Genomic DNA, 104632 nt, shown 5'->3' with positions numbered 1-104632 from the left:
CATGGAAAATCTGCAGATTTCAGTCTTAGAGCTGTAACTTCATAATGCACCAAAGCATAAAAATTCACCCCTTGATATGTGACTCATAACTTTTATTTTTTGTGGGTTATAAATTCCTGGTTGGGTTTTATATAAGCATTTCATTTTCGAAGTTAATTTAAAATTTAAAGATCATTAGCTAATGGGCCTGTATATAAAGATCAATTTGAAATCCAAAAACATGATGAATTAGACATTGTTATCGTAGCTTAAACGTTTTTAGAATTAGCAATGTATAATTTAGCCATGGACCTTAATTTATGTAAAATCAGCAAATACCATATTGCAATATACTTTAAGATTGCCTAATTTTACAAATTAAAATGATAAAGTTTCATACAATGATGTTCACAATCAAATGGAATAGATTTGATTAAACATCAGCTGCAGCTTACAAGCAACACATAAAACCAAAAAAACAACAATGCCACATAATGTATAATGTCACTAGCCATCATGTCATGAACGTAAAATCCAATCTACCCCGTCCTTGGCCGATATGCCTTAGCAAGACATTAACAAAAATCGATATCTTTCGCCTGAAGTATTGATCGATCAACTTGAATACGTCCCCCAAAGACTCCGAGGTTGAATTGATACACAATGAACCTGTCATGCTCTAGTCCGAAGCTTCAGACGCAATATAATAGCTCGAATCACAACCACGTTTGGCGACCGCTGCAATTCTGGCACCCTCTTAACATCATTCTTCCGAAACAGTGACTGTAAATTCACTGCGAAGAATCAAGTCAAATGGGTGTCCATGAAACCAACTCTTCACTTTGAAGTTCCAACTAAACCAAAATCATTTGGATTTTTTTTCCAAGTGTTTATGTTGGGTTTCCCTATGGGGTAAACATAAAAGCTCATCAATCTAACTTGAGAATGAAAACTGTGATAGGGTTGGCATTGAAAATAACATCCAGGCTCCATGTCTTCATTCAACGAGTTTTGAGATAAGAGCAACTCTGCCAAATTCTGCATGCATTTATATAATCCATTTTAAATCAGGGGAAAAGAATGCCATGAGGATACTAAAAATCAGAATGAGTCAAAAGTAATTTACCCACGAGCATATGCTTCCTCTCAAGGGCCACAATCCAGAAAGCAAACCTGGATTGGATAAACTCTGTTGACAAGTTGCAGTACTGCTTCAATATCTCAGTTCAACCACAATATAAAGAAATCATTCAGTACAAGAAATTGAACATCTTAAAAGCTTACTTGTTTCAAACATCTGTCATTTATTCCTCATCTGCTCTCCTAACATCAATCATTGCCATCTTTATTCCCTTCAAATTACCAAATTCAAAATGTAAAATCTTAATCTCTGGCTAAAAGGGCACCTCTATAAATGTGAGTGAGATAAAATGGATTTTGCATTGATTCACAACCTTCACCTTAACACCAGTAATTTCATGGGAACTTCATTTGTTGGTGAGAAAGACGATATCCAAACCACCCATAATCTGCAACTTCAATTCCAGTAGAGTATTGAATCTGTGTCCCGCTTGACTTTCATGCATGTTTTATGGAATCTACAGATCACAGTCATAAAATTCAAAATAATAAAACATAACAAATAGAAAACACCTACTCCTAGATCATTATAAAGGCATAGGTTATATGATTAACTCATTAGTCATATACAGGGAATAGTTTGTAGGATTACCTTAGCTAACATGAATATAAATCAGAAATCATGAACTGAAAACATATATATATATTTATATATATTTACTAACTTTTAAAGGAAATATGAAACATAAATCAATGGGTGAACAAATCATTCAAGTAAAACGCACATAGTATTGAGATACAATATGATTAAATCTCTACTTACTGCCTATGGCAAGAACTGTTGCGCGGAAGCGTGTGAAAGAGTAAAATTATTGTACTGGAAAATCACACTAAGTTCAATTCCCAGGAAAGAGAGGTGGATCACGAGGATCGCTTACATACCAGATCTTTCCTAGCCAGAATATCCCTCTATCGTAATTTAATAGCACAATAAATCACTACAATGACACTTGCAAAATATGCAGAACAAAAAATAAAGAACACTGGAATTTTAACGAGGTTCAGCAAATTTTGCCTACGTCCTCGGGCACTACCAAATATATTTCACTCCAAAAATACAAGTGAAAGTTTACAAATAGGGAGAGAGAACAATTGCCTTAAGTAGAGAATGGCAAGTGTGGGATGAAGAAAGTAAGAGATGGTTAGGCCTATTTATAGTTGAGGTTTAAGGATCAACTTGCAATGTCCCTATACAATTAGGGACCAAAATTGCAATTATCCCATGCCAACTTTTAACCCAACTTGTCAATCAATCTTACTTTCTACTTTCGGTGCCTTTCGGTGCCAACTTTCTGCCACTATTCATCTTTGAAAAGTCAAAGATTGTAGGTATCCAATAAGAACACCATGGTGGAACCTAAACAATTAAGCTGAATGATGTCCACCACTGATCATATGAATCAAAACCAACCAATAACAAGTCAACTGCCAAAAAGAATTCAAGTATGAATCTTAATCTCTCCTCACTGCAATGCTCAAAAAACATGAGAGGCAGTAACAAACAAAGAAATTTGAGCCCAAACTGATATGATAATCAAAATCGAAGATAAGAAAATATCAACTCCAATGGCTCTACCATGAAACTAACCCAATCTAGCTTGAGAATGAGAACTGCCAAATGTTGCCTCGAACTCCATGTGTTCATCCCACAAGTTTGAGATATCTTGCAAATTCTGGATTTATATAATCCCATAGATAAATATGGGAAAAAAAGGTGAGGATGCTGAAAATCATTATATGAACCTAAAATCATAACAATAAGTCAAAGTCAAAAGGTAACTTACTTCTGTACCAAGATTGAATGGCTAGAACCCAGAAAGGGCCTCGAAAGATTACTTTGAATATGTGTTGACAAATCTGTTGACAACTTGCATTGTCCCCAAATATCAGTTCAAAACCTTGAATAAAGCAAACATTCAGTAACACAAACTGAAGGTCTTACAGCTCAGGCGTTCCTCCTTGTATGGCTAAAGCTCCAATTCAGCAGTGGCATTCTTAAAGATCTGTCATTCCCTAGTCTTACATCAACACAAAAGCAAAGGATATAAGAAAAACCAATCTCACAAATAACCAATCTTTCTAATGAATCAAGATATCATCCAAGGAAAATGCATCAAGTAATTTATAAAGCAAAGCAAGTAAGATTCATCCTGGTTGGTTTTAATTAATTAAAGCACTTCATTTTCTGTCATTAATTTATAAGTTGAAAATTCACTATTAACAATTGTGGGAAACAAAAGTATGGCAATATGAAAAGTGAAATGAAAAAACTGAAAAATGTATGGTAATCTGAAAAAATGAGATGAAAATGAAACCCCTACCTATGCATTTGGATGACATTATTGAGAAGTTGAAAGTCCTCAAAAGCAGAGCCAAAGATGGAAAGAAATACAAACTATTTCAATCTTTTAAGTCCTCCATGCCCTTCTTCACCATCATGGCTAAAGCTTCTTTTGTTCCCAGCAAGTCTCTTTTCAGTAGCATCTGTATCACTCTTTGCATCCACGTAAATTACATGAACACCGCATTTCTTCACCTTGAAATCACGGAGACATATTTTTTCACCCTCTTCATTGTAGCTATGACGTCTGATGTAGAATTCAAATGTTGCCTCTTCATAATTCTTGTCTTCTTTAACCATATCCTTTTGAAATAGAATCAATACGTGATCACCCATGCACTTCCACTCTGATAAACTCCCACCGTCATACACACTTTTGAACTTTTCATAACCACCACCACCATCACTACAACTAGAGACTGTCAGTTGGTATTCACAGGTAAGTTCAAGTTCTTTGAAGCCACTACAGTGGGTGAGATCGGCCACAAGGCAGATAGCAAAAGCCAAGAATCTTCTCTTACCACACACATTTGGTGCTATCTTCAATGTTAAGGAAGAATACACGTTCTGGGACTCGAACTTACTTGCTGAAATTTCGGTTCCCGGGTAACAGCAAACCGATCTTCTTGGACCAAAAATATTTTGCGGTCTCCATTTCTCTGCTATGGATCCAATTTTGAACATGGCATTTGCCTCAATGCTATCAATTGAATCTTGATTCAAATTAATGCAATTGGAGAACATCATGCATAACTCATAAGCCCCACCAAGAAAACCGTGTTGTTGTATGAACGATACTTTTTTTAATGATGTGCAGTCATGTGCATCCAAGAGCCATATATGTGGTGGAAGATCTAAGAGTAATTTAAGGCTCTTGCAATGATTCATCCTCAAATTTCGAAGGCTTTTAAACCATAAGATTGATGAGGGCACATAAATGGTAGGAATCTTTCCTAAACCAGAGAGGGAAATATTGCACTGTAGCTTTTGAATACTTGAGCCGCTCATATCTAAGCCTTGAAGATTACTTACGTAGTCGGAAGACAAGGACACTTGTTCAATTTGAGTCCTTGATAAGTTCAATCTACATAAGCTTTTTGGAATTTCTGGAAATTTGGAGATTGGGCAATGACTAAGATCCAAATCAGTAAGGGATTCCAACATCGAAATATTGTTGGACACATTTTTAACCCTTGAGTTACTCAACTGCAACCGTGTAAGCCCGATGAGATGTTCAATTGAATCAGGCACTTCCTCCATTCTTGTTCCTTCTAAATCCAAGTAACGAAAATGACTTGGGATCTCAGGAATCTTCTGGAGATTATGACATCCATCAAGACAAAAAAATTCAAGAGAAGCCAAATGAGTTAGGCAAGGAAGTTCAACCAAACTTTCGCACCCACTACAGCAAAGGCTTTTAAGGTTGATTGCTCCGAGTAGATTAGGAATCTTTCTTAAATTCTTGCAATCAAAAAGGTCAATTTCCTTTAAACTAACAAGATCCTGGCAAAGAAAGTATAAAGCAGCTATGTTACTTCTAACCATCGACTACATGCTTTGGGCATATTGAAATTTAAAAGAAAAAAATAATTATTACACTGAAAATAAATACTATAAATAATAATTATTAAATAATAATAATAAATAAATAAGAAATCATTGTATGGTTATGTAATACATTAACTATAAAATCCTTTTTTTTTAAAAATAAATTCTTGAATAAAAAAGTATGAAAGAATATACCTGATGATTATTTCCATTCCAAAATGGTTCCATATCACCATGCGGTAATTTCAATACAACAAGATTTTTTGGATTAAAACTTGAGGATAAAGATTTGAACGGGTAATACTCCCAACAAAGATACCTTAGCTCATCAGGAAGAGATACAATATCAACTTGGTCTGCAAGTAACTTTTTATTCCAACATTCCTCAAAAACTTGAGGAAAATAAAAGTGGATAAATCTAAGATTTAGCATGTTCTCAAAAATAGTAGGAGATAATTTTAGATTATTTATTTGAGACATGTCTAACTTTATTCCTTTAATTGATTCATTTCCCTGATAACAAAAAAAAAAAATCAAATATCAGCATCAAGAAATATATAGAAATTCCATTAAACAGAAGTAAATAGATTAGGAAAGGCTTAGTTCCTGATAACAATATATATATATATCAAATATAAGCATAAAGAAATATATAGGAATTCATAGAAGTAAATAGATTAGGGAAGGCTTAGACTAGTTGACCATACCTTTCTATTACAAAAATTTTGACATATATTAAAAGTGTTTAATTTTGTTTTTTTAAAAGCAATGTATTATTATATCTAATAATCAATATTGATTATTATGTGTATGGTAGGTAAATAAATATCTTTATTTTTGAAGTAGTAATTAAAAGAGTTAATATTTGACATAATGTTGGTGTATAGATTTATAAATATACCATTAAACTTACTTTATTGTATCTCAGCATTTGATACACATCATTAGGACTCCATAGTCTACTGCAATTTCCAATGCCTATAGCTTCTTGGCGAATAATATCCTTCCCCATCTCTTCAAGAATATCATGCATAGAAATAATTAGAGGTTTTGCTGCAGATGCTGACCGAGAACAGAATGTAGTTTTTACTACAAATGCTGGGTGAAACTGTCTGAGATCTTCCTCAAGCATATCTTCAAAATGGATGATGTCAAGTAGGCATTTATCCACCAAATTGCTTATTCCACACACTGCACCATTATACAAGGAACATAGAATATCTTCTACTTTTTTCTTATATTTCCCTTTGAAGAAACATGCTATGTCAAGAAATAAATTCTTGTCTAGTTCATCTAGCTCATCAAAGCTACTCTTTAAAATTTGTGAAATTTTTGGTTGGCCATATTCCTTTAGTCTATCCACCTCGCTCTCCCACTCTTTTCTAGATTTCGTATATAGTTTAGAACCCAAAACCTTAAGAGCAAGTGGATTGCCTTGGGCATATCTTACAAAATGGTTCGATAGATCTCGAAAATTAGCAGTAGGATTCAACTGCTTAAATGCAAATGTAGAAAAAAGTTGAAGAGAGCTTTTCTCATTTAACTTATTTACCTTGTGTATTTTGTCAGCTCCACCATTCTTAAGAACTTGTCTATCTCTAGATATTAGAATGATTTTACTTCCATCACCAAAATGTTTAACACCCAAGTAATCTATTAGGTCTGGGTCATCAACCTCATCAATAACAACAATTACTTTTTTATTGTTGAGCCTCTCTCGGATAATAGTGGGCCCTATCGAGGGGGTAAGTATATCAATTTCTTGGTTTAATATTTTAGAAAGAAAGTTATTTCGTAAAGATTCCATCCCTTGTTTTTGTATTTTCTCTCTAACATTTTGAAGAAACCAACAACTTTTGAACTGTGAAGAGATTTCATTATATACAACATTAGCAAGAGTAGTTTTGCCTATACCAGCCATTCCCCAAAGCCCTATTACACGACAATCTTTTTGATTAATTAGCTTCAAGATTGTCTTTTTCTGATAATCTATTCCAACCAATTCTTCAAAAGCAGCACTGGATTTGTTATTCATCAGCTTTTTTGTAACATATTCAACGATATCCTTGATGTACTTGGTTTCAGGTCTAGAAAATAAAACAAAATGAAAGTTAAAAACTAAAATAAGTCAAATATAAGAAGATTAGAGAAGGAGAGTTACCTGTCGAACTGGCCACCTTCAATATGCCACCCTTTTAATTTACCGACTTCAGCAAAGGCTTTTTTCCATCGTTGTACTTGATCTAGACTTTTTGATTCGTGGTCATTAAAGGATGCTTTGAAACTGCCACCAAGGTTCCGCACGTCAGAAGGATCAACATGGTAAAAGATGGGAAGAACAATTTGTCGTTGAGTGAGCTTGCGGTTCATGATGCAAGAAACTTCAGCCAAGCATGATTTCGAAGAAGCATAGTCTTTAGATAAAATGATGATCGACAGATTTGAGGCCATAATTGCATTTGAAAGTGCTGGTGAAATTTGCTCCCCTCTTTCCAATGTTTCTTCATCGAAGAAGACATTCAGTCCCGTGTCTTTCAAAGCTTTGAGTAGATGACTAGTGAAGTTAAGGCGCGTGTCTTCACCTCTGAAGCTAAAGAAAACTTGGTGCTTCATTTGACGAGAAGAAGATGAAGAAGACTCCATGAAAGATTATGTATAATGTGATTGAGGCAAAGAGAGAAAATTATAGCAAGGGATCTTTGGTTGAATATGGATCCATCATCAGTGGGAACCTTTTATTAAATGGATAGGAGATTTCTAACGAATCAAAGGAGATTCGTACTTTCTTTACATCGAAAAAGTAAAATATTTAAAAACATTATTGTTAGACTGAATCAAATTAATTAAAAAAATGGATTTTTGGTTGAATTTTCAAACATCTTCTGTCAAAACTTAGGTTTGAATGGCGTTTAATTTACCAATTAAAAATAAAATATTTAAAATTAATTTATGGGAATAAATTATATTAACAACATCTAAAAAGTATAGTTTTTAGGTACCAATAATATAGTGCCACGTCATTAAATTTTAAATATAACAAAGTATTAACTTACACTCATTTATATCTAATATCTTCTCTAACTTAATTTAACTTTAATTAAATTACTTAAAATAATTAATTTTTTAAAATTATAAACAAATCTTTTCTTCTTTTACAAAATTTAACCATTTTATTTTTTTTCCATAAGTTAATAATTTTTTTTTTGTGCAACCAATTTTTTATTAAAAGATAATTTTTGTGCATTTTTTCAATGTCATTTTGGTAATTATTTCACCTTGAATCTAGAACCCTAAACCCTGAATCTCGAATCTTGAGATTCAGTGTTTGGATTTGAGATTTAAGGTTTAGGGTTCGAGGTTCAAGGTTTAGGTTTAAGGTTCGAGATTTAAGATCTAGGGTTCGAGGTTTATTTGGAGTTTAGGATTCAAGTTTAGAGTTCAAGAGTTCAGGGTTGCAAGTTACAAGTTTGGGGTTTAGGGTTACAGGTTTGGGGTTTGAGATTATCAAAATTATGTGTCAATAACATGAAAAAAAATTGTCTAAATGTAATTAAATAGTTGGAAAAGGACCATGAATAACGTGGTGGGAAGGGTTCATAAAATAATTTCTTTGTAGATGGGTGTATAGTAAAAATTTCATGTCTTTAAAATTTGATGATGTGACAAAATTTTATTGGTGCCTAAAAACCTTAATTTTTAGGATCATCCTTATGTAAGTTATTCCCTTAATTTATATATTCTTATAATTAAAATTTATTTATTTATTATACAAAGTCTACACATAATCCCTCCCTATCAAAAGAAAAGATGTGTTTAAGCACATTCAAACTTACATTCTCCTGATTGTTACAATAACAATAGTATCAATTAAACTAAGGTAGATTCAACTCTTGAACATTTGTGTGATGCTATCCTTTTTCTTGTTTGCTGTTAAAGATTGTTATTAATAAGCTATTTAACTTCCATCACTAGGAATATTTTGTTACTTTTAGTGCATCGCTTAAATAATAGCTTTAATTAGACCTAAATTATGACATATTCATTATACAGGTGAAAAAACAAAATTATATAATAAACATATTTATAAAAATTAATTAGATTTTATTAAAATAGTGCAAATGTTAAAAACTGTTAAATGTTTTTTTTCTCCACCAAAATAAAAATATTAGTAAAGAGAAGCAATGGTCAAAACAAACCAAATGGTTAGAAACTAAAAACAAAACAGCTCAACATTCACCTTAAAATACATACAAACACAAGAGTTTGGAAACACTAAACCGTAAAGACACCAACTTCATTCTTGAAACTCAATCCCTTGCAACATTCAAAAATCAAGATAGCAGAGATCCCAAATTGTATTCCAAAACCTCTCAAGACACACCTATGCATCATGCCAAGAATATCCATAGTTAAAAAACTATTCAGGTTTAGGTTTAAATTTGTAACGTTACGAACCTAAGAAGAAGAGTAGGTGAAGAAGAAGAAGAAATTAAGATCAGAGAGGAAGGAGAGAGAAGCAAACATAATTATCCAATTTCATAACCATATTCCAACCTCACCTTCATCCATGCTAAAAAAAAAGAAAATAATGGCCAATGACAACCTGTTAGGTTGTTATCCAATTGTCCCAAAATGGACCGTTTCACTTAAGGACTAAGACTGATACACACCATTTCATTAAACGGTCCCAACCCTAAACACAATGTTTTGACTAATACAATTAAAACAAGATTAAAATAGAAACAGAATTAGTGACAATTTAAAGTATTAACAGTTAAGGAAAATATTCCATAACAAGTACCTTCCCCCCGAACTAGATCCTTATCCTCAAGGATCGAAAAGTGGATATCGTTGGTGAAGATAACTTTAAGTATCCCATGTTGAGTCTTCTGGAAACGTATCAGCCCGTTCCACCAATACCTATGTAATAGTTGAGTTCCCTTTTTTAAACATCCTCCTATCCAAAATTCAAATTGGTTTCTTAACCAGAGATCCATCTGCATTAGTAATTGAAAGAATAAATGAGGTAATATCTAGACCAACGTGTTTCTTAAGTTGCGACACATGGAATGTAAGGTGTATTTTAGCAGTAGCAGGTAGGGTTAGTTTGTAGGCAAACCTTACCAACCCGAGCTTCTATTGGGAAGGGGCCAAAATACTTTAGAGCAAGCTTCTAGTTTCTGAACTGCCTCGATGAATGTTACCTATATGGTTGCAATTTCATATACACTCAATCTCCCACCTCAAATTCCCTATCTAATCTCTTCTTATCAATTAATAGATTCATCCGTTCCTAGGATCTTTTAAGATGAAACCTTAACAAACTTCTCACAGCCTCCTTATGGTGAAAACTTCTATCCACCTCAGCTACTTGAGAAACCCGTACTAAGTATGGTAAATGGATTGGTGGTTCTTACCCGTATAAATCCTTGTATGGGGTTATGGGAATAGCTGAGTGATAAGTGGTATTGTACCACCATTTAGTTAAACGCAACCAAGTAGCCCATTCAGAAGGCTTTTACCCTGACATACATCTTAAGCAGCTTTCAAGACATTTGTTTACAGCTTCAGTTTGCCCATCTGTTTGAGGGTGATAGACAGTGGATAGATGGAGCCGTGTGCTAAGGTGTTTAAACAACTCCTACCAAAAATGACTCAAGAACACCTTATTTCTGTTAGATATGATCTATTCTAAAACACTATGGAGATTATAGACTTGCTGGAGATATTCACCAGCCATTTGATGCTGTAGTGAAAGGATGGCTCAAGACAATGAAATGACCATTTTTGGTCAGTCTATCCACCACTACTAAGATGGTGCTCTTCCCTCTCGAAGCTGGTAAGCTCTCCTCAAAATCCATGCTAATGTTTGACTAAACCTTTGCAGTAATGGGTAAGGCTTGTAATAGTATTGGGTAAGTTGAGTTATCATATTTATACCTTTGATGAATTACACATTCCCTAGTCCACCTTCTTACATCTTTAAAGAGCCCTTTCTAGTAGACAATACTAGCTAATCGGTGCCTAGTTGCCTGAGTTCCCAAGTGACTACCAATGGCTTCCCTATGAAACAAATCAAAAAGTGTTTTCCTAAGTGTGAGAGCACTTCCCACTACTACTTTTCCTTTCCTTTTGAGAAGGACCCAATCCCAAGAAAAATTAGGGTGTGTATGTGACTGTGACTGAAGTTCCTGGCACAACTTCTGCAGATAAGGGTCTTGGGAGTAAGATTCTACAATCTGAGCCCAAATGTTGGACCGAGTAAGATTGGCATAGCCTGTATATTGAAACAATTTCCTTTCCAACACATGAGGTCTTCAAGAGAAAGCATCAACCACTGTGTTCTGGGTACCCTTCCTATATGCAATGGAAAAATCATAACCAAGCATTTTTGCCACCCATTTTTGCTGGTAAGAAGTGATGGCCTACTGATCAAATAAAAACCAAAGGCTTTATTAATTGGGTTTGATTTGGAAATGTCACCCAACCATATATGGATGCAACTTTTTTTCTACTAAAATAACTACCATAATTTCTTTGTTATAAATAGACAACGCTTGATGCGGAACACATAAAGTCTTGCTGAAGTAAGTTATAGGTCTCCCCTTCTACTGAAAAACTGCCCTAACCCTTTGCCCACAAGCATCAGTTTCCATACATAATTCCTCTTGGAAATTAGGTAAAGCCAACACAGGTGCCTTGCAAATAGCTTCATTGAGTTGTTGAAAGGAAGATTGAGTAGCTTCATCCCAATTCCAAGGAGCTTATTTCTTAAGAAGTAATGGTGAAAGCTTTAACTCCATATCCTTTAATAAATCTCCTATAGTAGCTAGAGAGTTCGAATAACCCCCTTAAGTCCTTCACTGATTGAGGTGTTGGCTAAGAAATGACTCTTTCCACATTGGACATGTCCGTGCTAACAGTTCTAGCAACAATGATGTGGCCTAGATATTCCACTTGTATGGTGCCAAAACTACACTTAGATCTTTTGGCATAAAGTTGATTGTCTCTCAACAAATTGAGAAACTCCTTCAAGTGGCTCAAGTGGTCTGGCCAGTCTTTTGAGTACACGAGGATGTCAGCAAAAAAAAAACTAGTACTGATCTCTTGAGAAATGGCTTAAACACTTGGTTCATCAAAGATTGAAAACTGGAAGGAGCATTGGTCAAACTTGTAATACCCTGAATATTTTTACAGTAATATATTATCCTTGATATAGTAAAATAAGAAAATAAAGTGACAAAAAGAGAAATTTTGAGTTATGTCAATATTGAGAAGTATATTATGATATATTAATTCAAGAAAGGACTAAATTGTAAAAGTGAGAAAAGTTTTGTTGCACAAGAATAAATACTCAAAATTTGAGGGGTTAAAGTGTAAATATGAAAATTTTGAAGGACCAATAGTGTAAATATTTTAAGAGTGGAATGATCTAGAAACTAAGGAAAATGGATGAATTAGGATCGAATTGAATAGATGAAGAACTATGAGGGACTAAATTGCAATTTTAAGAATTAAATGATGACTCAAGGATGGAATTTTAAAAGATAATGAAGGGTAAAATGGTCAATTGGAAGAGAGAGAAATCTAGAAAGTAATATGATGCCAGAGATATTTTGATATTTTATAATTATTTAATTAGATAAATATTATTTTATTAATATTTTAATAAGATATTTTAATATTATTTTATTAGTTTATAAAGAAAGAAAGATGAGAAATTCTCATCTATATTTCCCATGCACTAACGTGAGAGAAAGAGGGGAAGAAAGAAAGTTTTGCTTTCTTTACAATTTGGTCCTTTTACCAAAAATTCACCATTTTCACCCAAAAATCAAATGAATTTCCATAGCTATCAAGAGAGAAAAATGTTAAGGAGACCATGGGGAGTTAGAATATCAAGTTGGATTCAAGAAATAGAAGCTGGAGGAGAGAGAAAATCAAGTTAAAGATTAGTATCAATAGAACAAGGTAAGTATATCAAGATTTCAATATGTTTTTAAGTTTGTTATTATTGACAAAGCATGGAAATAATCTTATAGAAGAGTTTTCTTACATAAGGTCCTATGTTCTTGATATGTTAGTGAAGAGAAAATAAGAGAAATTGATGAGAAATGTGTAGAAAAAGAAAATAAGGGTGTTATAACATGGTAATTAATATCTTGTACTAAAACAGTTTTAGACAGCAGCAGTAGTCTAATTTTGAAAAATCATAAAAAATGTAGAAATATAATTATTGGATGAATAAAATATTAAATTAAATATTATTAAGTCTAGTTTCTTATAGAAGAAATTATGTAAGCAATGGAATTGTAAATCATGAGATATGATGAATTTTGTGAGACAAGGTCAGAATGATTTCGGGTTCCCCTGTTCTGACTTTGTAAAATCATAAAAAAATGAATAAAAATAATTTGGGGTTTAAATTTATATTTTTAGAATCCTGAATGAGTCTATTTTCAATAGAAATAAACGAGAACATCATTTGAATTCTGTACGAGGAGATAATTAATTTTTAGTGAAGAAGAGCCAGAACTATCAGATAGCAGAATAGGGGTAACTTTAAAGAATAAACTGTACTTATTGGATAAACCAAAAATTCTGAAAATTTTATGGTAAGAATATATATGAGTCTAGTTTTTGGAAAAATTATCAGATCTTAATTTGGAGTTCTATAGCTCCAGATATAAATAATTTAGTGACTATGACGCAGATAGACAGCTTGAATATTCATAAAAGTAAATAATAAAAATTATGGATAATGTTACTTACAAGTGTGTTATCTACATTAAGGATGTGGAATGGAGAGGAGGAGAAGGAAAAATATGTATGAATATTCATCTAGCATGGTTAATTTGCATATTTTAGGCTCAGGGACGAAATTGAATAAAAGTAAAACTTTATGGGAAATTTTTTAAAAATGTCAGAAATGACCAAATTGCATGAAATGGATTGTTTTATTATTTAAACTACAGAATTGAATGAAATTATTAATTTAGTTCAAGATCGGAGGAAAACATGTTTTAGGGATTAAATTGAAAAGTGTTGAAATTATGGAAAATTCTGATATTTTATAGAATTCATGGACTGTTATCAATATATATGAGAATAATATCTGGAAATAAGGATTAAATTGCAAGAATTTTATTTTCCTGACCCTATGGATGAAATCGTCATTAATTAAAAGTTTAGGGGCAAAATGGTAATTTTTCCTAGAGCATGAATTAAATGCATTAGAATATGAAATGAATGAAAATGATGATCAAATTTATTTATAATGATCCAGACAACTCAAATATGAGACTTGATCGTGGAAAAGAAAAGATATCAGATTAATGAAATTATAAACACAAACAATCAATGAGGTAAGTTTGTGTAACTTGAATTATATTTTAAATACTTGAAATATGTGGTTATGTGATGAAAATATGATTTGAATGTTCAATTCATGATATTTGATTAAATATTGATAATACTCGAAATAAATTGAAAATAAATCACGGTTGAATAAAAGAAAAATTCGATGGATCTCTGAAAAGGAATTGACGGTAAAAAGGATCTAGCCCAAACGGGTGATCCTATCCTGATATAGCCCTCCCGAAGAATACGTGTAAAATGGATTTAGCCCAGACTGGTAATCCGAATTAGGGTCTGAATTTAGCCTGGGCTAGTAATTCAGATCCAAGCTCATTAGAGTAATTGTCGTTATAGGGGATTTAGCCTGGACTGGTAATCCCATTGTAAGGATGAGGTTCGCGGGAGTGTGCTCTCTGATATGAAATGTGTAAGACCATGGTTGAAAGATACTATGGCAACCTGATATGAAATGTGTAAGACCATGGTTGAAATATGAAATGTGTAAGACCATGGTTGAAAGATACCATGGCAACCTGATATGAAATGTGTAAGACCATGGTTGAAAGATACCATGGCAACGTGATATGAAATGAACAAGACCATGGTTGAAAGATACCATGGCAACATGACAGAAAATGAGTAAGACCATAGTTGAAAGACACTATGGCATCATGTCAAAGATAAATAAGACCGTAGATGGGAGACGCTATGACATCTGTTGAACAATTGATATTCAGGTAATATGTATCAGATGACGAATGGTTATATGAAATGGTTGTGTGAAATGTTTACAAGAACTGATCATATGGAAATATATGTACAAAATAGTTGTATGAAATAATTATGAAGATAGATAAACGAAATAAGTATAAGTACATGGAATATAATTTATGTTAAGTTTGATATAAGCTATTATCGGAATAAATAAAAATAAAATATATGGAAATGATGGAGCATGAAATATTGATATAATATAATGAATGATATATGCTTATGAAGAAACGGTAAGAGCATGATATGTTTCATGACATGTACATATATGATTATCTTTGATATGTTGATACAAGGAAATTATGTAAGTTGAGACTTTTATTAAACTCAAGTGCGATATGTCGAGAAAATAGATATATCAATGTTGGATTTATATGAGATATGTGCAAGTATACTAACAATGTTGCAGTTTGATGCTTATACAAGTGTCAAACTGTTGATTGAATGGTAATATATTTATTTATATGATGCATTGAATTGGTAAGTATTTAAAATTTTTTTAAGTGATCTGCAAATGGTAGTAATGCTTCGAAACCCTGTTCTGGCAGCGGATACGGGTTAGGGGTGTTACAAAACCAAAGGACATGGCCATGAACTCATAATGTCCCTCATGTGTTCTAAATGCAATTTTATGGATGTCTGGTTCCCACATCCAAATTTAATGTTATCCTGACCTGAGGTCTGACTTAGAAAAGAAGGCAGCTTTCTCCAGCTCACCCAAAAGCTCTTCAATCACAAGAACAAGGAACTTATCCTTGATGGTGAACTGGTTGAGCTGTCTATAATTAGCACACATTCTCCAACTCTTATCTTTCTTCTTAGCCATAACAATTGATGGTTTAAAGGGGTTGTTGCTATCTCTAATCATCCATTCCTAAAACATCTCGTAGACTAATTTTTCAATTTTAATCTTTTGTATAGTAGGGTACTTGTAAGGCAGTAAGGGTTTGGAAGACATCAGCAAATTCTTTCAAAAGATCTTGCAATTCTAGAGGCAAGGTAGCCTATGGCCATTTGATACAGGAAGAAAACAACATTGGAAAGGGGCCACTTAAGTTCAGGAAGTAAACAACATTGGACAGGGGCCATTTAAATTCAAGAAGAAAACAACATTGCATAGGGGCCATTTAGTACCAATCTTAAACATTTAGAAAGCTGGTTGCCAAATACAAGCTAAAGGGATCCAGGTGGTATGCCCTTGAGAATGCATTGTTGACGTTGGTACTGGAACTGCATAGTCAAAGAACTAAAGTTCCACACTATAGACCTCAAAGAAAGTAGCCATTGAATGCCAATAACTAGGTCACATCCTTTGATTGGAAGTGCCAAAAAGTTTGTAAGAAACTGATACCCTTGAGCTTCCCAAGTAATAACCCTACAAAGGACTTGAATGAACAGATTACCTCCATTAGCAGTCATTACTTTCATCTTATCAATTGATTCCACTGGTAGATACAGTATTTTGGCCAATTTGAAATCAATGAAATTATGTGTGCTCCCTAAATCCACCAGCAATAGCATTTCCAATTGATCAATTTAAGTTGCCAACCTCATAGTCTGATGGCCCTGAGTCCCATTCAGTGCATGCAGTGATAACATTAAAGAAGGAGTTTCATTATTTTATTCCTCTAATTCAAGCTGTTCAAGACACTCTTGGAAATCCTCAGTAGTTGGACTTGTTACAATTAAGTGACAACAGCAAAAGGCTTAATCACAAGCTGATACAACTGTGCCTTGGTACACTTGTACCCGGGAGTGTATTTTGAGGCACACAAAAAACAAAGTCCCTTTTACCTCATCTCCTCTATTTCTACTTAGGAGGGGGATTTAGTAGGCAACATAGTACTAACATTAGCATTGGGAGATCCTCCTGCTATATTGGATCCAGATAGGGAACCAAGTGATTTGATCCATTGGCAAGGTTGCTTAGGTAATCCCACGTTACCTCTCTATGGACTTAGGAACAAGTTTTTCTAAATTCCTTCCCTCCACTAGGAACTATATGTTTCTTGTGATTGGCCCCTAGTATATTCTCAACCCATTTAGCTATTAAGTAGCCATTCTGTGGTTTAAACAACCTAAAATCTTGACCAATCTCAGATCTTAGGTTACTAACAAATATACTCAAGGCATAAGGTTCTGGAAGATAGAGTTGATTTAATGAACTCATAAATTGATCATGGAACAGCTCCACAGTTCCTCGTTGCTTGAGAGACAGCAATTCCTTTATGGGGTCCTAGTAGATCTCAAAACCAAATCTCTCATTCAATCCTCTTGCATAAACTTCCTAAATCAACTGTTGCAACCCTCCTTGCCTTTGGGCAAACAAATGATGTCAGTCTAAGGCTTTTCCCTCCTAATGTAACATGACCATTCGAACCTTAACGTGATCCCTCACTCCCTCGGCTTCAAAATACTACTCCAACTTTAACCACTAGCCCTGGAAATACAAGCCATTGAAATGAGGATAGTCAAACTTGACTTGCTTAACATTTGTCTCCAAACTACTGACATGAGAATAGGGGCCCAGATGTAACTATGGTGATAGTATAATAGGCTCCTTAGGGGGTAACTAGGGGGAGGTTCCCTTAAAATGCCGTTACCCTTGTTCTGACCTAAGCTAATAACCCTTACGGTTAGTGGTTGAACCAAAAACTACTTCAACAAGGAATACAACTCGGAATGCATATCATTTTTAATCCCTTCCTAAAAGTCCTTAAACCTTGCATCCATCTTCGCATCAATGTCCATTTGGAGCTGTGACATCTCCTATTGCAACTGAGCCATGTCTTTCTGTAATCTTATAGTGACTCTTTTACTAGCCATGAGGAATGTAGAGGCTCTGATACTCTTGTAATGTTATGAACCTAAGAAGAAGAGTAGGGGAAGAAGAATAAGTAGAAATTAATATCAAAGAGAAGGGAGAGAGAAGCAAACAAAATTCCCCAATCTCATAACCATTTTCCAACCTTACCCCATTTATGCTGAAAAGAAAAAATAATGGCCAATGACAACCTGTGAGGCTATTATCCAACTGTCCCAAAACGAACTGTTTCACTTAAGAACTAAGATTGATACGCATCGTTTCATTAAACGACCCCAACCCTAAACACATTGTTTTGACTAATAAAATTAATAAATGATTAAAACAGAAACAAAATTAACGACAATTACAGTATTAACAGTTAAGGAAAATATTCCCAAAAAAAAATCTTATTCTATGAATATGTATTTTTATAAAAAAATATAAAATAATAGAATTACCCTCAAAATAATAAAATGTACTTTGTAAAGTACGGGTATTTTCGTTATTACCAACTAAGTTGATGCCCGATTGACTTGTGACACTATCTTAATTAAGTGAGTAATATATAGTATAGATAAATGGAAACAATATTGGTTATTTCTTTATTATCTTATTTGTTTTTTTAAGTAATTTTTTTATTAATTTAGTATTTTATTATCTTTAATAATGACAGGTAATTTTTTTATTAATTTACTATCTAAGTATATCAAGTTGAACTTTACTCAATCATGATTTCTTATTATTGTATATGTAATTCCCCCCAAAAAATTTATCTTTGTTTTCTTTTACCATTTAATTAATATAGTTGACTTAAATTCTAGAAGTTTGGTTGGCTTTCTTTGATTTTTCTTTATTGCTTTTACAATAATTAATTTTACATTAATTTAGTTGACTTTAGCAAAGGCTTTTTTCCATCATTGTATTTGATTTAGACTTTTTGATTTATGGTAATTAAAGTATATTTCGAAACTGCCACCAAGGTTCCTCACATCAGAAGGATAAACCAAATTCTGTGGTTTAAACAACCTAAGATATTGACCAATCTCAGATCTCAGGTTACTAACAAAATTTACGCAAGGCATAAGGTTCTGGAAAATGAACTTGATTTAATAAACTCACAAATTGATCATGGAACAGCTCCACAGTTCCTTGTTGCTTGATAGACACCCATTCCTCTATGGGGTCCTGGTAGATCTCATAACAAAATCTCTCTTTCAATCCCCTTGCATAAACTTCCCAAGTCAACTATTGTAACCCTCCTTGCCTTTGGGCAAAGAAATGATGTTAGTCTAAGGCGTTTCCCTCCAAATGTAGCATGACCATTCAAACCTTAATGTGATCCTTCACCCCCTCGGCTTCAAAATACTAATCCAACTTTGACCACTAGCCCCTGAAATCTAAGCTATCAAAATGAGGATAGTCAAACTTGACCTGCTTAGCATTTGTCTACAAACTACTGACACAAGAATACATGCCCAGATCTGACTGCGATGATAGTGTGATAGGCTCCTCAAGGGAAAATCTAGTGGGAGGTTCCCCTAAAATGCCCTTACCCCTATTTTGACCCGAGCTAGTAACTCATGTGGTTTGTGGCTGACCAAAAGCTACTCCAACAAGGAATACAACTCGAATGCATATCATTCTTAAACCCTTCTTGAAAGTCCTTAAACCTTGCACCCATATTCGCATCAATATCTACTCAGAACTATGACATCTCTTGCTGCAACTGAGTCATGTCATTCTGCAATCTGGTAGTGACTCCTTCACTAGCCATAAGGAACGTAAAGGCTCTGATACCCTTGTAATGTTATAAACCTAAGAAAAATAGTAGGTGAAGAAGAAGGAAAAAAGAAGAAGAAGGAATTAAGATCAGAGAGGAAGGAGAGAGAAGTATACATAATTCTCGAATTTCATAACCATTTTCTAGCCTCACCCCCATCCATGCTAAAAAGAAAAATAACAGCCAATGACAACCTGTTAGGTTGTTATCCAACCATCCCAAAATGGACCGTTTCACTTAAGGACTAAGAGTAATACGTACCGTTTCATTAAACAATCCAACCCTAAACACATCGTTTTGACTAATACAATTAAAATCGGATTAAAATAGAAACATAATTAACGACAATTTAAAGTATTAACGGTTAAGGAAAATGTTCCATAAAAAAATCTTATTGTATGAGTATATACTTCTATAAAAAAGATATAAAATAATAGAATTACCCTCAAAATAATAAAATGTACTTTGTAAAGTAAGGGTATGTTTGTTATTACCAACTAAGTTGGTGCCCAATTAGTTTGTGACACTAACTTAATTAAGTGAGTAATATATAGTATAGATAAATGAAAACAATATTGGTTGTTTCTTTATTATTATCTTATTTGTTTTTTTAAGTAATTTTTTATTAATTTAGTATTTTATTATCTTTAATAATGACTTAAGTAATTTTTATTAATTTATTTTTTGGTAAAATATTAATTTATTATTTAAGTATATCAAGTTGAACTTTACTCGGTCATGATTTCTTTTTATTGTACGTGTAATTCCAAAAAAAAAATTCTGTTTTTTTTCTACAATTTAATTAATTTAGTTGACTTATGATTCTAGAAGTTTTAGTGGCTTTCTTTGATTTTTATTTATTGCTTTTACATTAATTTTTTCCCTAAAACAAAATATATATCAACAAAGTCAACGCATAACTTCATTTTGGCTTTTTTATTTTCATACTTTGAAGAAGATACGTTTAAAATATCAATTATTTATTATCTTTTTTTCATTTTAATGGGGAAGAGATTGAATCAAAGGCTATGACTTGAGCTTGGCTGGCTTCTCTGCTTTTTCTAAATTGTTTTTTTATTTTTTATTTTATACATTGGATTGTTTAATTTGGATATGTGTAAATATAAAATAAAGATAAATTATACGGCAAATCATACTAAAATAGTATCGTTTCTATTTTGATTAATCTAATTTTTTTGTCAATTTATTCATTCTAATTAAGATATTTGTTCAAATTGGATATTGTCGTTAAAAATTTCTTTAATCTACTAACGGATTGTTGACGTGACATTTTTTTACTTTTGACTAAAATTAAAGACCTCTCTATAATTACTCCAATACACTTTTTTTAAGTTCATTTACAACATGAATATTTCAATAGCGACACCATCAACTTTTGATTCATTTTTAAGAAACGGAAATCCATTAATAGCAACGACGACGACGAACCATGATCATGACCACCAGCCTTTTCGATGAGCCCACCTGCCAACATAATACTACTGGCCACCCTACTATCACCAACTACCACGACCTAATCAGCCCTCTTGCAAGCATTGAACCTACAAATTGATTGAAATCACCTGAAACATGGCAAAAAAAAAAACCTAAAAATCGCTCAATAAACGTTCATACTTTATAATTATCTAATTATTATCACTTTTTTTTTCCTTAAATTCTTTCATAAAAGTACCAGGAAAAACATCAATAAAGAAGGAAGGTTATTTGAATAAGGATTTTATTACAATTGAGATTGAGCCTCTGAAATCAAATATCGAAAGTCTGCTCCTTTACTCTTAGATACAATAACATCGGGAATTTGCCTTGGATCATCGGAACCTGAATTAAATTCATCCTTGTAATGATTCCAATTCGATGGTAATGCAGATACAAGCTAAGCTTGGTGAGCTTTCACTTTGATTTGCTTGATTGTTTGCTTTTTTTAATTTGAAGGTTCATTAGCACCAGCTGGTGATGGAGGTTTGATTTTTGAATCGAATGTGGCTTTTTACAAGTGAATGGTCTCTTTTTTATTTCTCTAATGCTTTAGCGTCCATCATAGCTGCAAACACTTCTTAAAACAAAATTTACCGAAACAAAAATGAAAATTTGAACCATAACCTAAATTTTTATGCAAATATTTGATACAGAAAGTGGCTTTTACATTCCCAAGCTGTTAAACATGCCCGCTTAGGCTTATGCTCTAGTGTAGCAGGTTCCGGTCGTGGTAGTCGGTGCTGGTAGGGTGGTCAGTGGTGTTATGTTAGAAGGTGGACTTATTAGAAATAGTGGGGCTATGGTCATGGTGTTGTAACATTGGTACATCATGTGGTACAGCAGAAAATTAATTTAGGCGATCACAATTCAAAGATTCATGTACAAGGAATAAATCTAATGTGAAAAATAAAATAAAATAAAATAAATAAAATAAAGAACACAAATTTTACGTGGAAACCCTTTTGGGGAAAAAACCACGGGCAGAGGAGAAGAAAATTCACTATGTCGAAAAATTTGAATCAAATACAAGAGGAATAGACTATGTCTATTTATAGGCTTGCAAAGCCATATTCTAGTAGGATTGAAACACCTTATCCTAATTAATATAAAATAGATGGAGTTTAATAAGGTTTAAAAACCTTATTCTAAAATAAAATAAAAGAAGTCTAGTTCTATATGGATTTTACTTTTATTTTATTTTCCATCGTATTTTATTTAAATAAGAATTTGGGTCACTTAATTCTAACAATCTCCACCTTGACACAAATTCTCAATAACAAGTTCTTCATCGCGAACTTTCAATAAACAAGTTCTCCACCTCTTCCATAAAACCCCTTAAGGGTTTAACTTCAACAATGAACACCAACCAAGTCTAAGCAATGCTCAAACTTGGTTATAGGAAGTAACTTAGTCATCATATCTGCAGGATTTTCATGAGTACTAATTTTGCTTACAACAATATCACCACGAGCAATAATATCACGAACAAAATGATACCGAATATCAACGTGTTTTGTTCTCTCATGAAACATTTGATCTTTTGTAAGAAATATGGCACTCTGATTGTCACAAAATACTATGCTGATTTGAAGGTCTTCATTGAGTTCACTAAATAGTCCCTTCAACCAAATAGCTTCTTTACAAGCCTCAGTAATCGCCATGTACTCAGCTTCTGTGGTAGACAAAGCGACTGTAGTTTGCAAAGTGGCTTTCCAACTAATTGCACAACCTCCGATTGTAAAGACGTAACCTGTGAGAGATCTTCTTCTATCAAGGTCTCCAGCAAAATTAGCATCAACATACCCTAAAACTCCATCTTTAGTTCTTCCAAACTGTAAGCAAACATTAGTAGTACCTCGTAAGTAGCTTAAAATACACTGAACTGCTTTCCAATGTTCTTTACCGGGATTTACCATATATCTGCTGACTGCACTGACTGCATATGATAAATCTGGACGTGAACAAACCATAGCATACATGAGAGATCCCACTGCACTAGAGTATGGAACATGTGACATGTACTCAATCTCATCATCTGATTGAGGAGACAAGACCGATAAAAGTCTGAAATGGGCTGCTAAAGGAGTACTAACAGGCTTAGCACTCTGCATATTGAACCTACAAAGAACTTTCTCAATGTACCCCTTCTGACTTAGGTACAATTTACTTGCTTTTCTATCTTTGAGAATCTCCATACCAAGTATCTTCTTTGCTGGTCCTAAATCTTTCATCTCAAATTCTTCACTTAGTTGGGCTTTAACCTTTCTTATTTCTTCTTTATCTTTTGCTGCTATCAACATGTTATCAACATAAAGAAGCAGATACACAAAAGAACCATCACTGTTTTTCTTAAAGTAAACACATACACAAAAGAACCATCACTGTTTTTCTTAAAGTAAACACAACTGTCTAAACTACTTCTTTTGAAATCATGAGAAGTCATAAATGAATCAAACCTCTTGTACCACTGTCTTGGTGACTGTTTCAAACCGTAAAGGGACTTTCTCAGCAAGCAAACATAATCCTCTTTTTCTGAGACTATAAAACCCTCTGGTTGTTGCATGTAAATATCTTCCTCAAGTTCTCCATGCAGAAATGCAGTTTTTACATCCAACTGCTCAAGCTCCAAATCATGCATGGCCACAATACCAAGTAAAGCTCGAATCGAACTATGCTTAACAACTGGAGAGAACACATCTGTGAAGTCCACTCCTGGAATTTGACTGTAACCCTTTGCAACAAGCCTTGCTTTATATCTGGGTTCTTCAACTCCTAGAGTCCCTTATTTCTTTTTAAACACCCTTTTACAACGAACAACCTTTTTACCTTTAGGAAGTTTCACAAGGTCCCATGTTCTATTTTTGTGGAGTGATTCCATCTCTTCTTATATAGCAAACATCCAATTTTCTGAGTCTTCACAGCTAACCGCCTCAGAATAATTAGATGGCTCTTGATTCGCATCTACATCTTCAGCCACATTTAAAGCATAAGCAACTAGATCAACCTCGGCATACTTCTTTGGAGGTTTAATTTCTCTTCTAGTTCTGTTTTTGGCGATAGAGTATTGTGGTGAAGAAGCAACTCTATTCTCAATTTTTGTTCTGGCTTGAGGAGTTGACTCTGTATTAATCTGATGCTCCACCTGCTTTTGATTTTCTTTATTGGAAGAGTCTTTAAGAGATAAGTTAGGTAGCATAGCAGTTTCATCAAAAACAACATCTCTGCTAATCACAACTTTTCTATTTTCAAGACACCATAACTTATACCCTTTTACACCAGTTTTATAACCAAGAAAAATGCATTTAATAAATCTCGGTTCCAATTTTCCATTATCAATATGAGCATACGTAGGACACCCAAAAATCTTTAAATCAGAATAATTAGCAGGATTACCAGACCATACCTCTTGTGGAGTCTTTTTCTCAATGGCAACGGATGGAGATCGATTGATCAAAAAACATGCAGTAGAGGCCGCTTCTACCCAAAATGCCTTTGGTAAGTTGGCATTTGACAACATACATCGAACCTTCTCCATGATCGTTCTGTTCATTCGTTCTGCAACGCCGTTTTGCTGTGGAGTATGACGAACTGTCAAGTGTCTCATGATCCTTTCTGACTTGCACAATCTATTAAACTCATCAGAACAAAACTCTAAGCCATTGTCTGTGCGGATGTATTTTATCTGTTTTCCCTTCTATTTTTCAATCATAATTTTCCAAGACTTAAATGCAGAAAACACATCGCTTTTCTGCTTCAGGAAAAACGCCCAAACTTTTCTGGAAAAATCATCAATAAAGGTTAGCATATAATTAGCTCCACCTCTCGAAGGCACTCTGGATGGCCCCCACAGATCAGAATGAATATACTCTAACATTCCCTTCGTGTTATGGATTCCTCTAGTGAATCGAACTCTCTTTTGCTTCCCAAAAACATAGTGCTTACAAAAATTCAGTTTGCGAATTCCTTGCCCATTAAGAAGTCCTCTTTTGCTTAATTCTGCCATGCCATTCTCACTCATATGCCCTAGGTGCATATGCCAAAGTTTAGTAATATCATCATCTGACAAGGAAGAGGAAGCGACAGCTGCATCACCAATAACAGTAGAACCCTGTAAAACATATAACTTGGCAATCTTTCTCTGCCCTTTCATCACAACAAGGGACCCTTTGGAAATCTTTAAAACCCCACTTTCAGCTGTGTATCTGTACCCTTTTGAATCAAGAGTACTCAACAAAATTAAATTTCTTTTCAATTCTGGAACATGGCGCACGTCACTAAGTGTTTTGACAACTCCATCAAACATCTTAATTTTAATTATTCCAACACCTGCGATTTTACATGAAGCATTATTTCCCATCAAAACAACACCTTCAGATACTGTTTCGTAAGTTGTAAACCAATCTCGATTGGGACTCATGTGGAAGGTGCAGCCTGAATCAAGTATCCACTCCTCGCTTACTTTAGAATCATTGACAGAAGCGACTAGAAGTTCACCATCGCTGTAGTCTTCTACAACATCAGCTTCACCGGAATTTTCTGGTTGTTTTCCCTTTTGAATCGCAGCCTCCCTTTTAATCTTATTTTGTAGCTTATAGCACTCAAATTTAATGTGCCATTTCTTCTTGCAGAAGTTATAAGTTTTACCTCTGTTTGAAGACTTCGATCTACCCTTAGATTTACCACGAGGATTCCGTTCCTGTGTCCTACCACGATCATCATCAGCATTCTGATCTTGTCTCCCACGAACAATGAGACCGTCTCCCTGAGAGTCAGGTTTAAGCACAAGATGCTTCATCTTATCATACGAGGTTAAAGAATCATAAACCTCATCAACTGTGAGAGACTCGCGGCTATATAAAATCGTGTCTCTAAAGGTTGAATAAGATTGGGGCAACGAACAAAGTAGAATCAACCCTAGATCTTCCTTATCATACTGAACATCCATGGCCTCCAAGTTTGAGAGAATTTCTTTAAACACTGTTAAGTGTTCGTGTGCAGACGCACCTTCCTCCAAACGATGAGCATAAAGACGCTGCTTCATATGCAACTTGCTTGTTAGAGTTTTCGACATACATATTTGTTCTAGCCTCTTCCATAATGCAGCGGCAGTTTTCTCTTTCATCACATCCTGTAAAATTTCGTTGGACAAATACAGATGTAATTGTGTTAATGCCTTTCGATCCTTACGCTTCTTCTCTTCATCTGTTAATGTCGAAGGCATCTTATCTATCCCTAGCAGGGAATCCTCCAGATCTATCTGTGCAAGAACTGCTTGCATCTTAATTTGCCACAACGCAAATCTGGTGTTGCGATCCAACAGCGAAATTTCATACTTCAAAGACGCCATTACCGTGATCGAGATGAATAACCCGGAAGCTCTGATACCAATTTGTGAAAAATAAAATAAAATAAATAAAATAAAATAAAGAACACACATTTTACGTGGAAACCCTTTTGGGAAAAAACCACGGGCAGAGGAGAAGAAAATTCACTATGTCGAAAAATTTGAATCAAATACAAGAGGAATAGACTATGTCTATTTATAGGCTTGCAAAGCCATATTCTAGTAGGATTGAAACACCTTATCCTAATCAATATAAAATAGATGGAGTTTAATAAGGTTTAAAAACCTTATTCTAAAATATAATAAAAGAAGTCTAGTTCTATATGGATTTTACTTTTATTTTATTTTCCATCGTATTTTATTTAAATAAGAATTTGTGTCACTTAATTCTAACATCTAAGTTGTAAGAAATATTCGAAATTATATCTTCCTAATCTAAGCAGAGAAAATTGATTCTGAAAGTCGATGTTGGAGGCAGAAAACAAACCATAGCCACAACATTCAGTTTTTACCTCTAAGGTATCCACCCAATTAAAATGATCGAAAATCTTCTTTGAAAATTTCCGGAGAATTTTTCTAAATAAAAATCCCTTGTTGCTAGACAAGTGAATCAAAACTTTCCTATAGTCAAAATTCTTATTTAATAGTCCAAGCACTCTTAAATATATATTTTGACTGAATTTATTAAGAAACTTTTAAATTATTACAACAAAAATACCCCAATTAACATTATTAATTTAAAACCCATTTCGTATTTATTTTAATTGAATCCTCTATGTATACATACATTATATTTAAAATTTAGCTTCATTGACTTAAATTAATTAAGAGAACAGTTCTATAATTAATATAGCTCGAGCATTAAGAGAACAAGGCAAATATGTTGACAAGTTGCAATATACAGCCACAATATCTCAGTTCAACCACAAATATAAGGCAATCATTCAGTAGTAGAAATTAGAAGCTTACTTATGGGTAAATCTCGATCTTGAAAAAGCTGAACCATACTTCTTCTAAAGATGTGCAAACATGTGCATCCAAGTATCGTAGATATGGTGGAAGCTTTGAGAGTGAATTAAGGATCTTGAAATGATTCATTTTCAAATATCCAAGGCTTTTAAACCTTAAGCTTGATGAGGGCACGTCAATTGTTGGAACCTTTCTCGAACCAAAGTGGGCCCTGTAATAGTACCGTGGCAACAATGTTGGCCTTTGAGCCTCTTCCAATACAGAAGCCGAGTAACAACGTGAGATGTTGGGAATTTCAAGTAACATTTCTCGGAATTCTGGGAATTTCGAAATTAGGCAATGGCTAAGATCCAGATAACGAAGGCATTCCCACTTTGAAATGTTGCACGATTCGTTTTTTACCCATGAGTTTCTCAACAACAACATTTCAAGTCCAACTAGATGCTCAATTGAATCAGGCACTTCTTCTATTTCGGTTTCTGCTAATTTTAAGAAAGAAACATCATTTGGAACCTTGGGAAACTTTTTGAGATTATGACATCCATGAAGCTGAAGTGTTTTAAGAGATGCCAAATGATTGAAGCAAGGAAATTCAACTAAACTTTTGCACCCATGAAAGCAAAGGATTTCAAGGTTGATGGCTCCTAACAAATTAGGGATCTTCCTTGAATTCTTGCAAAAAGTAACAACAATTATCTTAAATTAATAAGATCCTGTGGAATGAAAATACAAAATAGCTTTATTACTTAGCATTGTTTACTTACTTTGGGCTGTATAAAAAAATATAATAATTGTAATGAGGGTTATAAATATAATATAAGGGTTAGTATTTGCTACATTGACAATGTCTCTTTCTTTTACTACTTTATTTTTAAAATATTTTATTATACATCTATAGGACACTTGTTAACTCTTTGACCCTACTTGTGAACCACAACGAGTCAAAGGTAATTTACCTCTCTAGGAAGGCTAAATTTTCAAGAGCATAGGGTTCCTCTGTAGGTCCAAGACAAGGCAAATTTGTTGACAAATTGCAGTACTGTCTCAATATTTCAGTTCAAGAACAAGTGTGAAGCAAGTATTCAGTAGAAAAAATTAAAGCTTACATGTTCCTCTGATCTTTTGTATGGCTAAAGCTCAAAGTATAATGGCCTTTCCAAAGATCTGCCATTAATCCTCTCTTGGGTCTTTGTTTTCTCATATGATTTGCTTAAACCAATCACTTCCATCTTCATACGCTTTCACAGTATCAAATTTTAAATGTTAAAACAAAGAAAATAAGATTACCTAAAAAAATAAAACAAATAAAATAAAATAAAAAGAATTGGAATTTTTTTTATATTAAATGATAAGTAGTTCCTTATCTACTTATCATTTTTCACACTTTTTTATTGAAAAATTCTATCAGTTGCTTTTCTATTATGAATTATCAAACTTGTTTAAAAAATTAAATCATTAAAAATATTAATTTTCAGTCCCATTTATTTATTTTAATGAATTACCAAGCAACATTTTAGAACACCAAATTTACAGATGATAATGAGTCATATGACTACTAGACAATACATCTTATTCACATACATTTATACATTCATAATTAAAATCCATTCACAATGTCCCTAATAATGCTCTATGAGACCTTTAAACATGCTTAAAAATGGTTCGGGACTAAACCGATAACATTTGCAACTTTGAGAAACATAAAAAAAAATTCTAACATTTAAGGGTCACAAGCCCGTGTGTCTCACATGATTACCAAACATGCTCGTGTCATAAACCGTGTGAAAATAGGGTATACATACTGACTTGTACTATACGGCCAGAGACACGCCCGTGTGCCTTGGCCGTGGTCGAAATTGACTTGGGTCACACAGCTAACCACACGCCCGTGTGTCTAGCCTGTGTACCCTTTGAAATGGCCACACATGCCCGTGTGTTCAGGCCGTGCTTGAGACTGACTTAAAGCTTTAGGACTACCCCAAGGGACACACAGCTGTGTAACATGACCGTGTGTCACACACGGCTAAGACACACGCCCGTGTCTCTGCCTTTGTGGACAGAAAAAGGTCATTTGCAAAGCCAATTTGCCACCCTAATCTCAGTTACATATAGCAACCAAAAATGGCATTATTTAAACACATAAATAGGCAGTCAAAACATGCCAATTAAATCACATTTCATGTTATCTATCATCAACCAATTCAACTACTAAATTCCCTATTCAAAACATACCAATTCAACATGCCACAATTATCAAACTAACATAACTACTAGATGAGTTTCTTAACTTTCTATCAACCAAATCATACTTCTCAAATATACCAATTCATCATCCACAAATCATACAAAATACACCATTCCTCAAACATTAATATATCACATATATTACTTATCAAAACACATAATTTGAGCCAACTTAAAAGGCCATACATACCAATATTTACAAGCCAAATCTCATGGCTATAATTACAACCCAAAACATACCAAAATGACACTAGCTTATACATGACGTATACCATCTATATAAAGCTTCCAAAAATACCAACGAGATAATCGATAGTGCGATGACGTTTCCCGACATCCCAGAGTCCGAGCTAGTTTTGATAATCTATAAAACAAAGACAAATAACACACACAGTAAGCTTCATAGCTTAGTAAGTTCGTACCAAAATACTCAACAATTCATATAATATGAAACATCAATTAATAAACACTTAGTAGTTCTTATATCATCATTCAATTCTATCCCACCACCATTTAACATATTTATACAAATTTATCAAGCCTCATACATATAGTAACAACTATCACATAGCTATCATACGTACTTGAACTTTCCCGTATTTATTTATTTCATTCTCACTTCTTTGTTCAATACATTAATTTGTTCGGAAGTCTTTCAATACTCTAAGAATTCGCACACTTAGTGCATCAGTGATTAGTCGAAGCTATAGCAATCTCGCACACTTAGTGCCATCACAATAAACAGAAGTTATCTTGGTACCGCACATTTAGTGCCTCATATAGCCGAAGCTATTCCAATTCGCACACTAAGTTCTATTTATAGCCGAAGCTATTTTGAAACACACACGAAGTGCCAAACATAGTCGTTTTATCATCGTACGCAATCGTAGTCACATATATACAATTTATGCATTATTAAAGCATTAAAAACATAATTGTAATATCATTTAACACGTACAAACTTACCTCGTACTTGGAATTGACGAATTGGATCAATTACTCGATAACCTTTGATTTTCCCCGATCTAAATCTGAGTTCTTTCTTTCCTCATCTATATGTATTCAAAATCAACTTATTTAATCACCTATGATAAACCATAAAAGTAACACTTTCTAATCCCATACTTAGTATACTTTTGGATGATTTATTATATAATTGAGTGAATTAGATGCTCTTAATCCTTTAATTTCATGTTTTATACTCAAAAGAGCATAGGGGAACAAAAGGAGTAGAAAATGGGCAAAAAATAGACAAAACAAGCTGATTGAAAGGTCCACACGGCCAAGACGAAATCCATACGGGTGGAGCACACGCCCGTGTGAGCCACACGGGCTGCACACAAGCCCATGTGGCAGCCCTGTCAATATCACTCTAGGTTTCCCAAATACGTGAAAAAAAATCAATTTTTAGGGTTTCTGAGCAGTCTAAAGTCTATAAATACATACTAGAGGAAGACCTAAAGGGGATACGTAGAGTAGAACACAGGAATTACTTGAAGAATGCCAACTGATTCAACTCGAAAGCAGGATCTCCTTCAAGACTGAAGATCTCCCTCCAATTTCTCTCTTGAAGTTTTGGGTTTCTTTATGTTTTGTTGTTTTCCTATTTTTGAGATGTTTTCCTACTACATTATAAACTAAACTCCCTAAATACCTAGGGAGGATGAAACCTAAGACGGATCTTATTGTTTAATATTATGAATTTAATGATAAATATTTATTCTTGTTCTTAATTATGTCTTTTTAATTCTTGTTTTAATATTTTTCAGGATATTAATTCAGGTTGATGTGCTTATTCAGTGGAGCAAAATTCTCTGTTTAAGAGTAGATCTCACATAATTAAGTGAAGTTGCATGCAACCCTAGAAATAGGACGACATAAATCTATCGGATTAGAGTCAAATTTAATAAGAGAATCCATAGATTGAGTTAATGCGACAATAGGGGTTTTAATTAGAAAGAAATTTCAATTAATCAACCTAGAGTCAGTTGTTCTTAGTCTCGAAAGAGATATTAACATAATTTAAGGATTTCTACGGATCAAAACAAGTGAATAAATCTTTTGGTTTAGAATCGGAATAATAAGTGAAGTCTAGGTGTATTCTTCCTTGGATATTGTCTTTATTATTGGTTTATTCGATTATATTCTGCACTCTTTGTCATGTTTAGTAGTTAATTAGTTAGTTAATTTTAGATTAAAAAAATCCCTTATATTTTAGGTTAAATAATAGAAAGAAAGTTAATACTAGTACTTTTAGTCCTTATGGATACGATATTCTGGACTCACCATAACTATACTACCATTTGATAGGTGCGCTTGCCTTAGTCGTGATCGTAGTCTAGTTTAGTGTTTCATAAAACGATCATCAACCTATTTATTCAATTCCATCCAAAAATATACATTTGGGCATTTTTGTACTTTAGCCCCTAAACTTTCACATTTCAACCCTTCAATTTGCAGATTTCACAATTTAATCCACAATAAGCATTTTTATCAAAAATTACTTAATTAAACATGTATATCAAACACCAAGCTTGCATAATTCATCATCAAACATCATAAAACTCATGGATTCATCAATGGCATTTCACAAAATCAACAACAATTTCAGAAATTAAGGTACGGGCTAGCTAGTACTCAAAGCAACGATCACAAAAACATAAAAATCATCAAAAACCGAGTCAAAATCGTACCTTAATCAAGCTTCTAAATTTTTGAACCCTAAAACAAAAATTTTCTCTTTTTTTCCTTTTGTTATTTGGTTAGGAATGATAAAAGATGATAGAAAATTTGATTTTGTTTTATTAATATTAACTTAAAAACCAATTTACCATTTTATCCCTTAATTAAAACATTTTAAATCACATAATTCAAGGCCATTTATGTCCATCTCCACTAACCATGATCTAATTACAACATAAGGACCTTTCATTTAATAAGCCATGGCAATTAGACACCTTTATCAAATAGAATGCAACTTTTGCATTTTACGCGATTTAGACTTTTTTCTCAAATTGAGCTATTAAATGATAAAATTAGCTCACGAATTTTTCAAACATACATACTCACATACTGTAAACACATAAAATAATATTAAAATAATTTTACGACCTCATATTTGTGGTTCTAAAATCACTGTTCCGACTAAGGTCTAATCCGGGTTGTTACATATACAAACTAAAGAAGGCATTGTATAGCCTAAAGCAAGCCCCAATGGCATGGTTTGGGAGAGTTGATCTAGAAGATTTGAGATTTGAGAGTAGTATCAATGAGCCTACACTGTATTGAATAAGGCTGGAAATAGAACACTTCTTATTGTATCTTTCTATGTTGATGATCTGCTTGTGATTGGAAGCAATAGTGAGCTGGTTGATGACTTTAAAAGGCATATACAAGCAGCGTTTAAAATGTCAGATTTGAGAGAGATGATGCATTTTCTTGGTCTGGAAGTGATTTAGGCTTATCAAGCAATTTTTATCAGCCAAAAGGCTTTTTCCATGAAAATTTTGAGAAGATATGGCATGGAAAATTACAACTCTGCCAATACTTAGATTGCTCAAGGAGAAAAGATTACCAATAATAAAGATGTTGAAAGAGCAGATGAGACAAGCTATAGAAGCTTGGTTGGATGCCTACTCTACTTGACTGTATCCAGACCAAATATAATGTTTGTTGTAAGTTTATTGTTGAGGTACATGCATTGTAGAAATATAATTCATTATAAAGCTGTCAAAAGAGTTTTAAGGTATGTAAAAGGAACATTGAGCTATGGAATGAAGTTTATGAAGCCTGAAAAGCTTAAGTTATATAGCTACTCAGAAAGTGATTGGGCAAGATCTATTGAGGACATGAAGAGTACCTTTGGTTATTTCTTCACTTTAGGGTCAAGTGTTTTTTGTTGAAGCTCAAGGAAACAACAATCAATAGCACAATCTACAGCTGAAGCAAAGTATGTTGTAGCCGCTGCAGTTATCAAGTAGGCTATTTGGCTAAGAAAGCTGTTGAATGACTTGAACATAAACCAAGAGGAAACAACAGAGATCAAGTGTGACAATTAGATTGATGTTGCAATTGCAAAGAATCTAGTATTTCATGGAAAAACTAAACACTTCAAAATTAAGTATCACTTTATGAGTGAAGTGAAATAAGCAAATGAGGTAACATTGGTTCATTGCAATTCACAAAATTAGTTAGTAGATATACTGACAAAGCCTATTGGGAAGATGAAGTTCGAGAAGTTGAGATATAATATTGGAGTTCGCAACATGGAGGCAAAGAGGAGTGTTACGAGATGGCCAACCATGCATTGGTGAACACACTTGGCTAATTGATTAAGCTTGACATATTATCTAAGCTTGGTGTATTGTTTAAGCCCAACGAACTGTTTAAGCCTAGTGTATTGTCTAAGCCAGTGATAAAGGATGAGAAGGATAAACGCGAAAGCAGATCATAAAGTTTGTCAAAGTCGCGGATTTGACTTAGGGCTCTGGACGTTCGGAAAGAAACTTGGATTTTGACACAACCTGAAACGAAATTGATCCAAGTCAGATAAAACAATTAAAATAAATAACTAAAATAAAATAATAAATCAAAGATTAAGAAAGCAAATAAAGAAGATAAATGGAAAGATATAACGTGGTGTGTAGAAGTCCTAATAATCCTTGGAAACACGAAGAATCCACAGCCCCTTTCAAGCGGCTCTAATTTGGCTCTAATTTCCCCTCCAAGATAGAAATCTTGGCAAGAAAAAGTTTGAAGATGATCCACACAATCTAAAAAGATTTTTAAAACTCTTCTAAAAGAAATTCAAGAGAAATTCTTGAAAAGAAATACCCAAAGAAAATTTATAACTCAAAAGAGAAATAGAAAAATGATGAATTGTCTCAGTTGTGTACAATGCAAAGACCTATATATAGGCTAGCTAAATAAATCTAAATAAAACTCTTAAATATACTAGAACTATAATTTAAACTAAACAAGAAGTAGTTTTAAACTAAACTTTCTTGTTAACATAAAACTCCTAAATAATTCAAAATACTTAATAATTATAAAAAATTCGGAATAAAATAATAATAAAATAATAAGAGATGATAAATACAATATTAGGCTCATATATAATAAAAATTAAGCCTAAAACTCAAACCTAATATGATTTAAACTCGAATTAAAAGCTCGAAATTCATAATTCTCGTCATAATCCCATTCAAAAATTCTGCTCATGCAGTCTTCACTAAAATAGTCATAACTTGAGCTCCCGAACTCAAAATCGAGTGATTCAAAATGTGTTTCGAAGCTAAAAGATAAATCTTCAAATGCCATGAGACATCTTAACCCAGAAATGTCAGGATCCTATCCAAAAAGTCATCTCAAGTCTGTTGATTTCCCAAGCCTGAAAATTGGCAATTTTGATGATTGTAATCTAATACATTTCACCCCATTCGTGCATATATCATTCTCCCTTTCCTCAAACAGATTCGTCCTCAAATCTTTTCTTTGATCGAGTCCTGATTTGACTTGCTTAGCCTTTGACATTGTTGTTAGGCCTTGATGTAGTGTGAACCCATCACATTCATGGGTCTGAAATTGTGCCCTGAGACTTGCATCAACTGGATTGTACTATCTAAGCTCGGGGTACTGTTTAAGCCTAACGGATTGACTAAGTGCGAGCTGATCAGTGATAAGGAGAAATGTAGGATGAAGTGCTAACAGGTTTCTTAAAAGCATAAAATTGATGTTTTTGGTTTAATCTTTTGTTCAGTTTTTATGTTAAGATACTTAGTTAGGAACAAACTAAGTTGGTAATGATTTGATGTGTTTAGGTGCTGATTTCATAATCAGTTTGTGTACAAGTTAAGTTTTCCAAGATGTTGGCTGGATTAGTTTAATTGTTTGGAAAACAAAAGATATATATTGTAACCTTTTAAAATAAAATAAAATGCAGCTTTGTTGAAAAATCAGTTCAACTTGTTGTTTCATTGTCCTGTTTTGCTTTCTTTCTTAGTCTCAAAACACCAACAAAATGCTACAATGCAATATCATTCTGTTCGATTGGAGAGTGATTCCAACAATTAATGTGTCCTCATCAGTCTTAAGGTTTAAAAAATTTAAATATTTGAAAATGAATAATGTTACCAAATTATAGTTTGACAAAAAAGATGGTTTACAGTTATATGTAACTTCTCCTTTTGACTCTTTCTAGCTTATGGTGAAATATTTTAATCTATTCACCCAAAAGTACTCTCAAAGCTTCCACCATATCAACAAGTCATGTGGTATATATAATTAGGCGCATACATAAAAACAGTCATATACTTTAAAAAAAAATTAAATTCGTCTTCGAAAATACACCTAATTAAACCCTCGTACAATTTAACTCTTTGATTCATGTTTTTCATAGTTGACCGTTACTAAGCTGATATGACTATTAACTGCCACCACGTCACCCATCATTGATATTGACATGCATGTTCAATTTATATAAATTTTAATAAAATTTAATTAATATTATATAAATTTGAAATAACTGTAGACAGCAGTACTCTTTTGCTTGAATCACTCAAGTTGGACGTTAATTTCAGTTTGAAAATTAAACCAAAAACCCCCCATTAAGATTCATGGTTTTCTGCATTAAAAATCATTTTAATGATGTGCCAGCAACAACTATCACTAACAACCATTTAGCTAATAAATAATTTTAATTTCTTCGTTGGTTAGGATTCCACTCTAATTCATAAAATATGTGGATAACCCTAACTTAAATATATTTTTTAACTAAACCCAAACCTTATCTTGCGAGTATCTTTTTCTTTTGAACCTTTGGGTTATCTAAAGGACATATATTTGAGTGGCACAAGGGTGAAATGTGTATTGGTGAAGTTGGAATCCCTCCGTTATCTAAATCTTAGTCGTTGTTGAATGACGAAATTCCCCGAAATCTCAAGAAATTTAAGGGAGGTTTGGATGGAAAATGGAATGCAGTGTGTTGCGTTTACTGTATTTTTTGTCTCATGCTACAGTATCGCTACAATATCTAATCTCATCACCATCGTTATTTTTATACTAATCACAGGTAAACATTCCAATCATCCAAGCCCCCTTAATAACATTAGACTTCTTAAAACTCAAATAGAAGAAGTGACGTTGTCTTTACACTCTTTCAATACTTAAATATGAGCGGCTCAAGTATTCAAAAGCTTTCGTTAAGATTTTAACTAAAATATTTAACAGCTCATCCAATTATTAAAAATAAATTTGTATTACTTTTAGTTATTAAAAAAAACACAAAACAAAGAGAGGAAACGAAATTATGCATTGACTGTGATGAATTATTTTTATTTTCAAAAGGAATCCAATGTAAAAAAAGAAGAAGAAAAAACAGACTATTATTGATTATTGATTATTGGTCCTCATCATTCAATAACCAAACAGCATAGTCGTTTCTTTTTCCATACATCATATAAGTATCCCAAAAAGAGATTTTGTCATGTAAAGGAAGCAACCTCCCATATGTTTCTATCACTCGGAAAGATTCAATACCCAAATGAAATGCAAGGATCTTTGATCCAAAATTCCAATAGTACACACCATTTATGCATGCATTGCTATCATTACTGCTAATAAACTTCTCCTTATATCTCCAAATCAAATTATCCAACCCAAATCCAAGAGTAGAAAAACAAATATATGTCTTCGGTGGAATATTTTGGAGACATTTAGGAAGCATCCTAAATTCTCTTGTGGATGAATTACACATAGAGTTATACGGTAATTAGTAGTATCACATAAACAAAGTAATCCACGAAAAAAGGAGACGCAACATCAAAATTATCAGATTTTTGTTGAAGTATATCTTGATAAGAAATGAGTGCTTGATCAACAAACAAGCGCATAACAGGGCTTGCAATGGGACGTGTACTATAATAAACAAGAAGACCCGTATTTTTTTTATTTTTTTTTTGTGTGTGCTATTGTTATGATATTGAGAAATAAAGAAAGGATTTTCAATGAGATGGCACCAAGTTGTTTGACGAATAAATTGAGAGAAAATTGAGTGTTTGGGAGTTGAGAAAATAAAAAAGGTTAGGTTGTTTGGAGAGAAAAATGTGTGAATTGTGTTTCGCAAAAATTTCAAATGAAGAGTGTGGTGGAGGGAAGAAACGTAAAAGGGGGGGTTTAAACTACATGAAAAAAAAAATCTGATTTTTAAATCTTTGATTTAATTGCTTTTGGGCAACTTTTAAATTTGAACTTTTTACAAAGTAGTCCCCTTTCAATTAAAAACCCTTTTTCTTAATTCTTTTCAATTCCGATTTTTTTAAAAACCGTTTTAGGGTAACTGATTTCCGATCACTTAATTCTAAATTCTCGAATCTAATTTGAGGCCATTATTATTATTATTATTATTATTATTATTATTATTATATATTTCTTTGAAATTAATTTCGAAATCCGAATCAATAACTAATTCACTAACCCAAATTTATTAGATCAAATTTTAGGACGTGAGAAGTTGTTGTTGGCAATTTAGCCTTGGTCATTGTCTTACGTTTAGTTATTTAAAAAAATAATGAAAGAAAATGAAATTATGCTTTGACTGTGAGGAGTTAATTTTATGTTTACACACACCCAGAGAAAAAGGGAAATCGATGTAAAAAACAATTAAGAATAAACAAGTCAGAAGCCTGTGATTCAATCTCTTCCCCCATTAAAATGAAGATAGATAATGGATATTTTAAATGTGTCTTCTTCAAAGGTACCAAAACAAAGAAGCCAAGCTCTGTTGGTATATTTTTGTTGGGATTTTGACAGCAGTAAAAGAAAAGAACAAGACATTGAACAAAGCAGGAAGAAACAAAGAATAATTTACTTGTTTACAAGCGTGCAGTAATGAGGCATTCAACAATTTGCTTGCTCACAAATGTGCAGCAAGAAAACAATCTGCTTTATACAATTGATATGCTTACTCATTCAATATGAAAACAACGCATTTATAATCAAAATACATCACTAAAAATTTAACTAATCCCACTAATCAGCATTGGGACTATTCATTGCTTGTACACATGAATAAGCAAACTTATCAGCTCAATCATCACCTAAACCCATCAAAACATCAACAACTAAGTTTATTTTCAACCAAACTAAATTACATTGCAACTAAAATAGAAAATATGTTGCTGCAACATGCACAATTGCTGCAGCATGCATTGCACTCAACAAAATCATAATAGCATCATGCACTTTAACAAAAAACATAACAGCAGCATGGTTGGCCATTTTCACCTTAACTACTCTTTCATGGCTTATTCTTTCATGGCTTATTCTTCTTCCTCTTCTCATCAAATGAACCATCAAGTTTTCTTAAGCTTCAGAGGTGAAGACACGCGCTATAACTTCACCGCTCATCTACTCAAAGCTTTGAAAGACAGGGATTGAATGTCTTCTTCGATAAAGATACACTAGAGAAAGGGGAGCCACTTTCACCAGCACTGTCTCAAGGAATTGCATCCTCGAATCTCTTCATCATTGTTTTATCTAAAGACTATGCTTCTTCGAAATCATGTTCGACTGAACTCTCTGAGATCATAGACCACAAGTGCACGCAGGGTCAAATTGTTCTTCCTATCTTTTACCATGTTGATCTCTGTGTGTTAAAGTGTAGGTTGTTAGTCTATTAACAGAGTCTGTTATATTGTTAGCAGATTAGTTAGCAATAATTAGTCATTCTTCTATTGTATATAAGCCCCACCTTTGTACAATTAAGAATCAATCTTTGAATATAAAACAATTCAGTATTTCAGTATTTCTTCTTTTGTTAAACTCTATAGAGCTACTTACATAGTATCAGTAGCCGTGATTCTGGAGACCTGATTCTTGTTTGCTTCAATGGCTATCAATGCCTCCTCTAACTCTGACTCTGTCAAGCACAGCTGTCCAACTTTCACCTGAGCTCGAATTGTTTAATCCTTCCCTTACTATGACATTGTTAAGTTGGCTGCTAGAAATTTTGTTCAATAGCAGTAGCATATTCGCCTGATTATTGAAGGCTATGAACTGACCGGATTTTTAGAAGGCACATTGCCTGCTCCACCACATTTTGTGACGTCGCCAGAGGGATCTCTCGTTCCAAATTCAGAGGCCTCAACGTTTATTCAACAAGACCGATTGCTTGCATCGTGGCTCCTCTCTACCATCTCTCCTCTGTTGCCTTTGTTTACAGACACTTGCATGGCCTGTGATGTTTGGAACATGGCCACTCTACTCTTTGCGGTAGTCACTGGTGTGAAACTATCACGCATCTGTCATGACCTCCATTCTCTCAAGATAGGTACTATTTCTATTTCCAAATATGTTGCCAAAATTCAGAACATATGCGCCCTGATCAAGGCCTCTGGCTCTCGGATCTCGAAAACAGACAAATTCAAAGTTGTTCTTACAGGCCTACCTCTAGAATTTGACATTGTTCTTACCTTCACTTCATTCTCCGCTGATTAGTAGATGTGCTGTTGGAGTATAAGATGTGACTAACTCGTGCAGTTTAAGACTTCCGCTTCAAATGTGGAGTCTGCTCCATCCTCGACGATGATGGATCCTGGTCGTGGTTGTCATTCGTCATCTGGTGGCCATGGCAGAGGGTTTAGGAACCGCATTCAATGTTAGATTTGCAGAAAGTTTAGGCACTTAGCCCAACGGTGTTATTACCGCTTTGATTGTGAATACGGAGATGCCTCGGCTCTGAACACGACTCTGGTCATGGCGTTGTCTGGAAGTGCTAGTCATGGCCCGTGTGATGCAATGTTCGGAGAGCATGGGTGGTGGTCGACTCACAGTGCTCCAGCCTCACTTAGTGGACGCAGTGGTCCGACTTCTTTCGGTGATCCTGGGCGATGCTCAGCCCTTCGACAGTAACCCCGATGGATTGCCCTTATGGTTTTGAGATGGGATCTTCTAATGTGTTGCTTTACACTTTAGCTAGGGTTTCTAACCCTTTTTCATTTCCTGATAATAATGCTACAAGTGGACTCAATAATGGACATGCTATACGTGGGCCGCATGTCATGACCACAGTGCTGCCACCTATGGACAACCAAATTGTGTCGTACGGTCTTGGGCTGCATGCCTATGGGTGCTATGGAGCACCTAGGCCACATAATACAGGCCATGGAGTTGGGCCTTATAGTAGTTCGATTAGTGGGGATCCAAGTGCTAGCCAGTATAATGGGCCAAGTGTCGATCTTGTTAGGCTTAAGGCCACTAGTAATGCTTCCGTTCGACATCGTGGTGTGCCATAGCGAACTAAACTAAAGGCTCGGGTTCATGGTGTTGACGTCTCACCCTGCGTTGGCTTGCCTTGTATTCTTGATTTTAAAGCCTCGAATTTGTTGACCACGTCTGGGTCCAATGCCAATACAAATCAATATGGATCTAATTTTGATAATGAAAATTCTTATGTTCCTCTGCCTGTAGGGACCACCTCTTAGTGTCCTGATTCTGGGGCTACACACCATGTTTGTCGAAAAGACATTCATGAGTCCACACTATACTCAGGCACATCTTCTCTTCTTATGGGTGATGAAACACCTACAAAAATATCGTATGTTGGGAATTCGAATTTACATACAACCAGTAAAGTGCTTCATCTGTCTAATGTTTTATGTGTGCCTAATATACGAAAGAATTTGTTGTCAATATCTAAGTTTGCTAAGGACAATAATGTGTTTTTTGAATTTCATCCATCGTATTGTGTGGTAAAGACATCCTGACTCGGGAATTTTTGCTGCAGGGCCATACTCGTGATGGGCTCTACTACTTTTCAGCAGCTACTTCTGACTCCTCTATCATTGCTCCGTCTGCTCTCAACACTAGTCTTCATCCCCTAGGTGATGGTGATTATGTGTTTGCTTTATGGCACCGCAGACTTGGTCATCCGTTTGCTTCAGTTGTTAAAAGTGTTCTTGATAAATGTAAAATTGTTTCTAATAAATTTTTGCATTGATAATATCTGTACTGCATATCAAAAGGGAAATCTCATAAACTACATTTCACTTGTTCTGCTACTGAGTATAAAGATTTTTTTTGGCTTGGTTGTCCCGGCATCAGTTTCATGTGGTCGTAATTTGTATTATATTTCATTCATCGACATGTATAGTCGGCTTACCTAGATTTATCTCATTCAGCGTAAGTCTCAAACCGTGGAGTGCTTTCTTCAGTGTTAGAAAATTATTCAAACTCAATTTGAAAAGGCATTAAAAGGTTTCAAAGTCATTGGGGCGGTAAGTATCATGCCTTTATGACGTCTTTGAATAATATCAGGATAATTCATCACTAGTCCTGCCCATATACGTCAGAACAGAATAGAGTAGCTGAGCAAAAACATAGACACGTTGTTGAGATTGGTCTTACTCTCTTGGCTCAAGCCAATCTACCTATGGATTATTAGGGTTATGCCTTCTGTAGTGCTATCCATCTTATAAATTCTCTACCTACTAAAGTCTTGCAAGGGCAGTCTCCTTATTAGGTTCTTCATGGTCATGAACCCACATATGATCATTTACAGGTTTTTGGATGCTATTGTTTTCTGTATCTACGTCTGTTTACACATTACAAGTTGGATTTTCATTCTCAGCCTTGCATATTCTTGGGATATAGCTCTCAACATAAAGGGTATCACTGTCTCACACCGGATAATAAGGTTAATGTTTCTCGACATGTTATATTTGAAGAACGATGGTTTTTTTTTCTTCATCTACTGTAGCTTTAGTTGATACTAACCAGACCGTTTCCACGTATGTTCCTCTGGTTAAGTTTATTATCCCATGTCCTGTTGCAACAAGGGAGGGAACCATCAATGATATGCCATCTCAGTCTCGCTCTACTTTTGTACCATCTCCTTCAAGTAATCATGATCCCTCAACCGCGTTAGAGACTACTCATAGGGATCTTCGTCTCTCGGGTTCCACAGATGATGATGGTTGTTCTGCTCAGGGACCTGCTTCGGGTTTGTGCTCCTCGGCTCCTCCACCGATTCCGACCGATAACCCTCATAATATGGTGACTAGATCTAAAGCTAGGATTTTTAAACCCAAGGCTCTAACGGTAGAGGTTCTTGACTATGAACCACGTATAGTTGAAGAGAGATTTGCTGATTCAAAATGGAAATATGCCGTTCAACCGGAGTTTGATGCACTTATGGCTAATTCTACTTGGGAACTTGTTCCTCTGCCCCATGGCCGGAAAGTGATAAGGTGTAAGTGGCTTTACAGGATAAAGAAAAAATCTTGATGGTACGATTACTCGACGAAAGGCTAGACTTGTTACAAAAGGGTTATGAGCAGACATCATTTAAATTCTACCTCAAATACTTGGGCGAAGAAAATATAAAGGTGAAGAAATGTGGTGTAGATGTATCTTACGTGGATGAATAACCTAAGCCCCAATCCACAACATAAAAGGGCTAGGCACACTTAAACACAAGTAAGTGGGTTTCACTTCATTTAACTTATGAGGAAATAAATTGCTTTAGAACCAAAATGACATCTAACTTGCTCTGCTTTAGAAATTGCTATACCATTTTTTCAAGAAACTGAAACCTTGTAGTTCTACCATGTAAATGTTAAAAGTAGAATTTGTGATAATTCTACATAACAAGGGAAATTTGTAAAAGAGTTTAAGGGTTGAATCTCTTTCTAGAAATTATAGTTTGTGACAGTTTCTTATTTATTTATTTAAGAGTTTAAGGATTATGTCTGTTTTTTTTTCTTTTTTTTGCAGGTACAAAGTAGATTGTGAAGGAAATTGGAGGGCAACTGAATATTTGAATAGAGTAACAAAAAGGTTCTGCTTTGGAGTTCATAAAAATATCCACAGGAGGACATGGTGGGCACCCGAATTCTAATATTAAGATTCATAATTCAATTCTTTACTGACAGTTGACTTGTTATTGCTTGGTTTTTATAGGATCAGTGATGGACATCATTCAGTTTCATTGTTTAGTTTCTGGCATTGGTGCTTATGACATAGGCAGAGTAAGTAGAGATTTGATCATCTTGTATCTCAACACTCACTGCATTTTCATTCAATGGTATATTGACTCATTGATATACATTTTATGTTTAATTTAAAAGCTAGTGATTAATCACCTGATTTCTAATTTTTATTAATGTTAATCAGAAAGTTTGATTTTTTCTTATAACTTAGGCTTTTATTTGATTTTTTCTTATAAATTAGGCTTTTATGTTGATGTAAGACTAGGTGGTTGGTATTTGTTGTGCGTTATCTTTTAGAATATATAACTTTGATCTCTAATGGTCTCAATGTCAAGGTTGTGACCAATGCAACATAAAATTTATCTAACATTATAGATGTGCTTTTTAGTGACAGAGTTTAATGAATTGTAGCATAAGCCAACCAAAACCTAGAGTTTAAGCTTTGACTTTATACATTTGCTACTATCAGGGGAACGAAGACAAAACAAAGAGTGTGAGGGAAAAAATGGCAGATCCTTGGAAAGGCCATAATACAAAAATCGAGGAACAAGTAAGCTTTTAATTTCTTCTGCTGAATGCTTGCTTTATATTATGGTTGAACTAAGATCTTGAGGCAGTACTGCAAGTTGTCAACAGATATGCCTTATGGTTTTTGGAGCTTTAAAGGAAACATGCGCTCCTGGCAATTTAACCTTCTTGGAGAGGTAAATTACTTTTGATTCATTGTATTTTTTAGCGACCTTACCTCATGGCTTTCTTTTTCCTGATTTATCAATGCATCATATAAATCCAAAATTGGCAGAGATTGCTTTTTCCCTTAACTTGTGGAATGGACACATGAAGTTGGAGATTATTTTCAATGGCAACCTTGGACAGTATTGGTTCTCCTGCTAGATTGTACCGATTGTGTTTGTCAAAACCATTTTTTTTAAAGGGAGGTTTGAAAAATGGGGTTCGACTTTTTGAAAAATAAAAATGGGAGTCGCCACCAACCTTTTTAGGTGTGATTGGATCACCTTTATAAATCATTTTAGTCTACGAAATTCAAGAAAAAAGGATCGGGAGTCGGTTACGCACAAGGAAGGATTAGCACCCTCGTAACGCCCAAAATTGGTACCGAATTGATTATTTATTGTCCTAATGTCTAAAATTTGAAAAGATTCTAAAACTTGAACAATTTAAAGTTGAAACTTGAGATTCCTTTATTCCGAAAGTATACAAACATCACATCCAGCATGTTAGGACACGATGTTTTAAATCCTCTAACTAAAATTATCTCATGATTTTGAAAATTTATTAAAAGGATATTTGGTTATTTAGTCAAACGAAAAATCGCAACCCAGGATGTTAGGGTACTATTTCCCGAATTTCTAAACACCAAACATTGCCTTATTTAAGAAAAACTTTTTCAATTAAATGAAATATATTTTTTTAAAACAATGAATAATATAGAATTTAATAAAAAATAGTTTGATATAATACTAAAATTATTTAAAAAATAAAATATAAAAGAGAATTAAAAATCAAGGAAATAGGGATTAAATCAAAATAAAAAAAGGTTGAAAACGAAAATGAACAAAGAATAAATAAGAACAAATCGTAGAAAATAAGAACGCAAGAGGGAGAGAAATTTGAGTGAATGCTCTTAAGAATTCTTATTGCTTCCCCAAAACTCAAGTGAAGTCAAGTTGTTTTACAATGAGGGGAGAAGCCTCTATTTATAGTTGAGCCTCCCCAAATCCAACGGTACAGATCAATTGCATCAACGGTTAAGATTAAAGGATATTTACAAATTAAATCTCCAAGATTAAAAAATCATATCTTTTAAGATTGTATATCATATCTAAGATTGCAATCATATCTAAGATTGTAATCATATCTAAGATTGTATCATATCTAAGATTGCAATCATATCTAAAATTGTATCATATCTAAGATTGCATATCACATCTAAGATTGCATATCATTGAAGATTATATTTCCATATGAGTCAAACTTGTAGATGGACCATAAATCTTTTCAAGTAATGGGCCATTCCGATCGGGCCAAATTATATTTGTAATTCTGGACTGAACTTGGACTTCGTTTTTTTTGGGGTTTATTATTATTATTTTTGGACTTATTTCTAGGCCCGGGCAAAATTGAGTGTCTACAGCTGCCCCTCTTTGCTCATTGCTGTGTAACAGGAATAGAGCAAAGACTATAAAAAGACCAATTTTGCCCGGTCTTGTCGAGTCTTGAGTTCTTGATCTTCTTTAAATGGCCTCTTGACGGCTTCAATCTGCTTCTTGCAAACTTATAACTGTCACGTTGATATCTTCGATCTGCTCTCCATCGAACACAGAGACGCCAAATCTGCTTCTTCAATTTGTTCCTTGATAATACAGAGATGCCAAATCATCTTAGATTTGCTTCAGCGTAAACACGCAAAAGCCAAATCAGCTATGTCTTCGATTTACTCCTTGTAAGCACAATGATACCAAACCATCTTGGATCTGCTTCAGTCTAATCATCTGAAGGTTAGATCTGCTATATGTCTGTCCTCCGTCGAATATGGAGATGCCAAACTTTGATTTGTTCTCTGACAATACAGAGATGCCAAATCATCTTAGACTTGCTTCAACGTAAACACGTGAAATCCAAATCAGCTATGCCTTCGATTTGTTCCTTGTAAGGACAAGGATGCCAAACCATCTTGGATCTTGTTTTAGTATAAACATCTGAAGGCCAGATCTGCTTTGTGTCTGCACTCCGTCAAATATGGAGACGCCAAACTTCGATTTGTTCTCTGACAATACAGAGATGCCAAATCATCTTAGACTTGCTTTAACGTAAACACGTGAAAGCCAAATCAGCTATGTCTTCAATTTGTTCCTTGTAAGCACAAGGATGCCAAACCATCTTGGATCTTGCTTCAGTATAAACATCTGAAGGCCAGATCTGCTATGTGTCTGCCCTCCGTCAAACATGGAGACGCCAAACTTTGATTTGTTCTCTAACAATACAGAGATTCCAAATCATCTTAGACTTGCTTCAACGTAAACACGTGAAAGCCAAATCAGCTATGTCTTCGATTTGTTCATTGTAAGCATAAGGATGCCAAACCATCTTGGATCTTGCTTCAGTATAAACATCTGAAGGCCAGATCTGCTATGTGTCTGCCCTCCGTCGAATATGGAGATGCCAAACTTCGATTTGTTCTCTGACAATACAGAGATGCCAAATCATCTTAGACTTGCTTTAACGTAAACACGTGAAAGCCAAATCAGCTATGTCTTCAATTTGTTCCTTGTAAGCACAAGGATGCCAAACCATCTTGGATCTTGCTTCAGTATAAACATCTGAAGGCCAGATCTGCTATGTGTCTGCCCTCCGTCGAATATGGAGACGCCAAACTTCGATTTGTTCTTTGACAATACAAAGATCCCAAATCATCTTAGATTTGCTTCATCATAAGCACGTGAAAGCCAAATCAGCTATGTCTTCGATCTGCTCTCCGTCGAATATGGAGATGCCAAATCTGTTTCTTCGATTTGTTCTCTGACAATACAGAGACGCCAAATCATCTTGGATCTGCTTCAGCTTGAACACCTGAAGGCCAGATCTGCTATACTTTAACCTGTTACCCTACTGCTTAGGGGGTTAAGGCGCATCTTCGATCTGCTCCACTACTGCTTAGGGAGATAAGATCCACAATTTTGACCTGTTACCCTATTGCTTAGGGGATTAAGGCGAGTCGTTGTTGATCTGTTCCACTACTACTTAGGGAGATAAGATCTATAATTTTAGCCTGTTACCCTACTGCTTAGGGGGTTAAGGCGCTGAATTTTGTAATTTTCAATCAATCTTGCTACATTGTCCACTGGGGAATCCACTTGTAGAATTGATTTCCTGGAATTTATGCTTATGCCAAATAATTAAGATGCCATGCTCTTAATTAGACATATTATGATGCAAAATGTTTATGAAAATAACTCCTATTTCGGACGTCATCACTTATTCATCTATCGAGCTTTCTACCTCGTTCTTCTCGACATATTAATCTTACTCTGCTCGTATGCCTCGAATCTTCTCCATCAATTTGGTCTACCATACCATTCCCCGAATGTTACGACCCACTGAAGATGTTTATGAAATGATCCTTTCTTAAGATCAATATTGCTTAAAATGTCCAACCACCTTTTGGACTGAAGAAGAAAATCTCTCGAGTATCTCCAACCCATACATATGAGAATTCCTTAAACAATTGTCTTGTTTCAGTTTCTTGTATTATCTAGAAATTTCCAGAGTAATATGCAAAACTTCATTTGTGAAGATATTTTAGTTCATCTATCATTATTTCAATGCAACATGCTTTATGAATAATGGGAGACAAATAAATGGATCCTGAGGATAATTAAATTTGGACAAATTATTGGAAGGAATGCGAAAAGATTAACCTAAGAACATATCTTTACGAAGAAAAAGAATTCAAAGATAGTAAATAGGACAGAAATCAGATGCCCCAGATATCGCTGCTTGAGCGTCTATACTCCAGCTCCTGAAGACTTTTTTGAGTTCAACATGTGTTTAAAAGATCCAAAGTAATTCGTTGATGCCTCGATATGTAACATACTTCACTTCTCGTCGAATCCAGTATAGCAAGGTCACTGCATGACTTTCCAAATTTGAGCTGCCCTTTCGGGTTTTCAACTCAAAACCCCTTTGGTTTCAAGGCGCCCTTTGCGGGTTTTCACCTTGGCCTCTCCATTTTTCTTTTTTCTCTTTTCTCTTTTTTCTTTTTTTCTCTTTTTCTTTTCTTTTTCTTTTCTTATTTTTTTTCTTATTTTTTTGAAATAGAAGTCTCAAAGTGCCCTTTGCAGGTTTTCACCTTGGCTTCCCTTCTCCTTCAGACAAAGTACTCCTTGACCGAGTCCGAATTCACTGGATCAAATAAATTCTTCCTATCCATTTCTTGTCAAAATCAGTGCACCTCTAGAGAAAGCCCTCTTTGCAACATATGGCCCTTCCCAATTCGACATCCTTTTGCATGGGAAGGATCTCTTTCAGCACAAGGTTTCCTTTATGAAATTTTTTTTGGACAAACCTTCTTTGTCATAAGTCTGTGTCATCCATTCTTGGTACGTTTGCTTAGGATGAATACTTTCAAGTTAAGTTTACTAGAGGTATTCAATTCTTGACTCCATCAAATCTTGGAGGAAAAATCTTGATTCATAAACTCATGAAAAAGGGATTGCCCCAGCAACAGTCCTGGCTGTTGTTTGTCAAACCCTACAAAAAGATGGTTCAATGATTCTTAGCAGACAACAATGAAGTTGCTGACTTTATCCTTCAACCTGGAAAGTTGAAGTACAGAGATTACTCCTGGAGAATACATCCCACCATGACTCGATGATGTTTCTGAAGCATCCCTAATCTTCATAAATTACCCCCAACTGTGAAGCTGCCAAATGAGCATAGCAAATAGAAGCCTCAACAAATATGACTGTGGTGCTCCTTTGATACATATAGGATAGAGAATGAACAAACTCTTACAGATCATCAGCCGAAAACCCAGCCTGGTTTAAGAGAACATGATAGTGAGTCTGCCTCTTGATTCCAATCATTCCAGCATGGGTACCAAGGTAAAAATCATTGTTCTTTGGATGACATACTTTGTTGTCAATGACAGTACTATGTAGCACATTGTCAGGAGATCAATGCTAAAAAAACTTGGTATGATGGGTTTTTGTACAACAATAACCATAATCTTTAGGGTTCCACTTCTCGTCAAGGAACTTGCAGGCCTTAATAACTTGATCAAAACTTGATTGAATTGAGACTCGCTAACCCCATCCCTGGAAATAATGATTTGATCAGGTTTCCTCTTCCCTGAACTTGTATAGAAGTCTAAGAGAGCTTCCTTCATGATACCATCATCCACTTTGTTAAAAACTGGTTTTGAAGAAAGAATCTATCATTTTAAGCTTCAGAGACTTCGTACGGCCTGATGCCCCATAGCTGGAAATCAATGGCCACCGCCTAGAGCTAACCATCGTAGCTATTGACAGCACATCAGACTGCTCAGGAAAAGCCAAACAATGTACCCATTCTAAGGATGATGGTTGGAACCTTTGAAATAATTAGAATTGAAGGTGTTTGCCCCAGCGTAAGCATAGAGAGTAGGCGGTAGTTTCTTATGCTAATTTTTACCAGTCTCGGTCATCTTTTGTAATTTGTTTATTTTTTTTCTTTTCTTTTGGCAACCTTTGTTGTACTGTGGTATGGCGCATTATCTTTGAAAAGACTGCAAACTTTTGGCATTGTGCAGTTATATATAATCTTTTTTCTTTTTTTTTCTTTTCTTTTTTTTGAAATGGATGACTTTTGACTTTGTAATATTGGCATATGAAGCTATCTCCCCTCCTAATGGAGTAGTTGACGTCCACAAAAATGAGTCATTGTCAGCTTGAAACTTTTGACGAGCTCGGGCCCATAACATACATGCCCCATAAGTCTTGACTCCCTAAAATTTGGCATTCATTGTACAACTGATGCGATCCCTTTTTATGGTAGACCAACAGTGCCCCAAAACCTCATGTTTATTCCGGCAATTGCAAATCCTCCTACATGTGTTTTTGGACCACATTTTTGAATTCCCATAATAGTTTCAACAAGGTCTTGTCTTGTCTCCTCAGCTAATTCCAATTTCACATTCTTTCCTTCCTTTAAGGCTATATTTCCTACCACCACTTCATGGGGTAAAAACCATTTTCAACAAATTTAGAAACAAGTCACAATTTCTGTCACCTTCAAAGTGCTGAGATTCCTCTAAACACATATCACACTCAAAAGGAACTCTAAATCTGTAGTATCGTTGCTCGTGTCATTGATATCTAGGGATCTATGATAGGCACACAAAAGAATATACAAGGAATAAATGAATTCAAAAATGACTATTTACATGAAATGAAAATTTATAAAGAATGTCAAAGGTTAAAAGAATCAGAATGAAAGAATATTTACTCGAATGAATAAAAGTATGTTTTAGTGAAAATAAAAATGTCTGAACATGAGCCCACTTCTCAAAAGAAATCTCATTACTCCTAGGCTTTAGAGTAACAAGAGTGTTCTGAATATTACTCCGTAAAATTCCTAAAGATTACAGGAAGTTCTTCTGCAGTCCAATTGTTTAAAGAAATTCCCGGTTCGTAAGGGCGAATGCCCTCAAGGTTTCTTTGTTCAGTCCCTTCCTCATGTATGACATTGATGGGATGATTTTCATTTCCAAACACCCCATTCTCCGGGTAAGCTATCCCTCCTGACACAAAAGTCGAGGATATGTAAGGGAACGTCGTTAATTCCCATTCAACTTCTTTTTCACTCAGCCGTGACTCTCTTCTCTCTCTCTCTCTCTTTTTCTTTCTCTTTTTAATAACTTTAACTAATTAGGGTCTTTTTATGGATTTAAATGCATTTGATGTGATGCAATGCAAATGCATGAATGCAAAAGAAAAGGAGATGTTGATCTTGAATTCAATTCCATTAGAATAACTTTTCTAGAAAACAGATTTCTTTACATGAAAATAAATTACATATGCGATCTTGCCCTTCATAGTCCAAGTAAACGCTGATATTTTCTTCATGGTCGAATCTTGTAAATTCTCCAAAAGATGCCTTTGCTAGCTCCTTGCTGCTTAATCTGAGTCTCGAGCTCTTGCTCGCTTATCTCCATGACACTCATCAAAAAGTACCATCTCTTAGATAATCTTCGTTGGCAATTAAATCAAGTCATGTATTTCTTCGTGGACTTCCGGCTTTCTCTCGTCATGCTCTTGGATAACCTTTGTTGGCTTGAATCTCTGGTAATTACATCATGTATTCCTCCGTGGACTACCAGCTTTCTCTCGTCGTGTTTACTTGGACTATATTCAGACGACCGTACTATAATCTACTTTATCAAGAAATTTGTTTCCTTATGACAAACTATTCTATTTAGGAATCGAATTTCGAATCAACACCTTCTTTTCTTTAATGTAATGTAATGCAAATGCATGAATGCAAAAAGGTACCGATCTCGATTTAGTTTCATTTTAGAAAACATTATTTAAGGAACAAAAGTCTTTTCATAAAACGGATTACAAATACGCTTTCACTCGTAGGCCCAGAGTCTTAACCCTACCTAATAACAAAGCTAACTCTCGACCTCTATCTGAACTGTAGCTCATATTGGTGCTCAACGTGCTTGCCCTTTCTACCAGTATCTGTAAATGATCAGCTATCTCTTGAATTTGAATTACGGCTTCACCTATGAAGTAAGCTCTACAGCCAAAGACACCTCCTCCAATGTCTGTGAAGTTACTCTGATTACCTTGAAAGAAAGATTAGCGAACAAGTAGGCATTCCAGCTTCGCAGCATACTGCCTTAAAATGATATCAAACATCCTTAGTGCTTCTTGAGAGTCTTTAAATTTCTGCCTCCACAAAACATTTCGAATTGCTTGCATTGGTATCTTCGCAGCATAGCTAATCTCAACTTTAAAAGTCTTTAAACGATACCATTTTCTTTAATCTCTTTCTTTCATGCTCATTTGGGCTGTCTCGGCCATCAGGGCTTGCATTTCCATTATTTCTGATAAGTACAACATCCTAAAGTACCACAGTAAATTCCAGCTTGTTGTTTGGTAGCGGTCCTATAGTAAGTGAGCCTTTCTACCATCATGAGCAAAATTCTTTCCATCCAATTCAATTTTGTAGGTCTTTAACCCTTACCATCCACGAGGTGACTATCTTCATCTGTAATGGTAGAAGTGTCCATCAGTACTCCCCATGCTCACCTTGAATTGTTCATCTATCTTCATGTCAAGCAAATACTGCAATTCCCCATAACTATTGTAGAACAACTGCTTGGCTTCGTTACTCTATTAATCCAATATTTCCTTTAACTCTTGGAGGTTATTTTGCATCACACTAATGAGAGTGTAATCCTATAATTCTGATGTGTATCCTTCGGTGACACTATTTCCTTTTTCTATTTGGGTTTTGTCTGACCAAGCACAAACGAAAGAGTTGTCCTCCACTTTATTAAGATATTCATTCCCTATTACAAAACTTTCTAACTCAGAAATCGAGCCTTGAATCGACACCTTTTAATGATAAATGACATGCAATGATAGCAAAATAAGAAAAACAAGTCAGTGTCACATATATAAAAAAAATATAATAAATAAGAACTTATAAAGGTAGGCACTAAAGGTCATCATCATACTACCTGGGGCAAGCACTTAAAGTTCACTATATGTAGTTCGGTTCTAAAGCAAGGGTACCTGAACCAGCAGATTCCTCTATCCTCACCAATTATAGGCTCATATGGACCAAGTTCGGTTCAGGGGGACACATTTCCCTATGGCCATATAGAGATGAAAATCTCACAAAGACATAGGTACGGATGTATCCCGGAAGCAATCCACTAGACCATGCGGAGGTGAAAACCTCACGAAAGCATAGCTTCTCACTCCCATTTAAGGGTGTGACCACAATGGTCATGCAAATGCAATGTGTACGTAAACAATAACAAACATATGCAACTAACACATGTAAAAATGACATATTTTAAAAATTTTCCAAATTTCTGACATTAAGACAGAAAATAATCAATTTTCGGCTTGACTCTCTTATAGGTCCCCAGTGGAGTCGCCAAGCTGTTGAAACCATTTTTTTAAAGGGAGGTTTGAAAAAAGGGGTTCGACTTTTTGAAAAATAAAAATGGGAGTTGTCACCAACCTTTTTAGGTGTGATTGGATCACCTTTATAAATCATTTTGGTCTACGAAATTCAAGAAAATAGGATCGGGAGTCGGTTACGCACAAGGAAGGATTAGCACCCTCGTAACGCCCAAAATTGGTACCGAATTGATTATTTATTGTCCTAAGGTCTAAAATTTGAAAAGATTTTAAAACTTGAACAATTTAAAGTTGAAACTTGAGATTCCTTTGTTCCGAAAGTATACAAACATCACATCCAGCATGTTAGGACACGATGTTTTAAATCCTCTAACTAAAATTATCTCATGATTTTGAAAATTTATTAAAAGGATATTTGGTTATTTAGTCAAACGAAAAATCGCAACCCAGGATGTTAGGGCACTATTTCCCGAATTTCTAAACACCAAACATTGCCTTATTTAAGAAAAACTTTTTCAATTAAATGAAATATATTTTTTTTAAAACAATGAATAATATAGAATTTAATAAAAAAATAGTTTGATATAATACTAAAATTATTTAAAAAAAATAAAATATAAAACAGAATTAAAAATCAAGGAAATAGGGATTAAATCAAAATAAAAAAAGGTTGAAAACGAAAATGAACAAAGAATAAATAAGAACAAATCGTAGAAAATAAGAACGCAAAAGGGAGAGAAATTTGAGTGAATGCTCTTAAGAATTCTTATTGCTTCCCCAAAACTCAAGTGAAGTCAAGTTGTTTTACAATGAGGGGAGAGGCCTCTATTTATAGTTGAGCCTCCCCAAATCCAACGGTACAGATCAATTACATCAACGGTTAAGATTAAAGGATATCTACAAATTAAATCTCCAAGATTACAAAATCATATCTTTTAAGATTGTATATCATATCTAAGATTGCAATCATATCTAAAATTGTATCATATCTAAGATTGCATATCATTGAAGATTATATTTCCATATGATTCAAACTTGTAAATGGACCTTAAATCTTTTCAAGTAATGGGCCATTCCGATCGGGCCAAATTATATTTGTAATTCTGGACTGAACTTGGACTTCATTTTTTTTGGGGTTTATTATTATTTTTTTTGGAATTATTTCTTGGCCCGGGCAAAATTGAGTGTCTACAGTGTTTGTAGAGAAGAATTGTTTTCATGGGAGACCAATTGGAGTTCAAAGCAGGGTGAAAGAGATATTGTGTCGGGTTGAATTTCTTCTATTGAATGCTTGCTTTATATTTGTGGTTGAAGTGAGATATTGAGGCAGTACGGTAACTTGTTAAAAATCATAATAATAAATTACAAATTTTCCAACCCAAAAATAAAAATCATATTAAATAAATTAAAATTAAAAAAAAAACTTTATCAATAAATCCGAGACGAGACCTCTGTATGCAGAGTTTGATACTCTCCTTGAGGATTATCTAAAAGAAGTAAACTAAAGGGATGAGCTTGAAAAGCTTAGTGTAAGTCTTAACAAAATAAACAATATAACCACATTCAAACATTCAAAATTTACAATGAAACATGACATCATAAGAAAAGCAAACTTTAAATGCACGGGCATGCTCATATGAATCGATGCAAAGATCCTACCTATTCATCCACTACGCACCACGAGTTTCCTAGAACTTATTATCCAAACATCAAAAACAGTCAGAGCCGAAGTTCAATGTGGGTAAACCACCAGTAACAATATGCAATTAAACTACCAATAGTTTGCAGACAAGCTACCAGTAAGTTGCGATCAAGTCGTCGGTACTTTAACAATAATCCAGGGGTGCAAATATACTGGCAATACAATAATATTGCGGATAAACTGTCAGTACTCCACGGAACTCCGCCAGCAATCAATCCCAAACCCACGTAATGTAGTATGACATGTAAAACAGTGAAACAAATCATGCTTTAATAGTATCAGTTTCAATATGGTGGCATGCTTAACATGCATTCAATAGAACAATATCAATAGTATGTTTTGCATACATTCAATAAGACAATATCGATGGCATGCTTATCAAGCAAGTAAAGCACAGTGTAACAGTCAATAGCATTCAATATAACAATATCAATGGTATGCTTATCAGCTGTAGATTGAGCAACTATTGATTGCTTCTTTGAACTCCAAGAAAGTACCCCAAATCAAAGTGAAAAGAAATAACCAGAGGTACTTTGCATATCATCTACTGATCTAACCCAATCATTTTTATTGTACTCAACAAGCTTCAACGTGTTCACCTTTGTGAACCAAACACCAAAATTGGTTGTTCCTTTGACGTATCTCAGCACCCTCTTCGCAGCTTTAAAATGAAAAGCATCGTAGTAGTGCATAAATCTTAACAACATGCCTAGTACAAACATAATATCAGGTCATGTCATTGTTAAGTACAAACAAACTGTTGAGTTTTTCTCCAAGTGCAACAGGCGTGCTGATTGGTTTACATTTCTCCATGCAAAACCTTTTAAAAATCTTCGAAGATCTATTGACTTATGAAAATTCCTTTTAAAACTTTTCTCATTTCCATTCTAAGGAAATATCTCATTTCTCTAAGGTCTGACATTTCAAACATATTCTCTATTTGCAACTTAAACTCTTTTACTAAATAATTGTTGCTCCCAATAACAAGCAGATCGTCGACATATAATGAAACAATCAGTTAAGTGATTTCACTAGTCTTCTTCACATACAGGGTAGGCTTGCTAAGGCTCTTTTCAAATCCCAAGCTTGTGAAGTGTTTATCTATCCTCGCATACCAAGCTCACGGAGCATGTTTCAATCTGTATAAGGCTTTCTTAAACCTATATATATTCTCTTCTTTTCCTCTATCTGCAAACCCAAGAGGTTACTCCACATAGATTTCTTTCTGTAAGTAGCCATTCAAAAAAGTTGATTTAACATCAAACTGATGGATTTTCCAACCCATCAATGCTGCCAAGGCCAACAATAATCTAATCGTGTCAAGCCTTGCTACTGGTGCAAGAGTCTTCCAGTAATCAATGCCATATTGTTGACTAAAACCTAACACAATCAACCTAGCTTTCAGCCTATTGAGTGAATCAACAGCATTGAGTTTGATTTTGAAGACCCACTTGACACCAATAACCTTGTTCTTTCCTCTCCAACCATAGATCCAACACATCCCAACAATCTTGCTTTACATTCTCCAATACCTCTTGATCCTTACAAACCATTAAGACAACATTTCCAGAAATTCTAATTAGAGTTAACCTCGTAATTCCAGTAGAGTTCATTTGACAAGCCAAAGACTTCTATTTAAAAATATTGTTTGAAGTTTGTTATCATCAATGACACCATTAACGACTTTAGCATCCCCTTTACTTTCAACATTCTTTTCCAACTGCCTTACGCTTCCATCATCTTGAACACAGACTCTCAGAGAAGATTTCATATAGACTGTATGGGATAAATCTTCATTAAGATCACCGAGATTTTGAGAAAATTTCTCTGATGTCCTCTTCCCTTCTAACTCCCCAAATCAAAATAACATTTGTGCCCATTTTTTTCCTCCTCCAAAAAACACTTGTATCATTGAAACTGTTGGTGTTAGACACACTTTAATCGGATGAAGTAAGAACTTCAATCTAGACTTTAACAGCAGTGTATTATACCCAGATGAAGTATGAAGAAAAAATACTTGGAGTTCAAGCTTTTAGCTACTGCCAGGAATGAAGAACAGAATTTAGAAGGCAAAGAAAGATGGAGCATATGGAAAGAAAATTTGATGATTTCATTCAAAAAGAAACTTTGGCTCAAAGCCATTACATATACCAGACTTTGGCTGGTAAAAAAACAACAAATTCATCACCTAAACACTACCTAACTCCACTTATTATATTGGAACTAGGTGATATTACTTGCACACTTAAACAAAGCTGGTAACCAGCTCTTTGACCATCAAGTTACATCAACTTGTCATCCAAACATAATTCAAAATGAACTAAATTACAAAAACATTGTTAAAAGGTAACAAAATGAAACTGAGATGAAACAGTGGTATTAACATCTCCTGTTGCATGTATTTTACCCGGGAAACTTATGTGTAAAAAATTCTTGCATGCATGAATGGCTTCGGCTGCTTCTTGAAACTTTGGCTTCTTCACATGCTGCATGCAGGTGAATTTCCAACACTCTTCCTTGGCTTGCATGCTACAAACTCTTGTTCTTTGAGCATTCTCTGATGATTTTATTCACTAAATCATTTTTCTCATCTCCTTTTGCTTCCAAATCTCTTTGAAGGTCCTCGACCATTTACTTCAACTCTGATTTTTGATTCTCCATTTTATTCAATCTTTCGGATGACTTTTGTTTCTTTCTCTCAAACTGCAATTCCACCTTTGCCTTCTGGATATGAAGAGATTCCAACTGCTGTTGCAATGTGTTTGCCTCATCCATTAACCTCTGTACTTGATTTGATGCTTCATCACCTTCAAATGCAAAATTTTCTTTCAAAAGAGCCTTCTCAGCTTGCAATGTCTCCTTCTCTAGTAGCAGATTATTTTTCTGAGCAGTCAAGTTCTTCACACCAGACAATGATTCACTGTTATCATTCCCAAGTTTCTTCGTGAGAATAAAAATTCCTTTTTCTCTCTTTTCTAACATTATTTTGAGTTCTGAAATGCGGGATTGAAGTCCTATATTTTGTTCTCCTAGTTTTTCTGCTTCACTTGCTTTGTTCTCTAACTGCTCCGCCATATCTCTGTTAGTTGCTTGCAATAATTTCAACTCAAGCTTCAAGCTAGTTACATGTGCCTTTAATTCTTTTATCCGAGTAGATGATTGGTTCCCATGCATATCATGCACCTCTTTGAGTGTCAAAAGTTTCTTTTCTTCCTCAACTGAATTAGTGAAATTTTCAACCAAATCTTCTTTGGTTAGCTGAGCCATTGACATGTAGTTGGCATGGCTAAGCCTCTTGTGACACAGCTTGGATTCATCTGCAGCAGCTGTGTAGGCACTATCTAGACTCTTATTCCAGTCCACAATGAAACTTTTTTCTGTCATAGCTACTGTCATGAGCTTGGATCCACTAGGATCACTAATCAGGCATTCTTTGCCTTTGAATACAACTGAATAGCCCTTCTCAAGCAGTTGAGCAATGCTAAGCAAATTTCTATCAATTTCAGGCACTAACAAGACATTTGTAACAAGTTTGGTACCTGTAGGAGTGTTTATCAGCACATCTCCTTTGCCTTCAGCTTTGATGAAGTGTCCATTTCCGACCTTCACATTTGTTTTGAAGCTTCTGTCAATTGACTTAAAATTGTCAACATCAGGGGTCATGTGGTTTGTGCAAACACTGTCTATCAACCATCCATTTGTGGCTTTTCCTTTTGCATCTGAGTAAGAAACTGCAAAAACTTGTTCTTCTTGGTCATTGTCTTCTTCTACTACTTGAGCTTCAGCTCTTGGCTGCTGGGGTTGGTTGTATCTTGGTCTGCCCTTATTTTTGCAAACCCTTTCTACATGACCCATCTTCTTGCAGAATCTGCACTGTACATCAGGCCTGAACCAACATACTTTACCTGGATGACTTACCCTTTTGCAGTATGGGCAGGGTGGATAGCTTCCTGCACCATCTGCTTTAGGCTCGTTTGACTAGGTATTCTTGCCTTTGTAGGCAGAGGTGCTCGAGGCAGACTTGGCTTCAGCTTGAAGGGCACCTTCTTGGTGCTCCTCCGATCTGCTGGCCCTCCTTTGCTCTTGTACATACAGAGCATTGATTAGCTCTGTTAAAGAGATGCTGGTTAGGTCCCTTGAGTCTTCAAGAGATGAGATTTTTTCCTCATACCTTAGGTAGAGAGCACTTTCTCCACAATCCTTGCCTCATCAAATTGCTCACCAAAGAGCCTTATGCTGTTAACTACAGCCATGATTCTGTCAGAATACTTCTTGACAGTTTCTTCTTCCTTCATCTTCAAGTTCTCGAACTCCCTTCTCAGATTCAACAACTGCTGTTGCCTTGTCCTCTCAGTACCTTGGAACTCTTCCTTGAGCTTGTCCCAGGCTTGCTTGGGGGTTTCTCAAGCCATGATTCTGGTGAAGATAACATCAGAAACACAATTCTGAGTGCATGACATGGCCTTATGATTTTTACTTTTTTCTTTAGAATACTGCTTCATTTGAGCCACTGTTGGATTTGCTCTCAATTGTTCTGGTTCAACATCTGAGTTAACTACCTCCCATATATCAAATGCTTGGAGGTAGGTTCTCATCTTGACTACCCAAATGTGATATCCTTCTCCATTGAAAACAGGAGGTGCAGCTGGTGGGAAGCTTGATGAAGCCATCGTTTTTAAAGTTTGCTAGAAAAGGTCCCTTAAGAATGCAGCTCTAATACCAATTGTTGGTGTTAGACACACTTTAACTGGATAAAGAAAGAACTTCAATCTGGACTTTAACAGCAGTGTATTATACCCAGATGAAGTATGAAGAAAAAATGCTTGGAGTTCAAGCTTTTAGCTACTGCCAGGAATAAAGAACAGAATTTAGAAGGCAAAGAAAGATGGACCATATGGAAAGAAAATCTGATGATTTCATTCAAAAAGAAACTTTGGCTCAAAGCCATTACATATACATGACTTTGGCTGGTCAAAAAATAACAAATTCATCACCTAAACACTACCTAACTCCACTTATTACATTGGAACTAGGTGATATTACTTGCACACTTAAACAAAGCTGGTAACCAGCTCTTAGACCATCAAGTTACATCAACTTGTCATCCAAACATAATTCAAAATGAACTAAATTACAAAAAAACATTGTTAAAAGGTAACAAAATGAAACTGAAATGAAACAGTGGTATTAACATCTCCTGTTGCATGTATTTTACCCGGGAAACTTATGTGTAAAAAATTCTTGCGTGCATGAATGGCTTGGGCTGCTTCTTGAAACTTTGGTTTCTTCACATGCTGCATGCAGGCCAATTTCCAACAGAAACGAGCAATATTAACCTTGATATGGAACCCAAAGAGGCAAAAGCCGTTCAACCAGTGAATCGCCCAAAAATAGTGACACACCTTCTAGCAAAATCACCTTTCATTATATCCGTTATTAAACCTCATGCATAGAAATTAAACAAACATTCCAAATGTTCAAACTATAAACATTTGGAATGTTTGAGAATCTTTTTGTGTCCCATTTGACACCAAAATATCCATATTGTTTATTTCAGATTGTTGGGCGTTAGTTTTCTAGTATTTAATAAAAACCCAGAACTTAGAAATTCCTTTATGTATGGGAAAACCCTAATGGCAACAATTTTATTGAAACAAACTGACATATCACAATTGATGTAATACAATATATATCTCGTACATTTATTCCAATCAAGTAGAACAGAATTATATATTTTTGCAGAATTTAAAACAATTGAGTCTAAAAATATAATCCTAGTAATGAATTACAGTCACGTTATATTCATTAATGACATTAGTGGAATTTATAAAGTATGCCTTAAGTAGTGCAAACCCTGTTGCCATCTTGAATTGTCCTCTTCCTCCAATCACCGCAACCTCACGTTCTATCTCTTATATCGGATTCCTTGAAAATATGCTTAAAGAGCTACCTTTAAACTTACCGGTAGTAAATGCGAAATCTACATCCATCACTGCATCGGTTGTATTTGTTCCGGCCAAGACCGCAAGTCCCTGAGCATTTCCAATCACCTCAGAGTCATGCTCAGGACCTATCTTGAGGGGATCATCAAGGGCATATAGGGTAGCAAATGGCACTGATGAATTATTGTGGTTGCTCGGGATGTTAGCTTGGGCTATCACCACTGCTGTAGGGTTTTCACTGCCGAGAGTTTCGTGAAAGAAGAAGTGAAGATTGGTGACCTTAACTGGCTTGGGATGATATGGTAGGCTCTTCGAGTAGTATTGGCACTGCACTGCTACTTGGGAGAGGCAGATGATCAGAATCCAAATCAACATCAATGTTCCTCTCATTGTCTCTGCTTTACTATCATTTCTTGTAGATGAAAGCTAATAGAATGATCACGTAACAGAAGCTTGGTCTAATTAGCTGCTTGATTATTATGATCCACACCATTCTATCTATAAATAAGATTTTCTCCACTTCATAATTAGAATCGTCAACTATTCTGTCCACAAGTAAAATGATCCACTTGCTGTAAATTAATTTTCAATTGGAAGACTTTTCATAATAAGATTTTTCAATTGTTAAGTTTGTTGAAAAACTAAATTTGTTATTGGATCGGAAAAAGAGTCCACATTAGACTTCGGTTTTGAAAAGCTGACTGATTAAATCGAAAAAAAATTAATAATTAGATAACTAAAATAGAACAAACCGATTGATTAAGTGACTATTTTTACAGAAAAGATAACTAGGAAAAAAAATGTGGAGCATTGTAAAGCAAGTTAAAATTTGTTATCTTCAATTCAAATAGTTGATTCGCAAGACTGAAAGCTTGGTTGGCTTTCTTTTTTTTTTTTTTCTTTCATTGTTGTCTACATTGGATTTTTTCCGTTAAAAAGTAAAAATAAGTTAGGATGGAACTAATTCAATAAAAATATTTAATATTAATAAATATAAATAAATATTAAAAATAATTTTATTTATTCTAATTCAAAGCATATTTAGCAAAAAAATAAATAGGTAATTCTTTAAAAAAATGTATAGTCTTTAATCAACCGCACAACTCAAACCCAAACCACACCTGGGACGGTTAACACCCTTAACCATCAAGCCATCACATGAGGCTCACTAGACGTTTCTTTTTATTCAATATTAAAAGTGGAGATGGAGTAACACAATTTTAATCCATGCTAAATTAATATTTAATAAAAGTCTTAATCACTCCTCATACAAATTTTTAAAAAAAAATACTAAGACATTTCATTAATATCATTATTTGATTTTAGTTTTAAATATTTCGCTTAAATTAGCATGAGACCAACTCTGAAATTTCATAAGTTTGTGAACAATAATGTTCACTTCTACACAATTTGGCATTTAGGTCAATTTAAATGAATTTTCTTATAATTTTCTAAAGAATATTATTTACTCTTACACATTTTTGGGAGAATTGAAGCCAAAAATTAAAAAAAGAAAAACTAAAATTTCCTACAATTTCTAAACAATAATATTCACTTTTACACAATTAAGTTAATTAAATTGAAATTTCATTCTTAATTTTTATTTGAGTAGTCAAAAAAAATTATACATAGTAAAACATCAATTCAGACTCAATGCAAGATGAAAGAGTCACCAAGTCTTTAACCTAACATTGAAATTATTGTCATTGTTTGGAATTAAGACCAGATTGAAACATTATGAGTTTAAGAAAATTCGAACTTTGAAAGGTCACATGTTATAATAATTTCTACCAAAACGTTGAAAATTATAATCAAATATTGTTTTCTTTTTTTCCTAAAAATGAATTTTAAAAAATAGTATATTATATTATTCTGTTATTTGTGTGATTTTTGCAAACGAATGGATTGTTATTTATATTTTTTTTAATATAATGCCTAAGCTAGTAAAATTCGAAGACACATTTTCCTAGTTATTGCCAATTGACAATTATTATATAAGATTACAATTGAGTTTAAATTTTCAAAAGGGGAATTTAGAAATGCATTTATGTATGGGAACAATTTCATTGAAACAAACCAACATATCAAGTAGAGCGGAATTATATAACTTTTGAAGAATTTAAAATATTTGAGTCTAAAAATGTAATCTTAGTAATGAATTACAGTCACGTTGTATTCAATAATGACATTAGTGTCATTTATAAAGTATGCCTTAAGTAGTGCAAACCCTGTTGCCATCTTGAATTGTCCTCTTCCTCCAATCACCGCAACCTCCCGTTCTATCTCTCTTATTGGATTCCTTGAAAATATGCTTATAGAGCTGCCTTTAAACTTACCGCTAGTAAATCCGAAATCTACGTACATCACTGCATCGGTTGTATTTGTTCCGGCCAAGACCGTAAGTCCCTGAGCATTTCCAATCACCTCAGAGTCATGCTCAGGACCTATCTTGAGGGGATCATCAAGGGCATATAGGGTGGCAAATGGTACTGATGAATTATTGTGGTTGCTTGGGATGTTAACTTGGGCTATCTCCACTGTTGTTGGGTTTTTACTACTGAGAGTTTCGTGAAAAAAGAAGTGAAGATTAGTGACCTTAACTGGCTTGGGATGATATGGTAGGCTCTTCGAGTAGTATTGGCTCTGCACTGCTACTTGGGAGAGGCAGATGATCAGAATCCAAATCAACATATATGTTCCCCCCATTGTCTCTACTTTACTGTAATTTCATGTTGTTAAAGGTGGCAACAAACAGCAGTATGTCTGTTACCCGGATGAAATACAGCAACTACAAATGTACGTATGTTATCCGAATGAAGTACGTTTTTTTGTAACAGACGACCTGTATATGATTTGACAGAAAACTTTTTGACTGGATAAATTTAGTTAAGTACTTTCCAGTTTTAGACAGGTCCTAGGTTATCATTAGGATGAATTTAATGTTTTTTCACTTCTACAAGTTAAAAATATTGTTGTAGTTTTATATATGTACATCATACATTTGATGAATTAATGTAATGAGAATAGCCAATTCTTGTTCTCTCAGTTTTCTCATCCCTCTTGCTTCTGTTTTTTTTGGTTGCTTTCCTTGCAACTCTTATTTCTTTGAATCTCAAACTTATTTCATATTTTATCCGAAATTATTGCTTTGTTGCTCTAGCTTCAACAAGAGCTTCATATTTTATCCGGGTAAATTAGTTCTGTTTTTCTTCCTGTATGAAAAACCCAACAAATGGTATCAAGAGCCTAAGTCTTTGAGGACCTTGATTGTGTTTGAGAGAAAAGAAGCAGAAGCTATTTTTTTGTTGGTCTGTTTGTTTGTTGCAAAGATGAGTTTCACACCACCACCACCACCTGTGTTTGCTGGAGAAACCTACCATATTTGGGTAGTTAAGATGAAGACATACCTTCAAGCACATGATTTGTGGAGTGTGATCGAGAATGATGCTGAACCACCTCCATTGAGGGCCAATCCAACCATTGCTTAGATGAGGCAACACAGTGAAGAGTGCGCCAAGAAGCATAAAGCACTGGCCTGCTTGTAAAATGGGGTCTCTGATGTGATCTTCACAAGAATAATGGCTTGTGATTCACCAAAGCAAGCATAGAAGAAGCTAAAGGAGGAGTTTATGGGGTCAGACAAAACAAGACAGCAACAGTTGATTAACCTTAGAATGGATTTTGAGAATCTGAAGATGAGAGAGTCAGAGACCATTAAGCAGTACTCTGACAGAATAATGGCCATATTCAACAACATTAGGCTCTTTGGTGATAATTTCAGTGAGAGCAGAGTTGTTAAAAAGGTCATTACAACTCTTCCAGAGAAGTTTGAGTCAAAGATTTCTTCATTGGAGGACTCGAGGGATTTATCAACCATCTCATTGTTTGAGTTGGTAAATTCTCTATATGCACTTGAGTAAAGGAGGGCCAACAGGCAGGAAGAGCATCTTGAAGGACCTTTCCAAGCAAAGGCTAAGGAAGGCTCAGGTTCTAGTCAAAAGGGGAAGAAACCTTGGGTCGATAGAAGGGAGAAATCAAGGAGAGATGCAGGGAAGAATAGATTTCCACCATGCATTCACTGCAAGAAGACTTCACATTTGGAAAAGAACTGCTGGCACAGATCAGATGTTCAGTGCAGGAGCTGCAAACAGCTGGGACATGTTGAAAGGGTGTACAAAAACAAAGAGAAGGCACAAGCTTAGCAGCAAATGCAAGCTAAGGCTACTGAGGATCTTCAAGCTCAGGAGGAGCATGTTTTTATAGCCTCCTATTTTGCAACCTCAAGCAAGGTCAGTTGTGACTGGCTAGTGGATAGTGGCTGCACACAGCACATGGTAGCTGATGAAAGGCTGTTCAAAGAGCTCAACAGAAGTTTTGCCTCAAAGATCAGGATTGGTAATGGAAACCTGATTGAAGCCAAAGGCAGGGGCAATGTGGTGATCAACACAAAGTCAGGTAACAAAGTGATTTCTGATGTACTTTTTGTGCCTGACATAGATCAGAATCTACTTAGTGTTGGTCAGCTAGCAGAAAAAGGTTACTCACTTGCTTTTAAGAATGGCTCATGCATTGTTGAAGACTCTTATGGTCAGGAGTTGGTCACAGTAGCAATGACAGACATGTGTTTTATGCTTGATGTCAATCGACTTGAGAAGAAGGCTTACACTAGCCTTGTTGATTATGCTGGTCTATGGCACATGAGATTAGGACATGTTAATTACAAGTCACTTGATCAGTTGCACAAGTTGAACTTAGTTGAAGACATGTCGAAAGTTGAAGCCAAAGACACTGCCTGTGAGGTTTGTGAGCTTGGTAAGCAAACCAGGTTACCTTTTCCTGCTAATATGGCATGGAGGGCTAGAGAAAGACTTGAGTTAGTCCATTCTGATGTCTGTGGACCAATGAGGACCACTTCCTTAAATAACAGTAAGTATTTTGTGCTGTTTATAGATGATCTGACCAGGTTTTGCTGGGTTTATTTCTTGAAGCAGAAATTTGAAGTGTTTGAAGCCTTCAACAAATTTAAGGCATTGGCTGAAAATCAATCTGGTTGCAAGATTAAGGCTTTGAGAATAGATAATGGCACTGAGTATCTGTCTGAAAGGTTTCAAAAGTTGTGTGAACAAGCTGGGATTCACCATCAGCTAACAACAACCTATACTCCTCAGCAAAATGGAGTATGTGAGAGGAAGAATCGAACAATACTTGATATGGCTAGATGTTGTTTGAGAGTTAGCTGCCAAGCAAGTTTTGGGCTGAGGCTGTCAATACCTCAGTGTACCTACTCAACAAGTTGTCAACCGTTGTTGTGAAGGAAAAGACTCATTTTGAAGCTTGGCATGGAATCAAACCTTCTGTTTCACACCTAAAAGTGTTTGGTTGTGTTTGCTATACCCTTATTCCTGCTGAGATGAGAACCAAACTCGAGAGAAAGGCTGCTCCAGGAATATTTGTTGGCTACAGCAGCACTAATAAGGGCTACAGGGTGTATGATCCCTCAACAAAGAAAATATTAGTAAGTAGGGATGTGAGGTTTGATGAAGGTAGAGTACGGAGCTGGAATGATGCTGATGCAAGGTTGACTGATGAAGATCAGCTAGACAGCAGTTTGGAGCTAGATGAAGAAGGGTCAGTTGATGAAAATTTTGATAAAGCACCTGTGAGAGGGACAAGGACTATTGCAGACATCTATCAAAGATGTAATGTTGCAATAGTTGAACCTTCAAATTTTGAAGAGGCTGCTAAAGAAGAATGCTGGAAGAAGGCCATGGAAGCTGAAATGGAGATGATCCATAAAAATGACACATGGGAGCTGGTTGATAGGCCAGTAACAAGAAGATTATAGGTGTTAAATGGGTGTTCAGGACCAAGAACAATGCAGATGGATCTCTGAACAAGCATAAGGCCAGATTAGTTGTAAAGGGGTACAGTCAGTAGCAAGGTGTTGATTATTTTGAAACCTTTACACCTGTTGCAAGGTTAGACACCATAAGGCCATTGTTTGTCTTAGCTGCTCAAAAACAGTGAAAAGTGCATCAATTGATGTAAAGTCAGCATTTCTAAATGGATTTCTCAAGGAAGAAATCTTCATAGAACAGCCTGAGGATTTCAAGGTCCCTGGTGAGGAAGACAAGGTTTACAAGCTCAAAAAGGCATTGTATGGCCTAAAACAGGCTCCAAGGGCCTGGCATGACAGGATTGATGCATACCTGTCGAAGCTTGGATTTGAGAAGAGCATAAGTGAGCCTACACTCTATGTGAAGAAGGCTAAGAAAGAAACATTGTTAATAGTCTCACTTTATGTGGATGACTTATTGGTTACTGGTTGCAAGGGTGAGCTGATTGAAGACTTTAAGAAGCAAATGCTAGATGTATTCGAGATGACTGATTTAGGTTTGATGACCTACTTCCTTGGCATGGAAGTGAATCAGAATATTGATGGCATTTTCATAAGCCAGCAAACATTTGCATAGAAAGTTTTAAGTAAATTAAGCTTGTTAAAGTGCAAGCCTGTTAGCACTCCTGTTGCACTAGGAGAGAAACTCTCAAGCATCAATGAGCATGATCGAGTAGATGAAAAGGAGTATAGGAGTTTAGTTGGTTGTCTACTCTACTTGACAGCAACAAGGCCAGACATCTTGTATGCTGTTAGTCTTCTATCGAGATTCATGCACTACTGCAATGTTGCACACTTTAAAGCTGCTAAAAGAGTCCTAAGGTATGTCAAAGGCACCTTAGGCTATGGTGTGAAGTTTGAGAGAGCTGAGGAACTAAAGCTGGTCGGTTATTCAGACAGTGATTGGGCTGGCTCGGTTGATGATATGAAGAGTACATCGGGATACTTCTTCACTCTAGGATCAGGAGTTTTTAGCTGGAGCTCAAATAAGCAACAAACTATTGCTCAATCAACAGCTGAAGCAGAGTATATTGCAGCTGCTGGGGCTGTTAATCAAGCAATTTGGCTTAGAAAGCTGTTGGATGGCTTGAATGCTGGTCAAGCTAAAGCAACTGAGATCAAAGTTGACAATCAGTCAGCTGTAGCAATTGCCAAGAACCCTGTGTTTCATGGAAAAACTAAGCATTTCAAGATCAAATACCATTTTGTGAGGGAGGCAGGGTTGTCAAAGGAGATCAACTTGGTCCATTGCTGCTCAGAAGTTCAATTAGCAAACATTTTGACCAAGCCGTTAGCTGCCACCAGGTTCGAGTATTTGAAGAAGCAAATTGGAGTCTGTTGTTTTGTAGCTAAGGAGGAGTGTTAAAGGTGGCAACAAACAGCAGTATGTCTGTTACTCGGATGAAATACAGCAACTACAAATGTACGTATGTTATCCGGATGAAGTACGTTTTTTTGTAACAGACGACCTGTATATGATTTGACAGAAAACTTTTTGACTGGACAAAGTTAGTCAAGTACTTTCCAGTTTTAGATAGGTCCTAGGTTATCATTGGGATGAATTTAATGTTTGTTCACTTCTACAAGTTAAAAATATTATTCTAGTTTTATATATGTACATCATACATTTGATGAATTAATGTAATGAGAATAGCCAATTCTTGTTCTCTCAGTTTTCCCATCCCTCTTGCTTCTGTTTTTTTTGGTTGCTTTCCTTGCAACTCTCATTTCTTTGAATCTCAAACTTATTTCATATTTTATCCGGAATTATTGCTTTAAGTTGCTCTAGCTTCAACAAGAGCTTCATATTTTATTCGAGTAAATTAGTTCTGTTTTTCTTCCTGTGTGAAAAACCCAACACATGTAGATGAAAGCTAATAAAATGATCACGCAACAAAAGCTTGGTCTAATTAGCTGCTTGATTACTATGATCCACACCATTCTGTCTATAAATAAGAATTTCTTCACTTCATAATTAGAATCGTCAACTATGCTTTCTACAATTAAAATGGTCCACTTGCTGTAAATTAATTTTAAATCGGAAGATTTTTTATAATAAGATCAACCTAAATTTGTTAAGTTTTTTTAGGTTCAGGATAAAATTTACACATCGTGCAAACATAGGACTAAATTTATTATTGGGTCCAAAAAACGCCCACGTTAAACTTCCATTACTAAATTAATAATATTAAATAATAAAATTAAATATTTAATTTCAAAAAATTCAATCATTAAATCGAAAAAAAGAGTAATAATTAGGTAATAAAAATAAAATGAATTTAATAGTTAAATCACTGTTCTTATACCAACTCTTAAAGAAAAAAAAAATAAGGAAAAAAATGTGGGTATCGTAAAGCAAGTTAAAATTTGTCATCTTTAATTCAAATAATTGACTCGCAATACTGAATGCTTGGTTGGCTTTCTTTGTCTTAGTCTTTTTTTCATTGTCTTCTACGTTGGATTTTTTTCCCCTTAAACAGTAAAAATAAATTAGTATCACACTAAAGTAAAAATAAATTAGTATCACACTAACTTAATAAAAATATTTAATATTAATAAATATAAATAGATATTAAAAATAATTTTATTTATTCAATTGCAAAGCATATTTAGCAAAAAAAACAACAAAAAGGTAATTATCGAAAAAAATAAATGTAGTCTTTTATCAAATGCAAAATCATTAGGCTTTTTTCTTTATACAATATTAAGGGTGGGGATCGGGTAACGGGTTCTAATCTGTGTCAACAAATGTCTGATAGACAAATATACGAGGCATTTTATTAATATTTTAATTTTAAATATTTTACTTAAATTAGTATGAAATCAACTCAAATAAAATATTTAATATTAATAAATATAAGTAAGATAGTTTTGTACAATTCATAAATTTCGCTTTGGGTATTGATGAAATTTCTTAAAACTTTATGAAAAATAATATTCACTTCTACACAATTTGGTATTTAGGTCAACTGAAATGAATTTTCTTAAGATCTTCTAAAATTATACATGGTCAAAATTAAAAACCAGTAAAACAACAATTATGACTCAAATGTCAAATAAAAGAGCCACTAAGTCTTTAACCAACAATCAAATTATTGTCATTGTTTGGAATTAGGACAAGATTGACTTACTCCCACACTTTCAAAGGGCACATGTTATAATAATTTCTACCCAAAAGTTTAAAATTATAATCAAATGTTTTCTTTTTCCTGAAAGTGAATTTTAAAAATTAGTATATTATAGTATTTTGTTATTTGTGTGATTCTTTATATTTAACTAGTCCAACGATTCTGTTTGGTCTGATTCAAATAACATTACTTGCAACTGCTATTACTAGCTAATTTATAATGATAAAATGAAGAATTAGACATTATTACCATAGCTTAAACTTTTGTAAAATTCGTAATGTATAATTTAGCCATGGACCTTTATGTAAAATTAGCAATACCAAATTGCAATATACTCTTAAAATTACCTAATTTTACAATGTAATGAAAATGATGAAGTTTCATACAATGAAGTCTACAATCAAGTGGAATAAATTGATGTTTGATTAAACATCGTTTGAAGATCATATAAAATAAAGGAAACAAAGTGTAAACCTTAAAATAAAGCCTCAATGGCTTCAACTGCTAACTTGAGTTGCAGCTTACAAGCAACACATAAAACAAAAAAACAACAAGACAACATAAGTTATAATGCCAATAGCCACCATGCCATGAACATAAAATCCAATCCTCCCCGTTCTTGGCTGATATGCCTTATCAAGACATTTACGAGAATCGATTTCTTTCGCCTGAAGGATTGATCGATTAACTTGAATACGTCCCCCAAAAAATCCGTGGTTCAATTGATACTTAATGAACCTGTCATGCTCTAGTCCAAAGCTTCAGACGCAGTATAATAGCTTGAATCACAACCACGTTTTACGACCACTGCAATTCTGGCACCCCCTTAACATCATTCTTTCGAAACAATGACTAAATTCACCACAAAGAATCACCGTATGCAGAAATTTGCATTGTTCGTTTCAAGACACAAACACCACACTGCAACCGCATAACAAGTTCAGCTAAAATAAGCACCTACAAATTTCTGTAAATACTGCAATAAAAAATAATCAAAGAAGTATAATTTGTGTTTTTTTATTATAGTAAGATCATAGTTTAGGATTACAGAAAGTGATTTTAATTACTATGCTTCGAATCTGGAACTTGTTGGATATCATCTCATCAAAACGAATGTACAAACCAATTCCATAACAGAGTAAAATTCTGGAATTTTAATTACAAAAGTTGAAGATCAATCTCTGATAATCTTAAATACACAAATTTAGCCCAAACTGATGTAGCAATCAAGTCAAATGTAACAAAACACGAGAATTCTGTGTCTTTTTATTGAGTTGAACTTTAAATTATATAGCACTGGTACAGCATATTAAATTCCTTAATCACAGCAAATCAAATCCCTAATCACATCCTAAAATACAACAAAGGAAAGTATCTAATCATATCCTAAAAATATAGTAACCTATTCTTAGTAAAGTATATATCTACAAGATACTTGACAGATTCTTAGGAAAGTATATAGCTACAAGATATTTGACAGCTATGCTTGACAAAATGGTTGTACCTTGAAACCTACTCTTCACTTTGAAATTCCAACTAAACCAAAATCATTTGGATTTTTTTTTTCCAAATGTTTATGTTGGGTTCCTCTATGGGATAAACATCAATCTAACTTGAGAATGAACACTGTGATAGGGTTGGCATTGAAAATAATATCCAGGCTCCATGTCTTAATTCAACGAGTTTTGAGATAAGAGCATCTCTGCCAAATTCTGCATGCATTTATATAATCCATTGATAAACCAGGGGAACAGAATGCCATGAGGATACTAATAATCAGAATGAGTCAAAAGTGATTTACCCAAGATCATATGCTTCCTCTCAAGGGCCAAAATCCAGAAAGCAAAGCTGGATGGGATAAACTCTGTTGACAAGTTGCAGTACAGCTTCAATATCTCAGTTCAACTACAATACAAAGAAATCATTCAGTAGAAGAAATTCAACATCTTAAAAGCTTACTTCTTACAAACATCTGTCATTTATTCCCTCATCTGCTTTCCTTACATCAACCATTCCCATCTTTATTCCCTTCACATTACCAAATTCAAAATTAAGGGTACATCAATAAATGTGGATTTTGCATTGATTCACAACCTTCACCTTAACACCAGTAATTTTGTGGGAACTTGATTTGTTGGTGAGAAAGAAGATTTCAAAACCACCCATAATCTGCAACTTCAATTCCAGTAGAGTATTGTACCTGTGTCCGGCTTGACTTTCATCCAAGTTTTATGGAATCTACAGATCACAGTCATAAAATTCAAAATAATAAAACATAGCAAATAGATTATATATAGGGAATAGTTGGTAGGTTTACCTTAGCTAACATGAATATAAATCAGAAATCATGAACTGAAAACATATTTATTTATATATTTACTAACGTTTCAAGGAAATATGAAACATAAATCAATGGGTGAATGAATTATTGAAGTAGAATGCAGATAGTATTAAGATACAATATGATTAAATCTCTATTTACTGCCCATCGCATGAGCACCAATGGTGGAACCTAAATAATTTAAGCTGAATGATGTCCACCACCGATCCTATGAATCAAAACCAACCAATGACAAGTCAATTGCCAAAAAGAATTCAAGTATGAATCTTAGTATCTCTTCCCTGCAATGCTCAAACAACATGAGAGGCAGTAACATACAAAGAAATTTCAGCCTAAACTGATATGACAATCAAAATCCAAGGTAAGAAACTATCAACTCCAATGGCTCTACCATGGAACTAACCCAATCTAGCTTGAGAATGAAAAGTGCCGAAGGTTGCATCTAGTTCCACGTGTTCATCCCACAAGTTTTGAGATCTTTTGCAAATTCTGGATTTATATAATCCCATTGATAAATATGGGAAATATGGTCAGGCTGCTGAAAATCATTATATGAACCTAAAATTATGATAATAAGTCAAAGTCAAAGTCAAAGGTAACTTACTTCTTCACTAAGACTGAAAAACCAGTGTTGAAACCCTTTTTTATTTTGAAAGCAATGAGGATCGACTTTTGGAAACAAAAAATGTGGAGTCGCCACCAATCTCTTGATTTAGGTATGATTGGGCCACCTACTAAAATGCTTTATTCATGAAAAATCAAAAAGTGAGTTCGGGAGTCGGTTACGCATGACGAAGGGTTAGCACCTCATTACGCCCAAAAAAATGGTACCAAATTGATTTGATGCTATTCTTATGTCAAAAGACCTTTTAAAGAAAAGATTTTTCAAAGTATGACTCTTTTTAAAATGTTTGTATAGTTTAAATTAATAGTCAAAATTCCCTCGTTTCAAATATATGCAGTTTCATACCCAGTACGATTGGATACGATCCCTTATACCTTTAAAATGCGATTGATTTTCGACTTTCGAAAACTTGTACACTAAAAATCATAAAAAGGTTATCCAAATATTTAGTTCACTAGAAAAATGATACCCAGTACGATTGAGCAAGATTTTCTCGAATTTCCAAATATTGGATATTGCCTTATTTCAGAATTTTTGAATACTAAGGAAAATTGAGAATTTGCTCAAAATGCTTTTATTTTTCTTGAAATAACAACGAAACAACTAATATCAACCAAAATACTGAAATTTATATCACAATGCAACAATATAAAAAATATCAAAGTTACAAACATGGATTGCTATATGAAATACTATACCAGTAAACAAAAGATCAAATTAACATAATTTAAATAATAGTGCGAAAGGCTAATAATCAATATAAAACAAAAATACATGAAATAACATGAAAACTAAAGCGACACATAGTACAAAAAAACAATTTGGAAATAATTTGAAAACTATCAAATATATGAAAACTTACAAAATGAATCACCTCATGATTGGGTTTGAAAGGATGCACATATATAAAAAAAAAACTAAGAATATGTGAATGAATATGAAAATAAATATCGTGAAAGAAGTAATTTGGAGCTAATAGCATGCAAGAATATTTTAAAAAACAAAACCTATATACCTTAGGGTGTTAATATACATACAATAATAAAAATCAATAAACAATATATAATGAAGATATAATGCCATAAACAAAGAATAAACAATATACATGAAAGATGAACAAACCAATATACAATAAAACTATATATACATGAAAGAATCTTAACTAGCAAAGAAATAATAATATATTTTTTTTAAATAATAAATTATGTATATAATAAATTTGAAAGGAAATACAAGTAGAAATTATATAAAATATAATGGAATTAAAGTATAAATTATAAGATTAAATTTACTTTATCATTATCTATATACGTAATATATTTTAACAACATAATTATATAAATAGATTTTTTTAAAAATAAAATTATATATTTAAAATAACATGATCAAATATATACACAAGTATATGAACAATAATGTTTAAATGATACATAAAATATATGGATTTTCATTCAAATAACAAAATATATACATATATATATTTACGTATATAACACAAAATAGGAATAGGTTTAAAAGAAATAGTATGTATAAAATAATATAAAATTAATAATATGCCTGGAATAAAAACCCTAGTATAAACAATGTATATATAAGAGGATAATGACGTAGGAAAATATTTGAAACAAACAAAAAAGAAATATATAATACCCAAAATTAGATTTAAAAGAAACAAATAGTATATATACGGGTAAAATTTTAAAGAAAAAAAATTATATGAACTTGTCCAAAGAAGAATTCAAGTAATTTAACATAAAATAAATATATGTATATATAAAAATATCAATGTATGAGAATTAATATTGTATACATCTTTTAAATATAAATTTACATAAAGAAAATTTAAAATAACAATTTAATAATATATAAATGAAAATTAACGACAAACTAAAACTAAAATGGAATTTTAAAAAAGATCAAAATAATATGTTAAAATAATAGATTTAAAATAATAATAATAATATAATAATTATATAAATAACTAAATAAATAAATCCAAAAGAATACAATCATATAAAATAAACCTGATTGAAATAGAATGAATTAAAAAAAATAGAAAAAAAATTGGAAGAATAAGTTTTAAATAGACAAATCATTAAAGCTAAGCTGAGGAGTAAAATAATATGCGCCCAAATGATTGAGGACCAAAATAGAAAATACACCAAATATCAAAACGTTGTGTTTAGGCGCAGATTGAATTGTAATAACGCACAAATGCCAGGGAAAATGTAAAAATAAATAAAACATAATTGAGGCTTAATTAGAGATCAGTGCAGGAGAGGAAGGACTATGTGTAAAAATACCCCATTTAAAATCAAAGACGTGAATCTGGTTGCATCCTGGTAGTGTCATCGTGTTTGTGCCTATATTGCACCGTTTTGTGCTCTTTATAAAGCAAAATTAAATCAGTTATCAGCCATTTAAAATCACAACTAAAACCTAGCCTCCATTTCCTCTCATTCGGCCAAATCTAAACCCCAATCCCTTTGTTTCTCCCTCAATCGTTCCCAAAATTCCTTCATTCAAACTCCAATCAACCTCCATGAACAGCGATCAGTTCATTCAAGCCTTGAAGGGTGTTTTTTAGCCTCAAGATCCCCTTAAACTTCGATTTCGACGAAGCAAGAGTGCATCGATGGCCAAATCACAAGGTATTGTCCCCTTTCTCCTTCTTTCCACCTTGGCCGACTAATTCCCTTTTGCCTAAACTCCAATCGGCTACCACAGTAGCATATTCAAGCCTTGACGATTGTTTTTTAGCTTTGAGATCTCCTCTTAGCTTCGATTTTAACGAAGCAAAAGGGAACTCATGGCATTCTCGTAAGGTAAGACTTCGCTCTTTCCTTTTTTTATTTCCGAAATCAATGATGAAAGATAAAAGGAAATGAATCGCAAGAAAATAAAAAGTATCGAGAAACTCGTATTGGAAATCACCTTTTTAATTTTTGATTGCTTTCTTTTTCAATATGCCTGTGTATTTCTGGGAAAAAGATCCCATTTACATTGTTTTCCTTCAGTTTTTATAGCTGAAAAAACAAAATAAATAAATAAATAAAAATACAAATTTCATCACTGTCATTTGCTGTCATTTGCTGTCCATTTGCGCTACTGTTATTCTGTTTTGCAGGTGTGCATGGCGTGGAGAGGAGGCTACGCACGCATGGAAGCTTCAGCGCGTGTGAACGGTGGTTGGGGACTCTGCGGAAACTGCTGGTGTATGTTGCAGCACTAGGCAGTAGGCTAGGATTTTGTTGTTTTAGGCCATGTATTTTGTTGGGTCTATTATTTCTGGTTGCTGGGCTATGGATGTTGGAAACGTGATGGGCCGAAAATTTACTTTTTATTACACACTCAATATATTACAATACGAAGATTACAAATATTTTCTCAATGACTAGATAGTCTAGCTGCTGCTAGATTTTAACTCACTCAAGGTTTGCTAACCTTCTCACTCTCACTCACGTTGCTTCTCTTATTTCTTTTTTCTTCTCATTTTTCTTCATTACAACACAAGTTCAAGCCTCTATTTATAGGCTGATAAAGTGACAACAAATGTGGCTATTAATCCACTTAATTTCCAGCCACAAAACATCTCAATAATGGAGCACTTTGTATGGCTAAAATTTCAGCACTTTGCATGGCACAAAATTGCTCCACGTCTCATGCTTCTAGATTATGCTTGGAGTGGGTTTGATTTCTAACACTCCCCCTCAAACCCAACTTTCATACCGAGCTTCTCTTTGAATTTGTTGAATGTCTCCACTTTCAACGGCTTTGTGAAAATATCTGCCAGTTGATCTTCTGTCCTGCAATGGACCAACTCCACGTTTTTGTTTTTCACTTGCTCTCGGATAAAATGATACTTCGTATCGATGTGCTTGCTTCGGCTGTGCGACACCGGATTCTTGGCAAGTGATATAGCGGATTTGTTGTCAACGTAGATGGTAATTGGACCTTCATTTGAAACACCTATTTCTTCCAAAATATTCTTCAACCACATTGCTTGGCATGTACAAGTTGCTGCGGCCATATACTCTGCTTCACATGTTGAGAGAGCAATTGTTTGTTGCTTCTTTGACGACCATGAAAAAACTGCGGAACTGATGTGGAATGCATATCCGGAAGTGCTTTTCCGATCATCCAAGTCTCCCCCATAATCGCTATCTGAGTAGCCAACTAATTTTGAATCTTGTGAGTGGGTATAGAATAAACCATGGTTCATCGTACCTTTGATATATCTCAAAATTCTTTTTGCGGCAATTAAGTGGTCTTGCTTCGGCTTCTCCATGAATCTGCTCACCAATCCTACTGCATATGTAATATCTGGTCGTGTGATTGTCAAATACCTTAAACTTCCAACGAGACTTTTAAACAACGTCGGATTTATCGACTCCCTTGTCGAATCAACACTTAGCTTCATCCCTGGATCAGCTGGCGTGACTACTGGCTTGCAATCCTTCATTTTGAACTTGTTCAAATCTGCTCCGCATACTTCTTTTGAGAGACAAAAATTCCATCTTGCATTTGTTTCACCTCGACTCCAAGAAAGTATGACATCTCACCGATATCTGTCATTTCAAATTCTTTAGTCATAGCTTTCTTGAAATCATCAGACATACCTGGATTGTTTCCGGTGAAGATCATGTCATCCACATATAGGCATACGATCATGATATCCCCATATCCATTCTTCTTTGTGTACAGGGTGTGCTCGTGCGGGCTTTTGATGAATCCATTTCTTCGGAAGTACTCGTCGATCCTTGTGTTCCATGCTCTTGGGGCTTGCTTCAATCCATACAAAGCTTTCTTCAATCGGTAGACTTTGTCCTCCTTTCCTTGTATGCTATATCCAGGTGGTTGTTCTATGTAGACTTCCTCCTCCAAGTAGCCATTTAGGAATGCAGACTTGACGTCCATCTGATAGATTTTCCATTTGTATTGTGCTGCGACCGCTATGAGAAGCCTAATTGTGTCTATTCTTGCGACTGGAGCAAATATTTCATCATAGTCCACTCCTTGTCTTTGCTTGTAGCCTTTGGCGACTAGTCTTCGTCTTGTACACCCACTTGACACCAATCGGGCTATGTCCTTCTGGCAGACTTGTTAGCTCCCACGTGTTATTCCTTCTTATTGCAGCAATCTCCTCGTCCATGGCCTTCTTCCATTTATTGTTTTCAATTGCTTCTTCGTATGTCACTGGATCACATTCTGTCATTAGACAGAATAGTGAATAATCGAACTGCGTCTCTACAGGTTCCGTAGAATTGTAGATGTCGTTGAGACTCCGTGTTCTTGTGGGTGCTTCATCTGAGCTGCTGCTTCCGCTGCTGCTGGTTGGTGACGAAGGGGCTGTTGTACCAGGACTTTGATCATCGCCTTGTTCTTCTTGGTTGATGACATCATTGTCGTCTTCGTTGAAAAATAATCCTTCCACTTTCTTTTCTTCTTCACTCCATCTCCAGTAATCCGCTTCATCGAACTCGACATCTCTTGAGATAATCAATTTCTTAGTAAGAGGATTATAAAGTCTGTAGGCCTTACTTCTTTTGTCATAGCCTATAAAGATACACTTCTCTCCTCTATCGTCAAGCTTTTTCCTCTGTTGCTCAGGAACGTGTGCATATGCAATGCATCCAAAAATTTTGAGGTGTCCAACTCTTGGCTTGTGATCGCTCCATGCTTCTTCTGGTGTCTTGTGTCTTACACTTTTTGTTTGACATTGATTCAACAGATAAACTGCGCATTCAACGGCTTCAGCCCAGAAAGTTCTCGGAAGGTGTTTACCTTTTATCATGCTTCTTGCCATATCCAGAATTGTCCGATTCTTCCTTTCTGCAACTCCGTTTTGTTGTGGAGTGCGTCTGGCTGTTAACTGATGAATGATTCCATGATCCTTGCAGAAACTTTCATAAAGCTTTGCAGTATACTCGCCTCCTCTATCGGATCTGAGTATCTTCAAATATCGACCACTCTGTTTTTCCACCATTGCTTTGAACTCCTTGAATTTTTCTAGGGCTTCCGATTTTGCTTTGAGAAAATAAACCCAACATTTTCTGCTATAATCATCAATAAAAGTTAGGTAGTACCTGTTTCCACCGAGTGATTCAATGTCGTACGGACCAGATATGTCGGTGTGTACAATTTCCAATGGTCTTCTAGCTCTTCGAGATTTTCCTACTTCAAATTTCTGCCTATGCTGCTTTCCTTTGACACAGGCTTCACACAGTTGATCTGGATGATTAATACTTGGTAATCCATTCACCATATTTGTCTTCGACAACAGCTTCAAGCCAGAAAATCCGAGATGTCCGTACCTTAAGTGCCACAACCATGATTCATTTTTCAGATCCGTCTTCATGCATTTTACTTCTCCAGACTCGATGTCGAGGGTGAAAAGACGATTTCGCGTCATATCAACTCGAACAACTAATTCTCCACTTTTGTTCCTGATGGCGAGTGAGCGGTCTTTCATATGAACTTCATATCCTTTTTCTAGGAGTTGACCAAGACTGATCAGGTTGCTCTTCAAAGCTGGTACGTAGTAAACGTCTGAGATGTACTTCTTCTCTCCATTCCTTTGTGTTATAACAACCTTGCCCTTTCCTTTGATTTCTGCATGTGAGTTGTCTCCAAAAGTTATTTGTCCATGAACTGTTTCATCTAATTCTGTGAACAGCTCCTTTCTTCCACACATGTGGTTGCTTGCACCGTTGTCGAGATACCACACACTTCTCTTGCGATCTTCATTTTCTCCGTAAGTGAGAAAGACACTTGATTCCACTTTTTCGTTGCCTTCTGCTGCGACTGCTACATGGTTTCTTTCATCCACTTTGTGTGTTGATCTGCACTCGTAACTGAAATGTCCATACTTGTTACAGTTGTAGCATTGTACCTGAGATTTATTTTCTTGAAATCTGCCTCGGCCACGACCTCTAGATCCACGTCCACGGTTGGATGTTTGATAATCTTTATTTTCTTGATATCTCCCATATGATTGATTTCCACGTCCTCGTGATCCTCTTCCTCCTCTGTTTCCACCACGGTAGCCTCCACGGTATCCTCTGCGGTTTCCTCTTCCTTGGTTAAAGTTATTACTTGTTTCTCCGTCGTCGACGGACAACTTGCTATGCAAGGCTTGATCAAGATTTTCACTATCTTCATTTAGCTTCATCTTTTGCTCATGGGCTTGCAGAGAACCCACAAGTTCTTCGAGCGACATCTTTGACAAATCTTTTGATTCTTCGATGGCAACGACTACGTACTCGAATTTGCGTGTGAGTGACCGTAGAATTTTCTCCATCACTCTTACCTCGTCAAGAGTTTCTCCATTTCGTTTCATTTCATTTACCACCGATTTTACACGATTGGCATAGTCATCGATATTCTCGGAGCTCTTCATTTTTAACATTTCAAATTCAGCTCTAAGTGACTGAAGGCGTACCTTTTTAGCTTTTTCTACACCTTGAAATGATTTTTGCAAAATCTCCCATGCATTCTTCGCGTTCTTCACATCTGATATTTTCTCGAAGGTTGATTCATCCATACCTTGAAAGATACTATTCAAGGCCTTTTGATCCTTCTTTCGTGCTTCTCGTAACGCCTTCTTAGCGTCATTTGATAAAGCTGCTTCTGTAGCGGCATCTCCGGGCTCGATGTATCCTTTTTCAACGATCTCCCAACAATCTTGCGAACCGAGCAAAGCCTTCATTCGAATGCTCCAATTTCCATAATTTGTCTTCGTCAATTGTGGAACTTGTAGCTGAATTACGTCGCCCATATCGACTTGTTAGATGAACACCAAAGGTACTCTGAACTGGACACGAACCGGACACGAACCGAACTCCGAACCAAGCTCCGAACCGTAGCTCTGATGCCACTTGTTGGAAACGTGATGGGCCGAAAATTTACTTTTTATTACACACTCAATATATTACAATACGAAGATTACAAATATTTTCTCAATGACTAGATAGTCTAGCTGCTGCTAGATTTTAACTCACTCAAGGTTTGCTAACCTTCTCACTCTCACTCACGTTGCTTCTCTTATTTCTTTTTTCTTCTCATTTTTCTTCATTACAACACAAGTTCAAGCCTCTATTTATAGGCTGATAAAGTGACAACAAATGTGGCTATTAATCCACTTAATTTCCAGCCACAAAACATCTCAATAATGGAGCACTTTGTATGGCTAAAATTTCAGCACTTTGCATGGCACAAAATTGCTCCACGTCTCATGCTTCTAGATTATGCTTGGAGTGGGTTTGATTTCTAACAATGGACATTGAACTTTATTATTTTGGTTTTTGTTTTTTTGTTTTATTTTGGTGTACCAGAACCCAGAAAAGGCTTCAAAAGATTACTTTGAAGTTGTGTTCACAAATCTGTTAACAACTTGCATTGTCACCAAATATCAGTTCAAACACTTGTATAAAGCAAACATTCAGCAAAACAAATTGAAGCTCTTACAGTTTAGGTGCTCCTCCTTATATGGCTAAAGCTCTAATTCAGCAGTGGCACAAATAACCAATCTTTCTAATGAATCTAGATATCATTGAAGGAAAATGCAGCAAGTATTGAGATACCAGATGACACCAATGCTGGAAACTAAAAAATGAAGCTGAATCGAGTCCACCACTGGTCATATGAATTAAAAAAACCAACCAATAACAAGTCAACTGTCAATAAGAATTAATTATGAACTTTAAGAACACAGACACAAGAGGGGAATGAAGATGATAAAATAATAATAATAAGCAACAATCACAAACTTTTGAACAGATTTTCAATTTTTATGTTCATAAATTATGCTTTTAACATTTACAATGTAGAACTCGAAGGTTTCAGTAGGGTAAAGCACCTTCTAAAAGACGAGTAATTTATAAAGCAGAGCAAGTTAGATTCATCCTGGTCGGTTTTAATTAATTAAAGCACTTCATTTGTTGTCATTAATTTATAAGTTGAAAATTTACTATTAACAATCGTGAAAACAAAAGTATGGCAATATGAAAAATGGAATAAAAAAAACTGAAAAATGTATGATAATATGAAAAAATGAGATGAAAATGAAACCCCTACCTAAGCATTTGGATGACATAATTGAGAAGTTGAAACTCCACCATTGCCACCACCGGAGGCTCTAAATTGGTACTCACAAATATATGCAAGAGTTCCAAACCAATCGCAGTGAGTGAGATCAACCACAAGGAAGATTGAAAAAACCAAAAATCTGTTGCCACTACCCCCATTTGGGGCTATCTGCAAACTTAAGGAAGAATTCATGCTCTGACACTTGAACTTATTTGCTGAAATTTTGTTTCCTAGGAAACAACAAATCAAACTTGGAACTTTATCAGCATAGTATTTCGAATCATATCTCGCTGCCTCAATATTATCAATTGACTCTTGATTCAAGTTGAAGCAATTACAGAATAGCATGCGAAACATCATCATCATCAAATAGATATAAATTTTGATATGCAAATGATACTTTTTCTAATGACGTACAATCAAGTACTCCGAAGTATTGCAGATATGGTGGAAGCTCTGAGAGTAAATTGAGGCTCTTGCAACCATCCATCCACATATCCCTAAGGGTTGTAGACCTCAAGCTTGGTGAGGGCACACTTATTACCCTTGTTCCACTTAGGTCCTCCAGATAACCCAAAGATGGACACAAACACGCGATACGGGTACGATTCGATACGGACATAATCATCTACTTTTTCTGAGTCTTGTTGACAATTGCATGGTAAATACTTGAAAATTACATGGTTTTGCAGCATCAAATTTATGGCAGATTATTAACATTTATGGCAGCCATCATGTGACACCCCTAATTTGACCCTAGTCGGAAAGTGGTTTCGGGACCACAAATCGAGTCACAAAAATAATTAATTGTTATATTCTATGCTTATTATTTGTGAATAAGTATGTGTAAAAATTTCATGTTTTAATTTTGTCATTTGGATGTGAAATTAGCTAAAAAGGACATATTTGAGAAACTTTAGAAATATGATAGGCAAATGTCCAAGTGATTAAAATGTTAAATTACTAAAGTTGTGGACTTGCATGTCAAATGGCCCACTTTTAACATTAGTGGATGGTAATGATGTTATGATTTTGGTATTATGTGTATATTATATTTAGTAAATAATATTTAATAGTTTATAATTTGAAAACATGAATTAAATAAAAAAGAATGGTGATAAAAACAAAGAAACTTTTCTGTTTGTTTTCTCTTGTTGCCGTAACTAAGCAAGAAAGAAAGGAAAGAACACCAAAGGCACTCGGTCACTTGGTGTTGGGAATTAAGGTGAGATTTCATGTATTTTATTTTTAATTTTTGCGAAATGTTGTTAGTTTTGAAGCTCACAACATGACCCATATGTTAATTTTGGTGAATTTATTTCATAAAGCATTCGGTCATGGCTTCAAGGATTAGATTGTGGATGTTTTGATGATAAGTGTTTATGGATGAGAATAGACTAATTAAATTTGCTATGAGGGGCAAGTTTGAGTAAAATTTCATTCGGTTATTAAAGTGCAAAGTAAGGTTGTGCCAAATTCTTGGAAATTATATTTTAAATGTTAGATTGTAATTATACGGATGCCAAATGAGGAATTGAATGGGGAGTTGAACTAAATTATTGTTTATTAAAATATTGATGCATTCGGCCATGAATTTGCAAGATGTTATAAATTGAGTGTTAATTGCCTTGATGAATAAAAAGGTGGTTAAATGAGTGCATGTGGTTTTAGGAATTTTGTTAAGTGAGGTTATAGGTGATTAAAATGAGCAAATTGTATGCGGCAATTAAAGTGAAGTATGAAACTTGTGCTTAATTGTGGAATGCTATAATTAAATTGCTAATATATGTTTATATACTTGCCGAATTTGAATTAAGGTGAAAGACGAGGTAAAGAATGAGTTTGGGTTGAAATTTTATAATTGTAATTAAATTGATAGCATATATTTATATATTAGCCGAATATGTGCTAAAATGAAAAATGAAATGAAGGATTAAGTTTGAATATTTATTTGAGTGGTCTCAAGTATTGAAGCAAGCCCATGGCAAAATCTAGTTAATGGAAAAAGATGACATTCGGCCAAGGAAGTTTTGTGATAGTATTTTTTTTTGGCTAAGGATGCTTTGTATGTTATGCATGATGTGTTTAATGTCTTGATGAACAAGTAGCCATTAAATGAGGAAATAAGGCTAAGCTTGTGAAATTATGAGTTTGGATGAATATATATATGCATTCGGCAATGTGTAAAATATTGATTGTTTTAAATGGTTCGTAGTTAAGTGGAAATGGAAGATTGATAAAAAAAAATTCTGTTAAGGATGAGTAAGAGGTAAGTGCATTCGGCCATTAAACATGTGCTTAATTGTTGATGAATGGTTGTAAAGAAAATACATATAGGTCAAATATAGCCTTGGATAAGAAGATTTTTATGTATTGAATTTGTAACATGGTTATGCCGATTGTGAACATGTGATAAAGAATTATTCAAATGGTTGTTTAAATAATATTCGGTTTATTAGTATTTGTATAATTAGTTAAAGTGTAAACTTTGCATGTGTGTTAAAGGTTTTTATGTGATATTCGGCCTTGGGAAATCTAAGCTTAAAAAGGTTTGAATGTTAATTGGGTTGTCTCTTTAATGGCCGAATGTGCTAAAAGCTAATGCATGATTTAGTTTAATCGATGTAATGATACAAATTATGATATTTACTTGTGGTTTTGAAGTACAGAAAATTTGTTAAGTTAATTAAGTGGTTGCCGAATGTGAAATTTAGGTAAGGAAATGTGTACAAATAATATTTGTATGGATAATTGGTTTAAAGGGGTCGGCATTATACATTGTTGATATAGTGTTATTAATGTAAAGCACTTTAGTATAGACGTATATACATATGGTCACTTAGAACGTATTGAGATGGCCGAATAAGGCTAACGATGAGTATGCTTTGATTTTCTATAATACTTAGTAATTTGTTTAAGGTGATTAAAGATGTGTACGATTATTTTATATTGAGCTAAAAGTAGTTATATGGCCTATTAAATTTCCTGTGGTATTCGGCCATAAGCAAGCACAATGGGATTTTAATAAGTTAAATTTGTTTTAGATTAAGCTCAAGAGCTTAAGGAGCCTAATTCGGATAGGGGAAAAGCTAAACTAACCAAATAGTCGATCCGTAGTCGTTCGACGACATTCGAGGTAAGTCTCTAAGTAATTAAACCTATTTTGAGTTTTGATTAATGGATACTATTATAGAAATGGCTAAATTGAAAAATATGATGTGGCCATGATATGTTCTAAGGCCGAATGGAAAATTTTACGTATTTGAATCAATTTACTAATGTGATTTTGTACCTAAGACGAAATAAAATGACAAGGCGTAATATCTAGCTTAAGATCGAATGGCCAATGTGATGAATGTGAAAGTGTGTATATGTGATAAGGCCGAATGGCCAATATGATGAATGTGAAAGTGTGTATATGTGATAAGGCCGAATGGCCAATGTGATGAATGTGAAAGTGCATACATGAGATAAGGCTGAATGGTTAATGTGATATATGTGTAAGTGAATATGTGATAAGGCCGAATGACCAATTGTGAAAAGTGTGCAATATTAGATATTTAATGAGGCCAAAGTTAGTAAAAATATAAATATATATTAAATGAATTGTGCTGAGATTGTATCCGGGTTAGAGACCCGCTGGCTTCATGTTGGGATTGTATCCGGGTTTAAAGTCCTGCAGGCTTAATGCTGGTGAATTAAGTAAGATTATGATCTTGAATGTTCGCAGTGAGCTACCATCAAGTAAGTACTATACATTTAAGATGTTCAGATACATATTACCTCCTCATTTGTAAGTTTACCTCAAAGTGAATCACTAGCATTCAAGAAAAACGTATATGTGATTGATTATTATATTGCGAAAATGAGGATGACCTAATCAGTCTTGGTATGCTTGTATAATGTAGTATATACTAAGCTTTCAAGTATATACTCGTGTACATTCGGCTAACAATTCGGTGAATTATTAGTATTAAAGAACGATACATATGTGGGAATGATTATTATATATTTGAATAAGGGAATAATCTATTCGGTCAATGGTTGTTAGTATGAAAAAGTATTTGATTTAAATTTATCGTATGAGCTTTAAGTAAAGAAAAGTATGTGCTGAGATTTATATATGTAATTGTGCATATTCGGCCAAAAAGGCCTTATAAATTGAGAATAAATTGTATTCGGCTAGATGTACAAATGCAAGGGAAGGATTGTATTTTGTCAACCTACGTATATGTGATAAGGTTTATGTTTGGTTCTTTGCGTACCCATACTGTAATTCAATACATGCCACGTTGAAATACTCGAAAGTTTTGATGCGATTATGAAATAAGGAATTAAGTTTTTATATATATATATATATATATATTCATGTATGTGCATGAAACGAGTACGTTTGAGCAAGTGATTATGATTATTGAAAGAGTATATGTTATGCTAAATGAGTAGCGACTCTATGAATCTATTCATGATAGATTATGAAATTACTATGTGCTTCTAAATATGGAAACTAAACGTGGTAAAAGTATTATGTTTTAGTTTGATTGATTGAATTAGAAGTAGATATGAGGTTTCTAGATGCGAAAGACTATGTGAATCAAATTTGGAAGAAATAGATAAACTACATATGCGTGCATGAGGTTTGAACTATGTGACGGAATGGTGAGATCTCTTGATATTGTTAAACGGGGTTTCTGCAAGGTCTAAGACGATGAGGCTTAGTAATGAAATGACAGTTAAAGATGTTCAGTACATTAAGTTATCCAGGTATGTATCAGGTACTTGTATGTGATTTTCAATTTCGATTAGGTCAAAAGTATACAAAGCGATGCATATGTGAATAAGTGTATGAATGCAAATGTGACCACAGTCCATGTGACTATGATACATTTCGCCAATGTGTTATGCCATAAGAATGTATTCGATTAAACTATAATAAAGGCATTTAGATTGGAGTGTAATTATGAGCTAAGTGTGCCTTGTGAGCATACGGATATTTGACCATTTTGGTCATTATCATGAAATAATTTGTGGTAACTAAATGATGTGGTTATTGAAATTATAGTTCGTTATTGAGCTCTAGAGTGACTTCATTGATTAGAAAAAATCGAGTGATAAATGATAATTGAATTTGATTATGCAAAATTATCGTTTTACTTAAGACTTACTAAGTTTATGTAAGCTTACTCCGTTTGTCTTTTGTCTTTGTTTTATAGATTTTGGACTCTGATTACCAGCTTGGGGATCGTCAGCACTTCATCACACTATCTATTATTATGGAAACCTTGTGATTTGGATTTAGCTTATGGCATGTATAGGATAGATTATACTAGAATGACATCATAACTATTATTTATAAGCCATGCGAATATGGCATCCTTTGGAAGTCTACTTTTATAAGTTATAAGTTTGATCTTTGTTTGTGTTTAGAAATTTAATTAAATGAATAATCTTTATTCACGAAAAAAAATGTTCAAAATTTTACTGTTTTGATCTGCTTCCAAATTTTCTGGTAACGCCTCGTCCTATTTCGGCGACGGTTACGGGATAAGGGTGTTACACATCAAGTTTGACTTAAATGTCAAAAATAGGAAGTGTAATTGGCATCAAAAATTTACTTGATAAATTTGGCATGGGATATTTTGTTTTTTGGTCCTTGAGATAATGGGCTATTTATGGTTGGGTCCTTGAACCTCAACTATAAATAGGCCTTCCCATTTCTCATTTCAATAATCCCAACCATTTTTTCTCTCTTAGTTTTCTCTCTTCTCCCATTTGAGAATTCTTAAAGAATTCTATTTGTTTGTAATATTTTGGAGATAGTGAAGTTGTCATCTGGTGTTAGTGCCCGAGGACGTAGGTATAATTTATCGAACCTCGTTAAAACTCTTATGTTCTTTCTTATCCTATTTTTCTTTCAATATTTGAGGGTAAAATAGTAGTATTTAATTGTGCTATTAAATTGCGATAGAAGGAATATTATGACTAAGGAAAGACTTGGTACTTAAGAGATCCTTGTGATCCACCTCTCTTTCCTGGGAATTAAACTTTATGTGATTTTTTAGTACAATAATTTACACGCTTCCAACCCTATTGGAACAACAAGTGGTATCAAAGTCGAAGGTTAATCGTAGTATGCTCTGTGGTTGCAGTTTAAACTGATCTTCCACATCAGAAAAGATTTCCTTAGGTATATTGAAAGATTATGGAGATAACGGACGGTTTAGGAACTTTAACATCGTCCATGTGGACAATACTGACAATAGCAAGTACAAGATTGGCCGTGGAGATCTTTGATGGCACGAGTCATTTCGATATGTGGCAAAGTGAGGTTCTAGATGCCCTTTTTCAGCAGGGTCTAGACATTGCAATTGATGAAAAGAAACTAGATGATGTACAAAAGAAAGATTGGAACGCGATCAATCGGTTGGCATGTGGCACAATTTGATCATGCCTTTCTCGAGAGCAGAAGTATGCTTTTTCAAAGGAGACTTCTGCAAATAAGTTGTGGGTGGCACTTGAAGAAAATTTTTTGAAGAAAAACAGTCAGAATAAGCTCCACTTGAAGAAAAGACTGTTTCGTTTCACTTACGTCCCAGGTACCACAATGAATGATCACATCACCAAATTTAATCAGTTAGTCACTGATTTGCTAAATATGAATGAGACATTCAAAGATGAAGATTTGGCTTTAATGCTGTTGGGGTCACTTCCTGAGGAGTTTGAGTTCCTAGAAACTACTCTACTTCACTGGAAGAGTGATACATCTCTGAGCGAAGTCTGTGTGGCCTTATACAGTTATGAACAGAGAAAGAAGGACAAACAGAAAAACTCAATCAGAGACACAGAAGCTTTAGTAGTCCGTGGTCGTTCATACACTCGGAGAAAAACTCAGAAGGGGAGATCAAAGTCAAAGTCCAGACTTGGAAAAGATGAATATGCCTTTTGTCATGAGAAAGGCCACTGGAAGAAAAATTATCCAAAGCTGAAGAATAAGGGAAAAACTGCTCCAGATGCTTGTGTTGCAAAGCATGATACCAATGACTCCGAACTATCACTGGTTGCATCATCATCATTATTCCATTTAGATGAGTGGATATTGGATTCGGGTTGTACCTATCATATGTCTCCTAACCGGGAGTGGTTCTCTGATTTAGTAGAATTAAATGGAGGAATTGTTTATATGGGCAATGAGAATGCCTGTAAAAATTTTGGGATAGGTTCAATCCAATTAAAGAATCAAGATAGATCAAACAGAGTTTTGACTGATGTTCGATACGCGCCCAGTTTGAAGAAAAATCTCATCTCATTGGGAGTCTTGGAATCCAAAGGTTCAGTTGTTTCTATGAGAGATGGGGTTTTGAAAGTGACATCTGGTGCACTTGTGATATTGAAGGGCATCAGGAAAAATAACTTGTATTACTACCAAGGTAGTACAGTTATTGGAGCAGTAGCTGCAGCTTCCGGTAACAAAGAATTAAACTCAATGCAGTTGTGGCATATGAAGTTGGGACATGCCAGTGAAAAATCCTTGCAAATTCTGGCAAAGCAAGGATTGTTGAAAGGTGTAAAGGCTTGCAAATTAAAATTTTACGAGCATTGTGTTTTGGGAAAGCAAAAGAGAGTGAAATTCGGCACTGCTATCCATAATACAAAAGGTATTTTGGAATATGTTCACTCAGATGTGTGGGGGCCTTCCAAAACACCTTCGTTGGGAGGAAAACACTACTTTGTTACTTTTGTTGATGACTTTTCCAGAAGAGTTTGGGTGTATACCATGAGAACGAAGATGAAGTACTTGGAGTTTTTCTTAAATGGAAAACTATGATCGAAAACCAGACTGGCAAGAAAATCAAGCGGCTTAGGACGGACAATAGAGGGGAATATAAAAGTGATCCGTTCTTCGATGTGTGCCAAGAGTATGGTATTGTTTGACACTTCATAGTTAGGGATACACCACAGCAGAATGGAGTGGCAGAGCGTATGAATCGAATATTGCTGGAGAAAGTTCGATGTATGTTGTCCAATACTGGGTTGGGCAAGCAATTTTGGGCTGAGGCTGTAACATACGCTGGCCATCTTGTTAATCGTTTGCCATCATCTGCATTAGAAAGAAAAACTCCTATGGAGGTATGGTCTGGAAAACCGGATACAGATTATGATTCATTACATGTGTTTGGATCCACTGCATATTACCATGTGAAGGAGTCAAAATTAGATCCGAAGGCAAAGAAAGCTCTCTTTTTGGGAATCACCTCTAGAGTAAAGGGATTTCGTCTTTGGTGCTTAGGCACAAAGAAAATGATTTGTAGCAGAGATGTTACCTTTGATGAATCTGCCACATTGAAAAAGGTAACAGATCAAGATATTCAGACAAGCGATACTCCACACGAGGTGGAGTGTACCCCAAAACAGGTGGAGTTTGAGCAGGTGGGGATTTGCCCAGTTAATAAGTCTAATTCTCCAGCCACAATGGAGGATTAGAGGTTGAAGAGGTCCTAACCTAAAAACTGTTAAGTACACGAGAACCAGTTACAGTTGCAAGGCCACGGAGAGAAATTCGCAGACCTACTCGATTTACTGATATGGTAGCCTACACCCTTCCTGTTGTTGATGATGATATTCCTATCACTTATTAAGAAGCAATGCAAAGCTTAGAAAGTGACAAATGGAAAAGCGCCATGGATGAATAAATGCAGTCTCTCCGGAAGAACAATACTTGGGAGTTGGCGCAATTATCGAAAGGAAAAAGGGCAATCGGATGCAAGTGGGTATTTACAAAGAAAGATGGATTTTCTAACAAGAAAGATGTTCGCTACAAGGCAAGATTGGTAGCTAAAGGCTACGCTCAGAAGGAGGGAATTGACTATAATGATGTATTTTTCCCTGTTGTGAAGCATTCCTCCATTAGAATTTTGTTGGCCTTGGTAGCACAATTGAATTTGGAGCTAGCTTAACTTGACGTAAAGACAGCTTTCTTGCATAGTGAGTTAGAAGAGGAGATCTACATGACTCAGCCCGAAGGATACAAAGATGCTGGTGGTAGAAATTGGGTTTGTAAGCTGAACAAATCACTATATGGATTGAAGCAATCCCCGAGGTAGTGGTACAAGCAATTTGATAGCTTTATGAGAAGGTAGAAGTACACAAGAAGCAAATATGACAATTGTGTGTATTTGCAAAAGCTGCATGACAGATTTTTCATTTATCTACTCTTGTATGTTAATGATATGTTAATTGCTTCGAAGAGCCAAAAAGAGATAGATAAGTTGAAGGCTCAGTTGAATGAAGAGTTCGAGATAAAAGATCTAGGTGAGGCTAAGAAGATTCTCGGCATGGAGATAAGTAGAGATAAACAGAGAAGCAAGCTTTGTTTGAATTAGAAGCAATATCTAAAAAAGGTATTACAATGTTTTGGTGTAAATGAAAACACAAAACATGTAAGTACTCCACTTGCTTCTCATTTGAAACTTAGTACTCAATTATCTCCAAAGACTGAAGAAGAAAGGGAATATATGGCAAAAGCCCCATATGCAAATGCAGTTGGGAGTTTGATGTATGCAATGGTGTGTACGCGGCCTGACATTTCGCAAGCTGTTGGAGTTGTGAGCAGGTATATACATGATCCTGGAAAAGAACATTGGCAAGCTGTGAAATAGATTCTACGGTATCTTCGAAAAACCATAGACGTTGGTTTAGTTTTTGAGCAGGATGAAGCACTTGGTCAGTTTGTAGTTGGATATGTTGATTCCGACTTTGCTAGTGATTTAGATAAACTTTGTTCAACTATGGGCTATCTGTTTACTCTTGCTAAATCCCCAGTGAGTTGGAAGTCTAACTTACAGTCTACAGTAGCTGTGTCTACTACAGAGGCAGAATATATGTCAGTTACAGAAGCTGTTAAGGAGACTATTTGGCTTAATGGATTGTTTGAAGACTTGGGAGTTGTTCAAAGTCACATTAGTCTATATTGTGACAGTCAGAGCGCTATTCATTTAGCAAAAAATCAAGTTTATCATTCAAGAACCAAGCATATTAACGTAAGATATCACTTTGTGCGAGAAGTCTTTGAAAAAGGAATGTAACACTCCTAACCCGTATCCGTTGCCGGAATAAGGTTATGAGGTATTACTTGACTGAACAAAACTTCTATAAGGTCAAAGATACTTACCAGACATAAATTATCAACAATGCAAACATGTCTAATTGATTTTCCATAAGAGCTCTTATAAATTTCCAAAATGACTCACTATCAAAACATAACCGAATATCTAATAACAAATTAACTACTATCAAGTTATAACTAAAACTTTCACCACATTAGTTCAATTATAAGGCTTCTCTAAACAAAATGAGCAAGTCATCTTCGCATGGCTATAATGTATACAAAGTCGAAATATCATTCTACCTATAGTCTATCCTATACATGCCTTAAACCATGATGATATACAATCTTCTCAACTCACATAAAGACTCGATAGTGTGATGATATCTCCGGCCCTTCCAACTCGAGCTAAAGTATAAACCTATAAGAAATGGCAAATAGAACACGGAGTAAGCTTCAATGCTTAGTAAGTTTTAAGCAATGCAAACAATTAATTTACTTATAGATCGATTATTCAAATTTTCAAGAAATCATTCCTAGATAATTGCCATTTTGGCTAAGTATCCATGAACATAATGCATATTTAGCAAATTCACCTCACTTGAATCTGAAATCAATTAAAACCAAATATTTAAATCACAAATAAGATCATGAAAAATCAAAAAGCATCTCATTAACAAGTTTTAACCATGTTTGCAACAAAATCACGAATTCACTACAAGCTATCTTCCTGAGCAACAGTCACTAAATTATTTATAAATGGAGCTAAGAAACTCCAAATCAAGTGACGTTAATTTTCCCTGAAAATAGACTCATATATATTCCATCCATAAAATTTTCAGAATTTTTGGTTTGACCAATCAATACCAGATTTTTATTGAAGTTTCCCCTGTTTCACTGTTTGACTATTCTGACCACTCTTCACTACGAATCAAATTTCTCATTATACAGAATTTGAAATATACTAGACTCATTAAGGAGTCTAAGAATATAAATTTTATCTTATAACCATTTTTGTACCATTTATAATGATTTTCTGAAAACAGGACAGGGGACCTCGAAGTCATTTTGACTCTATTCCATGCCACTTCAAATATCTCATTATTGGCAATTCTTTTGCTCACACGGTTTCTTTTATAAGAAACTAGACTCATTAAGATTTCATGACATAATTTATTCAGCTTCTAAATCAACTCCCACAATTTATGGTGATTTTTAGAAATCACATTACTGCTGCTATCCCAAGCAGATTTATTACCCATTCTTGCATTCATTTTATTTAACATGTATATCACCAAATCAATCTCATATAACCTTTCACCATAACCGAATACACATATACACATATGAGATTTTCACATATACTTCTCATTCCGCATTCATGATTCAATTCCGATCAATCTAACATATAAAGTATATAATACATTCCTGACCAACTTAATGTATTTGACATATTCAATCATAATCTTACTCCAATCATCGGCATTAAGTCTTCTAGGTTTAAAACCCAAATCCAATCACCACCACAAAGCATGCGGGACTTTAAGCCCGGATATAATACCAGCACAAAGCCTACGAGACTTTAGCCCGGATATAACACCAGCACGAATGCCTTCGGGGCTTAGCCCGGATATAACACCAGCACGAATGCCTTCGGGACTTAGCCCGGATATAACACCAGCACGAATGCCTTCGAGACTTAGCCCGGATATAACACTAGCACGAATTCCTTCTGGACTTAGCCCGGATATAACACCAGCACGAATGCCTTCGGGACTTAGCCCGGATATAATTCTCCATTATCATGCACATATATATATCATAACACATTAGCATTTCATTGACATTACTTGAACACAAGCACAACGTGCTTATCAACCATTCCACTTTCGGCTCAATAGCCACATACAAAGAACACGATTTCGTTTCGTTATCCAACATGATTTCTATAACCATTCGGCTACAAGTCATATGCACAAATTATTTATCCCACTACGTAATTCAAGTAGAACCAATAGGTCACAATTTATTTATTATGCTTATATACCATGATTTTATCAAATCATAAGCTAAGTTTCATTACTCAAAAACTTACCTCGGATATTTTTGAACAGTGGCGAATAGGTTATTCGATTGCTTTCTCCTTTCCCTTATCAGATCTAGATCCTCTTTGCTCTTGAGCTTAATTTAAAACAATTGAATTCATTTAATTTCTAATCAAATAGGCGATTTAATATAATACACGTATATTATAAGGTTGAGGTACATATGACTTAATGATTAACTATCAAACACCATATACATATATATATATTCTCTAGTCATGCACAACCAAACATCTTACTTAGGCATTAACAACTTTATAGTTATATGCATATCTATGTTAAGACCAATTATATATTTAATAAATTCTACAAATATGGTTATTTATAATGACTAAATACCATTATATCTCAAGTTATACTTATAAGCACATCCACCTAAATTCATTCGTACTTAAACATCATTCTGACCTAATACTCATATAGTCACTAACATATTATTAATCACTTCCAAAGCCAAGAAGACATATTTAAACTTAGTACATTTTCACTCAAATGCAAAACTCATGTATCGAAATAATATTTCACGTACATATACTAATCATTTAAAGAATATATTTCATTGTATATACGCATATATATAAGAACCATTCATAACATACTTATTACTCATTTACAAAGCAAAATACTCATATCATATTTATAAAATTACAAGCCGAATATACCTATACTTACATCACTTAAACATCAACACTCAATTTCTTTGACAAAGCACATTTTCGAAAATGACAAGGCAATATAACAGCCTTTAATCCAACTTATAATTCATGCATATCACATTCCAAGCATTCACTCTATTCTATCATTTAAAATACAAACATTATTCAATAATTTCCTAGTTCAAATTCGGTAATTACACCAATACACAAGATGATTTATTATTATTGTTCATTCATTTAAACTACTTACAAATACCTTAAACTATCTCAATTATCAACCATTTGTAAATTATTCATTAAACTTGAAAACAACCATATACCTCTTTCATTTTCTACCATGGCCGAATGCTCAAGACACCACACAATTCCAAATTTGGTCATGGGTTAAGTAAAGAACTTAATAACTAACTCAAAATATGCTAAAAATCCAAGAATTATAATTGAACTTACCTTAATTTAGCTAACCACCATAGCCGAATTTCTCAAAGCTTTCCTTCTTCTAGATACGGCAATGAGGAGCAAAATGGAGTAACTTTGGTTTCTCCTCCCACTAATCAATATTTTACTTTTCTTTATTCATTACTTCTTCTTTTTGTAATCTAAAATATTAACATAAAATAAATATAATATGTTTTGATCAATAACATGGTCGGCCACTATCTAAAAGAATTTGCTAAATTGACATGCAAGTCCACCTTTTTAATAACATGCATAAATAGATCACCTTAAAAATTACCCATCACATTTCACAAATGTCTCACTTAAGTCCTATTTAAAATTTTCACATACAATTGACAAAATCAAAGCATGAGATTTTCACAAATGCATTTACACATATAAGAGGCATAGAATTTAACAGTTAATTATTTTTAAAAACTCGGTTTTGTGGTCCCGAAACCACTTTCCGACTAGGGTCAAATTAAGGTTGTCACAAGGAAAAATTCTACTTCATAAGATTCCGACAGCAGATAATCCCGCAGATGTGATGACCAAGGTGGTAACAACAATCAAGTTCAATCATTGTTTGAACTTGATTAACATCCTGAGAATTTGAGCACCTTCAAGTGTATGGCGCTCGAGAGTGCATTTGGAGGCACTACAAAAGATAGCTTTATCGGATTTGGGGAGTTGAAGGAAGTATGTGAAGATGTGATTATTCTAATCAAATCTTCAAGGTGGAGATTGTTGACAATTGCATGGTAAATAGTTGAAAATTGCATGGTTTTGCAGCATCAAATTTATGGCAGATTATTAACATTTATGGCAACCATTAAGTTTGACTTAAATTTCAAAAATAGGAGGTGCAATTGGCACTGAAAATTTACTTGATAAATTTGGCATGGGATATTTTGTTTTTTGGTCCTTGAGATAATGGGCTATTTATGGTTTGGTCATTGAACCTCAACTATAAATAGGCTTCCCATTTCTCATTTCAATAATCCCAACCATTCTTTCTCTCTTAGTTTTCTCTCTTCTCCCATTTGAGAATTCTTAAAGAATTCTATTTGTTTGTAATATTTTGGAGATAGTGAAGTTACCATCTGGTGTTAGTGCCCGAGGACGTAGGTATAATTTACCAAACCTCGTTAAAACTCTTGTGTTCTTTCTTGTCCTATTTTTCTTTCAATATTTGAGGGTAAAATAGTAGTATTTAATTGTGCTATTAAATTACGATAGAAGGGATATTCTGACTAAGGAAAGACTTAGTACTTAAGAGAACCTTGTGATCCACCTCTCTTTCCTGGGAATTGAACTTTATGTGATTTTTTAGTACAATAATTTGCACGCTTCCAACCCTATTCAACAAGTCTATCATGCGTTTGTTTTTAGACACCTGTGTCTTGACCGTGTCTGACCTTTTTTTTGATTTATTCCAGCATGTCGCGTACGTATCTGGGCGTGTCCGACGAGTGTCCATTTCGGACATGTTTGACACTGGGAGGAAGGATGAGCTGTGTTCGTGCTTCCTAGACCCAAAGTTTGGAAAGAAGAGGATACTTCTCGGATTAGAGTCCCATATAATTCTTGGAATTTCTGGAAATTCGACCATTGGGCAACCACTAAGATCTAGATAACGAAGAGATTCCAACTTGATCGATACATTTTTAACCGCAGAGCCACTCATATCTAAGTCCCGAAGATTACATAAAGAGTCCAAAGGCAATGATACTTCTTCAATTTGAGTGCCAGATAAGTTTAATTCTATTAAGCTTTTTGGGATTTCTGGAAATTTGATCATTGGGCAATCATTAAGATTCAGTTTACGAAGGGATTCCAACTTGATTGATACATTTTTTACCCTTGAGCCCCTCATATTTAAATTTCGAAGATTACATAGGGAGTCGAAAGGCAAGAACACTTCTTCAATTTGAGTTCCAGATAAGTTTAATTCTGTTAAGCTTCTTGGGATTTCTGGAAATTTAATCATTGGGCAATCACTAAGATCCAATTGATGAAGGGATTCCAACTTGATCGATACATTTTTTACCCTTGAGCCCCTCATATTTAAATTCCGAAGATTACCTAGGGAGTCGAAAGGTAAGGACACTTCTTCAATTTGGGTGCCAGATAAGTTTAATTCTGTTAAGCTTCTTGGGATTTCTGGAAATTTAATCATTGGGCAATCACTAAGATCCAATTGATGAAGGAATTCCAACTTTGAAATATTGATGGATACCCTTTTTACCTTTCACTTGCTCAATGACAATCTCTGTAGCTTGTGGAGATGCTCAATTGAATCGGGCACTTCTCTTATTTTAGTGCTTGATAAATTCAAATGATGAAAGTGACTTGGGACCTGAGGTAACTTCTTGAGACTATAACATCCAAAAAGGCGAAGCTTATCCTGACGAAAAGATGTCAAATGATTGAGGCAAGGAAGTTCAACCAAACTTTCACAGCGAGAGCAATTAAGGAAATTAAGGTTGATGGCTCCTAATAAACTAGGAATCTTCCTTAAATTCTCACAATATGAAATGTCAATTTTCCTTAAATTAACAAGGTCCTGTGCAGGAAAAACAACTGTATTACTCTTAAGCATCATCTACTTACTTTAGGCAGTAAAAAATGAAAATGAAATAAATTATAATACTAAGAAAAATAAAAATTTATATATGATGTATTACAATTAATAGATCAAATGATGTCACTTATTTAAATAAAATAAAACAAAATATTTTTATATATTTTTTTTAAATTTAAATAAGATGCCATATGAATATTTGATACATCGACTTTTTTTTCCTAAGAAAGTATGAAAGTACATACCAGATGATCATCTTCGTTCCCAAGTTGAACCAAACTTTTACAGTTAAAGCAATTAAGGATTTCAAGATTGATGGCTCTTGAAAGATTAGGTATCTTCCTTAAATTCGTGCAATTTGAAATGTTAATTTCCCTTAAATTAACAAAGTCCTGTGCAAAAGAAAAAAAATAATTATATTACTTTTAAGCATCATCTACGTCAAAAATGAAAAAGGAAATAAATAATTATAATACTAAGAAAAATAAAATATTTTATATTTACTTTTTAAAAATTTTAAATAAGATGTCATCGCATGAATATTTCACACATCAAATTACAAATTCTTTTTTTTCGAAGAAAGTATGAAAGCACATACCCTATGATTATCTTCGTCCCATAATTGAAACAACCTTTCACAGTTAGAGCAATGAAGGAGTTCAAGGTTGATGGCTCCTGAAAGATTAGGTATCTTCCTTAATTTGTTACAATTTGAAATGTTAATTTCCTTCAAATTAATAAGGTCCTGTATAGGAAAATATTTGTATTATTTTTAAGAAATGAAAAGAAAATAAATAAATATAATACTAAGATAGTAAAGATTTATATTTGATGTATTCGGTGTGAAAATTCACCCACAATTAATAAATCAAATGATGACACTTTTTTATATAAAATAAAAAATATTTCATATTTATTTTTAAAAAACTTTAAATAAGATGTCATCATATAATTATTTGATACATCAAATTATAAATTATTTTTCCATAAAAAAAGTTTAGATGAAGAAAATATAAAAACACATACCATATTATCATCTTCATTCCAAAGTTCTTCCATATTGCCATATTGTATTTTCAACACTATAAGATTCTTTGGATTAAAACTTGATAGAGATTTGAAGGGAAAATAATCCCAACAAAGATACCTTAGCTTATTAGGAAGAGATACACTATCAACTTGGTTTGCAAGTAGCTTTGGATTCCAATCCTCTTTCCCGATCTCAGGTTTATAGAAGTAAATATATCTAAGATTAAACATGTTCTCAAAAACATATGGACATAATTGCAGCTCTTCAATCTGAGACATGTTTAACTTTATTCCTTCAATTGATACAGTCCCCTAATAATGAAAAACATTTTATCAAGTATCAGTGTATAAAAGTGTTCAATTTTATTTTTCTTTTTTTAAAAGCAATATATTAAATACTTAGGGAAATGATTGTATGAAACAGTAACGTCACGTCATCTGTATCCCTTTCTAATAGTTTTATGCCACATCAGTACTTTTATCCTGAATTTCAGGATTTTATCCTGAAAAAAATCAAATCCAAAATTAAAATACTAAAATTCAGGATAAAATCTTGAAATTCAGGATAAGAATATTGATGTGGCATAAAACTATTGAAAAGGGATACAAATGACGTGGCGTCACTGTTTCATACAATCCTTTCTCTAAATACTTAACCAACCCAATAAACACTTGAGTAGATCCCATGTTATACCCTAACACACTTGTCATTATTTGTCTGGTAAGTAAACAATTTTTTTTTTGAAATAATAACTAAAATGATTATCATTTCATACAATGTAAATACAAACAATTAAACTTTTAACATATTAAAATATATAATTAATTGAATTTATATATTTAAAAGATATCAAATATAATTTTTAATTAAATAAAAAAGAAAACAAAAAAATGGAAGCCGATTGAGTTTTAACTTGATTGGCATGGACATTGTTGTCAATATAGGAGGACCGAACATGGGTTCGAGTGCGCTGAAGTATATTATCCTCCTATTTAAGGGTTGAGGAGAGGCTATGGGTAGTTCTAGGCATCGTATAAAAAAAAGCCTATATGATTAATACATATAATGAGATTGTTTCAAAAAAAGATAATCAGAAATAATGTAAATACAATTAGCGCTTACTTGATTATATCTGAGCACTTGATCCACATCTTCAGGAAACCATAACCTGCTGCACTTCCTGGGTTTTCTTTACATTTTTGACGAACAATGTCCTTACCAATCTCCTCAAGCATATCATGCATAGAAATATGATAACCATCTATGCTATCAAGTAAGCACTTATCGGCCAAGTTTCTTATTCCACACATTGCACCCATATAATAATTACTTAGAATTTTTTCTACAATATCCATTTTTTCCCCTTTAAAAAAGCATGCTACGTCAAGAAATATATTCTTCTCTAGCTCACCCAACCCATCTAAGCTACTCTTCAAAATCTGTGAAATTTTTGGTTCGACATATTGCTTGAGTTTATCCACTTCGCTCTCCCACTCTTTTTTAGACTTTGTATATAGATTAGAACCCAAAACTTTAAGAGCAAGTGGACTACCTTGGGCATATACTACAAACTTGCATGATAGATCTTGAAAATCAACAACAGGATTCAACAACTTAAATGCAAATGTAGAAAAAAGTTGAAGAGAATCTTTCTTATTCAACTTCTTTACCTCATGTATGTGGTTAGCTCTTCCATTTCTAAGCACTTGTCTATCTCTAGATGTTACAAGAATTTTACTTCCAGTACCAAAATATTTAACACCCATAAAATCTATTTGGTCTGGGTCCCTAACATCATCAAGGACAAGAAGTACTTTTTTATTATTCAGCCTGTCTTGGTAAGGGTAGCTTATAAAAGGGGTGTCAATACAAATTTCTTTTTCGTCTAATAGTTTGGAAAGAAGTTCATTTCGTAAAGACTCATCCCCCTGTTTTTTATTTTCTCACTAACATCTTTAAGAAACAAACGACATTCAAACTTTGGAGAGACTTCCTCATATACAGCATTAGCAAGGGTAGTTTTGCCAATACCACCCATTCCCCAAAATCCTATTACACGAATGTCCGCTTGCTCAATCAACCCCAAAAGCATCTTTTTTTGATCATCTATTCCCACCAATTTTTCAGAAGTGATTCTAGGCGCACTATTCATCAATTTTCTTGTAACATCATCAACTATATCCTGGATATACTCGGTTTCAGATCTATCAGAGAAGCAAAAAGTAAATATAATTATATATGAAATCTAAAACAAAGATAAGTCAAATATAAGAAGATGAGAAAAATATAGTTACTTGTTGTCTTGTATATGAATTCCTTTTAATTTCCCAACTTTAGCGAAGGCATCTTTCCATCGTTTCACTTCATCTGTGGGCCTCTTTGATTCATGGTCTTCAAAGGATGTTTTGAAACTCCCAACAAGATTCCGCACATTGGAAGGATCGACATGGTAAAAGATGGGAAGAACAATATGTCCTTCAGAGTGATTACGGTCCATGATGTCAGAAACTTCAGCTAAGCATGATTTCGAAGAAGCATAGTCTTTAGATAAAACGATGATTGAGAGATTTGAGGCTGCAATTCCTTGCGAAAGTGCTGGTAAAAGTTTCTTCCCTGTTTTCAGTGTATGTTCATCGAAGAAGACATTCAGTGCCTTGTCTTTCAAAGCTTTGAGCAGATGAGCGGTAAAGTTAAAGCGGGTCTCACCTCTGAAGCTCAAGAAAACTTGATGCTTCATTGAACAAGAAGATGAAGAAGAAGCCATGAAAGTGTGCTTGGTTAAATTAGGACTGATTTTACCGCTTTGTTTACAAGTAGTTACTAAATGCTTTCAACCCTTGTTATAGTATATTTCAGCCCTTGTGTGATATTTAGTAAACCTTGACTTTGTTATGCTGGGGTTTGGTCATTGGTGTGTAATCTCAAAGTCACAAATTTGAGATGCAGATAATGTTTTTTTTATTGACTAAATTAGTTGGGATTATTATAAATATAAGCAGTAATTGTCAACTTTACTTGCTTTACTACCCTTCCTATTTTTTTAATATACATTTGATTCCAACAAGAAAGGTTTAAAAAAACAAAGAAAATAAAAACAATCCAAAGGTTGCGTACTCAATTATTCTTCTCTATTTTTTTCCTCAATCAATTTTAGGAACTTTATGAATAACAAAATAAAGGGAAGATCACATACTCATGCTAAGTTAACCAATTACGACCAACCAATAACTTGTCAACTACCAATTAAAACATCAATTATTTTGAAAATGTGCAAATATTCAACTTTTTTTTCTCAAGTTGATATTTAAATTTTTTTCGTCAAAAGTCGTATTTTCCTGTTACTTATTTTACATTAAAATGTTATATTCGATAAATAATTTCTATCAATAATAAATTGTCACATCGTATAAACATAAAAAGTATTTTTTAATTTTTTTTGTTTTCTTTTACATTTTTTCTCTCTCTATTTTTTCTCTTTTCTTATCCTTCATAATGTCTAGCAATATCGACAATGCTCAAAATATTTTTTTATCATTTTCATTCCACAGTTGTTCCATGTCACTGTTATGTAATATCAACAAAATAAGATTCCTTAGCTTAACTCATCAAAGATCCCTTAACTCATCAAAAATTTGAAGAGATAATTCTCCCAACAAAGATACCTTAACTCATCAAGAAGAGATACAATATTGATTTCACCTACAAGTAGCTTCTTATTCCAATATTGACGAGATACGAAACAGATAAATCTAAGACTAAGCATGTTTTCCAAATCAGTAGAGCTTAATCGTAACTTATCAATTTAAAACATGTTTAGCATGATTTCTTAGATTGTTTCAGTTCCTAAAAATATAATTTATCAAGTATTAATGTATATATATGTTAGAGTTGTGAGACTAAAATTTTAAAAGATTACTTGCAAGTCAAGTTAAACAAAATATAATTTATTTTTAGAAGCTTTAGTTTTATTAGGATAATATATTTAGCATTTATTAGCATAGTTTATTTGACTTACTAATTTAGCCTATAAATAGGTTCTTTTACAACTTTAGAAAAAATACTCTTTAGAGGAGGGTTATTTGTTTTCGGGGTTTATTTTTTCTCTATCTTTTGTACTCTTCATTCTTTTGTCATTATATATAGTAAAATTATTTTTGCCCGTGGTTTTCTATCCTCTTTGGAGGAGTTTTTCCACATTAAATTTGTGTGTTCAATTTCTCAATTTATTCCGCTATTTTTTTTCTTGTTGCTTAATCAGGTCGATCCTAACAATATATATATAACAATTTATCAAATTATTTCTGTACGGGTAAAGCTACAAGCATGATGGCCTTTCAGTGCCATCACCATTCCCTTCATAGTAGCAATTTTGAAAAGTCGAAGCTTAATCTCTAGGTTTTGGCTAACTTATACTTCATTGAATTAAACTCTGTAACTAAAAAACCAAATGTAAAATATGAGATAAAAAAAAATAGAAAAGCCAACAAGAGATTGCTTTTTTTTTTTCTTTTAGGAAAAGAAAAAGGAAAAATAAAGCTTTATTTTTCACCATGAATTTTTAGAATAAAATAAATTTTCAACGTGTTTATGGAGTTAAATTTTAAACTAGCAATGTAAGAAATTTAAAAATTCTACAAGTAAAGCTGGGTTGATTGTCGTGTCTATAGCATATAGTAAAAAATTAAAATATATAAATATATAAAAAGATGGAACACATGTCAAATTTATAACTTTATTTGTGAAGTTAAAAAAAATGCATTACTAGTGTTACCAAATACTCACCTATATAATATTATAATACTAAATTAAACCTAGAACTTTGAGGGTTGGCTATAGCGCCCACCTCTGTACTATTTCGTTTATAATATAAATATTGTATATAATATAATAACCTAAAATTAATAAAATAATAAAATAAAAAGAGGCAAGCTTAAAAAAAAAAAGAGAGAGTCTTAATAGAAACAATAATAAAATAATTCTAAATTTTTCTTTTTGTGTGTTAATTCGAGTTTTCATGTCAAATTTTTCATATAATCTATGCATTTACTCGTTTCTTGTCACATTGGACAATAATTATATGTTCATAAAAAACCATTGATTAAGTGTTAAATTAAACAAAATTCATGTACAAAATTAATTAAAATAAATAGTAAAAGTATGAAAGTGTTTCCCATTTTCAAGCTTTCCCATTTTAAAGCTTAAGATTTCAACGTGCTGGGCTATGATGGCATTCAAAGGGGACATTAGCAATGTGTGAAGGGCACCTTATGAGTTGGTGGATTTAGGTCAACTTTGGTGTTTTATCTTCTTTACTAGTTGTATTTTGTTTGGTTCTTTAAGGGTGTTTTGTAAGAATTTTTTTTTTATCTAAACTGCTAAAAATTTCAATAAATTTATATGCAGTGTAGGTACTAACTAGATTGGAGATTGAGTTAGGGAATTTGCATAATTGCGATGTTAAATTCATTTTTAATTAATGAAGCAATACAGGCTTTGCTCTGAGGGTTGTTTGAGTGCAGCCGCTCAAGGTTTAGGGTTGAAAGGAACCCAAAAAATATTTTTTTTTAACTTTT

At 34.3% G+C, this 104632-nt stretch overlaps 6 protein-coding genes and 4 long non-coding RNA genes across 20 annotated transcripts; 1 reads left to right on the top strand and 9 right to left on the bottom strand.

Annotated features, from left to right (window-relative positions):
• Positions 1 to 866: 866 nt before the first annotated feature.
• Positions 867 to 2243, bottom strand: LOC107890352 (uncharacterized). 4 transcript variants are annotated; one of them, XR_005902974.1, is made up of 5 exons: positions 1883 to 2243; positions 1434 to 1577; positions 1264 to 1331; positions 1106 to 1168; positions 867 to 1017 (listed from the first exon to the last, which is right to left on the bottom strand). It is a non-coding gene; the product is annotated as an uncharacterized lncRNA (long non-coding RNA). The 4 variants fall into 4 exon arrangements; XR_005902973.1 differs by having other exon boundaries at positions 1264 to 1577; positions 1883 to 1940; XR_001681929.2 differs by lacking the exon at positions 1883 to 2243 and having other exon boundaries at positions 1434 to 1853.
• Positions 2244 to 2404: 161 nt separating this feature from the next.
• LOC107890140 (disease resistance protein RPS4B) lies at positions 2405 to 5005 on the bottom strand. Its single transcript, XM_041078638.1, has 4 exons — positions 3441 to 5005; positions 3062 to 3137; positions 2904 to 2976; positions 2405 to 2792 (listed from the first exon to the last, which is right to left on the bottom strand). The coding sequence occupies exon 1, from the start codon at positions 5003 to 5005 to the stop codon at positions 3515 to 3517; it is 1491 nt and encodes a 496-aa protein (XP_040934572.1). The 3' UTR covers positions 2405 to 2792; positions 2904 to 2976; positions 3062 to 3137; positions 3441 to 3514.
• An 844-nt stretch (positions 5006 to 5849) lies between these two features.
• LOC121203536 (disease resistance protein RUN1) lies at positions 5850 to 7746 on the bottom strand. The gene is made up of 2 exons (XM_041078362.1): positions 7170 to 7746; positions 5850 to 7095 (listed from the first exon to the last, which is right to left on the bottom strand). Exons 1-2 carry the CDS (start codon positions 7649 to 7651, stop codon positions 5898 to 5900), a joined length of 1680 nt encoding a protein of 559 aa, XP_040934296.1. The 5' UTR covers positions 7652 to 7746; the 3' UTR covers positions 5850 to 5897.
• Positions 7747 to 38789: 31043 nt separating this feature from the next.
• On the bottom strand, positions 38790 to 40771 carry LOC107889677 (uncharacterized). The gene is made up of 2 exons (XR_001681830.2): positions 39614 to 40771; positions 38790 to 39419 (listed from the first exon to the last, which is right to left on the bottom strand). It is a non-coding gene; the product is annotated as an uncharacterized lncRNA (long non-coding RNA).
• Positions 40772 to 60770: 19999 nt separating this feature from the next.
• Positions 60771 to 61518, bottom strand: LOC107890351 (dirigent protein 4). The gene has a single exon (XM_016814807.2). The coding sequence runs from the start codon at positions 61455 to 61457 to the stop codon at positions 61038 to 61040; it is 420 nt and encodes a 139-aa protein (XP_016670296.1). The 5' UTR covers positions 61458 to 61518; the 3' UTR covers positions 60771 to 61037.
• A 1697-nt stretch (positions 61519 to 63215) lies between these two features.
• On the bottom strand, positions 63216 to 63760 carry LOC107890350 (dirigent protein 4). The gene has a single exon (XM_016814806.2). The coding sequence runs from the start codon at positions 63756 to 63758 to the stop codon at positions 63216 to 63218; it is 543 nt and encodes a 180-aa protein (XP_016670295.1). The 5' UTR covers positions 63759 to 63760.
• A 6736-nt stretch (positions 63761 to 70496) lies between these two features.
• On the bottom strand, positions 70497 to 76178 carry LOC107889676 (uncharacterized). Of its 4 annotated transcripts, none has more exons than XR_001681829.2 (7): positions 75992 to 76178; positions 73037 to 73174; positions 72836 to 72921; positions 72192 to 72329; positions 72051 to 72119; positions 71893 to 71955; positions 70497 to 71012 (listed from the first exon to the last, which is right to left on the bottom strand). It is a non-coding gene; the product is annotated as an uncharacterized lncRNA (long non-coding RNA). The 4 variants fall into 4 exon arrangements; XR_001681827.2 differs by lacking the exon at positions 70497 to 71012 and adding an exon at positions 71330 to 71803; XR_005902970.1 differs by lacking the exons at positions 70497 to 71012; positions 75992 to 76178 and adding exons at positions 71330 to 71803; positions 75361 to 75486.
• On the top strand, positions 75613 to 76485 carry LOC107889675 (uncharacterized). The gene is made up of 2 exons (XR_001681826.2): positions 75613 to 75882; positions 76185 to 76485. It is a non-coding gene; the product is annotated as an uncharacterized lncRNA (long non-coding RNA).
• Positions 76486 to 92626: 16141 nt separating this feature from the next.
• On the bottom strand, positions 92627 to 101949 carry LOC107889674 (probable disease resistance protein RPP1). 5 transcript variants are annotated; one of them, XM_041078361.1, is made up of 5 exons: positions 99056 to 100881; positions 98628 to 98774; positions 98275 to 98421; positions 94342 to 94427; positions 92627 to 92667 (listed from the first exon to the last, which is right to left on the bottom strand). In XM_041078361.1, the coding sequence occupies exons 1-5, from the start codon at positions 99335 to 99337 to the stop codon at positions 92655 to 92657; spliced, it is 675 nt and encodes a 224-aa protein (XP_040934295.1). In that variant the 5' UTR covers positions 99338 to 100881; the 3' UTR covers positions 92627 to 92654. The 5 variants fall into 5 exon arrangements, 4 of the variants coding, with proteins under 4 accessions (XP_040934295.1, XP_040934293.1, XP_040934294.1 ...); XM_041078359.1 differs by lacking the exons at positions 92627 to 92667; positions 94342 to 94427 and adding an exon at positions 96629 to 98011 and having other exon boundaries at positions 99056 to 99370; positions 100182 to 100881; XM_016814195.2 differs by lacking the exons at positions 92627 to 92667; positions 94342 to 94427 and adding an exon at positions 97388 to 98011 and having other exon boundaries at positions 99056 to 99370; positions 100182 to 100881.
• On the bottom strand, positions 100178 to 100825 carry LOC121203392 (disease resistance protein RUN1). Its single transcript, XM_041078637.1, has one exon. It carries the CDS (start codon positions 100823 to 100825, stop codon positions 100178 to 100180), a length of 648 nt encoding a protein of 215 aa, XP_040934571.1.
• Positions 101950 to 104632: the final 2683 nt, after the last annotated feature.

This window comes from Gossypium hirsutum, chromosome A10, assembly GCF_007990345.1.
Source record: "Gossypium hirsutum isolate 1008001.06 chromosome A10, Gossypium_hirsutum_v2.1, whole genome shotgun sequence".
Taxonomy (NCBI): Eukaryota; Viridiplantae; Streptophyta; class Magnoliopsida; order Malvales; family Malvaceae; genus Gossypium; species Gossypium hirsutum.
This window is presented reverse-complemented; position numbering and strand designations above follow the sequence as displayed.

Excerpts from the sequence above, each read along its gene's own strand:
- LOC107890351 (XM_016814807.2), bottom strand. The coding sequence starts at position 61,457 with ATGAGAGGAACATTGATGTTGATTTGGATTCTGATCATCTGCCTCTCC.
- LOC121203392 (XM_041078637.1), bottom strand. The coding sequence starts at position 100,825 with ATGGGTGTTAAATATTTTGGTACTGGAAGTAAAATTCTTGTAACATCT.
- LOC107889674 (XM_041078360.1), bottom strand. The coding sequence starts at position 97,624 with ATGATTAAATTTCCAGAAATCCCAAGAAGCTTAACAGAATTAAACTTA.
- LOC107890140 (XM_041078638.1), bottom strand. The coding sequence starts at position 5,005 with ATGGTTAGAAGTAACATAGCTGCTTTATACTTTCTTTGCCAGGATCTT.
- LOC121203536 (XM_041078362.1), bottom strand. The coding sequence starts at position 7,651 with ATGGAGTCTTCTTCATCTTCTTCTCGTCAAATGAAGCACCAAGTTTTC. Across the intron at positions 7,096-7,169 it reads GAAGGTGGCCAGTTCGACAG|ACCTGAAACCAAGTACATCA; the intron begins GTAACTCTCCTT and ends TTTATTTTCTAG.
- LOC107890350 (XM_016814806.2), bottom strand. The coding sequence starts at position 63,758 with ATGTTGATTTGGATTCTGATCATCTGCCTCTCCCAAGTAGCAGTGCAG.